We start from the raw sequence: 141258 nt of genomic DNA, 5'->3' as shown, positions 1-141258 counted from the left end.
TACTCTTGAAGGTGTCAACAAGTGCTCCTCATTTGGTACTCTTTTTATTTTATTTTTAATTTGATTTACCTTTTTATTTGTTTTGCCAATTTCCCAGTTGATATCGCAATCTCAATTGATTTTTTTTTTTCTGGTTTTGTTTGTGATTAATTGCTATGATAGTTATTGGTGGATCTTGACTTGCCCATTTGATTGTTATTGTCAATGCTGGCTTGATTGTATCAAACCGATTGAATGGTTGTGGTAACTGGTTCCGTTTTGATTCGCATCGAAATCTAAATCAAATCAAATCAAATTTTGATTGATGGGTCTCCACCTATCGATTCCGTTTGGAAATCTGTTAGTATTGGAATTCAATGCCATTGGGTTGGCTTGTTTATGTAGTTCTGTACTATATCATATATTTTTGTTCAAATTGTTCATTGGTTTCATTGTGTTGATTGGTTGAATATGCATTAAGATTTCAGATGTCGTATGACTATTGTCAAATCAATTATTGGTTTATGGATATCCATTGTTCCATCTAAGCTAACTATTTGTTTAATCTAAAAATTCGAATTTGATAAGTAAGAAGATTTACCGCTTAGGTTAGCAGATCAAATGCACAGAAATGATTCTATGCTTACTGTTCTATTTAATGTGTTCAAGGATTTAGGAATAGGCTAGGTGAACTCTGGTAGTTCAACCTTTATTTTGAAATGTAGGCGTAACACCAGTTCTCTAATTTTATCCCTATCAATCTATATAGTAACTTTGTGTTTGCTTTCTATGCGTGCTTATATTATCGACACGTTTCTTTGGTCATGCACCCATGCTTTTCTCTAACACTTTGATATTGGATTTGTGACTATTGTTGCTTCACTCTTGTGCTTCAGACTGTTTAGGTAGGCGCTTGGGACCAAGGCTTCTGGGTAGGGTTGATGATTCAGGGGTAAATAACTTTTCTCTCCAGTTGCTATAATTATTTTTTTTCCCTGAGGTTACATCAACCAACATTGTATTTAAGTTTTGATTTTGGTCAGCAAGTTTAATGTATGATTATCTGAGCTGGATCTTTGTGGTTGTGGTGATGGCACACCAGAGACTGGTTAGAGACTTTTACAAGGTTCTAAACCAAGTGAACACTGAAGAAATCCCAGCTGGTCTAAAGCTTCCAGATTCATTTAATCAACTTGTTTCCGAAATGAAGAACAGCCAGTATGATGCAAGGACCTTTGCTTTCATGTTAAGAGCAATGGTAAGTTATGACTTATAAAAAATTAATATAAAAAAAGGTGCTCTGGGTCATGTTTCATGTTGTGCTTATATTTTGGAGAAAACCCTTGGTAACTGTTAGCACCTTAAAAATAATGTTATTTTTTTGTGTAGATGGAGAATTTTGAAAGGGAAATCAGAGAATCTAAGTTTTCAGAATTGATGAACAAACACTTTGCAGCAAGTTCTGTACCCAAGGGCATTTACTGTCTGTCTATGCGTTTGACTGATGAATATTCATCCAATGCTCATGCACGTAAACAATTGCCTCCTCCAGAGTTACTGCCATTGCTCTCTGACAACTCTTATCACCACTTTATTCTATCCACTGATAACATTCTAGCTGCTTCAGTTGTTGTTGCTTCTGCTGTCCAGTCATCTCGACAACCTGAAAAGATAGTCTTCCATGTCATTACTGACAAGAAAACCTACGCTGGTATGCACTCATGGTTTGCACTCAACCCTGTCTTCCCTGCTATTGTTGAAGTGAAAGGTGTGCATCAGTTTGATTGGTTAACAAGAGAAAATGTTCCAGTCCTTGAAGCCGTAGAAAACCAAAATGGGATCAGGAATTATTACCATGGGAATCATATTGCAGGGGCCAATCTTAGTGCTACAACTCCGCGGACATTTGCATCAAAATTGCAGGCTAGAAGTCCGAAATACATATCCTTACTCAACCATCTCCGGATATATATTCCTGAGGTAACTCTCTTCTTTAGGTTGGAAATGTTCAGTCGATGGTACTCTTGCAATTCTTTTATCTTTTTGGAAATGGTTTTCTATATTTATATGATTTTCTTTTACTGTATTATTTCGAAGTGTGTTTCCTGATCATCTGTATATTGTGACAGCTATTTCCCAACCTTGACAAGGTGGTTTTCCTGGACGATGATGTTGTGATTCAGCAAGATTTATCACCACTTTGGGAACTTGACCTTGGAGGAAAGGTCAATGGAGCTGTCGAAACTTGTAAAGGTGAAGACGATTGGGTGATGTCCAAGCGATTCAGGAACTACTTCAATTTTTCTCATCCCCTCGTATCAAAGAATTTGGACCCTGAAGAATGTGCATGGGCTTATGGGATGAATATTTTTGATCTCAGTGCCTGGAGAAAAACAAATATTAGAGAGACTTACCATTCCTGGCTAAAAGAGGTATAATCGAACCAATAGAGCTTCCCTTACTTAGGGTTCTGTTCATCTTTTTTATTCTGGTAGAATGATAAATCTGGTAAACTTGGCTCTGTCAGCAAGGTTCTACTTCTGATGTAGAATACATCTGCAACGCTGGTTATTTTTATTGGTTTCATTTTCTTCGAAATCATCTTCAATTGCATTTTACTTTTTCTTGGAAGTCAGTTCTTAGCACGTAACTTGTGCATTGTTTTAATTTACTTTAATTGCTTTTCCTTTGCAGAATCTGAAGTCAAATCTAACAATGTGGAGGCTTGGGACCCTACCACCCGCTTTAATTGCATTTAGAGGTCATGTTCACGCAATTGACCCAAGGTGGCACATGCTTGGGTTGGGTTATCAAAATAACACCAATATCGAGTCTGTGTCAAGGGCTGCAGTGATACACTATAATGGTCAGTCAAAACCATGGTTGCAGATTGGCTTTGAGCATCTTCGGCCGTTTTGGACCAAGTATGTCAACTACTCGAATGACTTTGTAAGGAGCTGCCACATCTTGGACTCATAGCGATCGTCTAGAGGAGCTCAAACGGGAGACAGGACACAAGGCAACGCGATTATATGGTATTCATGAAGTTTTTTTGCAGCTCGAATTTTTTCGAGATCTATTTGAGAAGACAAGCAGAGAATTCACCATGGGGGTGGAACTTCCCAGTTCCGAAATCCATTTCATCCCCTGAAATTCTGCAGACAACAACCAGCATCATCATTATCACAGCATGAGATTCATTCTTTCATTCTGTAACATAGCAATCTGTCCTCATTTTTTGGTTCGGAGAAAGGATAATATTATTGGTCTTCGTGGCGGGGGTTATGCTTGATTTCTTAGCACAGATATCAGAATAAAGTGAAATTCAGATGACAAGGTGGCGTATGTCAATAGCATCATACTGGTTGGTGTAGGGAAGGGAAAGGCTAGGACAGGCCTTTTGTGAGGCTCTCCCATTAGCCCAGATATGTTCTTCTTTTCGCTTCATTTTTTTTCGTTCCGAAAAATCTTTTGTCGTCTTCATTTTTGTTAGTACCCATATCTTCCCCTCTTTTCATTTGATATCATGATGTTGAACTTTAGGAGTAGGACATGGGGATTGCTCTGTTACAGGTCCCATTGAATTGGGGAGCTGTTTTTAGGTATATCGATATCAGTATTTGTTTATGTACTGTTCACCAGAGACATTTAAAATGTGCACATAAATTCTTTTTCCCGGATTCTATTGTTCGTGTTTATGACGTTTCTAATTTCTTGCTTTACAAGTTTTCTCTTATGTCATCTGGAAGATTGATCGATGAGTATAAAACCCTAGGAGGGTTGGTTCAACTCCGGCAATCGTCAAAAACGTGTACATTTTCCACAGGTCATATTAATTTATTTAAATGTAGACGCCGGACGGCTGTTGGCCGGCGTTTTCTTGTACTGCCACAGAAACGATGTGTTTCGTTGTGTTGTGTTTGGCGGATGAGGATCCTCATGACCAAGGGATGTGGGCCGTTGGATGAAAATTCAACGGTTATAATTATTATAACTTTAAAGGGACCCTCTGTTTGTAGCCGTTGGATTTTCATCCAATGGCCCACATCCCTTGATCATGAGGATCCTCATCCTTAGATTAGGGGAGGATCCTGGTCCGTGTTTGGCGTGGCACTCGTGGAATGCATCAAATCTTAATCCCATGATTAAGAGAATCTTTAAAATCGTTTTGTATTTTCTAATTAAAGATTCGTACAAGTTGAATGTTCTAAGTTGATGATGACAAGAAACCCATTATCTTGTGCACTTGTAGATTAATTATTATATTTTTTAATGCGTGTTTATTATTTGTAAATTACTTGATATTTTATTTTTCGTGTTTTTTATAATTTTTTAGTCTCACTATTTGCCTATAGTATACTATAAAAAAAAATAAAAATAAATACAACTTAAATTTTTTTAATTTATACAATAATACATATTTGATATACAATATATACATATACACTTGGCTATTGTATTTTATAGTAAGTTTTTTTTGTTAGTTTAAAAAATTAAAATCATCAAAATAATATTTTTCTTAATGTGTTGAAACGGGTTACTCGCTTATCACCCTCTTGTAAACATGTTAAAGGCCCGTTATTAACAGGTTCTTATCATTTAACTCGATAATGACCCGATTAGTTATCTGTCGACCCAAAATTCTTTATTTTCGTGTCGTTTACGTGTCGTGTTAACGACCTGTGTAAGAAATTGTCAGGTCTACTTTTAATACTATGCTTGATAGGATTTTTTTTTGTTCCCATTATTATTATTATTATTTTTTTTTTTTTTAGTACATCGATATTTTTACATTAAAGGGAAGGGAAGTTCGGTTAAGCCGTACAATAAGCAACCTAATTTTATTCCCATTATTTACTGTTTAATTAAGACAAAAATGCATTCGAACACATCATTAAATGGTGAATAAATTATAGTCTGACACATCATTAAATGATGAATAAATTAGACGGATAAATTTAATGCAATTTAACGTCATCATATGTTAACAACTTCCATTTTCCAAATCCACTCTTCATCCACCTACTTGTATCTTAAGCATGTTGTCACTCTTTGTAATCATGATGAAAAAATTGGAAGAAAGCACGAAATTGCACAAGGTTGAGTAGGCCACCAACACCAAATGGTTCTCGGAAAGGTGATTGAGTAGCTCTGAATAATGGATTTCATCCTACTCCTGCTACGTCCCATAAGAGAATGCCATGATGAGTCGCTCACGCGCATGCAAGTTAATATGACTAAATTAGTTAATGTAAGAATATACAATAGATGAGCGCTTTTTTAGTTAAAATAGTCTTTGAGATTTGCATAATTCCTTAATTTATTCTTTGAGATTGAAATCGATATAATGGTCCCTGAGTTTGTCCACCATTAATCATTTTGGTTATTTTGTGAAAATTTCTGTTAAATAAAAACCAAAATGATAAAAATACCCTGAACTTAATTAACAATGGGTCAAAATGATTTAACAAAAATTGAAGGTATTTTTGTCATTTTTCATTATTTAATGGAGATTTTTCATAGAAAGACCAATATGATTGATGGTGGACAAACTCACGACTACTTCTATCGATTTCAAATCTCATGAAACATTTTGGCTAAAAAGCACGTTGTTCAATAACCATTGTTCTAAAATTCCCCGCCTAACTCCACCTAGACGGCTAGCCACTGCTCCAATTAGTTTCTAAGCGTTTGAAAATTAAGAAAGGGCGTCTAGGCCTGCTTAGGCGTCCACCTAGACTGCCTAGGCTTCCACCTAACCCATCTGAACTTGCCTACCCACACACCTATGTTGCGACTCCCACTTAGACAGAAAATATATAACTTTCATTTTGCATTTTATTTTTTTTAATAAACTATAAGAGACTTTTTGAACACTTAGAAGAACACACATTATATGCTTGTTCACCACGTTTTTCATTATGTTCTAATACTTTAGTAATCTATACGTCATTTTGCAGTTTATGTATTCCAATAAAATTATGTATTTTTTAATTATAAGCACACACTTATTCATACGATACCTAATAAATTTACTCAAATCCGCCTAGTCTGCCTACGCCCCAGCCTAGGCGCTAAACTTCAACCTGTTACTCAACTAGCAACTAGCATCTTTTAGAACCTTGTAAATAACAAGATGCAATCAACTTTTCACACAATTTTAGCACGGGGAAGAATGCTTGATTTGATTACAGAAACTCGTAACTTTGTGATAGACATGTCTACAACAGTGAACATTTCACTCAGACTCGTGAATTTTGAAGCAGTTTCGGCATGTAAAGTTAAAGACTCAGCAGTTTCAACAGTATAAGACCACAGCAAACAGTCCAATAACGAGGACAATCAATAGTGTTTGGTTTATTTTGTACTACCAAAAATCTTGGCAACCGGCTTCCCCTCGAGTACATGACCTGAAAATCTCTTTCATTACTTCTCTGCTGTACCCACTTCCTGCCTAATTCTGCGAGCACAATTTTCAAATGTTTTTACAACGCCGGCACATTTCAGAGGGTTGTCGGCATGCTCCTTGTAGCAAGACAAGCAAGCATCCTTTTCATTTGAGCAGGGCATAGGCTTCTGGAATGGAAGCTTGAACTCCTTATCACGAAGTTCCTTTGCTTTTTGTGTCACTTCCTGCAGCATTTTCTCGTCCTGTTTCTGCAACTGCTCCACAACCCTCTTGCTTTCTTGCAGAACAGATCTGATGGCATCAAGCTCCGCATAGGGTGACTGTGAAGGAGGAGGGGTTACAGGCACGAATAGAGGAGACTGAAGAGGCCATGCTTTGGCACTAGGTCCTTTGAGTGTTTTAGAGTCATCAGAACCCTGCTTCTGTGTTGTCTTTGCTTGGGGATGCAGAGGCTCTCTTGGTACCTTTTTAGTTCTTCTAGGTTTCCTCTTTGACTTCTCAGCATCCTCAGCAAGCTTTTTAACCAGATTGGAGCTAATCTGAATACTAAAATTGTCCATAATGGAACGGTTCCCTGATAAGATACCTTGAAGGCTGGAAATATAGAAGCAATTGTGCCTGATTAGAACCTAAATAAAATGACTATCGAAAGAGAGACAATAACTGTAAAACATTGCAGCAACAAACTCTTGACTTTGAGAGAGGATTTCTGTAAGAAATAGAAAAGGAAACCAACAATTCTCACATTCTTGAATTTCAAATGTGGAACACTACCCCTATATTGTTTCAAATCCTATGTATATCTGGGTTGGTCAGCCAGCCGGTGATTTCATCAGTTGTAAATTTTTAGTTGTTTGAAAGATAAACAAACAGTATATTTTATAGCGGTGTAATTCCCTTCACCTCATGCATGCTGCAGACAATTGCAGTAGGATACTAGTAATTGAGGATCCTCAACCCCATTCTTGGATGAAATTCAACAGCCAGGTGTGCATACACATTATTATCAAACACCAAAGAAAATGACTATAAACTTACTAAAGTTCCAATGTACAACTGTACCATTGCGGTTCAATGAATCTCTTAACTTTCAGAAATTATGCTGCATGCGTAACTAATATTGAAATTTGAAATTCAAGATCAAGTTAAAGAAAATAAAGCCTATTCAAAAAGTAAAATATGAATTCTGTTGCTGGGTTTTAATGGTTAGAGCTTCATTGGTCAGACAGATGCATTATAATATATGAAACATACAATGGATTTCCTTGGATATTGAAGAAAATCCCATCTCCCGAAACTCTAAGCGATCCTAAATTGTGGGGTCTTAGTTCATACACCTTCCAGCAGACAAGGTTTACTTCAACTGTTTATTGCCAATATAGAGAATACATACTACACAGTCCTCCCAGAGTTTGAAAAGACTCTTTGAGAAAGGTATCTTATTTACATATAGAAGATATTCAACCTCAAGTTCTGATAACATTAAACTCATTTGGGGGGTTTAAATCAACACAAAGTTACAAATGGAAAAGAAACCCATCACAAGGATTACACACCTTATCCACGCAAATAAGGACATCCACTTAAGTTAATCTATAAGTGCAACTGAGACAAAGAAAAAAAATTATACACATCTCAAACAGAACAAACCATCTGATATCTTGTTAACCTTTTTCTTTCTTTTCACATTTTCCAGGCCTAATGTTACAAGCACAAACAGTAAAGCTTGCGCAAATATATCTATGACAAGTGCAATAATTAGACTTGACATGTAATAACACGCAAGTATTGAAGACAACAATACAATAGAGAACAAATCTTGACAGTTAAACTTTCCATCACAATCTTTTGGGAGAATTATTATTCCATAATGTGTAACCAGTAGATTTAAAACTCCCTAATCTGTAACCATGTTAGTTTCAAACTCAGGAAGTAAAACATGGATAAAATAAGGCGGACCGTATCACTTTTGTTCAACTGAATTCAGGTCGCATTAATATGCATACTTACAAAGCCAGTCTCTGCATTTCCTCCTGAATAAGGAAAATAGCAGTCTACATTCACCTGTTTCCTATTAGAATTAATGATTCGTAAAACCCCACACACTAATATGGAGTAATGCTTAATACTAGTCAAGAAGTGAAATCAGAGACCACAATTTCGGTAAGCCTCAAGGGTCCTAAAAGCAACTATATTTCAACTCTGAAGATCATGAAAACTCACAAGTCACAGCCCCGAAAATTTCACAAACAATGGCAGTGGAAACAACAGCCCTAGTATATACATATCAACCCCAAATCTCCGTAGCATCAAATTCATGTAAAAAATTGCCACAACATTACCCACAATTATACAAAAAGCAATTAAAAACTAAACTAACAGAACCTTCAACAGACGAAAGAGCAAAAAAAAGAAAACCAAACTGATTCGTCAGATGCTTTTTTGAGGCATTTAATCAAACAGCTTGCAGGCCAAATATGCATAACCCTAAAAATACGATCCCAGAACGAACTGTGAAAAAAAAACCCTAATTCGACGAAAGATTGATCTGCGAAAAGAAGAAAGAAGGAGAAGGGGAACCTGGCTGTGCCTCTGGAGGAAGACAATACGACGAAGGGCGCTCTATAGGCGCTTTGGGCCGCACTTTCTTCTGCTGGAGATGGGCGTCGGTGAAACAACAGTCTTCGCGGAGAGGAAGAAAGTGTGGCGGAATTGTAAGTACGCGTCAAGGTTTTGGGAAGGAATTGTAGAGTTCCGAAAATCGCCTCCAACCGATCTCCGGGCCAAAGAGCTCGTGGGCTCTACGGGACATAAAAGAGTCAAAGAGCCAACTGATTGGCCCAACCCAGCCATCCAGCCTCGGGCAGGGCCACAGTTTGAATGCAACGGTTAGTTGCTGATGTCAAAGTTTTTTTTATTTTAATTTTTGCTTTCCTATAACTTCCTAAGTCATTAAACAACATTAAATTAAACTAAATAACATAAAACAACATTAAATTAAATTAAGTAACTGTTTGGGCCCAAAATATTGGTGTGGGCCGAGTTAGGAGTTGTTCTCGACCTGGCAGTATGATTCTAGAATCATTGCAAATTCTAGTTATTATGGGCCGCTCGCTTAGGATCGGCTGAGTCTTAGTATGAGACGGATTGATAGGAAAGTCGAATCCTAGCATAACAAGGAGTCTCAATGAGGTGAGGATGCTGAGATTTGAGAAGTGAATGTGATCAGATAAAGAGTTTGGTTCAAAGACCTAATTGAATGTGTACATTTCTAATTAATTAATTTGGGCCACATTTGATCAGACCCTTTTGGCATTTTGCTTTCGTATATAAATACAAATTTTTTTTTTTTTGAAATTAGTTTTTTAAGTGCATGATTAACGATGAATTAGTGGCACTCAGTTTTTTAATTGTATAAATAATGAATGGATTATTCCAAAGCCTAACAATTTAAATGGAAGATTCTGAAAACTTCTTGGACATACATACATGTCATCGTTTAACTACCCACCTACCCAAAAACCATATACAAAAACGCATCTATGAGTCATGATACATGCAGCTTCAAATTCAGATCCTTCACTAAATGTGGAATTTACCTCTTATCAGCGATTAGAAATCATTTACATGTGTGTAGTGGCGGATCTAAGATTAGAATTTTGGGTGGTCTCAAGATTATATGTCCAAGTTTTTTAGATAGTAACATACTGGAGCGCACAAAAAATTTCGGTTTATTCACTGAAGACATTTCGGCGAACACTTAATGAGTGATACTGAAAGAATTTGTCAAGTGTTATCTAGACAACTTATCGAGATATGTTGAGCAAGGATTACAACAACCACTTGGAAGATACAATGAACATGTACATAATATTCGGAGGGTGTTCGGAAGACTTTCACACTTATATTTGCTAAACTCTGAGTGCTCTAGGGACCACCTAGGTCTCAGTGTGCATCCATCTCTGAGTGCGTGAACAATGTACATTGACCTTTTACCAGCAGAGAAATTATTCATGCGCGTGTTTGATTCATGTGAAACTAACATTTTATCAATGATCAGAAATCACTCACGCACGTTCAAAAGCGGCCAAAACAAAACCCGTAATACATGGCCAAATTGTCAAAAGGAGGAATGTGAATGTTAAGAACAGTAATGTCTTGTTCTCCATCACCTCATCCTCAGTCATCAGCCATCAAGCAGGCATATCAGCGCGCGTGTTGACATGGAAATAGAATGAGAGATGACTTCAAAATCATAACTCCATCGGCACAGTTTGAGATAACGACCATACCCCCCACTACACTCCCATTAATTTTTGGGCCACCAATCCATTCTGCTCGGCACCTTACTATTTTTTAATTTAATTTTTTCATATTATTGGTATATTATTTTCAGGATAAAAAATTCTTCTAATGCTAATTTGTAATTAATGGAAGATTGTTCTCTATTACGATATAAATCAATTACGATCCATTTGAATTGTGTCCTTATTAAATGTGATTTCTTTGTGAAAATGCACTTAAAAGAGAGTTGGGTGAAAGAACGTTATATTTGGGTTGTGATTCATGATTCATGAACAATACCAAAGGCTACATGGAAGAAATATTCTTATATTTAAGATGTTACTGTGACCGAATCCTCACAACACGTTCTGAGTTTAATTTTCTAACGTTGATGAACTACACGATAATAATTAAAGGAAGCCGAAATACATTTACGTGTCTTTTCGACAGCTCAAAATGTGGACTGATGAGACCAAACCATCACCAGCCGATTTTTTCTCTTTTTTGAAAAATGAAAAAGAAATAAAAAGACATTGGAAGAAGCGGAAGTTCGCAAAAGCCAAGGGGTGACACTTTAAAAAGAGAGAAAAATGTGTCCATTTTCATGGCCATAGGAGAATTCAAGGAGCAAGGTAATGGAGTCATTGACCACGACTTAGAAGACTTTGAAAACTCCGAAGCACCCTCGTTTGCCTCCGGGAACTTCTTCTTATTTGATCTCTTCTTCCTCTCTGACTTCCCTCTCTATTAGTTCAATCCAATAAACTCCCGTTCCACTTCTTCCGCTTGTAGTTCTGAACCACCACTCATCGACTCTGCAAAAATAAGAAGAAACCGGATCAGTTTTGCAGCCAAGTAAGCAAAAACCCATCGAAGTTCTTCCATTTTTTCTACTGTTTTGTTTTGGTTTGTGATTTTTTTAAGACTTTGGAGACGACCCAATTGGGATTTTTTAAATTTGTTTGGGATTCAATCAGCACCCATTTGATCAGTTTTTTTAGCCGAGTGAGCAAAAACCCATCAAAGTTCTTCCATTTTCTCTACTTTTTTGCTGTGTTTTGTGGGTTTTTTTGGACTTTGGAGACGACCCAGTTGAGAATTTTTAAAGTTTTTTGGATTTAATCAGCACCCATTTGAAGCTTTTAGCTGGATTGATGGATGCTGACAGCTAAACCACAGCTGCTAATGATTTTCCATGCTGTAAAATAGGAAGCTTTTTGAATTACTTTCTACTTGAAGATTGCTGCAATTTGTGTAGTTTATTTAGTTTCCTTGTATATTTTCTTGTTGACCAATTTAAGAATCTGGTGTGATGCTTGCTTGCAGAAAAGCCCAAGAAACTGCTGGCATTTTCAATCCATTTGAAGAAGTAGAATAAAAAACCTTTGAAGTTTTGAAATCGTTGGAGATGGCAGGGGTGCAAGATCAATTGGAGATCAAGTTTCGGTTGACCGATGGATCAGATATTGGCCCCAAAAGCTTTCCTGCTGCTACCACTGTTCTAAACTTGAAGGAAAGCATTCTTGCTCAATGGCCTAAAGGTTGGTTCTTCTTTATTTTTTTTGTTAAAAACAAAAGGAAAAGTTAGTTCTTTGATGTTTTGGTGTTTGATTGCAAAATAATCAGTCTTCAGTACTCAGAAAGGTTGTATGCAACAGTTGCGGGATGGAATTTGAATTGGTTGATGTTGGATCATAGTTCATAACTCTATTCTGTCTTAGAATTTTCTGTGTGATACCTTAACGGGACCGGCCTCTGATGAACAATTTACTATGAGATAGTCTTATGAACATACTGTGAACTTGTTATTTCATTTGAAAAAGAATAATAGGCGATAAGCGTGCTTTTTTGTTATTTCAGTCAAATATAACTGCATGATTTAAGCTTTTTTAGTGATTCGTAACCAAATATTAGCATACCCTCTTTGGGGAATTTGAGGGTGACAAGTTAATCGTTGGGAAATCAAGGTTGTTTTAAATTTCAATTCCATTTATGGCTCATATGCGCATGATTAAAAGCACTCGAGGGCTGCTATTGTTACATGGGCGAGCGATTGATGTCATGTACCATTCCTATTATAGGCAGCCTTTTCGAATGTGCTTAAAGTGATTAAGCTGAAATGATTTTCGATTACAGACAAGCTAACTGTAATATGGGGCACAACATAGGAGCATTAGAAGATGAAGCAATGGCACTATGAAATCTTCGAATCTTACATTTTTGTCATGCTCTTTAATCGTTCTCAATTACCATCATAAGACTGCTCTAATTTGTAATTTTTTTTCCCATGCATGATGGACTTCTGTAACTTGATTAATTTATTTGACCTTTAACCACAATACGATTGTTTTTACCAGATAAGGATAATGGACCAAGGACTGTTAAAGATGTCAAGCTAATAAGTGCAGGAAGAGTACTGGAGAACAACAGAACAGTTGCTGAGTGCCGGAGTCCATTATGTGACGTCCCTGGTGGAGTTACAACTATGCATGTCATTGTTCAACCACCTTCACAGGAGAAAGGTACGACTATATTTACGAGATTTACAAAACTATTACCAAAGTTTTGTGTATAGTGTATAAAGAATTTTTCCTTTTGCTTCTAGCCAATGTCTCAAAGAAGATAATCTCTGTCATTTCCCCCCCCCCCCCCCTCCCTTTTGGCAACAACTTAGAAGTGAAAAAATAAACATGGTTCTTCTGTTTTGAACAGCACATGCTTCTTTCCGGAAGTGGGGTGGGGGGTCATCTGTTTTCCTAACTAAGCAGTTTCTTTAATTTTTCGTCTATTAATATTCTTTTATTTCCCCTTTTGTACGATATTATCACTTTTCTATGGTGCCCAGTTTTCTCCTATCCATATTTGATTACGAAAATGTATGTGGCGGAAATGGAAAAGACAAGATTTGATAGATTATTTTGAGGTTTGCAAGCGTGTAACGTTCTCACTAATGTTTGTTAAGCCTGCACTTTTGTTATTAGCCACCTTTTGAATAGGAAAAACACCGAAAAAGTGCTGTGATGTCTTAACCACCTGCCATGACTAGAAGAGATTGTTTCGCTTATATGCTTTCTACATGATTTAAAATTTAATGTGTACCTTTTAACTGTAACAGACAAAAAACTGATGAATGAACCGAAGCAGAACAAGTGCATTTGTGTTATATTATAACTTTTGCATCTCAGATAGCGGCGATAACATCATTTTTAGGTAAGTGTATGCATGTACTGCTATCTCTTTCATCGCTTTTCTTTTGTGCCTCTTCTATATCTTATCGAATCCACCTTTACATTATCTCTCTCTCTTCATCTTTTACTATAGGTAAAACACAATGAAGTTGGTAAAATTGCTGATAGATTCAACTCCGTTGGAATTATGCAGGAGTGTTGTTAAATGTCATACTTTATTTTCTGTTAAGTCCGACGGACTATGCTACATCACGCATTCATAATCATATCTAAGATTTTTATGTAAAAAGTTCTTGTGCTGCATCTGTATTGACATTTTACAATCGAATCTGTTTCATTCACCATGTATAATTTTCCACCGTACCATCTTGGAAATCATATTGTTAACAAGGAATCGCCAAAGCTCTTGACGGGGGTTGCCACCGTGCGGCGTTATGCACTTCGTTGTGTGGTGCAACAAAATGCTATGCCTTCACAACTTGGATCATGAGCAAGGGTTATAGTTTAGGTATAGATCATAAGGACGGGCGAACCGTGAAGGAGGAGGATGGTAAAGCTCGAAATTGTCTCTGTTCTTCATTTTTAGGTTTCATTCGATTTGAAAATTTATTCACATTGCTTCGTTTTGATGTTTATCGTAACCCTATCCCCATTTGTTTTCAAGATTATGAAGCTTAATTTTTGACATCGTAACCCTACGACCCTACCTTCACTTTGCCTCTAGGAAGACCTTAACCGCCCTACTTTTCGGACTAAACTCTCTCGGTCTACCTTTTTTTAAGCAAATGGTTAAAAATATTTATCTCTGGTACGAGGGGAAAAGAAAAAAAACCTAGAAAGAAAATACGAAGTTTTCATGTTTGGATCGAGATCCCAAAATGTCCATGTCAAAAGAGGAAATGTATGTTGGAATTGGATCATGGTCTTGTTGTAGGGTTTGGATTGTGCAACATGTTTCACCTGAAAAAGTTAAAAAGAAGAGCCACAAATCAAATGGTGAATGCAAAAATATTCACGCGAGTCATATGACATTGAATATTGTGCACTATGCATGAGTGCCACAAAAGTTGTACCAAGAAATTTTACAGTGTATTCAAATACAGGTCGGTATATGAAATATCACAAAACAAGTGGAGGGTTACACGGGAAAAAAAAAAAAATTTCTCTACTTATATTATAAATAATGCGATATTCCTGCTTGTGTTTTGGATTTATAGAATTTTTTTACATAATTCTCTTTTAAAGGGAATTCATATCCTTTCTTTCCTCAGAGTCGACGAATTCTAAAATTTAGGCCATTCGAGAGATAAACAGATTTGGACCGTTTTAGGATTTCGTTTTGTATAATATTCGCCAATAAAACGGGATAGTGAGGACCATAAAACTCCTTCAACAACGCCACGTGTATGATTCATAGAAGTGGCCAAGTAGGCTTACCACAAACACCATAGAGACCAGAGCACCAAATAATTCTCGACGATTCCGGATGTCTCCTCATTCATTTTCGGTGAGTATAACTAATAAAAAATAAATTTCGAAATTCGAGCTTCGTCCGTTAATCGCTTCGTTCGTTCGCTTCACTCATCTCCGACTCGTTTCACAGGAAGCCGCGAAAAAGCTCTCCACAGAGTCCACATCTTTTCGCAATTCCCACGCAAAGCTCCTTCTTCCTTCTTCCTTCCTCCTTCTTCCTTCCCCCCACCATTTCAAAGCAACCTCCCTTTCCTCCTCTGCATACCCAATACCCACTTCCCACAACGCTCCCACAACAATCACAACCTTTTCTTCGGGCTCCTCCAATGGCGTCGGCGGCCTCGTTCGCTTCCGGGGTCGGTCTACTTCATCTTCCCCAATCGGTTTCTCCCAAATGCTGCAGTAAAGCTTCCGTCTTTGCCCGCCCCCACCACTCCCTCAGCTTCAATTCCCAACCGGACTCCTTCCGGGCCTTAATTTCGAGGCAATCGACTCCGAACGGTGCGTTCCGAACTGGATTGCGGCGACTCGGTCGGAATTCGAGGCCTTTCGTCGTGCGCTGTGATGCTTCAACTGGAAATGGAAGGGTATGGTTTATTGTTTGTGTTGTTTTAGCTTAAAAAAGGTTGGGGTTTTAATTTTTGTGTAGAAATTGTGGATGTGACGGGTTTTGGTATTGGTGGTGTGACAGATTACACAGCAGGATTTTACAGAAATGGCGTGGCAAGCGATTGTTTCGTCGCCGGAAGTGGCGAAAGAGAACAAGCATCAGATAGTGGAGACTGAGCATTTGTTGAAGGCACTGTTGGAGCAGAAGAATGGTCTTGCTCGTCGGATTTTCTCCAAGGCCGGGGTCGACAATACCCGGCTTCTTGAGGCCACTGATAAGTATATTCAACGACAACCAAAGGTATTTTTCGAGTTGTCTTTGTAATGATTAATCACATGGATTTAGTTTTTGTTTATGGCTTTGCCATTTTGCTTGTTTCACTCTTGAAATTTATGAATGTGTAGTAGTGTGTTAGTTTTGTAATGTTAAGAGAGTAAATTAATTGTCTTAAACAAGAGTAGATTAATGACTGAGGGTAGATGTGAACTGTAGGTGCAAACTTAGATTTTGATCTGTATGACTTTGGAGGCCGTTAGGTTTGTGACATAGTTTTCAGAGGGCCTACGAGATACTAAAAACATGTATTTAGTTGACTGCTATAACTACATAAATTCTCTACATTGGTGTCTTTCCCCTGAAATGCTGATTAACTTGTGTCTGTCTCTGTTTAATTACAATAGGTTCTTGGTGAATCTTCGGGGTCAGTGTTGGGACGTGATTTGGAAGCCTTGATTCAGCGAGCCAGGGATTACAAGAAAGAGTATGGGGACTCATTTGTGTCTGTGGAGCATCTGGTTCTTGGTTTTGCCCAAGATCAACGATTTGGGAAGCAATTATTTAGGGATTTTCAATTAACCAAGGAAAGTTTGAAATCTGCTATAGAATCCATAAGGGGGCGTCAATCAGTTATTGACCAAGGTTGTGTGCATTTCAGTACTTTATCTTTTTTACCACTGTACATGGTTTGTGCGTTTGTGTGTGTATATGTTGCATCCAACGATACAAAGTGGGAAAACCAAAAGCTGGATTTTGTAATGTTTTGTGTTCCAGTCTTCTCCCATTGTTTGATAGCGTTTTCAGTGTTTTTTTGTTATGCCGTGCTACGGAAATGTGACTCCAATTATGTTGCAGATCCTGAAGGGAAATACGAAGCACTTGAAAAGTACGGAAAAGATTTAACAGCTATGGCAAAGGCAGGAAAGCTTGACCCCGTGATAGGAAGAGATGATGAAATTCGCAGGTGCATCCAAATTCTCTCCAGAAGAACAAAGAACAATCCGGTGCTGATTGGTGAACCAGGTGTTGGAAAAACTGCAATTTCCGAAGGGTGAGTAGCTTGTTGTTTGCCTGTGTATATGTGAGTACCTAGTTGGTTTCCCATATAAAAAGCTAGCCAGTTCTGGGTTATCTTATGTTATCTGTAATCTAAGTTATTCATCAGCTTGCTCAAACTGTAATCTATGTTGACCTTGTTTGGAGGCCTTTTACCGACTTAGTCTCTATCGTGTACATCAATCTAACTCTAGTTCTTCAACAGGCTTGCTCAAAGAATCGTGCAAGGGGACGTCCCACAAGCTCTGATGAATCGTAAGGTGTGTGCTCTATCTTGAGTCTGATGCCTCCTACCAGTAATATGTGCTTCCCCCGCATCGCCTTGTGCATATGCTCAGCTATTGATAAATTGATTATGGGTAATGTAGTAGCACAGTTCTGATAAGTTGGTTGCAAAATCTGGATATTTACATGACCTATTCCTTTACAGTTAATATCCCTTGACATGGGATCGCTAATTGCTGGGGCAAAATATCGGGGAGAATTTGAGGACAGGCTGAAGGCAGTACTCAGGGAAGTAACAGAATCAGAGGGCCAGATAATCCTTTTTATCGATGAGATCCACACAGTTGTTGGGGCAGGTATTAAGCATACTAAATTAAAATTATTTTCATATACTGTGGTGGTATAAGCATTTAATGATCAATCTTTTTAATATCTTTTTTCCTCTGTTTCTGTTGTCCTTTGTTAATGGTTTGTTTGGTCAACTGAATTAAATCCATTAACAATAGTTCTATCCAAAGGGTTTGGTTGGTTGAAAAATAATGGTTTTGGCTTTTAGGGAGATGATGATGTATGTTATGTTCAGGTGCTACAAATGGTGCAATGGATGCTGGTAATCTCTTAAAACCCATGCTTGGTCGAGGAGAGTTGCGGTGTATAGGTGCGACGACACTGGATGAATATCGCAAATATATTGAGAAAGATCCGGCATTGGAGCGTCGGTTCCAGCAAGTTTATGTTGATCAACCTACAGTAGAAGATACCATTTCAATACTCCGGGGGCTGCGTGAGAGATACGAGTTGCATCATGGAGTCCGAATTTCTGATGGTGCACTGGTGGAAGCTGCAATTCTCTCAGACCGCTACATCAGTGGGCGATTTTTACCTGACAAAGGTAATACTATTACAGCCCATACAGTAAACATATTGAACCATCTCTGCTTGAACTAGAAATTTTATCCATACACTTGTGTAAGATGTTACATGGATCCTAATAATCTCTTTGATTGCAGCTATTGACTTGGTTGATGAAGCTGCTGCTAAATTGAAAATGGAGATTACGTCAAAGCCCACGGCCCTAGATGAGATCAATCGTTCAGTGTTGAAACTTGAAATGGAGAGATTGTCCCTTACAAATGATACGGACAAAGCTTCAAAAGAGAGATTGAACCGCCTTGAGGCTGAGTTATCTCTCTTAAAAGAAAGACAATCCGAGTTGGCTGAGCAGTGGGAGCATGAAAAATCTGTCATGACTCGCATTCAGTCAACCAAGGAAGAGGTATGTACTATTCACATGTTTTTAAAATTTGTTGAAGTCCTGTTTCTCTTTATAATACTGTTCTCTTAGATCAGTTAGTATGACAGTTATTATTTATTCTGAAATGAAAAAAAAAAAAATCTGAAATAACTACTACACTATTCTTTGTTTGTCCGAGCTTGAAATATTAGTAATTCAGCGGGAAGAACATACAATTTTCCAAGTCAAATAATTGTTAATTAACTGGTTAGTAAGTAAAAAGTGGGAAGATAATTTGAAAGAATTTGGCTATTAAGTAACGACTAACAAATCTGTGTAATGTTACAGATTGACAGAGTAAATCTTGAGATCCAGCAAGCCGAACGAGAGTATGATCTCAACCGTGCAGCTGAGTTGAAGTACGGGAGCCTGAATTCTTTGCAGCGCCAACTCGGTGGTGCAGAAAAAGAGCTTGATGAGTATATGAGGTCTGGGAAGTCCATGCTGAGAGAAGAAGTTACTGGAAGTGATATTGCTGAAATAGTAAGCAAGTGGACCGGTATTCCTGTTTCCAAGCTTCAACAATCGGAGAGGGAGAAGCTCTTACATTTGGAGGATGAGCTGCATAAACGTGTTGTGGGTCAGGATCCTGCAGTGAGATCAGTCGCTGAAGCTATTCAGCGGTCTCGGGCAGGTCTCTCGGATCCTCATCGCCCAATTGCTAGTTTCATGTTCATGGGTCCCACTGGTGTTGGGAAGACAGAACTAGCTAAGGCCCTTGCCTCCTACATGTTCAACACAGAAGAAGCACTTGTAAGAATCGATATGAGTGAGTACATGGAAAAGCATGCTGTTTCGAGATTGATAGGAGCTCCACCTGGTTATGTGGGGTATGAGGAGGGAGGACAGCTGACAGAGGTGGTTCGCCGGAGACCCTATTCAGTTATTTTGTTCGATGAGATAGAGAAGGCACATTCTGATGTGTTCAATGTGTTCCTTCAAATTTTAGACGATGGGAGAATAACTGACTCGCAGGGTCGCACTGTGAGTTTCACCAACACTGTCATCATCATGACCTCAAATGTGGGTTCACAGTACATACTAAACGCAGACGATGACAGCACTCCAAGGGAGTTGGCTTATGAAACTATAAAGCAGCGGGTAATGGAGGCTGCAAGATCAATATTCCGTCCTGAGTTCATGAACCGGGTTGACGAGTACATAGTTTTCCAGCCCCTGGACCGCGATCAGATAAGCCGTATTGTCAAGTTACAGGTAATTTCCAAAGCGCTTTTGGCTTAGTAACTTTCGTTGTGACATATATATAGGTATAATAGCATCATTTTTCGATCACATCTTTTACATTTTTATCGCAGTTGGACCGAGTGCAAAAGAGAATTGCAGACCGGAAGATGAAGATCAAGGTGAGCGATGCAGCTATCCAGCTTCTCGGAAGTCTTGGGTATGATCCAAACTACGGTGCTAGGCCAGTGAAGCGGGTGATACAGCAGTATGTCGAAAACGAGCTTGCCAAGGGCATATTGAGAGGAGAGTTTAGGGAGGAAGACACTGTTTTTATAGACACAGAGGTCACGGCTTTTTCCAATGGCCAGCTCCCCCAGCAAAAGCTAGTGTTCAGGACGATAGAAACGGACTCAGAATCTTCGGCTACAGAGAACCAAGAATCTTTCTCGGAGACTCGATAGACGATGACAAAGTTGGGCAGAGATTCTTAAATTATACTCGGGATGTTTCTCTTATATATGACTTGTTTTTTTGTCGAAGATTATGAACTTCTAAATATGCTTTAATCTTCGTGTTCGTATTAGTATGTTTCCCCGATTTTCCGACATCCTATTTTCTCCGATTTTCCGACATTTCAGAACTGTGAAGCCTTATATTGCTCAAAATTTTCTGCATTTTCCTTTCGACTTCTTGATGCCGTTTTTCACCGAGGGATAACGAAGAGTGCAGAAGGTTAAAACGAGAGTTCAACGCACGATCTCGTGTTTAGGAGAAAGGTGTTTCCACGGTGATGATTTTAACTTTGTCACATTTGACGTGGATGTTGTTGTGGTCGCATATTAAGTTTAAGTAAATACTATTTTGTACGTAAAAGTAAGTAAAAGTAAATATTCGTAAGCAGTGACGGAGTCATGGGATCATTAGTTATCTTTTATCTTAACAACTTCAAAAACCCCATGTATATTTGTTTGTATATTGTGCTTGACCCCTATAAATAGCTATGACACACTAAATTACAATATCCTTCTCCTACTTGTTATATTTTCTTCTATCATATTTGTCTTTCTTTTCTCTCTTCTTGTTAGAAATACTGTAGTTGAAAATCCTTAGCAACCTTCAACATTACTTCACTGTATCCTGCATCTATCATGGACAAGTTTCTACAACAACAACAGTAGTTGTCAACGTATGTTGGCATAAACTTTCTACATATGTTAATAGGAATTGACAGATACTAAATGCGCGATGAAATGACCTATGAAGCTTTATGACCCCTTATTTGAAAATTTTGATTACACCACTGTTTGTGTTTGTAAGCATTTGAGCTACAAATTTCTTTCATTTGTGGTGTGACGCATAAACTTCGATCAAACACGTTTGTGCGGTGTCTTTTCGGCGACAGATTACCATTTGATTAACCAGACACGTGACCTTCCTTGACTAATCACGTGAGCATTCGCCTGACGTAATACGCTGCAAAAAGAACCTTCTCCGCAAGGTTTCGATCAGATGCAAGTCATCCGAGCCGTTCGAAAAATCCAATGTAATCTGTACCGTTGGATTAAACAACAGTCGAACCGTGGTTTGATATTTGAGTGCAAAATTGCAGACCGGTAGTTCAGTGGTACCGCGCCAACACTTGACACTCTCGAGAAAGTGCAGAAATTTGACATCTGAGAAGCCCAAGGCGGAGGAGACAAATTGAAATGGGTAATCCGTCAACCGAGCTCGAAGAACAAATGTGTAAATTCCCATTTTTTTAAATTTATTTGTTATTAATTTTTGTTAAATTTTCTTTTTTTGGTGGCAGACGAAAGGGGCGAGGAAGTGGTGGAGGAATCAAAAGGAGGGAACTTTGGGGAGGCGATGGAAGGAGTGGCCTCAATAGCACTTTTACCATGTGGGTCCCTCTCCGGCCACTTCATCCGCCGCCAGGACTCCGTTAACGTCTGCTTCGGCCTGCAGGGAACCGGTAACTCCTTCATCTGTTGATTCACTGTAAATTTCGATGCTTGATGCTGACGAAGTTTTCTTTACCGCGTTGGCCAGAGTTGGCATGTGAAAAGGAGTGCAGCAGGGGCGAGGATTACCGTCTGATCAAGCTTGCAATCATAGATTTCAATGTACGATGGATTTTACATTTTTCTTTTACTCTGTAAAATTTACCCCTTTCATATTTTTTCGTCTGATAGGTTTTTTTTTTTTTTTTTTTGTGTGGATATTTACAGAGGAAGAAAGAAAAAGTTGTAGTTGTGGAGTGCAGAGGCCATGATGCTGCCCGGTTGCAGAGCATTGATCATGCTCATGGGTAAATCCTTTTTATATTTTCTTGCTGATTTTTTCACAAGCTTTTGGATGAACAAACCCGTTTGATAACTATTTCGTTTTTAGTTTTTATGTTTTTGCGCTTGAGAGTTTGATACAATTGAGTCGTTTTTTTCTTTTCATTTTTGTGAATTTCTGTTTTCGTTTATGAATTACTCCTTCGGGATTGATCATTGCGCGGAGATGACATATTTTTCCCCTTGTTTGCGTTCATTGGTGGGCAGTTGGGAGGAGGATGTTGTGGATCTAGTTGAAGACCAGCATGGAAAGAACAAGGTTTTGGTTTCCTTTAACTGTGAGACGCTGAAGTCCGATGCAGCAGCGGAAGATCATATCAGGAAATTTCTGCCCAAATTAGCCGGCCTAGATGCCGTTGTGTAAGGCTTTTATTCCCTATATTTCTCCTAAACTTCACTTGCAAAGAACTTTCGCTAATCAGACTACTGTTTCGTCAAGCGTCATCACTGCATCTGTTTAGAGAAACTTTGGTTGAATGTGCTTCTCAGAATACAAGTTGGCATCTATTTCTTTGTAAAAGATCTTTCGGAACACGTTCCAGAGATGAACTTGTTTAGAGGACTGTCTACTATCGAGTTTCTGCAAGCCTTTGCTCTAGGTTTTCAGGGTTACTCCTGTATGGTCATATGCCGGTTATTCTTAAAAGTTGCTCGTTTGTCTAATGTTTCTCAGTTCTATATGCCTTGTACATGCCCTTACTGGAGACTTCAATTTTGCAGCAACATCGGTAGGATGACAATTTCGGGGTTGGACTTCGAAGCGGAGGAATGAGCGGAATACAATCTGATGTATATAACGTACTATGTCGCTTTGATTTTACGTAATCTGTTTCTGGTATGTAAGCAACATGAAACTGGAACACGAGATTGATCGTGTATCCTTACATTGCTAATCTTCTCTTAAAGACGTTGCATAATCCGACTTTTAAACCCAATGTACCCCAGATCGAATACAGGAAAGAGTTTTAATCATTTTCCTTCCTCTCTGTGATGCGTAATTTAAATCTTTGAACTGCACGTTACGCAACTCAAATATCTGGAAATCACGCGACGAGAAAATTCTAAGCTGATTCGATAATTATTGAAGTCACGAACAAATATGTAATATTATTGCACAAACCAGACCTATATGCATAAATGTACATATCCTGTTACGTGGTTCAGTGACTACATTTGATTTAAAGGACAATTGAAAAAGAAACGGCCTAACCACTTCCACAGTAGACCACAGGTCCGGGCAGAGGCTGAGCTTCAACACTTCAATGGGATCGAATGGTTGAGTTCCGCTTCCAGAGACAGAAGCCGACTAAGAACCGACGATACATCTGACCTTCCCAACCTACGCTTGCAATAACAGGAAACCTGCCCAGAACACAAGGAAGAGAAAAAGATCTATCACGAGTCCAGCAAAAAAATGGGCAAATAGTCACTTGGTGTGGAAAGAATGTTCGATTGAGCTGATCCTAAAGCAAGTACCGAAACATACGCTCATTGTTTTCTTTCTTAATGAACAAGGTGCATTGGCACGCAGCTTTCGCACATTGGAACACTAAGTTTGCCATATCCAACAGAAAATGGCTGTTATTGTAAAACATAAATTATATGTACTGCGTCCATGTCATCCAACAGGAAATTCTCAATTTCCCCGTAGAAATAACTCGATTTCCAAGAACAAAAATGTAGAAGTTCTAGGTGGAAAAGAGTACCTCTTTTTTGTTTTAACTATCACTCCACCTCAGATGCTTCTTCTGAATCAGATAAAGGTAGCAGGGTACAGATCCCAAGCATATGTCCGTTGAGGCAAACAAAATACTCAACACAATCCTCATAAGCTCCCAATCTGCAGCTGGCACTCTGCGGTATCATTTTGGCTTGCAACATGCTCCATAATTTAGCCTTGCAGTATGGGCACACCTCTGTTGGATGAAGTTGGGCCCCCTTCTTAATCAACATCGTCCGAACCTTGGACATTGAGAAGGACTTGAAAACTCCGCGAAAAAAACCCACATCTCCCTCTTCACCTTGGTCAAGATGTTCACAGGGGTCAGAGACGTACAAAACATCTGTTCTGCATTGCGGTAAAAGAAAGCTCTTCCCTGATGTCCTAGAAAACCTGGTCCTATAAACAAAGTGACCCGGAATATGAATGCTGTTAAAGAGGCCACCCTTCTTAGATCCTGTACAGTAAATAAGCAGCTTCCCGACTGCCCTCCAGTTCCCATCTACACTGTGACTCCCACTAGATTGAAGATCAAGCATCATCTTTGGTGCTCTTGTTCGGCAAAATTCCTTCCACAGCACACGCTTGGCAAGATCATCAAACCATTTGCAGACAAGGGAAAGTGTAGCAATCAACTTAGGATTCCAATTCAACCGTTGGAAGACAAGGAATATCGCATCTTCACTTAAATGCCCTTTCGTGCATTGACAACTTGCTGAGTGTATGCAACGATACTGCTTTGTAATAATCATTTTGTCTACCTAGAAAGATTGACAAAAACAACAATCTCAAATCCTTGTGATTCACGAGCCCATGAATATAACACGCAACTTCGAACTATAGAATCTGAGAACCTAGAGTTATTTCGCAGCAACTAACACTATCCAATTTAAAGTCTAACTGCTCTACAGAATCATTTTATCCACCTAGCGAGATTGAAGACTCAAATCCATGTATTTCATCAGGCTATAAAAATAACATATGCATGCTCAAACTATTGATATCAGCCAAATAGCGGAACACATGTTCAATCTTAACATTAAATCTCAAAATTTACATGCGTTTCGGAGTATCAATAATTATCCAGTTTAAGTTCTAACAAAAAATCTTAGCAATAAGAATTCTGAATGCATGTCACTCGTTTCCAAATCATCAGATCCGCAAGTCCCACCATATATATATATCAAAGCTTTTAAGCAAAATCTCACATAAGTTTAAGCAACTACTCAATCCAGATAAAACCCACACTAATCTTGTACGGAATTTACAAATTTGGCACAAAAGAACCAAAATCAAAGGAAAACTAAGAGCTTGCAAAATCCTTGGTGATATCAAAACCCACTGAAACGCAGGGAAAGCAGCTCAGGGTGGACCAGATCGTAATTAAAACGAAATGGAGACCCAATTTCTCATCTCAGCCGTTACCTCATAAATGAATTGGATACAGGAAGCTTCATCAGTCGCCGTACATCAGACAAAACCCCCTTCCGCCATGGCTCCAAACCCCTAGAAATCCCAACTCTGCAAAATCGAACACAAATTAGGGTTTTCACAAGTACCAGAAGAAATAAAAGAAATTGAAGAAATCAAAACCAGCAGAAATTTACATTCTGCAACAAAGGTTGCAGTGGGAAAATTCGGGTTTGCTTCAGGGGCAAAATCGTCCAAAGAAAAACACAGTGACAGAAGCACTGATAGCACACCGCAAATCGTATCTGGCATATAGAGACTACAAAGATGAAGTCTTTGGCATCCAAAACAAAAGAATTTGCAATTTGCTGTGGGAAAATGTTAGAGCGACCGGCCAGGTGCTTTATGTGTGGCGACAACCGAACCACGTCGCGCCACGTACTGGAGGCGGAGGTGGCGGCTTTTGTGGATTGTGCAGTGGGGACCGCAGCGTCTTATTTGGCATTCAGTCGTGAAAAGACAAGCGGCGCCCATTGTTTTTACGGTTTTCCTGTCGTGGAAAGTTTAACATTACCCCGCAAAAGGCGCCAAAGAAACATTCTTCGAGCACAATTTTCCTCCTGGCGAAGAAAACAAATGAAAGCTTTGGCTTTAACTTCTTTGTAAGAACTTACAAACTTTCATGCACTAAGTCGCGTGTGCAAAATGTATTTTTTGAATTATAAGGCGTTATGGTTATTTATATATTTTAAATATATTTATATGCATGAATTGTTTTAATGTTTTTTTATTTTATTATTTATTTTTATAATTGGTGTTATTCACCTCTTAAGATGTTTTAAATATGTTTAAAAAAAATATTTAATAAATAACTGATTGTATGATGATTCGATACAACAATTGCAATTTTACATAATAACTCATAGCTCTTATCAATTTAAAGAGTTGTACAGTTGGACTAAATGAATAATATTAGACCATGCTACAAGAAATCCGTGGATATTCCACATAATAGTGAAATATTAATTATAAAAGAATAAAAAAATCTTTTTATGACAAAATTACCAAATTATCCTTGCATTATTTTGGACTGCTTATGAACTTTTTGGTTTTGGGGGGAGGGGGTATTTTTGTCCCACTATTTTTGGTGAAGCCTGTAACCCCAAATGGGCTGCTGGCATTATATATTAGTATAGATATTTCTGTTGCTTTAGTATTCTGTAGCGTTTAAATTTTTTTGATACAGTTATTATTTTCGTGAAAATATCCAAAAATCAAAGAAAGATATGGAAAAAAAAGATGAAGTCTAACTTCATCCTATATCGGATAAACTCTTATATTTCAGCTAAAAGTGACAGATTTCGTTGTTATTTCTAATATATCGGTTAAATATCGGAGAAACTCTTATATTTCGTCAAAATCATTGTACAACATTCCTAAGGTTTCATTTTAAATTTCCATCTATTATGTCATAGTTTTTAAAAGTTAAATAATTTTCGCATGCTTTTTATTCTCTTTAGAACGTCACCCTTTTTTTCTTTTGGCATTTATATTAAACAAATTAAGTGACAATCAAAATAAGCAATGTCATGCCTAAAGAAAAAATTTGTGTGCGAAAATCATTTGGAACATTATTGTGATATCTTATTAGACTTTCAATTTGGTTTTGAGTGCATATTCTTACACCGTCAACTTGAAGGTTATTTTCTTTTATTCAAGTAGGAAAAACTAAATGAAGATGTGATTAATTGGCTTGGGGGCAAATTGACACATTTTAAAAGATTAGGCAGGTTAAAATCAACCAAAATCAAAGAGAAAAATCGGGAGAGCGTTATGAGTACATGAACATTGACACACTATTAGCTTGATCTTCTCAAATACTTATAACAAACTCATAAGTAGGATTCATTAGAATTTTGTTAAAGTTAGTCGCTCATGCGTTTGTGTGAGTTGTGGTTGTTAATAAGAAGTGAAAATCTACATCCAGCAAACCAGTCTGTCAAACCCAACAAGGTAAAAAACCATAATTACAGTTAATAGTAACTTTATTAAGAACAAAGTAAAACGATATTACAACTAATCAGCAGGATTATAACTGTTTTATTCAGTCAAGACTCAAAACATGTATCTGGTATGAAACTCAAGAGAAAAGGAAGAAAATGCATACTCTCCACAAAAACCAAATGAGGTATGTTAAGTTTCTAGGCATGCTTGACTCGCATTCAAATCTGCATCGAGGCCGTCTAACACCAACTGAAGCAATCTACCTTTACAGTTTTGCACATCCATAAGCTTGTTTAACTCGCGTTACAAGCTCTGGTTTATTCTCCACTATTCTTTTCCCAACTCAAGCGACAGCATTTGCAGAAGGCTTGCGCTCTTGTAGTGAGATGACTGTTTCGAAAGCACCAACCAAGGCCTTGACCTTACTCTTCCTGGTTTCAGCGAGTTTACTTGCTGTCTCCTCGATCACGTTGTTAAACAAACCCTTCTCATCTTTCTTTCCCTGAACATCTTGATGTCTCAAAACAACCTTTTCTGCACCAGGTTCGGTACTGACTGTATCAGCATCGACACCTCTCTTCTTAAAGCTTCGCCTGAAGGAACCAGCTTTGACACTTTGGTTCTCTCCCAACACTATTCCTCGCCTAAATTTGAGCCTCCTTGGATTAGTGCTCTCAAATTGTATGTCGACAATCTTTCCCCTCCTGAATTTTAAAGTTTCGCCATCCTTGTCTTCAGAGCAAACCATCCCTGACTTTCTGAGTTTCCCTTTGCCATCCTTGCCTAGGATCTCTGAATTGTCAATATAGTCAACTTCATTGTCTTCTGAGAAAGAGCTAGCTTCTGTTTCGCTCATTGTATATCCTGACCCTTCATCTTCGTCTTCAAGGGATGAAAAGGGCTCAGAGTTTTGGACAGATACTGACTTGGGTGATGTCGACAACACTGAAGGTGGCGATGGTTCAACTTCACAAATTTTGTTCTGATCAGATTCCAGAGGTTTGTTGTTCTCAGTTTCAACCTTGATGACATACAAGGTCTTCTCCTGTACCTCTTTGTCATTGACTTGCTTAGGTTGAGCTTTCCTGTTCTGGTTCTTAAGAGGAGACACAACGTTCACGGGCCTGTTCTTCCATGCTTTTAAGCTTGCAACTCCCCTGAGAGAAGGTTTGGGGGACAGTGATGTTCTTGGGGACAGCAATACTTTCTTCAAAGTCACTACAGAAGCTCCAGCCCTCTTGCCTATCTTACTATCACTGTTAGATTTGCCTTTAAAACCTCCTGCAGATTCAGGAGAAGACACTTGCTTCAAAGCTGAAGATTTTATCTTGAAAGAGGTCCCGGTCCTTCGGACTATCAATGAATCACGGTTTCTCAGAGCAGTTAAACCTCCTGAAATATCAGGAGATGGAAACTCCTTCACTGCCAAAGATTTGGGCTTCGAAGAAGTGACGTGCTTTACAAACAAGTTCTTTTCCTTAGGTCCTATTGAACCCTTCTTTGAAGAGACTTCCAGTTTATCAGGAGATGGTGAAACTTCCTGCTTCATGGCTTTAGGCACAGCAGAGACATGGGGTTTTGAACAGGAATCAAGAGAGGATGGAACTTCCTGCTTCATGGTTTTAGATGCAGCGTTGACATGGGGTTTCGAAAAGGATGGCAATTTGGGCTTGGCTGATGATGTCTTCTTACTCTCGGCTAGAGTCTCACTCCCAACAGAACTTTGGCTGTCAATGGATTTTTTTGACACTCGCTGCTTGGTAATGTTACAGGTATCAGGCAAAAGAGTATTCAAATCAGGCGAGGGTTTGATCTTGACCACAGACACATTCTTCCTCTCAGGAATAACCATACTCTCTTCTGGACTTTGGTTGCTAGGTGATTTTGTTTGAAGCCTTCTTGGTGCAAACTTTATAGGACATTTCGCCTTCACTTCCTCTTCATGTTTCCTCCCATATTTACAGTTGTCATGACAGGAACCAGTGGAAGCTCTGAGATAATGAGGAATCTTTTCTCCAGTGTTTGACGAGAATATTTTCCCCGTAGAATTCCTTCTTGGATTACGCTCCTTTGGTTTAGTTGTTTCACGGGTCACTGGTAAATTGATACTCAAATCATCCATCGGAAGGAGTGAGATATTTCAGACAAATCTTAGAATAGATAATCCTGAAAGCCAGCAAAAATACAAAATTATAACGGTGCAAAATGTATGGGACTGCAGATCAAAGACTGACTATTCACGATAACCAGATTGTGTAAACATCTTAATGCAATTAGCAGTTACAGATAGCTTCAAGAAGGAAGAATTTTAACTAGTGTCAACCTGGTGAAAGGTATAAAAGGTTACACATTTACACGGCCACTAATACTCATACATTAAATCAGTTTGGTAAGAGTTAAAAACATTGAGATCAAATTACGAACATCTGTAGGGCCAAATTCTGCACCTATAATTAGTGAAATAAACAGTAATCTACCCCACAATAAATATAAAATTAGATATTCAAGTTGATTTCGCAATTTTTGTTGAATTTAAAACTTACTTATGACATCTTAATCCAATTCAATACAAAGGACGGCAATGTAATCACTTTGTTATTGCGTAATGAAAGTACTAGCAAGATAATCATGGTAGAGAAACCAAAAAAGAAACAGATTAACAGAACAAATCGGTAACTAAAATCGGTTGGAATCTGAATTAACATCCTAATTATCAAACAATTCAATCCCTAACAACCAATTCCAATGCCAAAAATGACGATTCGGATGAGGAAGAAATCCCAGAAAAGGCTGTAATTCATTTAACTTTTATGATGGGGAGATGACATTAACTAAAAAGCAGCAACTTTTGGGTTGCATTCAATGGGAAGAACTAAATGAAGCAACAGAAAATTAGCTTCAAACCTCCAACTACATGAGCAATAATTGATCACTACAAGATCATAACCTTATGCAAGTAGCCAATTACAAAACCATAGCCAGAAATTGAAAGGCATCTCATATTATCCGTTAAAGATTGAAAAAAAAAAACACAAACTTCACCACCAAGCAAGCCAAATGAACAAAACCCAGAAAGAAAATCTCAAAATCCGAAAACCTCTAAAGGATTATGAAAACAAAAACACACCCGAAACTGAGAGCTCAGTGAAAGCTTCGATTACACAAAACCCATAAACAAAATCACAAATTTAATCGAACCCAGTTCATGATTTGTGTCAAAGAATAAAACCCATCTAGCATTTTGTGCCAAAAAGTTATTGAAATAGGGTTCTCACAGATTCAGGAGCCCCTAGAGAGAGAGAGCATACCTTTTTGATAGTCTGCTATTCAACCAGAAAGCGAATGAAAAGGTTACGAATGAATGAGGCCTGCTCGAGGAGGAAGAAAAAAGAGGAGAGAGAGAGGAGAGAGAGAGAGGAGAGTAAAGGCCACTGCTTTTTGCTCTTTTCCTTTTTGGGTGGGAGGGATTTTGCTTCAGAGATCGTGCAAGCAAGCAACTGTTTCCAGTTTTCTTCTGGTTTTGGTTTGGTGGGGTTCTCTTCTCAGCGCCTTGCACGTTTGCTATAGAATCCAAGGAAAATACAAGAGAGAGAAATACTAGTGTGGAATTTGGTTTGGTCCCACCAACTTTATGCTATTTTGGGGGGGTTCTTCTAAAATCCAAAAATTCCAACATCCAAACTCAGAAGATTGAATTGTGATTTTTTGGAGGAAGCTGTTTGCTTTTTATAATGGTTGCTTGTGGAAGCTTTGGAATTCTTGCCAAAGTTTAGATTTTTATCGCCTTAATGGGAGAATTAGGGATTGTTTGGTGTGAAAAATATGAAAAATAATGGATTTTGGAGTGAATTTTTTAAGATACCTTACCATATATGTATGTTTTGGTTCTATTTACTTTACTTCGTTGATAAGATACCCGATTTTGTTTCTGTTTTGTTCTCTACAATTAATGAATCAAGATACCTTACCAATAAGAATGGTGAGGTTTACATAGGAACATAAAAGAGTTACCCATAACTTTTATCTTTATTAAATAATCGACCGTAACATATAACTTTAATCGAATTTTGTAAAAGCCATGAACGGAAGTTGTTGGTAAAAATTTAAATTCAAAAATTAAAAGTTGATGAATTTTAAAATGTGAGCAAGTGTCACACCAATGTAGCTCTCCCTCATTCATGCGTATTTAGTGAATATGCCTTGTATACCTTTTTTTTAATTAAAAAAAATATATATATATATATATATATATATCACCTAGCGTTTCACCACGATAATCTACCATTTTGAGATGTTGAGAGTGAGTCCCACATTGATGGGAGGAGGGGTCTTGCATAGGCTTATAAGAGGTTGAGCTACTTCTCATATTGTCAGTTGGTTTTATGGTAGAACCTCAACTTTCTTCATGATATTAAAGCGGTTGTCTCATGTGTGAAGCCTAACGGCCACACGTGCTTCACATCACCCGAGTTGTGTTGTCTATGTGTTAGGCTTAAAAATTCGTCACACGTGAGGGGCGTATTGAGAGTGAGTCTCACATTGATGGGAGAAATGACCTTGCATGAGCTTATAAAAAGTTGGACTACTCCTCATATTGCCCTTTTGAGAGCTAACAAGACTTATAGAAGCATTTCAGCATTTTTTCACTACCATCAATTTATCATAAATAAGAATCAAACTCAGGACATGCCGTTGCAAACGGTCCTATAAGTCGTCCGTTGATTAGTGTACATTGGTGATTATTATGACGTGTGGTAAATGATATATCAACATTGATTAATAATGTTGATATAATAATGAAACAATTTAATAATGTGAAAAAGATGATGCTTAAAATACAATTAACAAATTTATGACTGTCATCTTCATCCCTTTAATGTGATTATACAAATCAACTCATCATGAGAAAGTGTAAATAAATTAATTATTTGAACATCGAAATTGCTTTCATGATAATCACAAATTTTATTATTAAAACTCCGTCAATTTTTTTTTCTATACAAGTGATAATTTAAAATCATTTTATTTACAGATGAGAAAATTTAAACTCGAAAGACAAATTTATTGCATTAACCAACTAGCATGTATAGTTGGAGGGACTTTTCAGTGTTGGGAACACAGCTCGGACACAATGTGTAATAATACAATTAGTTTGAAAACTTGAACAAAAAATTCCAACCAATTACGTTATCACACTTAGTGATTGAATTGTGTTACTGACACATTGAAAAAAAATTCATATAGTTGGCAGAAACTACCAATTCCATATCATACCTTCTCAATTAAAACCTAGAAATTCTAGAGAGCAATTCAACATGCATTGCCACCACGTCTACTTAGTTTTGTAGATTTCTACATGAAAATCAAGGGGTCTCCTTGAAAGGCATGAAACGACACAAGGAGAGGAAATGTCAAGGGAACCAAGATTAAAATAATAATTTATCGGCATATTTTCTTAGGATAGTTGCATATTTCCTTTTGTTTTATCAAGTTATGTGCGATTAAATCAAAGTTCTGGAATGTTCATACATCTTAGTCATACTCAGAGAAATTATTATATTAAATAAATGTTTTGTTTGCTATTGTAATATAATCTAGTTTATTGGTGTGATCATTATCATACTTTTTTCTCATATATTTTCTTTGAATTTTTATATATTGGGTTAAATGTTCTAAATTACATTATTTTGATATGTGGGCGTTTGATAACGGAACTACATGAAAAAGAAGAAGAAAATGACGGTTTCGGATGTCCAGTATAATTCCAACAGAACAAGAATATAATTAATTGCGCCAATACATATGCATTATATTTAATCAACATAAACGTAAGTAAAACACAATATTTATATAGTCTAGTGGTGCACTCACTCGGCCTTGGACTCGGCTCCTTGTATATTGAAAATAAAATTTCTTATGATATAAAGTATTAATATTTTTATGAGATATCATTTTTTAATATTTATTATTATAATTTTACCCTTAAATAATAAAAGGTCGGTTCTTAATTCTCAAAGTTCAGAACAAAGGGTGGTAGGTGCTTTTACTTTTATATTTGACTCTTTAATAACTATAGGTGTGACTAATTTTTAATCAAACCAACACTTAGATCATGTCACCATTTTTTTCAAATTTTTTTTTGTTCACCCCAATAAGGTGTCCACCATATGATTGCTATGAGTGACAAATTTAATAGACAACATACGAATGATCATAGAAAGAAAAGATGTACCGACCTGTGTTCTTGTCATACTGAAAATTTCTCTATAAAAAGAGATAAGGCGTGAACGAGATGAGTTTGCCCTTTGCATCCCCTCGTATAGGTACGGGAATGTCAAAATTAGTCATCATAAGATTCATAACTCGTCACATGTGAATATAAGTTTCAATGTAAAGTATTGAGAGATATACTCCACAACAATTCACAATCACGCACACGCAAAACACGTTTTAGTGAGCTATAAGATTGTAAACCATTATAAAATTCACTTTTTCAATGGCTCACAGTTAACGCATTCGCATACGAAGCATTACTCTTATGATGAGCAAAACCTACACGGAAACGACTTTGTTCTCATGTTCCCCACAATATAGAAGAAGTGTGTGTTAAAGGTTGATGTTCGCATGTGGGCACTTCCCGTAGTTGATGTGTTAGCTTCCTTTGGGGGTGAAAGTCATACGCCTTAATCATTAATCACAGCATGGAGGAGGAAATTTTCTAAAAAGTGGTTGCATCTATTGATGGAGGCATGCTTTGAAAAAGTTGTGGCCATATATTGGAGCAAAGATAAAGCCTAAAAAGAGAAAAGAGAGTATAATATTAGAAAAAGTCACCTTGGATTCTCTCCCACTCTCTAAACTAATAAAAATGAATCACACAAATGGAAAATTTTCACTATTTGTTATAAAGTTTTAATAAAAAATAAAATTGAAGAGACTATAAACAGACAAAACTTGTATATAAATCACAATTTTGCGCCCTTCTATTGAGGTTTTAGGGTTGTTTAGAAGTGATTTTAAAATGGCTGAAAGCGTTTTTAATGAAAATGTTTTTTAAACAATCCTTAGTAAAATGACAAGTGAATCATAAAAAACCACTTCTATTGAGGTCTTGAGGCTTTGGTTCTAAAATTATTTTCAATCAATTTAAAAGAATTTTCAAATAAGTCTTTACTGTTTCTTGAATTTCGCTTTTGATCAAGTTTGTAGATTTTACGGATTTGCGCTTATTTTATCTCCCGAAAGTTAGTGAGAAAGTTGAAACCTACACCTAGATCAATCAACACCAGATACTCATTCCCTCCAAAAACTAAATACAATTGGTGGAAGAGTTTAGTTGTGGAGTTGACCTTCCAACGACAAACTAGATTTGTTCTATTAAGCCAATCAATGTCTACGGAAAGGGATCCTCTCCGGATCGTTTCCTCTTAATCCATCAAATTAAGGGATTCATACTGTTGAAAATTGATTCAAAGGCTGAAGTTATTATAACTTTTAAAGGGGGTCTTTGTTTGTAATCATTGGATCAATTTTCAATGACACGAATTTCCTAATTTGGTGGATTAGGAGGAGGGGATCCAGAGAGGATCCCTTTCCACTGTCATAATCACAATTCATTAGTCTCTTTCAGATATATTAATTAATTGTTAAGTCATCCATTAGAGGAAAATTACTTCCATTTTCTATTGAACATCTAGCTGTATGATCTACTACTTTCCTTCAAGTTTTTGCCTATTGAATCCCATGACAACAATAAAGCTTTGTCTTACTGAATAGTGTCGGCTATATAATCTCCTATTTTTCTTCAAGTTTTTGCCTATTGAACCCCACGACAACAACAAAATTTTGCTCTTTAAGTGGCGTTGGCTGCATGAATCATAAATCACCATTGCATTTAATTTTACGCTAAATTTTCTGTTAACTCAAAGTACTCCATATCTTTTTATAGAGTCTCTTTTCAAGTATTCGTAGGTCTTTCTCTACTCATTTTCTTTTATTAATTGACAAAATTACCAAGTCATCTATGCCTACCTACCATTCATCTATCTCTAACAAGTAGTCGATGAGAAAATTAAGACAATAAATTTCGTATCTAAAGTAGGCTCAGATTTCAGCATCCTCCTAATGGATTGCAAAAATAGATGCCTATTAATGCAGAGTAAGTGAAGGACATGCCTTTCTCTAGGTTATTTATTTGAGAAAATTGTAGCAATGGTCCTTCAATTTTAACCTAATTGGAGCAATGGTCCTTCAACTAAAAATCCATGATTATTGGTCTCTTAACTCATCAAAACGTGCAGCTATGATCATTGTCGTCAACTCCATCAGGATTCCATCAAAATGACTTATGCTGGAAGGACCATTGCTACAATTGAGTTAGAATTGAGAGACCATTGCTCCAATTGAGTTAAAGTAAAGAGCTTATTGCTCCAATTGAGTTAAAGTAAAGAGCTTATTGCTCAAATTGGGTTAAAGTTGCAGGATTATTGCTACAATTTTTTCATTTGGTTTTCCATGTTTGCCTTTTGATATAGCCTCATATGCGTGACACGTGACTTATTTTGATGGAAGTTTTAATGGAGTTGGTGAAAAAGACTATAGCTGCACGTTTTGATGAGTTGAGGGACCACTAGTCATGGATTTTTAGTTGAGGGACCATTGCTCCAATTGCGTTAAAGTTGAAGGATCATTGCTACAGTTTCTTCTATTTATTTTCTTTCGAGAAGTTTTTTCGGTGTGACAGACACATTGCCCTGTAGTATTTCCAATCGACTCATGTTATATCACATGGATCTGTTTATTAAAATTATACTCTGAGATCATGCCATATCAATTATGTCGTTCACCCATATTTAAACAAGCAAATTAATAATACCACGTGGCGGATAAATTTATTACAGAAAGACATGATAAGGGGATTCCAACAGCTAGCTTTATTCTTGCTTAGTTTCCACAGCCATTGAATACCAAAAGAGGCAGGCTTACAGGGAAGATTGTTATTTTCCAAGTACAATACACTAAGAAGCTTTGTATTGCACCTTTTGCTTTTGTACAACTTTAGGATGTTAAATAGTTTATCTTTTCTTTTGGCCAAAGAACCTTTGTACCCTAAGCATACATGTGTAAGTAAATTCAACAGGTGAAATCTCAACCTGAAAATCGCATCTTGCAAATCATGTTATGTCATGGTTTGCTCCCTGAGAAGGTCTTTCTCACAGCTCCTACCGAGACCAAAAACTGACCGAGGGATGATAAAGTCTTCATGTCATCAGGAGGGAAGTAGCTTGCGGCCTTTCCCAAGAGTGATGTGAAGAGAAGAGAGAGTGAAAGCCAAGTGACATAACGTTCATCCAGAAAGGCAAATGCAGCTAACAGATCAGACCTGCTTGCATTGATTGGTGCAGCAAAATGAGCGGGGATTATTCTCCTGAACCTCCAGTCACGTGCGATTCCATCAACCCAATCCCTGACCTGAATTATCAAAATGCAAAAGGATTGTTTGATTATTTCACACACATACACATGCCAACAAGGAAGTCAAAATATCATATGATCATGCGTTTGTGTCTTTGTTAGGCATGCTGTGAGTTCACTAATTAGTTTGCGTACCAAAAGACGAATCAAAATTTGCATCGGAATGGTTCAAGTACCTTTTCAGGAACTTTGCTGAAGACGAGGGTCTTTACAATGGGTGAGACAATCAGCTTTTGTGACATCTGAGCAAAGCTAGCATTCGGTTCCAACAGATTTGATGGACCGAGAAACAAGATTTGGAGAACAATTCTTTCCCTTCCTACACAAAAGAATTCATTTCAGAAAAACATACATGATCACCCTCAAATTGGATTATCACTTTACTAAAACTGAAGCCAGACTGGAATTTCGGACTGGAATGCGGAATGGAGATTCTACCTTTTTGACAGTTCAATTTGTTATCAACTACTGGTTCTTGAGATACTTCTTTTCCTTTACTGAGAAGTTTTACCGCCAAACCATTCATCGCAGATGCCAACAAGGATTCTTTGCTGATACAATCAGGCGGCTGTCTTGGCACAAAAATTACAGCATCTGTTTATCAGTTGAGTTCTGGAACGCTTATGATAGAAAGCGACCTCCACATATAGTCCAATACCTGAAAATTCACAACAAAATGAGTTTTCCCAATATCTTTAAAAAAGTGAAGTCTCGGATGTCACATTTGCCCTTTGTATTCCCAACTTCTGGTGAACTGAGAACTTTCTGCTCAATCTCATCAGCCCTTGAGGTGGAGAAGTCCTCATCTTTTAAGGTCTTGGCACGAAAGATCCCGATAAACTCCAGCGGCAGGTTCAAAGGCCAACTCCATTGCCTTGGTGCCACCCGTACCTGAGCTTGAGTGAGAATTTTGTGCTCATAAGCAAATGTAGGCAGAACTATGTATTCTACGGGAGCTCCTAACTCTTTCAGAAGCTGGAAAGAAACAAGAACACTCAGAAGAAAAGCATAGTTGGTTAACAAACGGATATGCAGAATTAAACAAATACACAGAGAAGTAAAAAAGAAGAAGATTCAGCAGGAAAAATTTATAACTGACTAGAATCGTAAGCAAGATATAGCCTGAATACACTCCTTGGTTGGAGCAACGGGCGCATGGACTTATAATCCTCGGGATTTTAGTTTGATGACTGTCATTTTAATGTTTGTTGACACACTGCTGAACCCTAATGCTTGCTCTTGTTCAAATAACCACATGCAGCTTTTCACGGCCTACGAACACGCGAAAAAGAGAGTAAAACATATTGCAAAAGCTACAATTCACAATAACATTGACACGCCCATGCTGGCCGACACCCAAGGATGATGAAAGTAATCCTAACATGCATATGCTAAGAACATGCAAACATGCATGTTACGATGGTTTTCATCACTCTCGAGTGTTGGCGAGCACGTGTCTTTCCTCGGGTCTGGATGACACGGATCGGGGCGTGTCAAACAACAATCACTCTGTATAATAAAAACATGCTTCTGCTGAAGAGTGATAAAAACACATCAAAATCGAGAACAACGGGAAGATCGGGAACTCATTGAGCACAAAGATGGAAGCATGACATGCCACAGCCAAAAACTACCAAATTATAAGCAATTATCAGCTGAAAACAACTACAAATATACTAATAAATCAAAAGAATAAAATGAGCTGACCTCAGTCCTAGTAGCGCTTCTATTGAGAAAAGGACCCAGAGGAAAAGGAAACCCAGTGAAGTTGGTGTAAAACCGGTCACCGCCGCCTCTGCTGCCACTGATGGTGCAGTTTGGGGCAGAGACCACCAAATTGACGGCCTTTCTGCTCTTGCTCCTGGGTTTTAGCTGGAAACAAAAACCCTTCAAGGACCCGCCAAAAAGGCTCGAACTTGGTTCTCTGAGAGAAATTGGGTTCCGAAAAATGGTGGATTTCGGTGAAGAAACGGCAATGGCTGCCATTGTTTTTCTGAAACTTTATGTTAGTACTTTGCCTTCAGCAGCCAAACCACTGAGAGAGGAGTGGTGCATAATGCAGAGTTGTAGGTAGCAATACCGGGTTGTGCTTTTGACACGTGGAGGATCCAGTCGGATTGTCTGATGTGGATTTTCTGTGAACTTGTAGATTTATTGTGGATGATAGGGAACGAAAGCATGCTTGATAAATAACTTCTTGAGGAGAAAAGAAGGAAGAATCGAGAAGTTTTGAATCAATTCATCGATGGTATAATTCTTTCCTTAGTTAAATTACGATTTTCATTTGGTCAATGTAGTTTAACTGTTGCAACTTTAAACCCGAAAGTTTACTGATTGTTGTAACTCGAGGATAATGACATTTAGCGCACGAGTGACAAATGTGAGCGCAAATCACCTACATTGCCGCTAACGTGTTGGTTTCGTTGAAATTTTAACAAAATTAAGTCATCGTCCTACAATCTCAACAGCTACAACACAATATCGCAAAAATTGATTTTTTTTAAAATAAAAAAAAAAAAAAAAAACAAGCATATACTAATCACTCGAGCTGGTAAGCTCTCACAAAAAATATGTACAACCAGTAATTTCTTGATGAATATATAACCATATTTAACAATTTCATCGAAAACCTACATCTCGCAGACGAAACACCTACACCTATCTTGCAGCAAAAGTAAGAACTACAAGACATATTTATTTCAACACAAATCTTCACACAAACAAGAACCCTGTAAAACCCTAATTAAACTGTATTCTAGCAAGAGCATTGCAATAAGCACGAAGTCGTTATCTTAGTGAACAAAATCTGAGAAACTAACATGCCCGAGCCAATATCTATGAGAGCCGAAATGATTCAGTCAATAACATTGCATCTTTGGAACCTGGTAAGTCGTTGAATTGCATGCTGGAAGTACGGGTAGAAGGCGCCACCATTGTGTAGGAGCAAAGTTGTATTCATAGTGCTTGTGAACAAAGAAGCCAATAGCACCTCAGGTGAGGATTTCCCTGACAAGCCAATCCAAACTAGGATATGCAAAGTACAGAAGAAGAAATGACGGGAGAGCAAACACAACGGTGATGACTATGTACAAAGCCAACATGACTGCACAGGCAGGTATTACATATAAGATGATCAGAAGAAATATGACAACCAGCGGGAACTTTGCTGTCAAATGAACGAAGAAAACAAGTGAATTCCGAATTGAAGAATGCAAGCGCTCCACACCAAAGTAATTATTGACAGGGCCATGATTGTGATTCGACCCAGATTGCTCGATATGGCGAATATGTTGCCCCCTCCTGTGGGCACCTGTACCGTGGCTCGCTTGAGTTCCCACAGAGACATTTCCAGTTGCCGGCCAGACTGACTGATTATCACCAGAGAAGGTAGAATTAGAATGCGGTCCCCTATCACCATTCATGCTCTCAACCATCCAGAGAAGAAAGTAGTTCTTGCGAGGGAACCTGAGATTTCCCCTGTAAACGAGCCGGAAGGACAATAGGTTGCACCACGGGCAGGAGATAAAAAGCGGAAGCTGAATCGGTAAAGTGGGGAATTTCACAACCGCCCATTGCAGTCCCAGAATGCAATTCTTACAGAGGGTATGGCCACACCATAAAACGTAGGGCACATTCTCAACAATGTTGAAGGATTCCCAACATATCGGGCACTCTAGTCCTTCCTCTCTGCCAACAACCGAAGAACTCTCGTCGTCAGAACATTCGAGAGCTGCTTGCGTCGGCTTTAGAGGATCGCTTTTCAATCCAACACTTCCAGCTATGCAGCTGGATGCAAAATCCCACATTTTCACCACAACCACTGCCTTACTAACACATCATCACTAAGATTTACTGTACCAGCATCTCAAAGCACCATGATGAAGATTGACCGAGGTATTAGTAAAATTCAGACCTGAAGAAGAATCCACAGAGTAAATTTATCAGGAAACAGGACTTTTTTACCGCACTTGGGATTAAACTAATCACCTTTTATGTTCTGGGATTAAGCTAATCACAGATGCATCTACTCATTACACCCATGAGTTCAAATAAGCAGAATATACACAAGAATCATCCAAAAAATATTAACCTAATCATACGGTGATACCCCAAAACCAGGATTAACTCCCAAAACCCAATTAAACAATCAAACAATTGATAAAAGTCTATGAATTTAAATAAAAAGATCTAAACTTTAACAACAAAAAAGCAAACCCAGCTGAAATTTCGAACTGCAGGTCCGGAAAATCAACCCCATAAGATCCAAATCAAAAGCGAAGCAACCAAAGATGATAAAAACAGAAGTGGGTTGCGATCTCACCGATTGCAGGAAGCCATTTCGAATCAAATTTTCAAGAGAGAGAGATGGGGAGAGTCCTCAATATCCTCTCTCTCCCGACGGAGAAATGAAATCGAGATTTAACTTTTTTGGGTTTTCGGGTTTTGGAATTGAGCGAGTGAGCGACGGAGCGGCGTGGGTGACGTCACCCGCTGCTCGAAGCTCCGAATGTGGTCCAAGTGGCGTTTGGTTAAACGAGGTGACGACGTCGCTCTTCCGAACGGTTCAGAGCTGTAAAACGCTGCGTTTTGTTTATTCCTCGGTTGGGCTTGAGAGAGGATTTCCCGTCTTTTATTATTCAATGCCGTTTATGAGATGTGGCCCAAAATCTAAATCTAGCAATTGTTTTGGATAATTCAAAGTTCGACAATATGTTTTTGGGCTTCAAATTTGAGGCCCATTTCTATGAGCCCAGAGATCAATCGCATTCCCTCCAATAACCTCGACTTTGTCAATGTACTTTTATATTTCTCAATTTAATCTACAAGGGCTTGTATAGATGTGCCTTTAAAATGACTAAAAATGTTTTTGATGAAATTTTTTTGGAACCAGTCTTTAGTAAAATGGAAGTGAATCATAAAAAACACTTGAAATGCTTCCTGCAATTCCTGCAAAAAGTACATAACTCATGCTTCTTCAAGTGCTTTTGGAATCAAGAAATATTTTCTCTAAAAGTACTTTATGTCGTTCTAAAAGCACTTTCGAGTCTTAAGTTGTTAACAAATAAATTATGAACAATTGAACCCGATTCCATGAGTTTGTAATTTAAGTTCATTTTATATTGATGTTATTTGGTTTATCCAGGTCTGCTGGCTTTATGTTTTTGTCGCGAGAGGAATACCTTATTTTCGATATGTCGATGCACCCTCTCCTAGAATTGTGTTAGTCATTTATGACAAGGAGATATTATAGCTCAATTGGTTATGAGCGTTCAATTCTACACTGACTTTTGTCCTTTTTAAGTTTTTATTTCAGTTGATGGTGCTTAGTTTATCTAATTTACGGGCTTTATGCGCATATCTGTATAACCTTATCATTGTGGAGCTTATGTACTAAATAATGTTGATGTACCCTCTCATGGAATCGTTTTGGTTTTGTGTGATTGGATTTTGAATGTAATTTGTTAGTAGTTAAGTATTTAAATGTTATTTGTAAGAACTATTGTGAGTATCAATAATTTGTCAATTAAGCGACTTGATATTTCAGTGATACTGTCACCTAATATGGGCAAAATAATAAAGTCTTTAACTCTGATTAACCAATTATGGTGAGACTAGGACAACAATTTGATTTGATAGTGATTGGTGCATCTCTTTATTAATTATAATAGGCGGTTTCAGATGAACCCTAATCACCATATATAGGATTGTCCCTGCTCTTTCAATATGTGTTATATTATGTACTAAACCCTATTCATAGAAAGAACATATAGTTTGGAGAGAGTAGAAGACTCATGGACGGAGGGAGGTAAGGCCCAGTGGGGGCACATGTCCCCTCTCATCCTTTTGTTTTTTTTTTTTTTTTTGTTTTTTTTTTTTCCATTACGAATTATTCAATTAATCATCCCTATTTTTTTTGCTTTGCAGATTATTCAATTAATCATATTAAAATAGTGAAAATCCTTTTTAAGTTTTTAAATGCCCTCCGTCTTGTATATTTTTCTCACGCACTAATGTCTAAACCTTGTTGAGTTGCATGCATTTGGTTAATTAGTACAAATGAGCATTAGATTGTCAACAATTAAAGACAAAATTAGACAATAGAGTAATAAAATTAGGCATTTTGTAATTAATTTTTTCAGCATTTGTAAAAGAACTAGCTTTATTTGTCCAAAAAAGGGGCTCAAATTTTTTAAGGTGCCCCATCTTATTTAAATTTCTAGCTTCGTCCCTGAGAAGACTCCCTTGTTATCAGCAAGATTCATGTCTATTGTATCCTACCGATAAGTTTATTTCTATTTCATGTTGATTTGGTTTGTTGCATTGCTAACCCAATGTCCTCGTAATTGCTGTGTTTTCAGAATATATATTACATTATCAACTTCAACTTTTGAGGTTGTGGTACTTTGACAAGTTCAGTATCTAGCATAATTAATGTTTGCTAAAAGTTTTCAGTTTAAGGACCAACATATCCATTTGCAATGGGCAAAGTAGAAGCACAAAAACGAAGGCTTGTCGATCGTACGTACTTATTATTCATTTAACTTATGGTCCACTCGATCATTGGAATGCTCCATTATATATGTTGTATGTACAGATATCATACCACTATCGGTTCGGTAAATTATTTAATGCTGTTTGTACACATATGATCATATCACAATCGGTACATTATTTAATTTGTAGCTTAATCGAGGACAGCCCTTAGTTGGATATCCTGCAATAATGCCTTATCCGAAGTGAAATTCCTTATCTCCTTGTTGAACAAAATGTGTTGAGGACAAATTATATGATTGGCTTTCTATTTTAGATCGATGGCTAAGATTTGACTGCGTCTACATACATTAGCTTGCCATGTGAGCCTTCACATGCATTCGTCAACAACTAAGACATGATTCACGTACGTGTGATTAATAATTGATAGTCGTTCATGAATGTGAATCTACAAGCTTCGTACTTATGTCCATCAATGAATAACAAACACATATAAGAATACGAGCTAGCTAGATTGTTCGAGCCATACATAGAGTTTGCTAAAAAATATATTATGGAAATATCTTGCATAATGCTTAATTATTTTGGACTGCGGTTCCTAATCCATGTGTAAATGATTGATTAGCTAGGGTTTGAAAGCAACACCGGGAGACTTTTGAGCCTTTGAGTTTTGAAATGTAGTACGTTGTACGGACTGTTGAATGCATGTTAGACGAAGATAATTAGCAACTGGAAAATGATTTCTTCCTGTAATTTGTACAGGCCCTACGTGTGTGGTCTTTTTCTATTGTTTAAGCAACCTATTGACGAGTATGCGTGCCTAAGTGTTCTCCTTGCTTTTGCCTCCAAAACTCCAAAAATCACTGGGACCCAGAACCAAAATTGTTGTTGTGGTGCTAATAAATACATAAATCTTTTTGTTACATCTGTGAGACATCAAGGATCCACATGGACCATATCCATGTATATCTTTGTGTTTGTGTCTTGTGAATTTAATCTCCTCTAGGGCTGAGAAGGTCTTGTGTGAGGTCACTATTGATCGTGGGTCATGAGTGTTATGTGAAAGGGGGTGTGTCATAAATGGAACCGGGTGAACTTGACAAAATCAGGGAGATAAGGTAGGAAAAAGTTCTCTGTATCTTGTTCCATAGGAACAACTGGGATGGTATCGGGACCAAAGAATTATTTATCTTACATCACCAGGTGCATTGTCAATTTCTTGTTTCGGTAATTAACAAAGTATACTAGCTAGGTCTTCTGTGTCAATTTAACTTTGCTTTAATATAGTTTGAATCTATAGAAAAAGAAAGAGTGAGAAACATCAATTTTGAGAGGAATAGCAAATTTTTGGACCGAAATAATTAGAGTGCAATGGAATTACTAGGTAAGAATAATGAATATTTACTAAAGGTGCAATGGAGCTACTAAGTAAGAATTATTTACTTTTACAAAGTATATAGTAATTTTCAACTTTATGTTCTTTTTATCCTATGATAGGCTGAAACCTAGGTTCAACAGGGTGTACGTCTTATTGCGTGTATCACTTTTTTTCTTATATGACGAGATTATCATATATGTGCACTTTGTTACACGTAAGTCTCAATCTCTGTTGACTTGTCTCATAAGTAGTCAGGACTCAGGGGCATACATTGATATTCCTCTTAGAAAACAAAGACTTGCAAGTTAAGGACTTATGGATGCTAGGGTTTATACGTACTTCTTTGACCCGCAGAAATTATGGATGCAAAGTAAGGATCTTGCTCGTCCCGAGCTTTGGTTCCAACTTGCTTCAGTGCAAGCTGCAGGTTATTTTCAGTCTGAATCATACATATATGATGGTCTAAATTGGATCAATCACGATTCACAAAATGTTATGCGTCAAGTGGCACAAGTAAATATCCGAACTTTCAGAAGACAAAATTAATATATATATTATATGTGGCCATTGAAGTATATATACGATAAACAACGCTCTCACTTGATTAATATTGATCGGTTTTAATTAATTCTACATGCATGTGAGAGACGTTCAGACATTTTAAGAAGAATATCAATTGCTTCATTGGTTTCTATCCCTAAATCCAGCAGCTTTCAAATATTTTCCTCAAACTCTCGGAATCTCCAAATTATTAATTACTTTGCATGTCATTTAACTGTATATAAATAAAAGGAAAAGGAATCAAACATAGAATGAAACATGAATTTCATGTCAATTGTTTTGGTTACATTTCACAGGATTCCCAGTTTTAAAACATTATTTTCTATCCCAGTTAAATCTCAACTTTGTATTTGGTTAAAAATAAAATAAAATAAAGTCCCAACTTCTTATATACTAAATTACTAATAGCTAGCCCCGTGCACCACCTTTTGCAAACAATAATGTGAACGATATAATGAACGAACAGAGTTTTTACTGCGGATTATTCTTTTGCATCAAAATCCCACAACTGTTCTGTTTTTTATTTTTAAAATGATCAGCATTGCCATTGATAAGGAATCTAAAAACAAGGGTCCTACTCTTGACAATTCACCAGGTCATGAGATTCCCATAAAATGATGAAAAATTGGACATATATGTGGCACTATCTGTATAGCATGCATGTTCTGCTGGAAAATCTCAAGTTCAAACAAATAGTGAAAAAAACTTGAGGGGTCACACAACTTGTTTAAATTATTAGACTTGTTTGTGGCATAATAATGATATTATAATCATGGCAAGAGTTCTTAAACAAGGTTGGAAGGGTATTCTTAATTATAAAACCAAACTGCCAGATGTTGATCTCCTGAAGTAAAGTAAACTGGTAAAGTGACAATTAGGGATGACACCATTTCTTTTTGGTGAATTATTATCATATTTATGGAGAAGAATATATAAAGTGAAGAATAGGAGCATTTGGACCCTACTTATTTTCATAGGTCTGGTGTAAAACTACGGTTTGGATTGTAGTTTATCAGTTATTTTAGTTAGAATAATGTTAGAGAAACTAAAATTTTAAACTAAATTTATAAATCAAATTATGTGAATGTTCATGATCGGATTATTATTTAAATATTGATTAACGTACTTATCTATTATTAGTGATACATCCTTATCCTTTTATAAAAATGAGGATTAGTTGTGAGGTTCACACTACATCAAACTTTAACGATCCGAATTGTTTATTTTTCAAGTTGCACTGCACACTTAATCTCCATTTAAAAAAAAAAATAGAAATTGTTAATTTTTCAAATTGCACTGCACACTTAATCACCATTTTTAAAAAAAAAAATGGAAACCCCTTTACATAAAGGGCTTGTATGCATGTGTGTGTACTGTTTATTGTATCTTTGTTTCAAGGAACCTTACGCTCAGAGAAAAATAGTAAAATAACATAAACAAAAAAGCCCATGAAGAAAGCAATGCAACCACTTTCAAACCAATCATGCCATGCACACGATGATGGGACTGAAAGGTCATATTTTCTACGGTTTTACACTTTTTATGGTTTTGAAAACACTAACAATTTGAAAAAATCTTCGACAGATTTTCAAATCATACATATCAAAACTGTTTTTAAGCATGACTTTTTAAAATTATAATTAAAATCAAATATAAGGTGATTACACTTCTGTACTTTATTTAATATTTCACCAAATATAATAAGAAAATTAATGAAAATAATTTGAAAACTTTGAATTTTAATTAAAATGACAAAATAGTGTTGTAAGTGAATAATACCAGTAGTGACTTTTTAGAGCAAAAATATCATTAACTTTAAAAGTAAACAGTATCAGGAATGTTTCGTTAAGACTCCCATAATTAATTGAATAATGTAATTCTGTATATGTAGTTAAAAGCAAAGATACATATAATCTTTAAACTTGCAATACTAATTAAAATAAGTAGAAGATACATGGTTGACAAAATTATGGTCATGGATTGATTAAATTTTGGTCTCTTGCAGGCATGTTAATTATTATTTTTTGCACTAATAAATAATACATGTTTTAATTTTAAATATGAACCCTTTTAAAGGAAAGTCGCAAAAGATGATCACAAAGTATTCCCAATATTAGGATCGAGTTAACCAATATTGTGTATTTTTGTCACTTAGTATTACAGTTTAATTATTAACTACATGCAAACTATATATCCATATTGTAGAGGAGCAAAGAAGAAGAAGATGAAGGTTTAGAAGGAATGAAAACTTGTATTGATATCTTTAGAGTTGAACATATTACAGAAAATGAGAGAGTACTTACAAAATACTCACATAACAGATAACATCGGTTGCTTAGTTCTCAAGTTTAGGACTAACTCTATAATCTTCTAACAAACTATTCTAATTCATATCAACTGTAGACCAATCCCCACCAATATAAATCATAGATGACGCGTTCGATATTAAATTACTATGGTAAGCCCATTGTGTGAGTTAACCCAGTCACCAACCTCTTTAATTAAAGAAAATAATATATTTATATTAAAAGAAACATTGTGTGCTTTTAAAGAGATGTCAATAAAGAGCAATTTCAGCAAGTGGTATTGACTTTAGTTAAAGAGAAAAATTATTATTATTGAACTTAGTTGGAGAAGAGATTGTTGAATTGGCGCATTCTAGAAAATGAAATGATCATAGATATAAGCCGAAGATGAGTTATTTATTTACCTAAATTGATATTTTTTTTAATAAAAATTTTCACCATTTAGTTTTAGGAACAAACCAAATTTTCTGATTGGTGGGTTAGGGTAGATGGAGTATGAAATATACCGCAGGAGCCAACACAAGCTGACGGGCTGAGAGTAATCGATGGTGACAAAGGGAAAGGCCAAAGTTCTTCCGACTTCTAGGAAGATTCCAGTTCCATCGTTTTCTCACACGTCCATAAGTTTGCTGCTAGACAAACTACGTACATACACAGAAACACTGACTCTTTTAAACTTTATGTTTTATCTATTTTGAAAAGAAGGTACGGCATGTAACTGATATAATGAGTACGGAAAACTACGTTGTATTTGACTACGGAAGTTGATTAGATTGTTAGATGATGCCACAAATATATCAACAAAGTGTATATATATAGGCTTACGGTCTATTGAATTATTGATGTAAAAATACAGATATTATCATCTTACATATCACTATTGATGTTCTGCCTCTGTTGTTTCCTTTTGCCCTTAAAGTCCAAACTCTGTAGGTCCCGAAATTAGGGTTTGATGTTGATACATATGCTCGTGGTTTTTAACTTTCATATGAGCAGATCATATAGTCACACTCGGCCACAATCATGCATTTGGTGGGTGATTAAGTACGACATTTTGAAATTTGAAATTTTCTTTGTCTCTAATCACTAATTAGTTGTTGAATTAATATGAACACTTATCTTTTCTTGATTTGTTGTATGGAGGATCATTGATTAGTTGAAATAGTCTTACGTAGGAAATAATTAAGTTGTTATATCAATGTGAAACGGCCAATAATTAAGTTGTTGAATCAATGGGAAACAATTATTTTGTCTTGATTTGTTGGTTGAAATACCCTTACTTGGGAAATAATTTTTTTGTGCAATTGAAGAAAAAATACACCATTTTTAGCCTCTCACACACTTTTGTTTAATCATATATGTTGTTTTATTTGATTTATTCAATAATACGAGTTGTGTGAGAGATTAAAAATGGTGTGTAAAAGTATTCATCTCCCTTGTATTTTTGGTCGGTAAAAATATATAGTGTCAAAGACTGAAAAGGGGAATACACACACACACACACACACGTACACACATACACAGAGTTTTGGATAATGTAGCCCAATCATTTGTACAAAGGCCAACCGATTGATTTCTGCAGGCTCTAAAATGGTCATTTGATTGAACACTTTATTAGGGAGAATGACAAGTCATTCCTTTCATTTACTGTTAAATAGTTTGTTAGAACTAAATGCTATTAGTTTTGTTAAGGGTTGTGATTAGTTAAGTTTGTTAAGGGTGTTAATGTAAATAGCCAAAGGCTATATATACTGTCACAAGTGTAATTGATTATTCATTGAATACAATTTTAAACTTAAAGAGGAAGTTTTCTGTTTCTATACACTTAAGCTTTTCTGAAAATGAAAGTGAGGACAATGATGCTAAGCGAGAGAGTAGAAAAAAACAGAGAGACGGGAAAATGAAGCAGCAAGCCAGCTCGAGCTTGCGTACCGCAGATAGAGGAACGAAAGCAAAGAGAAAATCCATTGATGTGTTGAGTTTATTAATAATGCTTCTTCTGAATGAGCTACTTCACGAATATTGTGCAACGTCGTTTTTGTTGGGTACCCATTATTGCTACTTTTCTCCCTGCCTTTATTTTACTTTCAACTTTTACAAGCCAGAATCGTGCATCACGCTTTGCTTTTATTTAGCAATGCGACAAAGATAATATATAAACAGTTTCTAAAACGTACACATCGGTCCCTTTTATACACTTTGTGTTTTTCGTTTCAATTCAGACTGACAAAAGATTCTTGAAGGGTGATTTATGGTCTCTAAAGCTAGATGCATTTGATTTTGTAAGATCCCAAAATGTGGAATGTTTTCTACATCCATCGATCTAATATCCATCTATATGGGAATTCCCAAAAAGGGATGTAGACAAAGAAGCCGCATATATCTAATTAGTTTTCAATTTCCAATGTTCACAAGTCGGCCATTTGCATATTTGCATTTAGTGTGGTTTGGTTGTGCAAAACTGTTTGTCATCTCGTACGTTTGGATTCATACGAGAACCTTCCACTCGCAGCAGCGGGAAAGAGAGTTTGCAAACTATCCATGCATGCAGACAGGAAAAGGTTGGGAGAAGTAAGAAGCTAGCTAGCATATATGCAGTGCTAATTCGAAAGCACGTAAACTTCGAGGTGATTTTCTGGATTCTGATCGAATCATTTTTCTACATTGTTAAATTTAGATACTTTACTAGATAATTATCGATCGATGAAAAAAGGAAAACAAAAAGGTGAAAGTAACAGATAACTTTTGGAATGCAATCATGTAGGAAAGAATATGTAATTAAGGGGCAATTAAGACTAATGCTCACATGCAAAATATTAATCAGCTTTAAGCATTGGGACGATATTCCAAAGTTATATGAATAATGTTATGTACTTCTAGTTAAACGTTAAGAGTTTTTTCTTTAATCTACTGCGTCTTAGGTTCAAGCTCTCATTCTCTTTCATTGTAAATTAGTGTAGAATATTACTTGTAATAAAAAATTAATATAAGCTGTAAATTATAAATTTATATACAATACTGTAAATTGATGATTATGGTGTAACTATTTATTTCTTGTAATTTAATGTTAACACCATGTTGCAAAATGAATAATAATGATGAGTTATTCCATGATATTCACTAATAATTTTATTAACACCATATACTGTAGAAATTTTGTAATTAGAAATTAAAGGTAAATAATTGTAACTTAATAAAATTATTAGGAAGGGATATTGGATACATTTCCAAATCAAACCCTAGTATACATGCTTGTGAATGTGACACTTAATTAACTACCACAAGCATATGATGTCAATGTGAAACTTGCTTTTACATTTACAATCACAAGCGGATGATTCTTTATTTTCGTCTGGGTCCGATTTAATTTTCCCAAGAAAGGAATGCCTGGCCTATACGGCCATGCCCCATCTTTTTTCTTGCGTGTGTGGCTTGAATTAGTTACTATTGCTTTAATCGACCCACAAAACATACACTCGAGACGGCGAGAGTAACTCATATGAATCAAGTCACATAACGTCTCAATCTAATAATATATTGTTATGAAAAAAAAAATTGCACTTGATAATGTATACAATATACAAAACGCCACATGTACATGACAGTCGATCTATTTCAAAACGGCGATAAGTGACTAGAAAGAGCTAGGCAAGGGACAACAAATAAAAAATGGACATATGGGCGGGATCGATAAGTGGAAGTCATAAAAAGGGGATGCGTTCTCTTCAAGTAAGTCCTTGTCCGAGACGACGAGACGCGACACCTTTTTACGGAAATCATGTGGGGAAACAGTCCAAAAGAAAGAAGATCTTGGAGCGTATAATTATGATCGTGAAGTTTCTAGCCTATAACTCTTTTTTTCTTACAAGAATAAAGGAAATAGATATCTTTATTCCATAGCCATACAAAAGGGAAATAATTGATCAGATCGAAAGACAACATGAGGTTGAGATAACGAGATCAGATGAGAAGGTGTTGTGGTGATCAGGCCCTAGAAAATAAGTTATTTTTTATATATATTTTTTGAGAGAAGGTGTGGTGGTGATCATGCTCTAAAAAATTAATAAATTATGCATGGGAGAATTACGACTGTGACATATACGATGATTTGCAGAACATCCTTCTGGGTTAAAGGCTTTTAGCATATTGGTACGTTAGCTGTGTTTTTCTGGTGAAACACCAAAAAGGCAAGCGCACAAAGCTTTGAGAGTCTGTACAAAATTAGGATTAAGTATCAAGTAGAATATACGTTTTAAAGAAATATACCATATTATTTTTTTTAAAAGAAAAATACCAATATTTTTTTTGAGTTAAAAAAATACCAATATTTATAAGGATGGTACATTTACATGTTTGTCCTCGTTGCACAAGACCCAAGGGCACCTAACTATTTGCCGGAAGGGGTCACCGAAAAATATTCCGGTCGTTGGAATCCTCGCTGGAAACTTTTGTCTGTCGAGATTTTCATCGGTAAATATTGCGGTCAATAGAGTTTCACCGAATTTTTTTATCTTCGGTCACCTGATTTGGTGGTGGCTTATATATTAACATTTCAATAAAAAAATAGAGATAATGTTTATTGGATTTGAACCCACAACCTCAAAAAATAAAACAATAACAACTTACCAACTCAACTTCATTTATTTGTTTGTAATTTTTTAAGGTTTATAATATTTGTCTCATCATTATTTGTTGAGAATTGTTTTTTTTTTTTTGCCATTTGTCGAGAATTGTTGAGAAATATAATTTTTTTTCTCCTCAACAGACCCCAACTGTGACATCCCACATCGCCCAGGGGTGTGATCCTTAAATGTATATTCCCATCCCTACCTAGCACGAGACCTTTTGGGAGCTCACTGGCTTCGGGTTCCGTAGGAACTCCGAAGTTAAGCGAGAAGGGGGCTAGAGCAATCCCATGATGGGTGACCCACTAGGAATTTGCTCGTGAGTTCCCAAAAACAAAACCGTGAGGGAATGGTAAGCCCAAAGCGGACAATATCGTGCTACGGTGGTGAAGCGGGCCCGGGAAGTGATTCGCCTCGGGCCCGGATGTGACACCAACTGCTAGGCACAAAAATGGTTTCTTGTTTATTAAGTGTCTTAATTATCTTTACTAACTACTAGCATTTGTCTACATACTTTGTGTGTATGAACACATTTTTTTAGAAAATGAGGAGAGATGGGGAGATAGAGAGAGAGAGAACGTGAAGGAGTTGGAAGTTTTTGTTTTTGGTTTATTTTATTTTATTTTATAAATATTGGATGTATTTTAACATCACTTGTAGGTGAGGCTTCAATAAAAAACAGTAAAATTTGAACTTATGAAATTACATTATTGCCCATCATTTTTTTTGTGGGATAGAAGACTAATTTGTCTTTTCACCATCTTTTGGTTGACAAAAAGGATTTTATTAATTAGTAGTAGAGATTAGTCATTGTATTTCACATGCATAAATAATTAAATAGAGACTTTTTAACACTTACATGATTTTTTGAAAGTCACTTGCATAGAGTGACATGAGAGCGACACTACTACAAAACTACTCAGTAGTGTAATTTAAAAAAACGACAAGAAAAATCCATTTATGTCTGACATTAGCAAAAATCCAACAAAAATTCATGTAATGGCGGATAAAAGAATCGACAACATTTCTTGCGTCACGAAAAGGCTTTTGTTGTCGGTTAGTTCCCTTAAACTGCCAAGAAAACGCAAAGCGTTTTAAATAAAATAAGGTACAGTAGTGTCGGATAAAAGCACTTAAGCGTCGGATACAAGCGACATTGAAACGCCCATTGGATACAGGTGACATTAAATGCTGAAAAATGCTATCGAATAGAGCAGCTTTGTGTCACCCCTAACTGACACAACTAACCATTAACAATATATATATATATATATATGTGTGTGTGTGTGTAAATTCAGTCTTTTGGTTAAATTAAAATATAATTTTTCTGATAAACAGTGGGCCCCACCCTATAAATCTTCAACCCTTTCTTCCTTGTGAAACTTTCTTCCTCCTTGCACAAAACTCCTTACAAATCTCATGCATTGCACGAGACTCCCTGAGCTTCCTCCCTCCCTCTTGCCACGCACCAACACACTACAAATCCCTGCAATTAAATAAAAGCTAGCAAATCCAAATCTAAATCCCTTGCTGCAACATCTCCCCAAACCAACCCAAAACTCATCACTCTCTGCGGCTAAATCTAAATCCAATCCAAATCTCTTCACCACCAACGACATCCCCAAACCAACCCAAAACCCATCATCTCTACCCACTCTATCTCATTTCACCAAGTTTCTGGGTTTTTAGGATTTGAAGTGAAATGGGTGGTTTATGTCACATCCTGGCTCGGGCACCACTACATCCAGGGCACGACTCTGCTGTAGCACGATATTGTTCGTTTTGGGCCTCGACTACGCCCTCACGGTTTTGTTTCTGGGAACTCACACGAGAACTTCCTAGTGGGTCACCCATCCTGGGAATGCTCTCGCCCCCAGCTCGCTTAACTTCGGAGTTCCGATGGAACCCGAAGCCAGTGAGCTCCCAAGAGGCCTCGTGCTAGGTAGGGATGAGAATATACATATAAGGATCACTCCCCTGGGCGATGTGGGATCTTACAATCCACCCCCCTTAGGGGCCCAACGTCCTCGTCGACACACCACGACTAGGGTTAGGCTTTGATACCAAATTGTCACATCCCAGCCTGGGCACCACCACATCCCGAGCTCGACTCCGCCATAACATGATTTTGTCTGCTTTGGGCCCCGACCACGCCCTCACGGTTTTGTTTCTGGGAACTCACACGAGAATTTCCCAGTAGGTCACCCATCTTGGGAATGCTCTCGCCCCCAACTCGCTTAACTTCGGAGTTTCGATGGAACCCGAAGTCAGTGAGCTCCCAAAAGGCCTCGTGTTAGGTAATGATGAAAATATACATATAAGGATCACTCCCATGGGCAATGTGAAATCTTACAGTTTAGGCTCTGTATATGATGGTAACAATGTGTATTTGGTTATCGAGAAAATGAGAGAAAATGGGTAGCAAAATGTTGGGATTTCTTTATTTTTGTTTCGAGTGCGGGAAATTTTGGAAGTTTTCATTTTTTTTGGCTTATGGGATGGAGATCGATGAATCTGGAATGGAATGTGTACAGGTGAGGGTTCAAAGAAAAAAAAAATTGACACTGCAGAGCCGCCGCCACCTGCTCTGTCGATCCGCCACCACACCCATCGTTCTCTCTCTCATATGTCGACTTTGGTTTCTCTATTTCAACCACGCTAGATCTATCTCCCACGTGAAGATTACTGTAAGGAGAAGAAAAAAGGGAAGGAAAAAGAAAGGAGAATCTGAAGAAAAATAAGCAAGGGAAGATGAAGGAAACAATGAGGGAGAAGCAGTGCACGAAGGAAATGGGGCAATAAAGGGCTTTTATTTAGGGTAAAAACCTAGCATCAGTTAAAAACGCCAGTAATACCGACATCATATATTAATTCCGTCGTCCAACACCACCTCTGCCCAATTTTGTGCGCAAAACTAGTAGGAAAATTCCTGCCCAAATATTTGATACCCTATCTGACACAAGTGGACAATTACATCGGATAAAACTGACATTACCCTATCCGACACAAGTTTGAAAATATTTAAAAAAGAAAAAACAAATACAGTCGGATAATGATGTCTTAGTGTCGGTTATATCCGACATTTACATTTTATGTCAGTTATAAGCGACAATACTGCTGTGTCATCCGACGTCATCTAAACAGGTTGTCGGAAATGTCTTATCTGACATTATATTGTATAAAACAGCCACCAATCTCCGAAACATTAAGCCACTTTCATAGTAGTATGAGACTATATTCAACAAATAAATTACATCATGAGCTTGGTTGATATAAATATTGATGATAGTAATACATATCACAAGTGGTTACTTGAGGGAGTGATACAAATTGTTGCTTTTCACATGTATATGCAACAAAAATTAGAGAAATTTTAACATTTTACATGATGTTTTAGGAGTCACTGTTGAACAGTGACCTAAGAGTGAACTAAACAAATATTAACAAATGTAATAGATATCACAAGTGATTGTTTGGATGTAGTGGTACAAGTTATTGTTTTGGGGTTTTTTTAAATGGGTTCAAAGTAACTAAAAATTAGACCTATTTCAAAAGTCAAAAGTCACTAAAATTAGACCTATTTCAAAAGATAGTCTATAAAATTGGACCTATTTCAAATTTTCCCTATTGTTTTTCATTTGGAAGTCATGAATCATTTTTGAGGTCACCTAAAAGATTGGCCGGCCGGTCACCGCAGTGTTTGTCGGCTGGTTGTTAGAATATTCATCAGCCGGTCGTCAGAAAAGTTGATAAGGTTGAGTGACAAACGTGTAATTATATTGAAATATAATAGTATTTATAAAAAATTTAGGTAAACTTTTTTATTGGTAAATAAATTAAAAATATGATGATGGTAATTAATCTGAAAAGGCCTTTGGTTCTTTGTCTTGAAACCTTACAAAGATTATCTAACAAAATAGAGCAATATCACGTGACGATGCTCAAACCAGCTGCATGCATTCAAGGTCAAAAGAAAGATTGCACTAGCTGTTTTAGTGTAATTTTGATATTTTATTCATGATAGTTTTCACTGTATAAAAGAATCATTTTATTACACTTTTATAAGTGTATGTTTTTTTTTTATAAATATAAAATGTTTAAAGTTTAAATTTCAAAATATACTTTTTAGGGTAATGTTATAGAGACTATCTATTTAAATCATATTTTGCAAATCATATGACGTGGACGTTGATAATTGAATTATTACATTTTGTTTAATAAATGATATTATCTAAATTAAGGGAGTGGGGGAATGAGTTAAGCCTCATAATGAGCTAACAATAATGTAGTTCAAATTCGGCTTTGACAAGAATCAAACATAAGACCTCTCACTTACAAGTGAAGAGAAAAACCACTAGGCCGGTAGTACTGAGTGGTATGGTTGAATTATTACTTTAGTGTTGACTAACGTGTTTATTTTCTATTGGTGACACATCATACAATTTATAAATTTAGCTTCCCTCACGTAACTCTATTTTTAAAATGCTAATACACCTCTCATTAAGTACGGTTAAATTATTGATTATATTTCACACGGATAAACACTGATACTTTCCTATTTCATCAGTTTTACCCGTGAAAGTGCAGTTTTTATTCTTAATGCAAAGTTATATTTTAACAGAAGCTTAAGCCGTGTGGTGTCGTAATCTTGTCATGAGCTATGCAGTTTCGTGAAAAACGATCGATATTAACCCCGAGAAGTGTAGAAGTGCAGTAACTTATAATTGTTACTACAGTGAGCACGTATGATAGGAGAAAGAGGGTGGCCTGCGGGCTGGTGGTCCTGTATATATCGGCGGTGACATGGATTGATCAGTCGTGGACCCAAACTCGTTTGGAAAAGCAGTTAACCACGTTGCCTTTGCTCACCAATTCAACCACCCCTCGCTTTCCATTCCTCTTCATCTTCATATGCTAACTGACAAAAAATATTATGACATAAAGTCCTACGTGGGGGAAAATCTTAAGGTTACACCACTTGACGAGAGGGCTGATCCGATCAGAATTATTTTTTTTCATGTAAATTTTCATCGATAAGCTTATCTATATGAATTTTGATAATATCAACTTTATAAGTATACCGATAATCAATAGCACATTGGATGGTAGAACATGTCGCGTGATCACATCATGATCAGATGGTTGGTTTGGCGATCCAATAAGATGGTGTCATGTCGTTTGTCACTTGTTACTTAAATTTTCGTTGGCAAACATATTGAGATAATATATACAATTACATATATAAACACGTCAATAATTGATAAAATATTGAACGGTCAGACATGTCACTTAATTAGAAGAATTGCTAAAATGTTTCACCTCCATATATAGCGAGCTATAGCTGACCCCTTCCCGCTATACTCAATTATTTACTAGAATATCCCATCTATATATATGTGTGTGTGTGTGTGTGTGTATTATTGAGTCACTCTCACTGTCATCACTAGCTCTCCCAAACACTCTCTCTTCCTCTCTCCCATGGTTGCCTTCTCCTCCTTATCATCACCATGTCCTCCTCCCATTTCTCCCTCCCAAGGTTACTTCCAATTCCCAATATTAATTACGTACTGCTTCCAGAATTAATTAATTAAATTATGTATAATTGCTTACGTGTGCATGGGTGTGCTGACATGCAACAGGTGGACCCGAGTTCTCCGGCGCCAGAACTCCCAGATCGACGACGCCGACAACAACAACAACTCCAACAACATTGAAGACATCATCAACGCCCCAATTATCAGCAACTCTGTCGAATGCTACGCCTGCACTCAGGTGGGGGTCCCGGCCTTCCATTCCACCAGCTGCGACGGCGCCCACCAGCCCCAGTGGGAGGCCTCCGCCGGCTCTTCCCTGATTCCCATCCAATCCCGCTCCGACCTTAAAAAAGGAATCTCCCGCCACCGCCCAGCCGGTCCCTTCGGCCCCGTCCTCGACCCCCGCAGTAAGCGCGTCCAGCGCTGGAACCGCGCGTTCCTCCTCGCACGTGGGATGGCGCTGGCCGTCGACCCGCTCTTCTTCTACGCCCTCTCTATCGGAAGAAGCGGAACCCCCTGCCTCTACATGGACGGAGGGCTGGCAGCAATTGTCACCGTGCTCCGCACGAGCGTGGACGCCGTGCACCTGTGCCACCTGTGGCTGCAGTTCCGGCTGGCGTACGTGTCGAGGGAGTCGCTGGTGGTCGGCTGCGGAAAGCTCGTGTGGGACCCACGTGCGATCTCCTACCACTACCTTCGATCTCTCAAAGGTTTCTGGTTCGACGCCTTCGTCATTCTCCCCGTTCCCCAGGTGAGTTCACAGGCTGGAGAAATTTTTCATTGAGATCGGAACACGAACGTGGTACATCAAGTATTTTTATATAAATGATGAAAAAATTTAATATTTAAGTTATTAATTTTTTAACATACATATTTTACCAATTGTATAATGATACGTGATGTACGATCATGTTCCGATTACATTGAAAAATCTCTCTCCCGGTTGGCCTTTGATAGTCTTCATTCATCTCTTTTGTTTAATTACAAAATTGCCCATGAATGCCTACCCCTGCCTCTGTCTCCACGTGAAAAAGCTTGACTAGGAACACGTGCTCTCATCTTATATCAAGGTTTTTCCCGCTTCAGATTCATATAATTATCCGAATTTTAAGAAACTAGCCTTTTTTTTTAAATCTTTCTAGTTAACGGTCAAAGTATTATATGATAACGGTATATTTCAGGAAGTAATGCTAAGGAGATTAATTTTTTAAATTAAATTTTATGAATTATATAATATGATTATTTGATGATTGAATTATTATTTAAGTATTAATGAATGTACTCATATTAGTAACACACTATATAATTTACAAATTTAATCTAAAAATGTAGTCTACTTAGCGTTCCTCGACATAAGCAATAAGTTATATAATAATTTAAGAATAATACTTGGCTACTCAAAGATGAGTATGAACTACTACTCAAAATTCTTAGTATTTTAATCACAGAGCTTTGTATTTATGATCAGAACCATTCATACTATAAATCACACTGTAAATATTATCTCTGCAAAAGTTAAATTAAAACTAAGGTCGTTTAGTCAATCTATTGTAGCAAATACACAGACGGTTCGTAATGCTTTTACCAATACCGTTCATTTGGTTTTAAACAGTTTGATGACTAAACGACCATATTTTTAATTTATTTTTTACAAATGAGATTTTTATAGAGTGATTTATAATATGAATGGTTTTGATTATAAACCCGAAGTTTTATAAATGGACAACAAACAATTTTGAGAAATTTTGAATATGAATTCTTACTCATCTTTGAGTAGCCAAGTATTGTTCATAATTTAATTGGAGGTGGGTTGTTTGCCCTCCCATTTTCATACTCTCCCCAGCTCTCCTGTTTGTGTGGTCACGGTTAAGTCACGTCAACATTTTATATTCCTATTATTTTTTTTATTATTTCTATAAAAAAATTAATACAAAATGTTAACGTAGCTTAACCGTGACTACACATCACAGGAAAACATGAAGAAAGTATGGAAATGAGAGGGCAGACAATCCAACTCCAATTTAATTAGCCCCTAATAAAATCTGTTTGTGAGAAACTACAACTTTTGGGACCAAATTGCAGATTTTTGGCTGAGAAAACAGTCTTCTGCCTCTTTTGTTTTTGCAGGCAGTATTTTGGCTGGTTCTTCCAAAATTGATCAAAGAAGAGAAGGTTAAGGTGATAATGACCATTCTCCTCTTAATTTTTTTGTTCCAATTCCTCCCAAAAGTCTACCACAGCATCTCCTTGATGAGAAGAATGCAAAAGGTCACAGGCTACGTATTTGGCACCATTTGGTGGGGTTTTGGCCTCAACCTCATTGCCTACTTCATAGCTTCTCACGTACGTAAGATCATCAAATTACACGCTTTAAAATTCAAAATCTGTATTAGGTATAGTTCTTGATGCTTAATTAAATTTTTTTTTTTTTTTTTTTTTTTTGTGGTTTTAGGTTGCCGGGGGATGCTGGTATGTGCTCGCGATTCAGCGCGTAGCTTCGTGCCTAAGGCAGCATTGTGACCAAAATGTCAAATGTAATCTCTCTCTGTCTTGCTCGGACGAAGTTTGCTACCAGTTTTTGTTACCGGCCGCCACGATTGGAAACCCTTGTGGAGGGAACACGACAACAAGCGTGATGAGAAAGCCACCACTGTGCTTGGATGTAAATGGCACGTTCAACTATGGAATCTATCAGTGGGCTCTTCCTGTCATATCTAGCAACTCCCTTGCTATTAAGATTCTCTATCCCATATTCTGGGGCTTGATGACTCTCGGGTACGTTGTTAAGCAAGTAATCTTCACGATTAACCAGTAAAAATGAGAATAATAGACAATTTATAAAATTAATTGTATGATCTATTGCAGCACATTTGGGAATGATCTTGAACCTACAAGTCACTGGTTAGAAGTGATTTTCAGCATATGCATTGTGCTTAGTGGCTTGCTGCTCTTCACTTTGTTGATTGGAAACATTCAGGTGACTTTTTCACATACATAAGAATGTACATTTTGCTTTCGGGTTTCGAGTTTTTTTTCTTTCTTTTTTCGGCCAAGTGGTCTGACTATGAGTAGACTTGAGCGTAGTCAAATTAGATAGGGCAGTGTGCCCTCGTAGTTTAAATTTGATTAGAATATCTGCTTGAATAAAAATGGAAACAATGGATCTGACCATGCGTACCTTACAATACTTGATGCAGGTATTTCTCCACGCTGTTATGGCAAAGAAAAGGAAGATGCAGTTGAGGTGCAGAGACATGGAATGGTGGATGAAGCGGAGGCAGTTGCCGTCTGGATTGAGACGAAGAGTACGCCATTACGAAAGGCATAGATGGGTGACAATGGGGGGAGAAGATGAGATGGATTTGATCAAAGACTTGCCGGAAGGGCTCCGAAGGGAGATTAAGCGCCATTTATGCTTAGACCTCATAAAAAAGGTTCCCCTGTTCCACAACTTGGATGATCTTATTCTTGACAACATGTGTGATAGGGTTAGGCCTCTGGTCTTCTCCAAAGATGAAAAGGTAACAAATTGATCATCTGCAAAGTGATTTAATTACTATATGATCACATGATTTACATCCCAATTAATTTAAACAGATAATTAGAGAAGGAGATCCTGTGCCGAAGATGCTATTTATCGTACGAGGGCGCATTAAGCGCACCCAAGGCCTAAGCAAAGGCATGGTGGGAACCAATGTGCTTGAACCGGGAGGGTTTTTTGGCGATGAGCTGCTCTCCTGGTGCCTACGCCGGCCATTCTTGGACCGCCTTCCAGCCTCATCTGCAACATTCACCTGCATTGAATCAACAGAAGCATTTGGCCTCAATGCAGTCGATCTGAGATACATGACGGATCACTTCCGCTACAAATTTGCCAACGAAAGGCTTAAGCGAACGGCGAGATACTACTCTTCAAATTGGAGAACATGGGCAGCGGTGAATATACAATTCGCTTGGCGCCGGTACAGGTTGAGGACTAATCGAGGTCCCGTGATTCCTGTGAATCCAAATGGAAGCTCTGAGAGGAAGCTGTTGCAGTATGCTGCAATGTTCTTGTCACTTAGGCCACATGATCACCTTGAGTAATAGCACTCTATTAGTGCTCAATAAAATCTTGTTTGTGTGGAAAATATAACTATTTGGACCACATCTTCAGATCATGTTATTAACACATCAATCAAAGAAATGGTCTGAAAATGTAGTTAAATGTAACATTAGTGTATGTAGAAACATTGTTCTATGATAATATCCTCTTCGTTACTGTTACTTTCAAGAGAAACAAGATATTCTAAACTATTTCAATGTATGAGGAGAGATTTTGAACTCGAGTGTAAGTAGGTAGACACACTATCATCGATAACTAACCTAACACACGGCAATATTAGCTCTGCAAATAAAGGGCATTGTCTAAATCACACATTAATCTCATCTAATTAAGTATTAAATCTTCATTAAGGCTAATTGGTATGGACAATCATATATGTAGTCGAATTATGTATAAAAGAATACCCACGATATTTCTACATGTTAAAAAAGCATCTCTATGTTTTATTTTTCTCTTTTAAAAAGATGACTAGTTAGTTGCTTTATCACGACAGTCAATCTTTTGGGGAGTCACAGAGGCATTTCAGCATTCTCTTGCCACATCTGTGATTCACTAACGTCAAGAATCGAATCTAGGATGTGCAGTGTGAAATACGGGCCTAAAATTCGTCCTCTACTACTAAGCTACCCCATGATGGTTGCGTTTCTATGTGAATTACTTCAATTCTTCACATCTTTACACATCCTCTTACATATGACATGACGAAAAAAATTTTAAATCTAACGCGAAGAAAATTTAAATGAGTCACATGAAGCACAGTACCCGTTGGGCTTCTTAGGCAGGAAGGAACCATCCACTTATCTACAATACTGGATCTTGTGATTACAACTAAAGCGACACCGCCATCGTCCTTTTTCTGCTCCGTTCAGGCCTCACTAGTGTCGCTTGATGTTTGTACGACGTGATGTCGTTTACCTTAGCGATAAGTAAACCATTGCATCTTGCATGTCGTTTACTAGACAATAGACGTTGTCATGTTGTCGGAGGCGAGTACAGAGAGTAACGTCACAGCTAACATATCGCATCACGTATGTTGTTTAGCTGTTTTGGGGGTCGAGGTAAAAAACGACACATGCAACTTCCCTCTTTCTTCTCCAGAAAACAACACAGTTTACTCATGATTTTATTTTCAATTTATAGTCAAATTATCCAAACAAAAAGAAAAGACTTTACAGTGAAATTGCTTATTTCTAATGAATTTTTTGGATGCTTTACTGCAGTAGTGGTAGAAAGCAATGACGACTATACATCCTGGTGCAGGTTCGGATTCTCATCATCCTTCTCCTTCATTGCGACAGTTTACTTTAGAGGTTCTTCTGAATTTGTTTACCACTTTTAATTATTTAATTTACCAGTATATTTTTCATCTTCCAGTTTGAAGTGTTTTATTTACTGCCGACCCATAATAGATGAGTTTCCCTAATAACTTAAGAGTTTATGGTATGCTTAATGTGACTTTTCTAGAAATATATTGATGAATGAATATATCTATATTGCGAGTCGATGCAAATTTGCAAGTTTTAGAACTATAACAATTGCTATAACTTCAGTAGGGAAAATCCATCCTTGATTCCAACTACACAACGAAGTATTTTCAAATGTACTAAGTTTGTGTACATTTGAAGATGCTTGGTCTTACATTTAAAGCTAGATTATTCTAATTGAAAATCTTTTAATTGCGGTCACATACAAAAATTTCTCTATTTCCCCTGAGACACAAGATTGTATTGGATCTCTATTGAACTGTATATCACAACTTATTTGAATAGTGATATAAGATTTGCATGTGTTCTCACAATTGTTTTTTTCCAGGGTTTTTTTCACGATCGGTCCTGTAATCTCTTATTAGGGTTGATTAGCTCAGCCAATCCCAACGGTCTTAATTAAAAAAGCTTCCTTCTGTCCCAAGGCAGAAAATTACCCTAAGTTCTCGCCCAATTTTGCTCCCTATTTTTTATTTGTTGCCACAACAATTTTGGTCCAAATTTGGGGTTGAGATTGTTGTGCTCTCCAAATTTGGCTTAGCTTCCCAACCCCAATCAGCTTTCTCTTTTCTTCTCTCTCTCTCAACCAACGAAAAATGGAGGTCACATTCGTCATGACCTCCCGGCCACCCTAACCTTCCACATATTTTTTTTCTTTTTCCAAAGCTCATTCTAGGGTTCTTCCCCAAACCTCTTCAATTTGGGGGTTTTTACGTTTTTTGCCCTAGAATTTGCTTCAACACATCAAGTTCCCTTCACCCAATTCATCATAAGCTTCATGTTCAGCTCTGCAGGTACATTTTCTTTCTCAGAAATGCTATATGCACGATATTTTTATATCACATTGCTGATAAGGGAGGTTGTCCCCATGACTGACATGTATTAGAGAAGTGATGAATAAATGTGACGCAAATAACGTGTGTGTGTTTAAGCATGAATGTAATTTTTCAAATATTTGTGATTGTTAATTTTGTTTAGTTGTTGTTGATGAATGGTGTTTTCTTGGGTTAGGTACCATAATATTCACAATTATATTTTCCAAAAGATGGGGTTGAAGTTTTCAAGGCAAGTGCCCGCTGGGAAGTTTGAAAGCTTAACCCTACAACACAAACTGATCAATTGTCTGAGTAAAAGCCTTTACATCCGTAACTTGGTGTCGAAGCAACGGAGGCGAATGCTTGTCGCTGGTTATGATCTCGACATGACTTACATAACGGATCGCATTTTGGCAATGTCATTCCCTTCAGAACGAATGCGGGCAATGTATCGTAATCCTCTTTGGCAGGTCAAGTCTGTGCTTGATATGAGACATCAAGATCATTACAAGGTACTGCAGCTCCTTGATCCAATTAGTTCCTTCTTAAATTATTTCTCTAACTTTGATTATATATACTTTTTTTTTTTGTTAATAGGGTGGTATTTTTTCAGATCTATAACCTTTGCATCGAAGAAAGTTATGACCCGTCTCATTTTCATGGTCGTGTGGAGAGGTTTCCTTTTGATGACAATCATGTTCCACATCTAGAAATGATCAAGCTCTTCTGTGAAAGTGTTGATTCATGGCTATCACAGGATCCGAAAAACATTGCCGTTATACACTGCATGGTAGGTAGGCATAAATAGCAAGCTAGCTGTACATATGTAATTTCTTAAGCAAACATTGCTGTTTGCTTAATTATCCGAACCCAAATATAAAACATTGATTAAGCTAAATTACACCATTGAGGATGTATTATAACGTTCGTGTCTTTTGATCGCTGCTATTTTGATGCAGGCAGGCAAAGGTCGAACGGGTTTAATGGTATGTGCTTACCTAGTCTACTGTGGGATGCCAGCAGAGGAAGCTCTTCTGTTGTATGCTCAAAGGCGGACCATCAATAATGAAGGAGTAAGTCATATTACGTCTAATACAAACGATTCCAAAAGAATGTTAGTATATCATAATCTGTATGAACAAAAAATTGAGCTTTTGTATTGCTTTCAATTTCCAATCTAAGTCATTTGAAGACTCTTCTAAGAAGGGCATAAAACAGCTTACACTAACAAACACGTTGTCATTGTTATCTGATCGAAACAGGTCTCAATACCAAGTCAACGCCGTTATGTAGGATACTGGTCGAACTGTCTCTCTTTTCCTCGCAGAGTTGAAGATGCACCGCCCGATGTGAACTTGCCTCAGCAATGTAGCAGAGAATTGAGGAGAATCCGATTTTATGACACGGTTAACATTGAGAAAATCTTTTTTGTGGTGTCGGAGTTGCAAGAGGTTTGCCTTTTTTGCACATTCTGATAATCTATAACACTGATCAATTACCATATCCTTATGTCAACTAATAAGAATTTCTTGAACCTTGTGTTAACAGATTTCCGGCCAGGTTTATCGTCCTTCACTCGAAGTTTCTAGGAGTTCCTGCAAACAAATCCAGAAAGGATGTCAGAGGACGAGTAGTCCACGATACTATCTCTCATTCATCGAAGGCGATGAGGAAGATAAGAAATCAGAATCGGATGAGCCTCATGTTGTAGTCCAAATGGATACAGAAAGCTCGGCACTTTACCAGAAGGCCTGTCTTGAATATTACTTCGATAAGCCTGTGCAGGTAACTGGAGATGTGCGAGTCATTTTCTATCAAAAAATGTATGGAAGTCGCCTCTTCTATGCTTGCTTCAACACGGCTTTCATCAGGAACAGCTTGCTACAGGTCTTGACCTACTTTCTCTTTCCAGCACTTTATCAACGGTCCACTGAAAATGCTTCTTTACGAAGCACTTATGGGCGCGATGAAAATTTTAGGCCTTGTTTGGGATTACTTCTAGAGAGGTCAAAAGCATTTCCAAACAACCAGAAAGGCATTTAGTGATGTATGGCAAATAAAGTTTAGGAGTGCTTACGGGTTACGGAAGCACATGTAGTACTTCCTGGGAAGTGCTATCAAATGTATTTTCAGGAAGTATTTGGATTTTTCTTAAAAATTTTGCTGAAAGTGATTATGGGTCAATTTTGCGTATTTGAGCATTAATGCTTCGAAGCGCTTTCACAACCCGTAAACACCTAACTTTTTCTGCTAAACATTGTTAGGGATATGATTATAGCGATTCTAACAGCACTTCCAAACAGGCTCTCCCACAATTAAAAATTTGATTCATGTTGATGTGTTGGTGTTTTGAATGGTTGCAGCTCACTGTTGGGGATTTGGATAAAGTTGGAAAAAAAGGGAGATCGGTATGCGGCCCTGCCTTCTGCTTAGAGCTACTATTTGGTCCTATCAATGCAAGACCCTCATTCATAACTCCATCGGATCATCATGAATTGCTGTAAAATCTTAACCTGGAATTGTTCAAGGAGATTAAACGGGCGGTTTATGACTCCTATTGATCAAATGAATTTCGCCTCTGTAATTTTGTCGACACAAACTGATCGACATGATAAACCCTGCAGTTTTGCAACTTTAACAGTATATGTATACAAAATCACGTTCCTCCTGCATCCTTGCCATCTAATTTTTCACCGGCGGAATGCAGTTGCGATTTGAAAGAGCGAGTTTTGTATCATAGTACGATCCAGAGCCTTTTGCAGATGTTGATGTATTATTTACCTTGAAATTTTGATGATTCATTGCGATTCCCTTGTAATATGTATCCCACCTCCCCGAAGACCTATATATAATGCACTTGCTGATTACGACCGTTAGAGAAGTATCGCTCGAGTCTTCACATCATCGAGTTTTTCCTCGAGGAATGCCCTGCGGTTTACATCCCAAGATGGATCCAAACCACGATTATAGTGGTGCACTACTTCGACCACCATGGCCTCCATGCACTCCAAATAGGTTTTACCAAATGGGCTGATGACCATGACCTCGAGCATGTTGAATGTTCGTAATGCAAATGGCAAACCCTATCTCGTATGCATTCCCTTGGAAGCCTTGGATCTTAACTTTGTTCAAGTGATCATGTGTGAATCCAGAAAGATCCCTTATCTCTCGTCGATTGTAACGAATCAGTTCGAACCTTGGTCCATGTACCTGCAACTGCGTCAAAGAGATCTCTTCAAGTCAAAATTTCAGGGGTGCCTTTAATATATTGGGGGTCTCACAGCGATCAAGTCCAATCGAGGTGTAAAATTGAGAGAATGCAGAACGCGCGTAAGATCAATGTCTATATGCATACGTGTTCCGAAGCAAAAGAAATCCAAGTCCAAGTCAGTTTCTAAATGTTGGTACGCTCTGGGGTACTACCCGCAAATGATATGAACATATAAAGGTTAAAGATTATGCAAATATTAGTTGTCATGCTTTTTGATGAAATTTTTTTTAAAGTTGAAAATATGCATGATTGTTTCCTGTTACGGAACCGGATCTTCTCCGGACCCAATAAAATTGAGTCTGCTGAGCAAGGGATCCGGATCGGTAAAATTTGATCCAGCGGCTACAAACATGGGTCCTCTAAAAGTTATAATAATTGTAGCCGTTGGATTAAATTTCAACGGATCGAATCCTTTGCTCAACAGGCTTAGTATATTTAGTTCCGTAGGGATCCACTTCCTTCTATTACTGAGATAAAACACCATTTTTATTATTTATTTATTATTAAAAGGATCTACTTCTTTTTTTGTCGGAATTAAAGAAACCTACTTAATATTTTATCTACTTTATATGTACATTAAGAGAACTCTCATTCTCGGTTAGTAGTATGATATTTCAGTTTTGTGCTTTTAACCATAAATAAGTTGAATAATAAAGAACCACTACAAGGTGGCTCAATGGTTGATGATGAATTTTAGATCCATATTTCACGCAGCACGTCCTGGTTCGATTTATGGGGCTAGTGAATCGTACAATGATGGTAAAAAATAAGCTGAAATGACTGTGTGAGTCTTCTCGGCTTTTTAAAAAAATAGACTACTGAAGGGACATATTTAGGATTTAAAGCTTGGGTGGACTGAACTTTCAAGACAACTATCAATATCAATATCAAAGTATAAAAATTTACTTCCTTGCTAAGAGAAAACTATGAAAACCGAGAACTTGTGATTTACTTAATGATTTTTATCTTCCATTATTTCAAATTAAGTTTATTCCTTAACTTTAACATAAGGTTTGTGTTGAGAAAATTTGAATGTTGTGAAATGTAGAAAAATAAAACGCTGAAGTCTAACACAAGTGTTATTCCTATTTCAGAAAACTTTAACAAAAAGCTTCCAGTATTGTTCATTTCAACGAAAAATTACATTTTTACACTAAAAATTCAATTATGGTACTATTCACTTTATCATTTATTTTGTCCTTATCGTTAAAAACTCAAAGTTTTCAAGCTATTTTCATTAATTTTCCTATTTTATATACCGTATCTATATCAGATCTTATCTTTAATAGATATGGGATCCACACGTTTGTGGTTGTACCTCTATTAGAAATGTGGTACAAATATAGTATGAAAAAAAATAAGATAAGTGTAACATTACTCGAATTCTAGTGTTTTGGGGTAAGAGATGTAAGAGAAGTGGACTTAAGAGGTGGAGAGAGTGCTGCTTAGTACTACGATTTAGAAGTATTTCTCGTCACTTATAAACGAGAGGTCTTAGGTTCGATTCGCCAAAGGCGAATTTGAACCATATTAGTATGGTTGGTCCATTGTGAAGCTTGACGCACTTCTTCATTTTCATTAGTGTACATAATATCGTTTGTTAAAAAAAATAAAATTAAAGAGAGTCAAGGGGCTGAAAAGAGAGAACAAAAGCTGATGGGGATGCGTTGAGTAGTAATAATAATGTTTTGGTCTAATTGGGTTGGGCTACAATGAATAATACCCTTAACAAGATGTCATTGGTCTGATATTTCTGTTGGGCTATAGCCCACCTCAGCCAAGCCTCCACCCATCCCAGTATTTACCACAAACTCTTTCTTCCAGAACCATTTTACTTGTTCAATTCATTCGATTCGACAATTGAAAAAATTAAAAAGAGTGTATGATAACTGATAAGTAAAAATATGTGTGAATAGTACTATCTATATGCGACTATGCTAATGATCGTTAATCATCATTAATAGTAATTATAGTACTAATGCAATTCCTATCGAATATAAGTTAGAAAGTTGGATTCAATAATCTGAATCCAAACTCCTAATCTTCTCATAAATGGATTTTGATTTGAATCAGGCCGATACCGTGCTAAAGAGAAAAAAAAAAAAAAAGAAAAAAAAAAAAAAAACCGTCAGGATCGGATCGGACCGGACACCGGAGTGAACCGGGACCCGTTTGGGGAGCCATTCCTACTTCTCCCCCAAGTTCTTCTCTACCAAGTCCACATATATTGTTCTACTGGGTCTCGCACACCATCAAGGAAACCTCTGCGTCGTTGTTTTTGCTCTCTCTCTACAATGGCGACTGTTCCCATCAATTTCTCTCACTAAAACACCCACCTTCCACCATCCACCATTACAATCAACCCAAAATCCAACTACCCATCTGTTTGTTTCCCGGGAAAATCCCATTACTGAGAGCCCAGATTCCATCTATGGCGACCCCGAAACTCCAGCGGTCCTGGGAGGAGTTGGAGGACATAGTCCTCCGCAAAATCTTTCTCGTATCGCTGACCGGTTCATCGGACTCCGATTCCCGAGTCGTTTACTTGGAGATGACTGCGGCAGAGATTCTCAGCGAGGGGAAAGAGTTAAGGCTCAATTGCGACCTCATGGAATCGATTCTAATCGATCGGCTATCCGGCAGCTTCCCCGCTGCTGAACCGCCGTTCCAGTACCTGATCGGGTGCTACAAACGCGCCTACGACGAGGGTAAGAAAATTGCTTCCATGAAAGATAGGAACCTGAAGTCGGAATTGGAATCCGTGGTTAGGCAAGCGAAAAAGCTTTCGGTTTCGTATTGTAGGATTCATTTGGGGAATCCCGAATCGTTCCCCAACCCGAATTTCGATTCGAACAAGTCGAATGCCTCGCCTTTATTGCCATTGATTTTCTCAGAAGGTGGCGGTTCAGCTGATGGGTTTGGAGGAAGTGGGAGTAGTGGGGGAATTCAGTGCCCACCTGGGTTTTTGGAGGAGTTCTTCACTGACTCCGATTTCGATAGCTTGGACCCAATTTTGAAGGGGTTGTATGAGGAGCTTAGAGAGATTGTGCTTAAGGTTTCGGCCCTCGGAAACTTCCAGCAGCCTCTGAGGGCTCTGTATTTTTTGGTTAAGTTGCCGGTTGGTGCAAGGTCACTTGTGAATCACCCGTGGTGGATTCCAAAAGGGGTGTACTTGAATGGACGTGTGATTGAGAGGACTAGCATTTTGGGCCCTTTTTTTCATGTCAGTGCTCTGCCTGATCATCCTATTTTCAAGAGCCAGCCTGATGTTGGGTGAGTGAACTATTTTGTGTTTCTTGTTTGCTTGTTTGCCAATGATGCTTGTACTTTTCAGTTTGCGATTATTTGCATTTGTTAGTGACACGTTCTTGTTGTTATGTTGTTTCCTTTGGTCTGTGGTACTGGTATAGAATAAAATCTTGTATGTTGTGTTGTTTTCAGTTTCTAGACTGTAGAAGACTAAAGCTAAGTACAGTTAACTGAAACTTGTGTATCTGTTTGGCTTGGTGAAACCTAACTTTCTTCTTTTGAAGAGAAAAACAAAAATTATAGGTTTCAATTCAATTCGCTTGATTACCATATCCCCTTATCAAATTCGGAAACTTATAAATCTTGAGTTGACTAAAAGAAACTGAACCATGCATGAAACTGGTAGATAAATGTGCATATAGTTTTAACGGCCATTGCATTCTGTGCTCTCTTTCTATTCGGGTTAGTAGTCAACTTTCTTTTCTCTTTAATGTTTAGAAGGAAAAAGGGGCTTCTTATTAATGCATTGTTTCTCTCTTGAACGATAACACCAGGCAGCAGTGCTTTTCAGAAGCTTCAACTCGTAGACCAGCTGATCTGCTATCTTCATTTGCCACGATTAAGACAGTCATGAATAACTTATATGATGGCCTTACTGAAGTTCTTCTCTTACTACTGAAAAATGCTGACACCCGTGAGAATGTTCTCGAGTATCTTGCAGAGGTGATCAACAAAAACTCATCAAGGGCTCAGATTCAGGTATTGTCTTTGATCGTTTGAGATGCAAACAATGATGTTATTTTGTGAAAGATTGTAATCTTGGCCAGTAAAACTGCCAGATACAATTATTTAGTTTGATCTTCACGTAAGCCTTTTTCTTTTGATAATTCGTGTCAACTTTGGTAAGGAATGTTTGGATTCTTAAGTTATGAATATCCAGTAATTTGTTACTATGGTCACAGGTAGATCCTCTTTCATGTGCAAGTTCAGGCATGTTTGTCAATCTCAGTGCTGTCATGCTTCGGCTTTGTGATCCATTTTTAGATGCAAATTTAACAAAAAGGGACAAAATTGATCCAAAATATGTATTCTACAGTAACCGTTTGGAGTTAAGGTGAGGATTTTTTTTTTTGCCAGTGGACATAAATTTCCTTCTTGAGTTCCGCACACTAACCATTGTTTCTTGACCTACATTAGAGGTTTGACTGCTTTACATGCATCGTCTGAAGAAGTTACTGAATGGATTAATAAAGCTAGTATGGGGAATACTGATGGTGAAACTCGCCTTTTACAATCTCAAGAAGCCACCAGTTCCGCAAATAGTGTCAACGTGAAGCCAAATAGTGAAAAAGCTAAATATTCATTTATTTGCGAATGCTTCTTCATGACTGCAAGGGTGCTCAATCTGGGATTGTTGAAAGCATTTTCTGACTTTAAACATTTAGTACAGGTAACTGGGGTGTCCCTTATTGGAAGACGTGAAATACCACATGGTGATAAGCAACTGCTTATTGTGTGTTGTTTCATGATTTAAGAGATTCATATACTTCATGAACTGTATATTGTTATATGTAATTGATGGCTGGAACATTTATATTGAAAAATACTCAATCCAGGACATTTCAAGGTCTGAAGATACTCTCGCCACACTTAAAGCCATGCAAGGCCAGACTTCTTCTCCACAATTAGAGACAGATATAGCTCGCCTTGAGAAGGAAATAGAGTCGTATTCGCAGGAAAAGCTTTCTTATGAAGCTCAGATATTAAGGGTATGTCCAAACTCCTTGTGTGTGCGCATTTGTGTGGTCATTTGCATTTTGTGGGGTCATACATATTTTTAAATAGTTCTTATGAGGTTGGTATCCTAGACTATTAGGTTTGAGCTTGTCTCGATTTTTGTATGGGTGTTGAGGGGTGTACTAAGTTGCTAGTCATATTGAAGTGGAATGATGTGTTGGGTGGCCATTCTAGTCTGTGGCATCTGCATCGTTTTTGTTGGAAGTCTGTCTATCCATTCTAAGGTTATGATGTTTTTAAGTTTTTAGCCACTCTTCCTTCAATGAAGGATGAAAAAAAAATGCTTCATTTAGAAAATCTAACATACGTGTTTGTAATCTGATGTGTATGCTGGTTGGAACTGTTTACCGTTTCGTAGCCCTAATTTTCAATGCTTTCTGTTGCTGCTCTTCACTGGTTCACTTCTTTTCTTATAGTTGCTTTCGCTGGGGTTCTTGTTTCGAGCCACTCCTTGTCCTTATATTTGTTTTTTTTCCTCCCTTTCAGGATCCGACAGTTATACAGAGTGCTCTTACTTTCTATCGTTTGATGGTGGTGTGGCTAGTTCGCTTGGTTGGTGGGTTTAAAATGCCCCTGCCATCAACTAGCCCAATGGAGTTTGCTTCTATGCCGGAGCATTTTGTGGAAGATGCCATGGAGTTGCTTATATTTGCTTCCCGGATTCCAAAAGCCTTGGATGGGGTTTTGTTGGTAGAATTTTTATTGAAGACATTTATCATAAATTTTTCTCTTCATACCTCCTGTTGTCTTATCTTCATGTATTATTAATTTATTTTATATTTTTGCTTTGCAGGATGATTTTATGAACTTCATTATAATGTTTATGGCCAGCCCAGAATATATCAGGAACCCTTACCTAAGAGCAAAGATGGTTGAAGTCCTAAACTGCTGGATGCCCCGTGGAAGGTGGTTTAACGTCTCCATTTTATCTCACATCCTTTGATTTGATGATGAAAATTGGGCACTTATAGAAATTTGCATTGCGTCTACAGTGGATCATCTATTACAGCGACCCTATTTGAAGGGCACCAACTATCTCTTGAGTATCTGGTGAGGAATCTCTTGAAGCTATATGTCGACATCGAGTTCACTGGTTCTCACACACAGGTGTGTGCTCTTATGTTCATGTGTGCTCGATATTGAAGGAGGTTCATATAAATACATTTTGTTTTGCATTCTCAATTATCTTCTTGTTCATTGGTGTGTTTGTTTTTCCAATTGTGCAGTTCTATGACAAGTTTAATATTCGCCACAATATTGCTGAACTTCTTGAATATCTGTGGCATGTCCCTAGTCATCGAAATGCTTGGAAACAGGTAGAGTACTTTAATGGGAAGACATATTTGAAATTTCTGTCATTATTCTAAGCTCTCTAAATTCTGCTCTCTGGTTTTTATGGCATGTGCCCTTAACTGCAATAACTTATATATTGTTCCAGATTGCTAAGGAAGAGGAGAAGGGTGTTTACTTGAATTTCTTAAACTTCTTGATCAATGATAGCATCTATCTTCTGGATGAAAGTCTTAACAAAATTCTTGAACACAAAGAACTGGAAGCTGAGATGTCAAACACTGCAGAGTGGGAGCGGAGACCTGCTCAAGAAAGGCAGGAGCGAACACGCCTCTTCCAGTCTCAAGAAAATGTCCGTTTCATCTTCTCTCCACTAAAATAAAAACCATGATAGTTTTCTTCTGGAAATAAGTGTACCTAACCAAATGAATACATGCCTTTACAGATTATCCGAATAGATATGAAGTTAGCAAATGAAGACGTTAGTATGATGGCATTTACTACAGAACAAATTACAGCACCTTTCCTACTTCCTGAGATGGTATAAACATCTCTTCCAATCTCTCTCTCTTGCACGCATTCCTAAAGATGCATGCTTATTGCTCTGAAATGAAAATTTGGTTGCTAAATCAATAAGCAGTTTCCTCAAGGTTTATCTTATTATTCTTTCAAATGTGAATTTCTTCCCAGGTTGAAAGGGTGGCCAGCATGCTCAATTACTTTTTGTTGCAATTAGTAGGCCCTCAAAGAAAATCTCTTAGCTTGAAAGACCCTGAGAAGTATGAATTCCGGCCAAAGCAATTGCTTAAGCAGGTTGGCATAAGATTTTCGAACTTATGTGCTTTTTGCTTGGCGGAAGGCATGCAGCTAAAATTATATATGTATATATATGGTTATTTCGTATGACTGAATCAAAATCTGCCTGTTAGTAAAGAACACTCAGTTGAACTTGGCTCATAGGCTTAGCTGACCCTGACCATTTTCATTTGATCTAAATGCAAGGCCATAAAGAACCCATTAATATTGTCCATTTGGTCAAACAAAGGGCCTGCTTCATTACTATTGACTTCAATTGGAACGGAGCCTAAAGTTTTGATGACAGTTATGAGTGTTGTGAAATTTCTAAGATTGTGCTAGCATTTCTAGCCTATGCAATCATGCACATCTTTTAGTGTCTGATTGTTGTTGGCAGAGACCTTTGCATTTGTTTGATTGAAGAACACCGAGCCTGACTAGCTTTTTTTATTTTGTTTGAAGATTGTATACATATATGTTCATTTGGCAAAGGGTGATTCAGAAAATATATTTCCAGCTGCCATCTCAAAGGATGGTCGGTCGTACAATGAGCAGGTAATTCAGATGAGTCGGCTTTAACTTCCATCATTATGTTTGGCTGGGATGTTGCCTGACACAATTGTACATCGCTCCAGTTATTTAGTGCTGCAGCAGATGTCCTAAGGCGGAAAATTGGTGAAGATGAGAGGATCATACAAGAGTTTATCGAGCTAGGTGCGAAAGCCAAGGTTGCTGCTTCAGAGGCCATGGACATTGAAGCTATTCTTGGGGACATACCAGATGAATTCCTCGATCCAATTCAGGTACATTTTTGTGTTTGTGGTTAAGAAGATATGTTGGAGCCGGCTTTTTTATTTACATGTATTTTCTTTCTTGCAGTACACTTTAATGAAGGATCCAGTCATCTTACCTTCTTCAAGAATCACGGTAGACCGACCGGTCATTCAAAGGCATCTTCTTAGTGATAGTGTAAGTCATCAGTCCTTATGTGAGAATATATTCCGCAATCTTATGAAATGTATCTCCTATCGTGCTAATTTATCGTTTGCGTGTGATTTGCAGTCTGATCCGTTCAACCGATCCCATCTTACTGCGGACATGCTGATACCAGACAACGAGTTAAAGGCAAGGATACAAGAGTTCATTAGGTCCCAAGAATCGAAGAAGCGCGGGGAAGACTTGAGCACGCAGAGCTCCAAGGCAACGATACAAACTACAACTAGTGAAATGCTAATTGATTAGGACGTTGTTAATAGGACGATTAAGATTTGTATCCTTCGGAAAGTAACAGCGGAGAAATTCTTCAGAAAGGTTATTGCAACTATAAATCTTTTAGCTCTTGAAGGGTGAGGTTTGTAAAGTGCTTCATTTTCATAAATTGTTAGACATATAAAATCAGTTGGAATAAATTCAATGGTCTTAAATATGTTTGTGACAACTGAAAACCTTAGCTTAATTTTTTACTGTTGTGATTGCTGTGGCGAAACGGCCGGCCATCGGTGGGAAGTAGAGACGGCCTTCCCTGTAGGTCATGTAACTCGCATTAGGAGTATATGCACGGTGGTGGCACTAAGATTTGTTTTCCTTGAGAGAAGGGAGCTCAATCACAAGCAGCCGCCAACGAAACCTAAAGGCTTAGATTTAAGAATGATGAAGACCATGATTGTGAACTTAGATGATCTCACAGGTTGTTCAATTTTCTTTAACAATTTACAAGTTTAAAACCCCAAAATATAAATGATTATTGGCTAATAATTTGGTTATGACATTCTTCTTGTATAATTTAGTAATTTGATATTTTTTTTTGAAGTAAATTGATACGTTTTAAAAGAACAAAAAAGCTCACTATATATATATATATATATATATATATCCCAAATTAAAAGTTCGAGAGGCATTGCAAATTTCTCCTAGATTAGTAGGTTGTAGTTACAAGCATGCATGCAAAGGGCAATGCAAGCTGTGCTCACGTCAAGAGTTCAAGTGGCATCCTTTCTTACAGCGTAGGTTATGTGGTTCTCCGTTTCGCAAGGGAGTTGAAGTGCTGCGATTTCATATAGGCAAGAAAGCTTTTTTGTTTTGTCTTACAATAGTAAAAGGGTACGTAAATATTTGACAAAAGAATAGTAGGTAAATAACAAGGAAAGCCCTAGTTAGGGTTACGTTGTACCTACTACTTCGCGACGGTCTTCTAATCTCTCTCTCTCTCTCTCCCTCTATGATACCTCGCGGCTGAGCAATCGTCAATAAGGGTTTCGGTCTCACTATCTACACCTACAAGCAGCGGCTGCCAACCTCCATTCCCACCCATCTGCATTCTCAAGGCGATGGTTGAAATTAGAACGTCAGCAAGTTTAACATTTTGGTTTCGATGGGTTTTCCCACCGGATAGAGTGCCACTCAACCGAACTGAACCAAATCCTGCAGTGGTGATCGGTCAAATTGACGGTTTGGCGGTGGAATAAGACCAAACCGACTCGTGCCCAACCCTTGTACCAACTTTAAAGTTATCCCTTCACCCTAATACGAACGGTTTTGTGGTGTCGCTCCTTACCTGTTGTTTTATCCTTTATGTTTTGTGCTCAAGAGATAGCATCAGATTCTTGCCCCGCCGGAAACTTTGTACTGTTTCACTTTCATACCTCTATTTTTTATCCATGATGAATTTTTGTCGCATAATTAGAAGCCGTAACTCATTCATCCCAAGAGTGCTGTTGTTTAGTTACCTATTGGGTGGTTTCGCTTTCATTTATTAAGTGCTCGGATTGGGAACAAACATATAATTATATATTTTCCCTTGCTGGTTACTTTCAGAGTTGAAGGCATCAACTCTAAAGAATTTATCACTGGCTAGATGTGTAATGCCTTCTAATTAAGGCTACCACCTGGTTTCGACGGATTCAATCAGCTAACAACTCTCTGCGTAAAATCGCAAACGAAATTCTTGCCGCACGTCTGTTCTCGGACCTTTGATTATTGAGAGTCCATCACATCGACTGAATGATTTGAAACTGGTAAACCGCAAGTATCCACGAACGGTTTGTATTTCTCTAGTAAATCTTGCTTCCTTAGAACTGTTTCTGGGAATTGGGGACATCAAACCTCCACAGCCTATCCCCTGGACTTATTTCTAAACCAATTTGCACCATTTCCCGGGCTTGAGACTCTTCAGCTGCAGGTTGTGACTTTATGGTGCAGGAGATGTTGCACTGTACACTATTGCAAGATGTGAATTGCCATGATGGATAATGTCTTCTCTCTAACCTCCGATCGTTTGTCCAATGAAAATAAATAATAATAATTAGTCTCTCCTCATGCACTTAAGCGCATGCGAGGTAATCTTACGCATTACGCATTACGCATGACTTACAAATTTTTAACAATGCATGCACATTTTAATAATGCATCTAGTGTGCATTATTAAAGATATGTGAGTCGCACATATAACATATCATATGTGTGTAAACGCATATGGAGAGGCTAATATGACAATTTATATTACACATTTCAAATTCATTGATCAAACAACTCATAGAATTATTCAACATGTGCATTGTGAAAAACCTCGTACTGATCCTACAAATTCAATCAACGTTTATATTTACACAGCTCCTGCTCCAAAAAACATCACAAGATAAAGCATGAAGAAGCATACAATTTTTCAGCTGACCAGATGAAATGAGACTTGAAACTTTAGCAAATAGAGAAGCAAAAGCCTCCATTTGAAGTTTTTTCAAAACCAATCCAACGTTAACAGCGCCACCACCATTGTTGCCATCTGCAAAAGTGATTGTTCCAATTCTATTTATCCGAACCACTTCGGTGCTCCTTGGCCTTCCCCATCCAAAATCAGTATCATACGTGTCAAACCGATGCGATCCAGCGTTTGTAAATAATCTCTGGTGACCAGCACCACTACTAGTCTGCTCATCAGAAGGGTACAAACTGTTAAAGAATTTCCCCGCACCATTCATCCAAATACCGTCATCAACTTTAATGGTTTCGGTGATCGCATTTACTGCTACAACCAACCCGTCTTCTCCCAGAAGTCCTTTTCTTTCTGCAAGTGCTAGACAGCCCGTTACGCAGTTTCCAAAATAGTTTGCGGGTATAAAGGAGGGTAAGCGCGACCGGCAGTTCACGCTAAATGACATAGGTATTATGTCCCCTTTTACTTCTTCCTGCAAACCCATGAATAGGCGCACGTTAGAGAAAACGTTGATAAATGAACAGATCGATCATGTCCCTCTTCTTGTTTCCACGTGGTCTCTTCCGTTCTAGTCATGACCCATTTCCGTAAAGCTTGTATCTTTGCGCTCGTGAATTCGAAGTTGCCTCGAGTTGAATCTGACATCACTAGAGATTTATAGCGAGCTGCAACCATCATACTTTGATTATTTTAACGTCTGTCCATGTTCAGAAACTGGTTCAAGTAAATATCTTCCAGTTGGAGGCAGAAGGGGTCTTTGACACCCCTTCGGTCGTAAAACGGTTTGAGCTGATCAAGGAAAAAAATGTCATCGGATTGATGAACGTGTTTGCACATGTGGGTCCAAGATTTCAAAAACACGAAGAGAGTCTTGCCGTCAACAGCCGCATGGTGCATGGATATTCCAACGGAAAAGCCCCTGCTGTTGGGAAAGATGGTGATTTGAAACGCCATCACCGCGGCTTTTTCATGAGATTTCGCCAGTTGGGGCACAAGAGGGTGGTATTCTTTGGCATCAATTTTAAAATCATTGCTTGAGAGACGGTGGTAATCGGCATCAGATTCGGCTACTGTGAAGGAAACGGTGTCGCCTTTGACATAATTGAGGGTGGGTTTGGGGGAGTTTTCGGGCCAAGTGATGTTTCCAGCTAGAGGTAGAAAATATTGGAGGGTGATAGAGAGAGAGGTTTTGAGTTTTGGAATAATTGTTGAATGAAAGAAGAGTAGGGTGTCTGCAGGGGAAGAGCAAGGCAATATGTCATAGAAGAAAAGACGATGGAAGGGTGGATACCTTAGCTATACGAGGTCAAAGAAGGTTAGAGGAAGAGACAAGTACTCTTGAGCTGGCAGCGCGTGATTGATCTGAGATATTGCTTCTGACATAGTGGGATCTGCCTCGTAAGTAAGTTTCTCTCCTTGAGCTTGGATGGCTGACGCCGTTGACGAGCCAGGTTGTGGAGCTACCCTGCAAACTTGAAAGACTTTCACTGCCATTGGATTATGGTATTGGAGTTTTCAAATGAAATGAACAACTTTGTAAGGAAGTGTTTAATTATATATAGTCTAGCTTGACATTTCACCCACTCCGTCCATCTTCTACCCTTCGCTAGTCCTGCCCATCTCAGCGATCACTTTGGTGAACGCATGTGAAAGTATAGAGAGTGATACTCTGGTAGCACTAAATGAGGGCAAAGTACTGACAGTAATTTCCGTCTGACAACTAGCGCCCTGTTTCTTTGGGACAAGCCAACAGGTGCAATGACTTGATGATCAAGCAACTGGGTCAGTGCTCTATGTCGGCTTTGGAAGCAGGACTGCCATGTCAACGGAGCTAATTAGAGAGTTGGTGATGGCCTCGTGAGGAGGGGTTGCAGGTTTCTGTGGGCTGTGAAGGATAAGAAAGTTGACGTGGAACATGACGAGAAACTGACTGAGGTGCTTGGAGAGGGTGGAGAAAAGTGGATTGGCAGTGAAGAACTGGGGAAGGAGGAGATATTGAGCCATCTGGCCATCGGTGTTACTGTGGCTGGAACTCCTTGTCTGAGGCTCTCTGGAACGGTGTGCCCGTGTTAGCATGGCAGTAACATGGAGAACAGAAAATCAATGCAGATTTGATGGAGAAAATTGGACTCGGAATTGGGATAAGAGTTGGGGTTGGCGTGATAGGTAGATGGTGGTGAAAACAGAGGACATTGCACAGACGGTTAGTGAGATAATGGGTAATGAGTTGTTGAAGTTGCAAGCGCACGGCACATTAGAGAAGAGGCTAGAAGGGCTGTTGGAGATGGCGGTGGTTATACGAAGAGTCTCGCTGCTCTCATCGACACATGGAAGAAGTTTCAGGTACTACCATGTTAAACCTTCATTTCTGAGATCAGATTAGAGCAAAGATGCATTCAGTTGAGACAAATCAGATGCAGATCAAGCCATAATCTCACAATATTTGTAACTACTGTTATAAGGTATATCAAAACATAATGAAAAAGCAAAAACAACTTCTGGTTTACCGCATGTTATTGTTTAAAGGGTACTTCCAACTAGAGATTTATTTTGTCGGACTGCTGTACCAGTTAACCAGAAAGAGCTTTCTTCGAAATGACATCGAAAGAAATCCCGTTCTCTTGGAGCCTTTCCTGAAGACCAGTTGGGCCAAACACAATGCCAGCTGGGAGAACTCCTCCCTTTGGAAGGTTGTCGCGGTCGCTCAGAACAATCAGAGCACACTGAAGTAGAATTATCGGGGTGGTCAAATAACCAATCTCAGGCCCCATCACTCTTGTTATTATTTCCATGTTAGGTTTTCTGCTTCCCTGCGAAACAAGACTGCTGTCGCTGAAACCATGTCCAACAAACCACATCTTAAACGAAGCGCTTCTCACCTCATCCTCGGAGGGACCCTTCTTCCTGAACCATCCAACACTGAAAAATGAGGGAAATTTCAGAAGAAGCCACCTCCCAAAGGAGAATCTACCCAAGAGCCCAATAAAGATTCCGACCGTCATGATACGCAAAATGCCCAACAGTGACTTGGTCCCTATCTTCACCCCGAAATGAGCTGGCTTCACTGTTGACCAGAAGGCTTCTCTTTTCTCAATGTGCTCAGAACTCTCGTTCCTCCCAGGAAGCCCGTGGGGGTTTTCAGTCAGAAATCCAAGTGTTCTACGTACAACGATAGCATCTGCTGAAGGTAGCTTCACAGCCCAAAGGCCAATATCTTTCTGATGTTCTATGGTTGGTCCTTTAGGAGGAGGACCAGGAATCTGCAACCAATAAAGAAATTCAAGATCAACCAATTGAGCTGCCCTGACCCAGTAATGTACACATGCACCATCAACCCAAAAATCGAAATGAATTACTCGAATTGAAAATCCTACACTTCCCAATGTCTATTAGCATCCAAACATTTGGAATTCATGAGTGAGACTCTAAACCCAGAAAAATAAATTGATGAACAACGAATCCCCTGAACTACGAAACCAATAAGGACCACTAAGGGCTCCAGGATAGTGGAGTAAGGTACAAAACTGCGAATTCGATTCATTGATGTATTTGCTAACTGAGCAAACCGAGACATTGAAAGGAACATGCGACCCAAAACACAAACTTAAAATTCGTATCGGTTTCTACTTTTTGCCAATAGCAGGACCTAAATTAAGACAACATTTGCACCAAGATTCGACATTTTATTTGTGTTCTTCCCCTACATTATTCCAGCAATAATATGAACAGTAAATTCTAATTATCAAAGCAGTAAATTCAAATTATAAACTTCCAACTACGAACATAAAAGGTTTAAAAATCTCAGATTTATTTGATTAACAATTACCGCAGGCCTAGCTCTTCTGGGTCTGGACCGCCGGAGCTCCTGCAACTTATCGGCATTTGCCACACCCAGCACCGCCGATTCGTACGTCCCTAAATTCCCAACAATCCTCTTCTCCGACTCCAAGCTCACATAAGCCTCAACCCGGTTCGGCACAGCCGGGTCGACCCACTGCCTCGAATTGAACATCAACCCAAACTCCGCCGGAACAGAGTCGAAACCACATGCCGAAACCACCAACGAACCGGTCTCCGCCGCCTTGCCATGGTACTGCGCCTCCATCCTCTCCATAAACTCAGGCTCCCCGCATATATCCAAGTAGTCGCAGCCGGTTTCGGCGCAGGCAGCGACGACGGGATCACCGTAGAGACGGAAGGGGCCGACGCAATTGAGGATCAGGGTGGTTTGGGTGCAGAGGCGGTGGAGAGACGGTGGATCGGTGGTGTCGGCGGTGATGATGGGGATGGACGGTGGTGAGTTCGGGTGGGCTGCCCATTTGAGGGTTTGGGTTAGTTTGGTTGGGTTGCGACCGGCTAAAGCTAGAGACTTGAGAGGGGAGGCGGGCGTGTTCAGAAATTTCAGAGCTTCTCTGACGACGTACTTGCCGGTGAAGCCGGAGGCGCCGAGGATTATGAGATCGTAGGAAGGAGGGCTGGCGGTGGTTTGGGGTTGAAGTTCCGGCATGATTGGATTTGAATGAGAGTGAAAGTTGACTGGAGCTTTATATACTGATGTCAGATTTGGTTATCTTGTACAGTTATGTCCGCCGGAAAAATCTAGTGTCGAGTGGCCACGTCATCGGTCACCTTTCACCCATACCCCGAATTTACAGTAAATACTCACCGATTCACCGAGTTATAAGTGTTTATGAGACGGATGATTTATTATTTCAATACGTTGCAACTATTCATTGAACATGCGTAACTATTGAGATCGTGTCCTGGAATTTCTATTTCGCGTGTTAGTAATTGAATAAGTCATTCTTACATTCATGTTAGAAAATGTTAAATCTCTACTCGTATTCATCAGAAAATTGATATTTCAAAAGATGAAATTTCACTCAACTTTTAGCTAGTGCATTTGTAACACGACCTAAAAAAGCCTTACTGGGATCTGAGCAATTCTTCGAGTTGCTTTTACAAAATTCCCCCATTAAGCTAGCTAGATAAAGATCTTTAGTTTACTATAACACGCACATAATCAGATGCCTTACTGTCCCCAAGGGCCGGCTGTTCATTAGAAGTTGACATGCACGCAATCTTTTTATTTTGTATATCCGATGAATAACTTGTGTATGTGTCAGGAATGAAAAAAATACTCCTTGAGAAGTAGTCAAATAGTGTCTATTGAAGTAATGATATTGAGTGATTGAACATATCATGTGATCAGACGTAAGTAAGATTCTCCCTCCACCAAAAAGTCATTGTGTAGTTGAGAGAAAGTGCATGGAAGCATGAAGTATTAGCAATACGAATGATGCGTCGAAAGTCATAATAGGTTCACATACTTATTGGTATTAAGTGATCTAACATGTCACCTAATCCGGCAGCCTGACCCATCATTCTTACTGCCTAGCATGTCACTGTGGAACAATGAGCAACTTGTAAGACAAACCAAATATTTATTTTCTTTTTCCATTGTCTCAATCTTTTCTTGGCTACAATTTAGCTCTAGGAGTGGTTAGGTTTAGTTGGTAAAGGAAAACATCTTCCATTACGTAGGGTACAAGAAACATAATCTTATGTGAAATTGAAGGAATCAAAATTGAAGTGGAAGGGAGGAGAATTTCACATCTCGAACACCTGTTTATCTATCAAGTCTGTATCAGACTATAACCTGGAGTTCTTTTAAGACCTCTCTGTTTTGCGGTGTTTCTTATTCCGACTACTTCGTTCCACTTTCCACCTTCTGCATACAAATTTGACACCAGGGCGATCGCGCTTGAGTTCTCGGGATCTAAGTCCAAGAGCCGCCTTCCCAAAACCTCACCCATCTCCGTATTTCCGTGTACTTTACAAGCGGCAAGCAGGGTTTTCAGTGGAGAAGCAGTAAGATCTGATGGCATGGATTTGATCAGATTATATGCTTCTTCAAGCAATCCTGCTCGGCTTAGTAAATCGACCATACAACCATAGTGTTCTTCACGTGGGATTATGGAATGTTCCTCAACCATGGACTTGAAAACTCGTAGGCCCTCGTTTACCATACCGGAATGGCTGCAAGCGGTGAGAACTGATGTAAAGGTTACTTCATCAGGGACAACCTTCTCACTTTTCATCTGTTCAAAGAGCGTTAGGGCCTCCTTGCATTTCCCGTGCACCCCATATGCAAGGATCATCGTGTTCCATGATGTCGGACACCGTTCAACTGCATGCTCAAATAGATTAGCAGCCATATTTAATTTCCCACACTTGGAATAAGTCGTGATTAAAGAATTGGTGAGAGATATATCGTTGTTTATATCAGCTCGATACAAGTGACAGTGGACTTCTTTTGCAAAACTCAGACTTCCAAGCTGACAAATTGCCTGAAGCAAAGTTATCAGAGTAACTAAATCATGTTGCGCCAGCTCAATTTGCATCGATCGAAACAATGTTACGGCTTCATCGGCATGGCCGTGGTAAACATAACCCATCATCATTGAAGTCCATGAGACCAAATCCCGATATCTCACCTTGTTAAAGATTTGCCTCGCATGGTCTAAACAACCACATTTTGCGTACATGTAGATAATTTGATTCATAACTTCAGTATTCAAGTCAAACCCGTGTCTTAATACAAGACCGTGGATGCACTTGCCTTTTCTTATGCCTTTCAGCTCAGAAGTAGCAGAAATTACACTCAACAAGGAACCTAGGTTTGGTTTAATACCTTCTCCAATCATTTGGACAAAGATGTCCACAGCTTCGCTGGCATAATTATTGTGGAGATAGCCCGTCATCATCACATCATAAGATATAGCATCCTTTTTCTCCATTCTATCAAATAGTTGCCTGGACTGGATCAACTTGTTTGATTTGGAGTATAGATCGACCAGAGCGGTGGCTGCCAATAGATCAAGCTGAATACCAGCTCCAATAATGTAACCGTGGATACTCTTTCCTGGACGCAAATAATTCAAGCAAGCACAAGACAGAATCCCATTGGACAAAGTTATCAAATCCGGGACAAAATGTTCTTCCATCACTTGACAGAAAAGGCGGAAAGCCTCCAAGGGCTGTTCCATTTTAAGACAACCAGCAATCATCACATTCCAAGAACCAATAGTCTTTCTATCCATTTCGCCAAAAATGCAGGCTGCCCTTCTAGGGGATCCACATTTGTTATACATGTCCACGAGACTTGTTTCGAATACTTCATCCGAACCACCAATTCCTCTTCTAATAGCATAGCCATGGACCGAACGTCCTTCTTTCAGTGTCTCTAACTGCGACGCTGCCTGAAGTAAGCTAACAAGAGTGACCCGATTTGGATGCAATCCTTGCCTCTGCATACGGCGTGCAAACCCAAAAGCCTCGCAAGCGTGTTGATCGCCACTCTGAGCATAACCAGTAATAATCGAAGTGTAGACAACAATATCTCTCTCAGTAATTTCATCGAACACTTTAGCTGCTTCATCAACAAACCCACATCTAGAATGCAACCCGATGAGCGACGAACCCACAAATCCATTTGAACAAAACCCAGACTTCAGAGCATCCCCATGAATCCCTCGTCCAAATCCCAAATACCCCAACTCGATACAACTTTTCAAAGCAAACGTAATGGCACCGCTATCCAACCCGATATTCCACCGCCTCAAATCTACGTACCGCCGAAGAACTTCGTCAAATTGACCGGCTCTGAAATACCCAACAAGGATTGCATTCCAGAGAGACAGATTCCCGTTGACGATTCTGTCGAAAACCCATCTGGAATCTGATAAAAGGTCGAACTTTGCGTAGCAATTCAGGAGCTTGCAGCCGAGAAATATATTGTTTCCGAGGCCGTGAGCGAAAATGCGCGCGTGGAGTTTTCTCAGTGAAAAAGCGTCTGAACAATTGTCCAAGAAAGAAGCGAGCTTTTCTGACAGAAATGGAGATTGAGGGCGTGGGTCGTCGAGAATCGATGTGCAGAGAAATCTAATCTGGGTTTTGGAGGGCAATGATCCGAACCCGGATTTAATACGATTCATGACTGTAAGCGATTGGTGAGAGAGCAAGCATTTTGATACCTCTCTCTCTCTATCTCTCTCTAAACTAAGCAGATCGGTTTGTTTGAACTTTGGTTCCTCTTCTTAGTTTTCATCATAATTTACTTATAAATTCTGTTAAATATGGCAATTTTATTTAACTTTTTGTCGAATACATTAATTAATTTTTTATTTATGGTGATAGCAATATAATTTTAAATATGCAAACCATGTGTATTGGGTATTTCAGTAGAAAGTGGCATTATTGAGAATAAGTTCCTAACTTCATGAATTGTTAATAAAAATGGTAACTTCTTATGCTTTATGATGTGACTAATCATATATTCATTCAAAAATAGAAACTATACCTGCATCCATTTATTTTGTAATAATATGTCAATAAATATCATACTTTATATATATACTAACATTTGCTTACACACTTTGTGTATATGAACACCTTTTTTTAGAAAATGAGAAGGAGAGAGGGAGGGAGAGAGAGAGAAGGAGAGGTTTTTGCTTTTGGTTTTTTTTTTTTTTTTAATTTTAAGTATTAGAGATATTTTAACATCATCTATAGGTGAGGCTTTAATAAAAAATAGTAAATTTGGACTTGTGAAATTACATTATTGACCATCATTTTTTTTTTTTTTTGTAATAGAAGACTAAGTTATCTTTTCACTCTCTTTTGGTTGACAAAGAGGGTTTCATTAATTAATAGCGATATATATATATATATATATATATATATATGATTTGAATGAATTTCCAAAAGAAAATTTTTCTTCTGATTTTTTAATTTGGGTAGTCCATATAGGTGATAGAGTGGGCCTTGTGATGCCACGTAGGCATATAACAAAGATATTGACCGAAAAATTGACGAATGTATGATACTACAATGAAATCTTAATTTGTTATACAAGGATGTACAATTTTAAGATTTTGTGTGGGAGTTGCAATTAAACACGAAATTTACCCATTAATTAATCTATCCCATTTTGGTTTTGGGATTGGGATTCTTCCATGCCATTCAATGTCATGTTTAGCTTATTTAGTTTGTGAATGACATAACGAAGTATGTCACTTGCAATTGTTCTACTTGTACAAAGTCTTTTCAAGGTTGGATAGGACTTAATCACCGTTGTCACAAAGCGTGTGGCCCAACATGCAAGAGCAAACCACCCAAAAGATGGAACTAATATGATCGTTAGTAGAATCAAGGCAAAAGTTCCACACAAGAGGTTGACTCTGTTCATCAATTCATAGAGATCTGAATTGTGGGAAGCTTGCAGTATCTTGACAATTGCCAATGTCCCTGCATAAGCGAATAAATCGGTAATTTACATCAAAACAATGACGTAGTCTATGTCAAATGGGGACGCCTGCAAGGTTACACATTTAACTTGTAGGAGCAAGCCTAGCATGGTGAGGAGAAAGAAAATGGATTTGTGGAGACCATTATCCTCCCTTGTGCTACTAGAAAGAAAATTAGATAGTAAGTGGATGAAATTCATTGAATCCCACTTATTGCAGGGGACGTTGGAGGGATGAGTAGTATCCGTTTTGGGTTTTCATTTGCAAACAAAATGAGAGACTTGCCGCGACTAACAAGGAGTTTACCAGGGCGCTTTGTTTTTCCATGATCGCAGAGAAAAATATTTTAAAGAAGTACAGAATAGGGTAGTGCTGTATTTGTAATAATAGAGAGCACGGGATTGGATAGGTAATGAATGTATAGTAAATGGAGTTGATGAAAATGACGATAAAGAACAAGACTTATGGTCATCTGTGTGAACTATAGCTTAGAGCCTGAGAGAGAGACAGATCTTTTAGGTACTATTTGGTACGTAGACGGGACGAGACAGAGGTTCCGTGTATGTTTGGTATGCGCATGACAGAACAGATAAGAAATCTTTCAGACGGATTTTGAACAAATCGATGGGAAAAACCAAGTGGGTACCTCTCGAGTCAGCGAGTGATAGTAATTTGACAAGATAGGTTCATCATCAATATCTGAGCGAGCTTTGTGTGGAAATTTTCAGGTCGACGGGCCGAGGGCCCACTCCAACAACACCGATATTGTCCCCACTTAACCACCTGCACAATCCTCAGGTGTGGGGTTTTATCACAAAAGGCCTCCGTGTTAATTAGAGATGGGTATTTCTATTTAAAGCACTCTTCTCTTCTCCCTCTGTCCGATGTGGGACTGGGGGTTCCAACACTCCCCCGCACGTGAGACCCCACTTATGGGTCACACGTGAATTTCCACACATCGGCAACCACGTGGAGCCATGTCGGGACTCACCCAATCACGCGGGGCCAATGGGGACCCACCCAAACACGTGGCATCTTTGGCCTACGTGGACAATCACGCGGGGCCAATGGGGACCCACCCAATCACGTGGCAGTACGGGCCCGTCCCCTAGCTCTGATACCATGTGAAAATTTTCAGGTCGACGGGCCGAGGGCCCACTCCAACAACACCGATACTGTCCCCACTTAACCACCTGCACAATCTTCAGGTGTGGGGTTTTATCACAAAAGGCCTCGGTGTTAATTAGAGAGGGGTATTTCTATTTAAAGCACTCTTCTCTTCTCCCTCTGTCCGATGTAGGACTGGGGGTTCCAACACTTTGTCCTGCATTATGAGCCATAGATCTTCATCTGGGTCGAGATCCTCCACGATTCTGCACATCTGAGTGGTTTTTGTGCGGTTCTGGCAAATGGGTGCGCAGGAAACTTGATCGGAGAAGCTACGGCGGCAGAAGTTCATGAATTGGTAACGGTCTTTGTCGGAACTGGACCTGTTGCGATCCCGAGAAAGTTGGTTGGTCTGAGTATCGATGCAAGTAACCATGGGAGAGGAAGGGTTTTGAAGATTTGCATGGATATAGAATCGGCTATTTGTGTTCCACGGATGTGGAACGAGTCGTTCCAGGGGGGTGAGGTGGAACAAAAATTCACCCAAAACTCATCCTGTGGAACAACGCATTCCACCCGTTTTAGGCGCACCAAACATGGGACGAAACGCCTCGTCCCACTCCGTTCCGTCCCATTCCACGTACCAAACGGTACCTTATGTATGGGAAGCTCAAAAGGAAGCAAGCGAGTGGATGAGTTGCCTCTGAGTCATTGAGCCAGTTGACAGAAAAAGGTAACAATTCCATTCCATGCATACACACGCACGTAGTGTTGTAATTTTCGTACGCAATGTGACATAAGAATCCCTACTCATGGTGCAAACCAATGTTAGAAATGAGTACCTCAGATCGATCAAACTGAAAGAAACCCTCACGAAAAGGACAAAGGAAAACAAGTTATGTTCAGATTATAATCGTTGATAAGTTAACTACTGTTCTTGTAGACCACACTTTTTCTTTACATTTTTTATGCTCTGTTTTTTCTTTTTCAATAAAAGAACGGAAGTATGAAACTTCGTTTTACAAGGCTTTATACATAAGAACCACAACAGTCATAGTTCAACTACAAGATTATATCAGGTATTCAAATAAAACAAATTCAAATTTGCATAAGATAAAGGTAAGAGCAGCGAAACATCTTAAACTAACCACCCTTATCAACACCTACAACTCGCTCTTTCATAAAATTAATTAAGCTATAGCTATTCCATTTTGGTTTTGGGATTGGGATTCTTCTGTGCCGTTCAATCTCATGTTTAGCTCTTTCATTTTGCGAATGATATAATGGAGAATGTCAGTTACAATTGTTGTACTTGTGCAAAGTCTTTTCAAGGTTGAGTAGGACTTAATCACACTTGTCACAAAGTATATGGCCCAGCATGCCAAAGTAAACCACCCAAAAGTTGGAACTAGGATGATCGTTAGTAGAATCAAAGCAAAAGTTCCACTCAAAAGGCTGATTCTGTTCATCAATTCATAGATATCTGAATTGTGGGAAGCTTGTTGTATCTTGAGAATCGCCAATGTCCCAGCATAAGCAAATAAATCTGCAATTAACATCAAAACAATGATGTAGTCTATGTCAAATGGAGACGTCTGCAAGGTTGCACATTTAACTTGTAGGAGCATGCCTAGCATGGCGAAGAGAAAGAAAATACATTCGTGGAGACCACTAACCTCCTTTATGCTGCTTGAAAGAAAATTAGATTAGTAAGTGGATGAATTTCATTGAATCCCATATGTTGCTAATCACTTTGTACTTTATTAATTTACGAGCACTAATTAACAAGTGATTCCAGATTGGTCTCAATCCTTTTAAACATTCCAAACAAGTACCCAACTTATTGAAAATGTCACATCCATTATAATTAATTTTCAAATATAGATTATATTCAAAACCCACCATTGGGTATATCATGGTCAACATTAATATTAGTTCCCTCAAAATCTAAATTTCAAACATAGATTATACAATATGGAACCCAATGATCAAACTGGTATTGAATTGAATCCAAAATAGACCCAAATTGAAATTACATTAGGAGGGCAATCTTCTAAGAAATGAGAGGGTTAAGAATTCAGATAGGGTTTTAAGGAGCTTGTTTCTGCTCATGTGATTTTCTCATACGCCAATTCTCAGCTCGTAAAGCTTCCAGTTCTTCTTTATGAGCGATGAAGATGGTGGTGGCTACATCATGATAGTCTGTATCATTTTAGCAACCTCCATGACCTTCTTCTTGATGTTGGTGACTTCAGTTGTAGGTGGAGTTGGTGTTTGGGTTTGGAGGTGCTAGCATGATGGAGATGGTAATGATTGTTAGTTGGTGGAGGCTATGCTTCCATGACCTTCTATATATGGTTATAGGTTAAGTTCAGTATTATCTTTTTTCACATTTATTTATTTTTATTCTCATTATATATATATATATATATATATATATATATATATATATAAAGATATTAGAGATAAATTCAAATCTTCTAATTTCATGCATCTTTTAATTCCAATAAATCTAATTAATACCTTCTAACAAATAAATAATATGCTACTATAAATCTATCTGCTCAACATACCACCCTAACTTAAATAACAAATATATGAATTTATATTATAGCTAAATTAATAAAAATGGCTTCAAAACTTTGCATTTTAACCAAAAATCATCTAATAACATAAAATATAAACATGTATGCCCAACGCACGTAAAAGTTTACAAACAGTGTAGTACTGTTAAGTTTCATAAACAGTGTTGTAAGTTTCATAAAAGTTCCCTTATAGTATACCTATAACGATATATAAAATCTAACTAAAAGGTACAAAAAATAATACGTCTACAAGAAAGACACATTAATATGTGATACAACTTGATCATAAAAAGAATTTGTCACATAGATAAATAAATAAAATTAACCTGTGAGATAAGTTGATTATAAAAATAAATAAATAAACAAATTCTATAAATGGGGTCTAGAGCACTAAGAAGGACAAGAAATAACCAAAAAAAAAAAAAAAGAAAAGTGGAATCATTAAAGAGAAAATTAGGAAGAAATTTAATTTGGATAGTGAATATTATCATTAAAGAGATAATTATTGACAATAACAATCTTAAATTTAAGGAGTTTTGACTTAATTTAAAAAACTGAACTATTCCTACTATTGGTTGAAAAAATTGGACTTATATCAAATATACCCTAAATCTTAACAACAAAGATTCCCTGCCATGCATGCATGATTCATCCCCAGTCTAATTTCTCCTAGCTATTGATGAATTCCTTTGGCGTTCATATCATCGCATCCTCACTACCCTCACAGTGATAACTAAAGTGGCTAGCTACTTCTTGTCTACCAATTAAAATTTTTAAAATTTACAAAAAAAAAGTAAACAACTAAAAAAATAAACTCAATGGAGACCTCTTTCTATCTTCTCTCCGTCTAAATACCAATGACAATCATGGCTCAGTACACAAGTGCTCCATGAAGATGCCGCGATCGGCTTTGAAGACGCCGAATATAAATATGGTCGAGCCCGCCACCGCAACTATCTCACTTTGTGCGGGGGACGTTGGAGGGAGGAGTATACATGGTGTGGGGAAATATACTAAAACCAATTAAGGAAGTAGAGAAAAGAAAAGCAAAAGAAAATGTACTAACCCAGTTGGAATCCGTGGAGAGTTAACTGAAGTTTCGCCGTACATAACTTCTTATGTTAATCCGTAATTTTAAGGGGTGTGTATGGGTGGGAAACTGAGAGCAGAGGCCAGTCCTGTTTTAATTTGACGAGGAATTTGCACAAACTTTAAGGGGTGTGTATGGGTGGGAAACTGAGAGCAGAGGCTAGTCCTGTTTTAATTTGATGAGGAACTTGCACAAACTTTAAAGGGTGTGTGTGCCAGTACCACTTAAATAAATGTATTTTTTGACAAATACCCCCCCTGGCTAGAGATGTGGACGTCCCGTCACCTTCATCTTCGTTAACCTTTTCCTACAGTGGTCGTTTCAACAAGAGGTTTTGTGAAATGGATCAAAGTAATTAAAAATTCGATCTATTTCAAAAGTCAAAAATCATTAAAAATTGGACATATTTCAAAGGGTAATCTATAAAATTGGACCTATTTCAAATTTTCAACTAATGGAATTCGGAAGCATGTGCTCACAAGGATTTTGCCTTTTCAATTAATATGTGTTACGTGCTACACATGTCTCCTAATATGCGTTATATCCGCAATTTGTATTGTAAGCTGATTTTATGGTAAAACTTTAATTACACAAGATCAGTACCAATCTAAATAATAAACAACAAAATGAATTTGAAAGCTTAAGCCAATCTCTTCCTTACATGACTGTCTTTTCCTTGCATCCCCCATATTTTTCAAGGCTATCTTTGTCAACAACAAAATCCACAAAGAGATGCTTTTTTGGACGAACTATCTTTGGATTTCTCTGTGGAATTTGCCAACGAATTAGGTGATGCTCAAACTATAACGTTAGAACTTTCCTAGTAAATATGGATGAATGACAATCGATTATTAAAAAAAAATTCAAAACTATCAGAACTCATGGAGGACAATTCTATATGATATGAACTGAAATGCTTTATGAATCATAATATGGATTGTGTGTATCTTTATATGAGTTTATCTTAATTTGCTCTAATATTATTATTTTTATTTATAGTTGTGTAAGTTCTAAAGAGAGTTGAACACTTGATCATCTTTAGTTTGGAGACGTGAGGATATAAGAGGTTGGAATTAACTAAGGCCGTACATAACTTCTTATGTTAATTCATAATTTTTTTTTGGTTTTTGCCCTTTTTTTTTTTTGGGAGAGAGAGAGGGGGGGGGGGGGAGCTGAAAGCAGAGGCCAGTCCTGTTTTAATATGATGAGGAATTTGCACAAACTTTAAGGGGGTGTGTATGGTTGGGAAACTGAGAGCAGGGGCCAGTCCTGTTTTAACTTCCACAAACTTTAAAGGGTGTGTGCAAGTACCACTTAAATAAATGTATTTTTTGACAAAACCCCCCCGTGGCTATAGATGTGGACGTCCCGTCACCTTCATCTTCATTAACCTTTTCCTACAGTGGTCGTTTCAACTAATGGAGTTCGAAAGCATGTGCTGACAAGAATTTTGACTTTTCAATTAATATGTGTTACGTGTTATACAAGTCTTCTAATATGTGTTATGTCAGCATTTTATAGTGTAAGCTGATTTTATGATAAAACTTCGCGATCAGTACCAATTTAAATAAAGGAAAATTAATGAAAAAAATTTGAAAATTTTGAGTTTTAACGATAAGAACAAAATAAAGGGTAAAGTGAATAGTGTTAAGTTTGACTTTTTAATGTAAAAATGTAGTTTTTCGTTAAAGTGAACAATATCGTAGGTTTTTCGTTAAAACTCCCTTTAAATAATAAACAACAAAATGAATTTGAAAGCTTAAGCCAATCTCTTCCTTGCAATCCGTCCCTTGCATGACTGTCTTTTCCTTGCATCCCCCGTCTTTTTCAAGGCTATCTTTGCCTACAACAAAATCCACAAAGAGATGCTCTTTTGGACAAACTATCTTTGGATATCTCTGTGGAATTTGCCAACGAATTAGGTGATGCTCAAACTATAACGTTACAACTTTCCTAGTAAATATGGATGAATGCCAATCGATTATTAAAAAAAATTCAAAACTATCAGAACTCATGGAGGACAATTCTATATGATATGAACTGAAATGCTTTATGAATCATAATATGGATTGTGTGTATCTTTATATGAGTTTATCTCAATTTGCTCTAATATTATTTTTATTTAAAGTTGTGTAAGCTCTAAAGAGAGTTGAACACTCGATCATCTTTAGTTTGGAGACGTGAGGATATAAGAGGTTGGAATTAACTAAGGTTGTAAGTTGATAAGGAATTTGTATAATAAGGATTTCAGCTAAAACAGTCATGATAGTTTGGACCACTTATAATGGATGTGAATGCTAGGCTTTCTCGGTGAAGGTTGGATTGATTAGGCTTGAGTCCTTATCATTCATCGTCGTATGCAGTATAAAACACGGGGTCTCTGCGCTCTCAATCACGCATACAAATGAATACTCAGATCCCATTCACTGAGCAATTGCATCCAGTTGAGGAAAGCTACAGAAGATCCTTAGTTTCCAAGAGATGTCTTCTTCAAGTTAGTTAGTGGTTACTTTTGGTACTGTAATCAATCTATTCCACCGACTATATTTGTTTTGATCTTACAAGTTGTCCCTCAATAAAGATGTCACCTGATATATAAAAGACCCTTTTACACATCCTCAGTTTTACATCCTTGCACAATTGTTGTCTTTATTGGTACTTCGAAAATTTAATTGTGCACTCCAAACTTTACATATTTTGAAAGAAAAATACTTTTACGATGAGTACTCGATTAAATTTTTTGAGTGCTAATCATAGGTTCATACTAAAATTATTTTAAATATTAACTTACTCTTTATTCTTAATATAAAAATAAATAAAAAATTTTGTCAAACGATAAATTTTATTAGATTGTATGTTAAATTAGTCACCGATAAAATTCAAACTCACACAATATGCATTTTTGGTGATTAACTGATCATCAGTCACCTCATTCATTGACAAAGAAGAAAGACAGGGAAGTAGCTCTCCTTGATTGACCTTTTCGGGGCCGTTTTGACAATGATACCCGATAATAGAATATGGAAGAGGGGATATTCTTTACTTTTTAATAGCAAAATTAAAGGTAAATAATTATGGATTCTTGATGATTAAAAGAATAGTATATGTAGAAGTGAAACCGCTCGATATAAAGTTATATTGAATCTTGTCTATTTTTCGACGAGGGAGCAATGTCTGATTCAGGTGAAATAATGTGAGAGAATACGAAGGTTTATGCCGTTTTGTTAGTTTCAACAAAGTTATTTTTAATTTTTAATTTCATAAGCTCGAAACCGAGAAATAGAATTTAGGAAGATGTGCCCAAAGCCTGAATTAGTAGAGTTTAGGAACTACAATTTTTTGTTAGAACTCTTATTGACATTTCAAAAATCTCATTTTAGATTTCTCACAAGCGTATTTTTATTTCTAAATATAAAAAGTATGGAGTGAAAAATGAAAAATGAGAATTTTGGAATGCCAATAATAATTCCTTTTTTTATTTTGTTTATACAATGATATTTACACAAAAAGATAAAAGAATAAATTGGTTACGAACTACTAAGTGGCATGTTCCACTATGGTATAACTTACAAGTTAAGTTAACCCATGCAATATGCTCTTTCAATTTGTCACATGCATGAAAAAGTGCTGCAACCGCACAGTCTCAAAATCCTTGTTAAACAGTAGTAGAACTCATTTGAGGAGGCTCATCAATTTGTTCTTTGGGTTTCGTTGTAAAGTATAGGATGATTATGTTCAGATAGTCTTTTAATTTACCAAATATATGAATAACTGATGTAATTGTACTTTTATATAACGTCTCGAGGTATTGACAAGTGTACTCAAATACAACATTCACAAAGCAAATGACCCAAAATAAGAGGGTGACTAGCCCCCTAAGGACCTAAACCCGAAACAAGGACCTGTTCTAAAATCAAGGCAAGAGTTCCTACAAGGAGGCTAATCTTGTTCATCATTGATTCTGCCAAATCCGAATTAGGGGGAGCTTGGACTTATAAATTAATAGGTTCTAAAGTGTGGAGAAGTACACTAAAACCAAATACATATATATACATACTGTTGACGATAAAAAATGTATACCGAAATGAATAAAAAAAAATGAAAATGGTCCACGGAGAGTGGAGATAATAGTGGCATTAAAGATTAACGGTGGAGATTAAAACAAAAGGAACCTGCACCATTAATTTTGAAAAAAAATGAATTAAACGAAAAAAATAGAGGAGCAGTTGCTCTACGTTAAAAACAAAACTGAAATGAGAGTTTTTTTAAAAATTAAATATTAAAATTCATGCTTTTATGTAAGAACTCAACATAGCCACTTGTAATCAGATAGTGGAGGTGGTTTCAATTCCACCACCGAGACCCACTTTATTTCATCCAAACTGTCAGGAGAAAGTCTATAAAGACTTGTCTCTGTCAAGAAAAACGGGGGGAGAAAGAGACGGACTGTGGAAATGCAGTGGAAAAAAGGAAAAAGAAAGGATAGTGTCTAACAAAAAAAGCAAGAAAACGAAAGGCACAAGGGGTGCACACGACAAAGAACATCGAAGTACCCAAAGGTATCAAATCTTTGTCTTTAATTTGTTCTTGGTTTTGTGTATTAGGTGCAGCTTTTTGGAGGATGAATAAAAAAGGAACTTGGCTTTTCCTCTTTCACCGAAGCCAGAAAGATGGATGGGAAAATTTCCCCATGGCAGTCAAAAGATAAGGGAAGAAAAAAATCTCTTCTCCTTCCTCTACAATCTTGCCGACAACGGGTAAAGCAACCCAACTTTTAAAGGGGGCGTTGCTTTGAAAAAACCCAGTCACCACCCTCATTTCAAGTTCCCCGTGACACCTCCTCTCTCTCTCGGCCGAGCAGCGCCGAGTCGCTGACTACCAGTTTATTCTTCTCCGGCGGTTCCGAACCAGAGTATAAAGCCGTAGGCCTCTGGAGATCTGCAACTACAAAAAAAAGAGAGATCAACTCCAAGTCTCTCAACAGTGGCAGCAGGGTCAGACCACCGATACCAAACGGAAGACCAAAAGAAGAACGCAGCAGTGCAGTGCTCACTCTCCCTCGTCCTCTTCTTCCTTTGGCCAAGCAGCGCCACCGAAGCGGAAAATAAAGGTGGAACTTTTTAAAAGTTCATCGATCCACCGCCGATTCCACTGACAAAAAAAGAAGCCCAAAAAATGGTGAGGATGGGACTTTTTAAAGTCCACCGATTCACCATAGCAGCAACATCAAATGCCTTATTTCTCTTTTTCCTTAAAAGAAAAAACGAAGAAATAAGGAGGGTCTGCAGCCTTCCCTCCGCCGACAGCAACAAACCGCTGCGACACCCGCCGTTCTCCAGCATTGCTGCACCGCCACCAAGGCAAAAATCCCAGAAAAAAAATGAAGCCGAGCAGCGCCGATCTGCCGACTGCGCACCTTCTTCTCTGCCACCAACAACAGCTATGCAAGGAAGCTGCTTGGAGGTATGCAGCAACTATACTTGACTAAATGACAAACGCAGAAAGACTGGCTTCGAGATCAACCTCACTTGAAGCAGAAAACCAGCAGGCGTTAATATAATGTTCTCGTGTACAAAATTAACATGGGAAACTGCTCCTTATACAAGAGTTCCACCCAAAGCCTTTTGTGCCAGGAATTCGAAAGATAAGTAAAAAAATGGAGATTAAAAAGTCAGCAAAGGAAAGATACGGTAGAGAAGAAGAGAAAGAAATTTGTCTTCTAAACCATGCATGCACGTGGTCACTTAAAAAAATGGGCAGTTGTCTTCCATGCAAATTCAAAATAAATGGAAAGATAAAATATGGTTTTCCTCTCCAAACACCACCACTTGAAGCTCTATTTAGGACTTAGAAAATTCGAATTCTTCAAATAGAAGAAGAAAGAGGCTTGCTGCAAAACGAAATCTCTCGAGGTAAGTGGGAATGCTGCTCACGTGGAAAACAAAGAAACGCCACTGCTCCCCATCTAAATTCATATGGGCTTTGTAAATGTAGACCCTATGAATTAGAGCTAAGGACGAGCAACAAATGGCAGGAGCCTAGTAGCGTGATGGAAACATATTGAATCCAACCAAACCAAAATAAAGGATTATGGAGATAACGTCGACGACATCAAATTGGTGGATGTAAATCACTTCAGAATTTGGATCCTCTCCTGATTCTTTTTGTGAGGATCCTAAGGATACATGAATCATGTCCGTTCATCATATATCGTGCGGTCAGTTTTTTTTTTTTTTTTTTTTCCAGTTATTTTTTGTATTTAATTTTAAATAATAAAATTTAAACTGCACGATGTATGATGGACAGACAAGATACGTGGATTCCCAAGATCCTTATCAAAAGGACCCAAAGAGAATCCTTATTCATCACTACAAATGTCGTGGACTCAAACCATCTCAAAGCACAAAACTCGATGGATTTACCACCTCAAATTAGTTGACTCATGCTACATCAAATCCCAAAGGCACGAAGCCAAGTCAAGTCTAAAATGGCACAAAGCCACGTCAAATCTCAAAATGGCACGAAGCCAAGTCAAACTTCAAATGGCACGAAGCCGAAGGACACGAAGCCGCATCAAACTCAAATGGAACGAAGCTATGACAAGTCTCAAAAGGCACGAAGTCTCGACAAGTCTCAAATGGCATGAAGTCGCGTCAGCTCCAAGTGACTCAAAAGTCCCCGCCTGCAAGAGCCTAAACTGCACAAGTCATCAAAAGCTCAAATGGCTCAAAGTCCTCGCCCGCATGAGTTGAAATTGCAGGCATCAACTGCTCTTCGCTTGCATGAGCTGAAACTACACAAGACATCAAATGCTTATTGCCTGCACGAGCTGAAACTGCACAAGGCATCAAAACCTCAACAAATACATTTCGAACTACATCGGTTTGATTTCGTTAAGGATATGTAAGCATTTTGGTACCGTATTCTAGATGCAACCGCAAAACAGAAAATTGAATCCATGTTTCACAGCAACCAAATTCACCACAAATCCAAATCGAATCCCTGGTACATTCAACCGAATTCACCACAAATCCAAAACCGAATCCCTGATTCATTCAATCAAATTCACCCAAATAACCAAACACCAATTCCTTTTAGCAGCTCATTCACTCGCTAAAAACCCCAAATCCAAATCAAAAGAACTATGAGCGACTTGATCCCTCAAGAGGGTACGTAGGCAATCTAGGACTCAACCTAGGCACAGTCACAAAACCAAATAAACACACCAATCCTCAAAATTTCATATTTTTCATGTTAGAATTAAAGAGTATTCCTTTCCCAAAAGAAGGGTTGTAATTAATAGGCGTGTAACCAAGAATGGGTCGAATTCAAAATAATAAAACCCTCTTCGTAAAAATGAACGAGAGTAAAATTGTGTCGAGTAAATTATTTGCCCTTGCGACAATTTCTGCTCAACACATACATGCATGCATACATAATTAGCTATATATAGTCCATTATACAAAGAAATTCATAAGACAAACAGATTTACAGATAACTAAATTATAACTCAACCTGCAAACTAAACCGAAAATTAAAGACATAAAATTGAGAAATGAAGAGTGAAAATTGAAAATTAACCCATATGGTTGCCTACAAATTCACTCAAAATTTCCACCAACCCAAGAACACAAAGACATAAAAAAAATCGAAGACTCGTTACACGTTCTCTCTCTCACAGAGGCGCACACAAGAACTCTGTTTTCTTTCCCAGCAAAAGAAAATTTCCAAAACAGAGTTTGGTGCCGAGGAATATGACCAGTTGCGGCCGTGAAGCTCAGAACTACGGGAAATGGCACGGCAGTGAATGAGAGCAAAACAAACGCGGTCGTATTGAGCTACACTTGCAACAAAATGAAAGCAACAAACGCACTTGTTCAGTGAACAATTTCAGCAAAATTTAAAACAAAGAAAATTTTGCAACTAAGAATCAATAAGTGGATAGTTGAGGGGTTTTTACTTCAATTGAGCTTTGAAATGTTTTTTTTCCCCTTTTCCATGGTCCAATTTTATAAGGAGGAAACGAAACAATTATTTTGAACTTGCGTTAATGAATGGAGAGGGTTAACATTAAGGTCTGCATCCGTTGTCAAAAAGCACATGCCTTGTACTACAAGTCTACAAAGACGTAGAAATTGATGAGATGAAATCTTATTAATACATGCACTTTCGTAATACAATCACCATGTATTGCCGCTTAATTATATGATCCATAACTTGGATCTCCAAATGAGCGATACTCTGTTTCTAACTCAAACGGATCACCCTGTCTTTAATAGAAACGGTAGCATAATAGCTGACCAAGTAATACAAAGGCAATAACAAGTAGTTCATTAATTAAAGGTAAAGGGGTAGACAGAGTATTAAGGCATCCCGTCCTGGTTCTCGGGTTCTTCGGCGCCTTTCAGTCTCATCATCAGTTCCTTCATTTTGTCACGAACATAACCAACAGCTGCAGTACAGAGTCTTCTTAGGTTTTGGTAGCACTGGGTCACAATTATCGCATTAGACACTACCCAACATGCAAGAGTAAACCACCCGAAATTTGGATCGAGGAGGAGCGCCATCAGAATCAACGCAAGAGTTCCACACAAGAGGCTTATGTTCATCCATTCATATATATTTGTATTGTTGGAAGCTTGGAAAATCTTGGCTGTCGTCAATGCCCCCACATAAGCGAATAAATCAGCAATAAACACCCGAACAGTTTTGTGGTATGTGACAAATGGAGACGCAAATCTCCGGTCGCATGCTTCACCCCCAACAGGCCTCCTAGAATGCCGAGGAGAAAGAATATATATTTGTGTACTGCCAGTGGAGGACTGTACTGACCACCCCCCTCCCCAGTGCTGTTATATTATAAACAACATAGAAATTAATGATTAGGAAAATGATCTCTCTAGCATTATTCTAATTATAACAGCAGGGTTCCTAATTTTCAATTTCTTCCATATTAGTTAATGACATGTGTCATCAACTATTAGAATATCAGCCCACAACACAAACTCATTTGCTAGCTAATTAATTAAGAACATGATCTTATCCAAGACCCCGTTTGATATACATATTGTTCCTTCACTCTTTTTTATTCGTCATTTCTTTCATATATTTAAATATTTCTCCTCTATTTATTACACACAAATATTAAAATGAAACAATAATCAAACAGGCACTAATTCAATTCCACAAAAAGTTGAAATTTTTTTTATTTTAGGCTTATTTTGCCTTGAATTTACTTGCACTCACTCAAAATTTACAATGGGTTCGTAACAAAATGGAAAAAAAATTTCTCAGTTGATTTTGAAAGAACAAAAAATGAAAAGGGAGAAAAGAGCTTTCCACAAAACTATCAAGAAATACGAGGACAAAATCACAACATATATATACCTACATACCTAGGCCTACCTACATACATACATGGTGAAGTATATGAAAAATTATTTAACCTTGGTAAATATTATTTTGGTAAATAATTTGAAATTACGTTTCTGTTGGAGGGTTAATGTCGGAGCCAATGAAGGCCCACTGGGGGCAGATGCTTCCACTCAAGTAATTCGTTGGTTTAGCTGCATACTGCAATTATAGATATACACGCGTTATTGTTGAAAAAAATATATGTGTCTAATATCACGTATACCTTCATACTACTTCTACTCTATATCAAATATAATATGACCAAAAGTGGTCTTTTTCTGTCATTCAAACTCCTCTCTCTCATGTGTTAATATTTTTCTCATCAATTTGCCACTAAAATTTTTGTAACATTGCAATTGTGAACATCATCATTTGAAACCATCCCCATTATCATTTGGTTATAAACCATACTATAATAAGATCTTCTTAGTGTATTTCAGGTTGTCCCCACTACAAGAAATTTCTAACTTCGTCCCTGGTCTAGGGCTAGATTTATTTGAGCAGATGCGTGTGTTACAGAATATTTGGAAACCAAATTTATTTGATCCATGACTTGAACCTGAAAATTGAAAACGAAGACTTTTACTGAACTGAGAGGTCGGCGGCGTGCAAATGGATGCAAAAAAGCTAAAAAGATGATAACTAATATGTAAAAGGAAAGTAACGGTTTTGTTGTTCGCCCGGGGAAGTGGCGTGAACGAGAATGTTTTGGAACGGGGGTGGTTTTTAAAGCGCGCGGAAAATGGGAAGTGGGACCGGGGACGAAAATGAGAAGTGGGACCGGAGACCGGCTGAGGGCATTGAGGGCATTGACGGCATAGGATGGGACCGGGGGCATTGACGACAAAAGGGTGGGACCGGGGACCGGCTGAGGGCACTGACGACATAAGGGCCCCAGTATCCCAATAGAACTGTATACTTTGAGCATAGCGGGTATATTCATCCAAAAATAAAAACCACACCTTCGTACATTCATTTTTTAGTAATATGTCAATCAACAAAACATCATACTTTTTATATATATTAAAAAAATATTTGAATGAATTTCCAAAACAAAATTTTTCTTCTGATTTTTTAATTTGGGTAGTTCATATAGGTGATAGAATGGCCTCGTGATACCACGTAGACAGTGGTGGATTCAGAACTTTAATATCGAGTGATCTCAATATTCAAGGTAAAAAAAAAAAATGAAAATACCATTAAAATATTAAATGATAAATTATACCTTTTTATTCATAATTTTTATACAAACAACAATTTAATGTAATCCTTTTCCACTTTTTTTTTAACAAGATCACTACTTCCTTGCAATTAAGAAAAGTTATTTCTCAAATGCATAGAATAAATATCAAGTTGATTTTGAAATGCCTAAGTAAGTTGATGTTAAAGTGTCGATATTTATTCTATGCATTTGAGAAATAACTTTGAAAGTTGATGTTAAAGATAGGTACGTGAATTCTATGCATTTGAGAAATAACTTTGAAATGCATTTGAGAAATAACTTCAATAGGTACGTGAAGTTTATGTTAAAGATAAGTATGTGAATTTGATAGTGGACTTTGGTTAGGTGGGGTGGGATTAAGGAAATGGAGGATTAGGGGTGGACATTCTTGGAAAGTCGAGCCTTTTTGCTTTTGTAATGGAGAAATTTTTAGTTGCGACATGAGGGAAGTGTAGCCTAATTAGCACTGTAATGTCTACAACATTTTTTGGTGTCCATATCAATAGCAGTTGCGTCAGTTAAGGCTCATTCTGAAAGAGATACGTGGAGCTGTTACACCAGCTTCGGTCCAGAGTTACTCTCCATTCATACATGTAAAACATGGTTTCGTAGACCTCTAATTCTGAAATTTTTGGAGGAAAAATAATTATGAGAGTTTAAATAATAAAAGATGATAAAATATTATACTTAAAACTTACCATGTGGCAAATTTTGATTGAATTGTAGTGCCACTCAGCAAAATTCAGTGGTAAACCAAGCCACACATAATTTTTTCTTCGATTTTGGAGCATGTCCAACCCCTAAGAAAGTACATGGGCTATTGGTTACTACACATGCCCTTCACGTGCGAAAAGTTTTTTTACATGATGGTGTGCTAACATCTAGTGTCACATCCCAGCCCGGGACGGAACCACTTCCCTAGCCCGACTCCACCGTAGCACGATATTGTCCACTTTGGGCCCCCACTACGCCCTCACGGTTTTGTTTTTGGGAACTCACGAGCAACTTACTAGTGGGTCACCCATCATGCGATGCTCTCGCGCGCTACTCGCTTAACTTCAAAGTTCCTACGAAACCCGAAGCCAATGAGCTCCCAAAAGGCCTCGTGCTAGGTAGAGATGGGAAAAAACATTTAAGGATCGCTCCCCTGGGCGATGTGGGATGTCACAATCCACCCCCCTTAGGGGCTCAACGTCCTCGTCGACACACACGCGACCAGGATTAGGCTCTGATACCAAATTTGTCACATCCCGACTCGAGGCGGAACCACTTCCCAGGCCCGACTCCACCGTAGCATGATATTGTCTGCTTTGGGCCCCGACTATGCCCTCACGGTTTTGTTTTTGGGAACTCACGAGCAACCTCTCAGTGGGTCACCCATCAAGGGATGCTCTCGCGTGCTACTCGCTTAACTTCGGAGTTTCTACGGAACCCGAAGCCAGTGAGCTCCCAAAAGGCCTCGTACTAGGTAGAGATGGAAAAAAAACATTTAAGAATCACTCCCCTAGGCGATGTGGGATGTCACAATTCGCTCAAGAGAGTGATCCTTAAATGTTTTTTTGTTTGTATGTGAACGAACAATATTATCTACACTAAGGGAGTTGGGAAGTGGGCTGAACCTCACAATGGCTAGTAATAATGTGGTTCAAATTCGTTTTTTCGAGAGAATCAAATCTAAGACATCTCACTTACAAGTAAAGAGAAATACCACTAGATCGTAATACTAAATGACTTTTTCTTTTCACACTTGTACCTGCATAAAAAATGTGTTTATTACAAAAACACTTCCTACGTGTTCTACATGCATTAATTTTATATGTTTATAATTTCTCATATTCAAATATTGATAAATATAATTTTTTATATTTTCATATGATGTAGATAAACTGACAGAGAAAAGATAACAATTATAAATTATATTATAGAAATGTTTCACAAAGTAATTGCACATTTACGATAAGTCACAACTCTTGTAATTGCAAGAGACACAAACCCACCTGTGGAATTAATTTGGGATCTCCTTCTATATTGCTATGGCATTTAACATATCTTGTCGCACATGATTTCGTCATTTTTTTACTGCAGACGACACAATTGTAACCACATTACAGCAAAAAAAAAAAAAAAAAAAAAAAGGACACAAAATGAAAACATAAAATAATAATTACAATTTGAGAATTATTAGTCAAGCAACCATAGGTTTTTTATGCATAATTGTTCACATGTAATTCCCTGTTATGTATGTCACTTCAATTAAAAAACATAAAATTACCTGGCCCATAGTGTGCTCTGTGAAAAACAAGTTTAGGATGTAAACTACATATGTAGGTTGAAATCTGATCGTAAAGAACCAAACGGCAAGCTTAGAACCTGGAAAAAAACTAGAAGTAACATATGTGCTTACTGCCTAGCTGCCTAGCCACGTACACAGTATTTGAACAAATGAATGAGAACCACGACACAATTCAAAAAATTTCTTCGACTTTCTTAACAACTTTGAAACTTTCGAGATAGCTGTCAAGTTTTGCTACGACGTTAAGATCAACCTGAGGAACCAACCATCAATGACACGTAGAAAGAGGAGGGTAAATGGTGGTGTGGATATGAGTAGAAAAGAGGAATGCTTGTTGAACAGAAAATAAAATAAAGCTTATTATATATGTGACATAACTTCAAGGCATCAAATTTCTTTTAAATGATAAGTAAGAGGTAGGAGCAGAGAGAATCCAAGTTCAAATTAAATAGCATGAGTTTGATACATGTAACATTAATTTTGTATTAGTATGAATTCAATAAATATAAGAGCCTTTTTAACAAAATTAGTTTGATATATTAAGAGCTGATTTGGTATTGCTGTACTTTGAAAAAAAAGTTACTTCTACGTCCATAACTTCTTATGTCAACGCAAATAACGATTGTCTAATTTGAGTTCTTCAGAACTTTTGGGGAGATGAGGTGTGGGGGTAAGATTGAGGAAGTTTGAAGAAAAGGCTCGTCCTGTAATATTTATAGCGGTGTGATTACCATATTTTTATTAAACAAGTAAGTATAAAACAAATTGCGCACCATACACTAAAAACAGAGAAATGTCGATACACGTGTCCCTCTACTCATCTCGAGCTTTTTTCTACTCCCCGCGGCCACAAGACATGGAAGAATCTCTCCCAGTCACTATCAGAGGGGCCATATAAACGTTTATGAGATTTTGACTTTTAAAACTTCCTACTTACGGTTAACAAATGAAAAGTAATATCACGATACTGTAATATTATGACTTTTTCTTTACACACTTGTACATACATAAAAACATATTTATTACAAAAAATACTTCATACGTGTTCTACGTATTCATACGTGTCCATAATTTCTCATATTCAGGCAGTGAAAATTGATTTATATATTTTCATACAATATTTGACAAACTGAGAAAAGATAACAATATATAAATTATATTGTAGAAATATTCGACAACGTAATTGCACCTTTATGTTATATAAGACACAACTCTTGTAATTCCATGAGATACAAATACAACTGTGGAATTAAATTGGAATCTCCTTTATTGCTTTGGCATTTAGCATGCTTTATTGCACTTGATTTCGTCATTTCTTTACTGCACTCACATTTGTAACCACATTAGACCAAAAAGATGGCACAAAAGTAAATAAATAATAATTACAATTTAAGAAATTAGTCAAGCAACCAATGGATTGGACCTCACTCTGTGTCTTTCCGCCTTCATAAGGATAATGGGGAAAAAAAATTTAAGCCATTAAATATTTTCTTCCCAAATATTTTCTTTTTCGGGATTTTGAAGGTTATTCCGTGTTTGTGACATCCCACGTCGTCCAGGGGAGTGATCCTTATATGTATATTCTCATCCCTACCTAGCACGAGACCTTTTGGGAACTCACTGGCTTCGAGTTCCATAGGAACTCCGAAGTTAAGTGAGTAGCGCGGGAGAGCACTCCCAAGATGGGTGACCCATCGGGAAGTTCTCGTGTGAGTTCCTAGAAACAAAACCGTGAGGGCGTGGTCGGGGCCCAAAACAGACAATATCGTGCTACGGTGGTGGAGCAGGCCGGGGAAGTGGTCCTCCCCGGGCCGGGATGTGACAATTTGGTATCAGAGCCTAACCTTGGTCGCGTGTGTGCCGACAAGGACGTCGGGCCCCTAAGGGGGGGTGGATTGTGACATCCCACATCGCCCAAGGGAGTGATCCTTATATGTATATTTCTATCCCTACCTAGCACGAGGCCTTTTGGGAACTCACTGGCTTCGGGTTCCATGGGAACTCCGAAGTTAAGCGAGTAGCGTGCGAGAGCACTCCCAAGATGGGTGACCCATTAGGAAGTTCTCGTGTGAGTTCCCAGAAACAAAACCGTGAGGGCGTGGTCGGGGCCCAAAGCGGACAATATCGTGCTACGGTGGTGGAGCGGGCCCGGGAAGTGGTCCCCCCCCCCAGACCGGGATGTGACAATTTGGTATTAGAGCCTAACCCTGGCCGTGGTGTGCCGACGAGGACGTCGGGCCCCTAAGGGGGGTGGATTGTGACATCCCACATCGCCTAGGGGAGTGATCCTTATATGTATATTCCCATCCCTACCTAGCACGAGGCCTTTTGGGAGCTCACTGGCTTCGAGTTCCATGGGAATTCTGAAGTTAAGCGAGTCGCGCGCGAGAACACTCCCAGGATGGGTGACTCATCGAGAAGTTCTCGTGTGAGTTCCCAGAAACAAAACCGTGAGGGCGTGGTCGGGGCCCAAAGCGGACAATGTCGTGCTACGGTAGTGGAGCGGACCCGGGAAGTGGTCCCCCCCGGACCGAGATGTGACAGTGTTACTTTAAACAAAGTTCTTTTTAAATTTTTATTTTTTAGGCTCAAAACTGAGAACTATAATTTCGAAAGATGTGCCAAAAACACAAACTAGTAGAGTTTAGCAACTCCAAATTTTCGACAATTTGAAAGAAAATTACTCTTATGAGTAGTACACGATAGAATTTGGGAGTGTACCCTATTAAAATTAGAATATTACATATTCTTTACTCTTAAAATTAAATTTAAAGGTGAGTGATTGTGCATTCTTGATGATTAAATGAACATTTTATGTAGAAGGGAAACCACTCGATATAAGTTATATAGAATCTTGTCAATTTTCCGACACAGGAGTATTGTATTCTTCAAGAAAAATAATTTGAAGGTTTCTACCGTCGTGTTAGTTTCAACAAAATTCTTTTTAATTTTTTACTTCACAGGCTCAAAACAATGAACACGAATTTAGAAAGACATGCTCTAAGCTTGAATTAGTAAAGTTTAGCTACTACAATTTTTGTTTGTTTGTTAATACAATGATATTTACACTAAATGATGGATGAATAAATTAGTTACGAACTACTATTTTTGGCATTCATTTGTTGTTCAACCGTGCTATAACTTATAAGTAAAGGTAGCCCTTGCAATATGAGCCCTTTCAATTTGTCACAGGCATAGAAGGGTGCTGCAACTGCACCTTCACAAAAGCCTTTCAAGTATTGGTACGACTAAGTTGCAACTCTCACAAAACAAACCATCTGGATGTTCACAAGACGAGAGCGAACCACCCAAAAATCGGTACCAGGATGAATAATAACATAATGGAGGCTAGAGTTCCGGACAAGAGGCTAACATTGTTCATGAGTTCAGCCAAATGTTTGTTGTGAGCTTGGACTATCTTTACAGCTAATGTGGGAGGAGAAAGAAAATGCATTTGTGGAGTGACCCTAATGAACTGTTACTACCTCCTCCTTTGTGCTGTTATATTATGTACATAATCTCAGTTTATTAATATTAATAAATAAATCGAACAAACAAATATTTTGAACTTACGTTTCTACATGCAGAGGGTTAACATTAATGTTGGCATCCATTGTCCAAAATACCTGTAATTTCCTTGTACTACAAGCAAAGAGATAGAATTCACCAGAGGATGTCTTACAGATGAAAGTTTGAGGTTGTCCTAATAGAATTTGAGTAAATGTTACGCAGGGAAACAAAATTTATCTGATCGATAACTTGGACAAGGGAACTGAAAAGAAATTCACCAAAATTTTCGCCAACCTAGAAACACAAAAACATAAATCAAATCGAAGACTCGTTACGCATTCTCTCTATCATAGAGACTCACGCGCAAGAACTCTGTTTTTTTTTATTTTTTATTTATTTATTTATTTATTTTTAAGGAGAGCTCTGTTTTTTGTCGTAGGCAAAAGATAACTCCAAAACAGAGTTTGGTGGCGAGGAATATGACCAATTGTGGCCGTGAAGCTTAAAGCACTATGGAAGATGGCACGACGGTGAATGAGAGCAAAAGAAACACGGTACTTTTTAGGTACACTTTAACACTTACAACAAAATGAAAGCAATAAACGCACTTGTGCAGCGAGCAATGTCAGAACACTTCGAACAAAGAAAATTATGCATTTAAGGATCATGATAAGTGGATAGTTTCGGGGTTTTTCCTTCAATTGAGCGTTGAAGTGTTTTTTCTTTACATGGTTGCTAAGGTGTTCTTCTCCAATTCAATAAAAAAGGAAACGAAACAATTATTTCGAACTTGTGTTCCTGCACGGAGAGGGTTAATATTAAGGTCTGCATCCATTAACAAAAAGCACATGCCTTGTACTACAGAGACAGAGAAATCGACGAGATGAAGTCTTACTGTTACATGCATTTGTGTAATACAATTATCATGTAACGATTAGATTTGATCCGATAAGATATTCTCTCCTTTTATTTTGATTTGGGATGAAAAAAAGAAAACACATGTTTTGAAAAGTTGTACTCTGCATTCCAGCTTAATTATCATACTCAGGCATCCCCGTTCTGGTTCTGGGGTTCTTTGCTGCCGTTCAACCTCATCACCTCCTTTATTTTGTCACGGACATAAGGAACAGCGTCAGTACACAGTGTTCTTAGCGTTTGGTAGGACTTGGTCCCAATTATCACAAAATATACGGCCCAACATGCAAGAGTAAACCACCCGAAAGCTGGAACGAGGAGGAGCACCTGTAGAACCAACGCAAGAGTTCCACACAAGAGGCTGATGTTGTTCATCAATTCATATATATTTGCTTTGTTGGAAGCTTGGAGAATCTTGGCAGTCTCCAATGCCCCCGCGTAAGTGAGTAAATCAGCAATCAACATCACAACAGTTTTGTGGTCTGTGACAAATGGAGACGGTAAATTTCCGGTCGCATGCTTCACCTGGAGGAGGACTCCTAGGATGTTGAGGAGACGGAATATACATTTGTGTGCTGCCGGTAGAGATTTGTACTGATCACCCTCCACCACCATAGCGCTGCTGTATTATAATCAACACAGAAAATTAATGAATGGGAAAATGATCTCTGTAACATTACTCTAATGACAACAGGAGTTCCTAATTTTCAGTTCTTCCATATTAGTTAATGTCGTTGACATGCGTCATCAACCGTTAGAATATCTGCCCACAACCCAAACTCATTTGCTAGCTAATTAAGAACATGAGCTTATAAAAGATCCCGTTTCATATATACATATTGATCAGAAGGCATGTTACAGAGTATCTGGAAACCAAATTTATTTGATCCATAACTTGGACGTGGAAATTAAAAACGAAAAAGAAGGTTACGCAGAGTATCGTAGATAGGTTAACAAGATTGTTTACTGTTTCCCTTATGCTTTACAATCAGCTTTTGACGAAAGAGTAGATGCAACATTCTTCATATGAGTAGACTTTCACCGAACTGGGAGTCCCGCGGCGTGCGTGAATGAAAGAGTTTCAGAGAAGAACGGATTCAAAAAATTAAACTACTAAAACATGATAACTAAAGTAAATGTACTAACCCAGCTGGGGTTTGTGGAGGATTAACCGAAGTTCCGACGTGCATAACGGGGATGTGGGTTCTTTGCATATGTTGCGTGAAACTCGCGGGAAGAGGAACGCGGCCGTGGTCGCCAGAGTTGTTTGGGGGGGGGGGGGGGGGGGGGAGAGAGAGGGGAGGAGTATATGAGCTTTTGAGTTCTTCTGAACGTTTTGTCTTGCCGGGACGATGGGGCTGGGGTGTGGGTTCTTTGTAGCCCGTTAATTTCCATATATACTGTAAGTTCTGGGTTGGAGTATTCGGTAATGACCTCAATATCCATCGGCTTTTTGTTGAGAGTTGTCCCACCGGCGAGGGACAAGGGAGGGACAAGGTGTGCTATATGTTTATATGATCTTGAGCTACTTTTGATATTACCAATTGGTTTTACGATGGAACTTCAATTTTATCATGGTATCAAAGTAGGTTGTCCTCGTGTGAAGCCAAACAACCACACACGCTCCACGTCACCAAGTTGTCGTTCACATGTAAGCTTGAAAATCCATCCCACGTGTAGGGGCGTGTTGAGAGTTGTCCCACATCGATGAGGAACAAAGTTTGTTATATGCTTATATGATATTGAGTTACTCTCTATATTACTAATTGGTTTTATAATGGAACCGCTTCGTCATTTTTAACAAAAAATGTTAATCACGGCAAATGGAAAATGGTGACGATGCAAATGGAAACTTTTAACGAAAAATGGTGACGATGCAAAATCCTTGTAATGGAAATGATCTCGCAATGACCTTTGTAATGGAAATGTTAATCAATATCCATCAGCTTTTTACGAAAATGGTGATGACGCAAAATACTTGTAATGGAAATGACCGCAATGACCTTTGTAATGGAAATGTTAATCAATATCCATCAGCTTTTTACTTTGTAATGAAAATGGTGATGACGCAACGACCTTGTAAAGGAAATGACCGCAATGACCTTTGTAATGGAAATGTTAATCAATATCCATCAGCTTTTACTTTGTAATGAAAATGGTGATGACGCAATGACCTTTGTAATGAAAATGCTTACCAGGTGGGTTCTACGTGGATGACTTCAAGGTTATCACATTCGCGGTCGACACGTAGGGTCCATTCGAAATTCTACTTGTAAGTGTTTTTACTTGAAATAGTTTTATAGGACAAATTTTTTATAAAATCAAATCCAAATGTTTTATAAAAATCACTTCAAAGTTACTTTTCCAGAAAATGTTTATATTACTTATGATTGATACAATTTAACAAAACAAGAGAAACATTGTAGGAAACTAACTTTTCTAAGTAGAAAACCATCAGGGATGATTCAGTGGTAAAAGGACGAATTTAAGGTCTGTATTCTACACGGCACGTTCTGAGTTCGATTCTTAACACTGATTAATTGAAAAATGAGTTTTAGGGACAGAGAGAGACTAAAATGTCTTTATGAATCTTTTTGGCATTCGAAATGGTGCACTACATCACCAACTAATCCTTTTTTATTTTTATTATTTAAAAAAAAAAGTAACTTTTTGAAGCCCAGAGGGTTAACCGAAATGTTTGTATACATATAGACGCTGATTTTGTTCGAAGTTTGGGGAACTCTCTTTACTGCGGTTATGTATGACTGAGGGAAGGTATGAGAAGGGAGAGAGAAAAAGACACGCGGTTTTTTTTTTTTAAATGATATTATCTATATTAAGTAGGGATGCAATTTGGTTTGGGCCAACTCGAACCCGTTCATGTCTAATCAGATTTTAAATCCAAACAAGCGAGTTTTTTTTTTAATTATAATCCGTCCGAACCCAACCTAATTTCAACCTGTTCATTAATTGAGTTGAGTTAGGTTGATTGTTTGCCCAACTTAACTCGATTGGGTTGAACTGTGCAACATGCTTGCACCTTTGCACCTTCATGAGAACCTACTGATATGATGTCCAATTTGACTTGAAGGGAATCATATTAAGTTTATTTTGCTTTTCACATGACATCATGTAGAACAACTTCCTTTATTAAATTAATATTGCAACTATTTGACCTCTGTTTGAGATCTGCTTCACAATTTGAGTTGTGATTGTTTCTTTGCTGCTTTCTTGTGCCGATTCAGATGAAGCAGGCTATTCAGAAAGTTGCGGGAAAGTGATTTTAAGGTCAGTTGTTTGCTACTACAAATAGGTTGATGTCTTTGTGGATGTATACATGCCCATGCGGGTGCTTTCAGAAACATATGATTTAAAATTTGATGCTAATGCTTGATAAAAACTTGAAAAAGTTGGGCAATCCGAATCCAATCCAAGTAAACGCAAACCCGATTAAACCCAAGTCCGAATGAATCCGATTAAAACTCAACCTGATCCTGAATTGTACGAGTTGGGTTAGGATTGGGTTGACCTTCCAATATGTCCAAGTTGCACCCCTAATATTAAGAAAGTGGGAGAGTGGGCTAAGCCTCATAATAGCTAGCAATAATGTGATTCAAATTTGTTTTTAGCAATGATCGAACCTAAAACCTCTCACTTATAAGTGAAGAAGAATATCACTAGGCTGTAATATTAATTACTAATAGTCACGTAATTTCTATCCATCATTAGATATGACTAATGCTAACGATTAAATTATTAGTCGACCTATCATTACTCTTTTAATAGACTTTGTTCAAATATTATGGTCTCATGAATGCCGTGAGAAGCAATATCTATTTTCTCTAACAAATTACGATTATATCTGCACTGATTATTATCTAATTAATTATTTGGACTATATTATAGACGTAGCCATGGTGATAAACAGTGGACGCCGTATATTCCTTTTGAATTGTCTTCTTTTTTACCCTTTTCATTTTCATCCCATATATACCATCTAATAATGTAGTTGATTACCACTCTTCATGATGCATGGAAGTTGGATAATCAATTTTCTTTTTTCCCTTGTCCAACAAAATTTACCAAAAAAAAAAAGGACGTAGAATGATAAATACAAAGAAATCAAACGATAGCTTTAAAGCATAAGAACATGTAATTCACTAGAGATTATAAGAAAAACTCAAAGATACATATAAATAGTATGAGAGATAGTAACCCTAACACCACAAAAGAATGTATTTTTAGAACTCAGTTGGAAATGTTTTTAAAATAACTGAACGTGCTTTTAGAGAAAATGTTTGGGATCCAAACGTACTTGAAGTGCTTCCTCTTAGAAGCATAAGTTATGTGCTTCTCAGAGTAAGTACTTCAAGTGTTTTTTTATGATTCAATTGCAATTTTACTAAGAATTAGTTTAAAAAACGTTTCACCAAAAATGCTTTTAGATATTTGAAAAGTATTTGCAAACGAGTCCATCCTCTACCACAATTCTAAGCAAAATACAAATTGAACAAAATATATACCAACAATATCCTCAAAACTTATTTATATGGAGTTGGATCATATTGTACGTTACCTATTATCTGTAAAAGCCAAACAACAAAGTCCAAAAAAGAAAAAAAGAAAAGAAAAAAAAACTCTTCCTTGCCGACAACAAAGTGCACACTTTATTTTTGGATTTTTCTGTGCGACAACGAATTAGCGGGAAGGAGGAAAAAAATGCATTTGTGGAAGTTGGAACTATTACCACCCTCCTCCTTTTTTTTTTTTTTGGTAAATGGGTTACATTTTACTAAAATACAACAAAATTACATAACAGAGACCCAAATACATAAATCACAGAAGCAAAAGAAGGACCTCCGTTGTAACCCAATAGCCCAAAACAGAAGCACACAAACAAACTCTAACAACTTCCTCAATGCGTTGCGGCCGAAAGCGCCACAACAGCACAACGGGCACGAGCCTCCACAGCCAACACCTACCAGGAGCCCAGCCAAATAGCACCTCAGAGATGGAAAGAAAACAATGATCATCCTCCCTCAGATAGCATATCACAGATCGCAAGCACCAAGTGGTAGAAACCAAAGAAGCTTGTGGGATTTCCACAAGCAATACTACCAAAGAAGGCAGACAGGGAGAAGGTGGTGGTGTGACCACCCGAGCCGGTGAAACCACCCTCCTCCTTTATGCTATTATATTATGTACATATTTAGTTTATTAATATTAATAAATAAAAAAAACCAACAAATATTGGTGAGACATGTTAACAAGATTGTGTATCATCGAGATTATGTACATATTTAGTTTATTAATATTGAGTATCATCGATATGTTAACGAGATTGTGTACTGTTATTTGTGGTGGACGCCTTGTCCTCTTACCCCAGCAGGTTAGATTTCTCTCCTCAGGTCCCTGCAGCTCCACGCATTTCGGTTGCTCTATCTGGGGCTGGTTAACTTCGGCCACAGTAGTAGACGGAGCAGAAGTTCCCATACGCTTCCTCCCCCTTCCCCTACCTCCCTTACCGGAATTTCTTTGTGACAAACTTGACAGCCAACTCCCACCAGATTCCATAATCAACCCTTCAATTATTTGAAGATCATCAGTCACCTCATTTCTTGACAAAGAAACAAGACCGGGAAGTACATTTCTCTGGAAGTCTGCAGGGCCGCTCTTCCTTGGTTTCCACCAAATTTAATGTCATTGCTCAAAGTAATCCGTCACATTGGGAAATGACTCTTCACTGGCAGTTCGCTTAACCTTTGCCGCACCTCCATTGTCAAGACTTCCATCACATGAAGAAATTATTTTTGCAAACCAACGAAGGGAGTCGGTTTGAGAAGCATCCATTTTGCCACTAGTGGCACTGTCCTGCAGCATATCGTGAGTGATTGTGCATTCTTGATGATTAAAAGAACATTTTCTGTAGAAGTGAACCACCCGATATAAGTTATATAGAATATTGTCAATTTTCCGATAGGACAGTATGATCTTCAGGATAAATAATGTGAGAGAATTTGAAGGTTTCTACCGTTGTGTTAATTTGAACAAAGTTCTTTTTAATTTTTTATTTCACATGCTCAACACAATGAACACGAATTTAGAAAGACGTGCTCTAAGCCTGAATTAGTAAAGTTTAGCCACTACAATTTTTGTTTGTTTGTTAATACAATGATATTTACACTAAATGATGGAGGAATAAATTAGTTATGAACTACTAATTGGAACTCATGTATTGTTCAATTGTGGTATAACTTATAAGTAAAGGTAGCCCTTTCAATTTGTCACAGGCATACAACTATACAAGGGTGCTGCAAGTGCACCTTCACAAAAGCCTTTCAAGTATTGGTATGACTAAGTTGCAACTCTCACAAAACAAACCATCCAGACGTCCACAAGACGAGAGCGAACCACCCGAAAACCGGTACCAGGATGAACAATAACATAATGGAGGCTAGAGTTCCGGACAAGAGGCTAACATTGTTCATGAGTTCAGCCAAATGTGAGATGCGAGCTTGGACTATCTTTACAGCTAATGTGGGAGGAGAAAGAAAATGCATTTGTGGAGTGACCAAAATGAACTGTTACCACTTACATATTATGTACATAATCTTAGTTTATTAATATTAATAAATAAATCAAACAAACAAATATTTTGAACTGACGTTTCTACATGTAGAGGGTTAACGTTAATGTTGGCATCCATTGTCCAAAAGATCTTTAATTTCCTTGTACTACAAGCAAAGAGACAGAATTCACCAGCGGATGTCTTACAGATGAAAGTTTGAGGTTGTAAAATCTGAGTAAATGTTATGCAAGGAAACAAAATTTATCTGATCCATAACTTGGACAAAAGAATTGAAAAGAAATTCACCAAAATTTCCACCAACCTAGGAACACAAAAACATAAATCAGATCGAAGACTTGTTATGCATTCTCTCTCTCACACAGACTCACGCAAGGACTCTGGTTTCTATTTTTTTGGTCAAAGGAGAGCTCTGTTTTTTGTCATAGGAAAAAGAGAACCCCAAAACAGAGTTTGGTGGCGAGGAATATGACCAATTGTGGCCGTGAAGCTTAAAGTACTACAGAAGATGGAACGGCGGTGAATGAGAGCAAAAGAAACGCGGTACTTTTGGGCTACACTTGCAACAAAATGAAAGCAACAAATGCACTTGTGCAGCGAGCAACGTCAGAACACTTCGAACAAAGAAAATTTTGCAACTAAGGATCATGATAAGTGGATAGTTGAGGGGTTTTTCCTTCAATTGAGCTTTGAAGTGTTTTTTCTTACATGGTTGCTAAGGTGTTTTCTTCCAATTCAATAAAAAAGGAAACGAAACAATTATACGGAACTTGTGTTCCTGCATGGACAGGGTTAACATTAAGGTCTGCATCCATTATCAAAAAGCACATGCCTTGTACTACAGAGACAGAGAAATCGATGAGATGAAGTCTTACTGTTACATGCATTTGTGTAATACAATTATCATGTAACGATTAGATTTGATCCGATAAGATATTCTCTCCTTTTTCTTTGATTTGGGATGAAAAAAAGAAAAAACATGTTTTGAAAAGTTGTACTCTGCATTCCAGCTTAATTATCATACTCAGGCATTCTCGTTCTGGTTCTGGGGTTCATCAATGCCGTTCAACCTCATCGCCTCCTTCATTTTGTCACAGACATAACGAATAACGTCAGCACATAGTGTTCTTAGGGTTTGGTAGGACTTGGTCCCAATTATCACAAAATATATGGCCCAACATGCAAGAGTAAACCACCCAAAAGCTGGAACCAGGAGGAGCACCAGTAGAACCAACGCAAGAGTTCCACACAAGAGGCTGATGTTGTTCATCAATTCATATATATTTGTGTTGTTGGAAGCTTGGAGAATGTTGGCAGTCTGCAATGTCCCCGCGTAAGTGAGTAAATCAGCAATCAACATCACAACAGTGTTGTGGTCTATGACAAATGGAGACGGTAAATTTCCGGTCGCATGCTTCACTTGGAGGAGGACTCCTAGGATGTTGAGGAGATGGAATATACATTTGTGTGCTGCCGGTAGAGATTTGTGCTGACCACCCTCCACCATGGTGCTGCTGTATTATAATCAACACAGCAAATTAACGAATGGGAAAATGATCTCTGTAACATTACTCTAATGATAACAGGAGTTCCTAATATTCAGTTTTTCCATATTAGTTAATGACATTGACATGCGTCATCAACCGTTAGAATATCTGCCCACAACCCAAACTCATTGGCTAGCTAATTAAGAACATGAGCTTATCAAAGATCCCGTTTCACATACAAATTGTTTCTTCACTCTTTTTTATTCGTCATTTATTTTGTATGTCTACATATGTCTCCTTTATTTACAGCACACAAATATTAAAACGGAAAAAAAATAATCAAAAGGGCACTAATTTAGTTCCACAAAATCCTATCTAATCAAGTTGAAATGTCAAAACATCCCACGATCAAAGATTTTAGGCTTGTATGTGGTCTAATATCCTAGTGAATAAAGTGTTGGGTTTTTCACTAATGCACACCGAATTCGAAACTCTCTCCTCCCCTAAATTATTATAACAGTTTCGAATTCTTCCTGTCTTCTTAATAATAATAAAATTTGAAAAAATTGATTTTAAGCTTATTTTGCCTTGAATTTACTTGCACTCACTCGAAATTAACAAGTACAAAACATAACGAAGAAACTTTTTTCCCAGTTGATTATGAAAGAACGAAAATGAAAAGGGGAAAAAGAGTTTTCCACAAAACTATCAAGATATACGAGGACAGAATAACAACATACATGGCGAAGTATATGAAAAACTATTTAACCTGGGTAAAAATTATTTTGGTAAATATTTTGAAATTACGTTTCTGTTAGAGGGTCAATGTTAATGTTTGCATCCATTATGCAAATTGCAGAATGCGCCTTTTTCTTGTACTACAGGTAGTATAAAGAGAGTGAATTGGTCACAAGGCATGTTATAGAATATCTGGAAACCAAATTTCTTTGATCCATAACTTGAACCTGGAAATTGAAAACGAAAAAGAAGTATCGTAGATGAAAGAGTTTCAGAGAAGAATGGATTCAAAAAATTAAACAACTAAATGATGATAACTAAAGAAAATATACTAACCCAGCTGGGATTTGTGGAGGATTAACCGAAGTTCCGACGTGTATAAGGGGGATGTGGGTTCTGTGCATGTGTTGAAACTCTTGCGAGGAACGCTGCGGTGGCCGCGAGAATATTCAGGAGATGGATACTAAAAAGTTGCGTATGGAGTGAGTAGCGGAAAGGAAGAACCTTAAAGTTAAAGAAGAATTTCAGAGGTGGTGTACTACTTATAGGGAGGGAAAGATTGGACTTGTTAGAATTAGCAAGTTTTGAGATTATACACAGCCTGGTCCCATAATATATATATATATATATGTATGTATTTCGATATTCCTTGTGTAAAGAGACCTTTGACCAAAGTTTAGTCTGACCTTGTATGTAGCAAAAATATCGAGGGGTAAGCAGGGGGCATGGGTTTTAAGTCGGTTTGGAGCCGACGAATGCCGAACTGGACAACGTGGGGCATTCGTAGTTTTTTCCACAAGGTGTACTATAAAATAATTCACAAGGTGTCGAGATCGACACGTAGGGTCCATTTGAAATTTTTTGACATATAATGTACCTCTACTCGTAAATGTTTTTACTTGAAGTAGTTTTAGGGGGCGTTTGTTTGCCCTCACTAACTTGGACTGGACTGGACTGGACTAGCTATTAGTCCAATACTGTGTTTGTTCCATGCTGGGACTAACATTAATGAGACTATAGGGGACTAGTATGGACAAAACCCTTCACTAAGAGGTCTTAGTGAGACCCCCCAATAACCATGGGACTAGCTAAGACTATCCTCTATTTCTCGTCCTTGTTATGCTCAACGACCACTCCCGACAGACTCCTCGTCATCGTCGGTCACCTAGATCAATCATTAACTTCCCGACTCTCTTTCAGATCCATTTCACAACCAACTTTCATATAAAACATACCAAATTGAAGCTGGGAGTGACAAGATTACGATTTTACTTGAATCGAGGCCAAAATGTGGTCGAATGTGGCCGGAAAATGGCTTGGAAGTCTCGGCCTGTTTGGGCTTCTTCAAATCCATGACAAATTCGAGCATGCAAAGCTAAGATCTCGGTCCAGGGATGGTGATGAATTTTTTGGCGTGCTAACTTCATCCAATTTAATGAGGGTTGGCCAAAAAACACATCGGGAAACCTGCAACTCATCGGGAAAATTGGAGCCGTGAGGTTCCGTTCGAACAACGCATAGCTAGAGAGGGAGGGAGGACAGAGAAATAGAGATTGGAATCAATAAGGAGTTTGACCAGGAATGAGAAAGAGACATGAATTGAGAGGTCTGAGAAGAAAAGATGGAGAAAAAGATAAGATCATAATAAAATATTAATAATATATATATTAAATAAAATAATATTAGCATTTGTTATTATCCAGCTTCTTAGTCCAATACTGCACCAAACGCTTCACTAAGTTAGTCCAGTTTAGTCTAGTCTAAACTAGTCCAGCTTAGTCCTTGAAACTAATCCAGTCCGAGATAGTCCGGCGCAACAAACGCCCCCTTATAGGACAAATTTTTTATAAAATAAAATCCAAGTGTTTTATAAAAAAACACTTCAAAGTTACTCTTCCAGAAAATGTTTATATTAATTATGATTGATACAATTCAACAAAACAGGAGAAACATTGTACGAAACTAACTTTTCTAAGTAGAGAACTACCACGGATGATTCAGTGATAAATGGACGATTTTTAGGTCCGTATTCTACATGGTACGTTCTGAATTCGATTATTAATGCGGGTGAATTGAACAATAAGTTTTAGAAACAAAGAAATGCTAAAATACCTTTATAAATCTTTTCGATCTTCAAAATACTGCACTAAGTCACCAACTTGTCCTTTTTTATTTTTTTTAAAAAGTAACTTTTCTATGCCCAGAGGGTTAACCGAAATGTTTATATACATATATATGCTTATTTTGTTCGAAGCCCAGAGGGTTAGCAGTTATGTATGACTGTTGAGGGAAGGCATGAGAAAGGAGAGAGAAACAGTCACGTGGTTTTTTTTATTTTTAACAAACGATATTATTTATATTAAGAGAGTGAAAGAATGGGTTAAGTCTCATAATAGTTAGCAATAATGTAATTCAAATTTATCTTTGACAATGATCAAATCTAAAACATCTCACTTACAAGTGAAGAAAAATATCACTAGGCCGTAATATTAATTAATAATAGTCACGTAATTTCTATCCATCATTAGATATAACTAATGCTAACGATTAAAATTATTAGTCTACCTATCATTATTCTTTTAATAGACTTTGTTCATATATTATGGTCTCATGAAGGCCGTGAGAAGCAATATCATTTTTCTCTAACAAATTACGATTATATCTGCACTGATTATTCTCTAATTAATTATTTGGACTATATTATAGACGTAGCAATAGTGATAAATAGTGGACGCCGTATATTCAGGAGATGAAAAAGGAATCAGTCGGGGGAGATAAGGTTTTGAGTCGGTTTGGAGTACCGACGAATGCCGAGATGGACAACGTGGGACCCGGTTAGAATTCAGAAATGACCGATGCATTGTGGGTTCTAGATGGATGAGTTCTACGTTGCGGTTTATTCTTGTATTTTATCAGCCGGCGGGTTTATTTTATCATTTGCCTTTTGGATTTGTGGCTGATGGTAAGTGTTCTTTGCTTTATCATTTGATTTTTTACACCTTCCACGTGGAATTTCTAACGAATCAGATGATGTCCGAAGTCTAACCGGGGGATCGATGGTTTCGCTTTCCATCTCTTTGCTTTGTGGTAAGTGTGCGTGTCGGTTTGATTCCATCTCTTTGCTTTGTGGTAAGTGTGCATGTGGGTTTGATTCTTATATATATATTTTTTTATCATTTGATTTTTTGCACCTTCTCTGTTCTTTGCTTTGTGTAGTGTGGGTGTGGGTTTGATTCTTATATTTTTTTTATCGTTGATTTTTTGCACCTTCTACGTGGAATTTGTAACGAATTAGATGATGTCCAAAGTCTAACCTTCTACAGTTTCCAAAAATAAAAAATAAAAAGGTCTAACCTTCTATGTGAAATTTCCAACGAATTAACGTGCAATGGGACGGAACGTTGTGAGACGGGAAGCACTCGTCCCATGTTTGGTGCGCCAATTTGCTTGGGACGCGATGTTCCGTAGAACAGATTTTAGTTATTTTTTTGTGCCACCCTCCCTCTCGAAACGACTTGATAGTTGTTATACGCTATGTAATACAATTATCATGTAACGATTGGATTTGATCCGGTATGATATTGTCTCCTTTTTCTTTGATTTGGGATGAAAAAAAAAGAAAGAAAACACATGTTTTGAAAAGGTGTACTGTGCATTCCAGCTTACTTATTATACTCAGGCATCCCCGTTCTGGTTCTGTGGTTCTTCGCTGCCGTTCAACCTCATCACCTCCTTCATTTTCACGGACATAAGGAACAGCGTCAGTAGTCCATGCAATATGAGATCTTTCAATTTGTCAAAGGCATGAAGAAGTGCTACAACTGAACTTTCACAAAAAATAGAGCCTTGCGGAAAGTTCCTAACTCGTTCGTCGTATGCCGAAGCGCCAAACTGATGCAATAGACAACTCCAGCCTTCGGCGCACGTTCCAAACACCTCACAGATATTCATAAAAAAATAAATTAAATTAAAAAAAAAAAAAAAAAACCACCTTGCATATTTGCGGGTGCATATTTACTCATTATCTTCAAGTAGTAGTAACTCACCACTTAAATTTTGAAATTTGTTTCTACTCATCATACATATTTTTAATATTTAAATTCATTTAACAGTATAATTTTGATATTTAGACTTATCAAACAGTTATAAATACTAGCATCACTATCATCTTAGAGTCGTGAACAAACATATTCCTAAATATTTTTAGTCACTGTAGCTCACTCGTTGGGCCATAAAAGCAATTCGGTTATGAGAGATTTTACAATATAACTGAAACATGGGGTAGTACACTAATGTTGAATCATCGAATCCAATTCCCGAGCCACGTAAGCTATTTTACATCCCTATTTTTTATTCATCAGTTCAATTTTGTTTGAATTCAAAGAAACTGAAGAAACAAAATATTTGTTTTGAATAAAGATAAAATTTCATTCTATTAACATGAACTCAACATGGAATATTTGTTATGTATAGTGAGAAAGGTAGTTAATATTTGTAATACGTGATCATAATTTTATTTTTTATTTTTTAAAACTATGAGAAGTCATTGAGGACAATTCCATATGTATTGAAATGCTTTATGGATCATATACTATGGATTATGTGTATGTTTCGATGAGTTTACCTTAATTTGCTCTAATATACACAAAAAATAAAGAAATGTGTTTAAATGACACGTTTCCCTCTCTAAATATGTTTAAATGTGATATTAATATATATAAATGTTTTTAAATAGCCTAATTTTGATACTTATAACACTAATACTACACTAGTGTGAATTTAATAAATATGTAAGTCTTTGAACAAAACTAGTTTGACATGGAATTTAAATCATGAATTTGAAATATTTATAGGTTTTTTTTTTTGTTAAAAAAATTATTTATATTCACATTTACATTTTCAATTGCTATCAATGAATATCGTACTTCGATTTCAAGAAAATTTTATGCAACACTATGAAAGCATGATTATCATGCAAGTCCATATATTTATCACACTCGTAAGACAAATAACTTGGCGATGGCGTCGTAAAGATCCAATGGACAATACTGCCCTTTAACCACAAGATATGGAAGATTATCTTAGTCATTGTCAGTGACTCAGTGGTCCACCCATTTGGGCAATTTTATTTTTGTAATTTTCCAACAAATTAAGTGATGTCTCTAACTTTGCAACTTTCCTTGGAGTAAATGACAATAGTGAGAAAGGTAGTTAATGTTTGTATTAATGTGATTATAAAAAATAAAATTCAAAACTATGAGAACTCATTTAGAAAAATTGACACATGTATTTTCTCTTTTTTTTTTTTTCTCATGATATTGCCCTCAGTGTTTTTGCAGTTGCCTACTCATCCCACTGCAATGTTCGTCGCTGATAGTGATGGAGAGGGGACGCGTCTCGTAATGTATTTCAAGGTTTCTGAGAGTTTGGATAAACTTGTACTTAACACGTGGATTATCTGTTGGTATACTCAGGTTATTGATCTATGTGAATAATGTTTCAGAAATTAGTTGACGATGACAACGGAAAAGGTTAAAGGGTCTGCCGTACATGTCCACGGGACTTGTTTCGAATACTTCATCCGAACCACCAATTCCTCTTCTAATAGTATAGCCATGGACTGAACGTCCTTCTTTCAGTACCTCTAACTGCGACGCTGCCTGAAGTAAGCTAACAAGAGTGACCCGATTTGGATGCAATCCTTGCCTCTGCATACGGCGAGCAAACCCAAAAGCTTCACAAGCACGTTGGTCGCCACTCTGAGCAACAATATCTCTCCCAGTAATTTCATCGAACACTTCAGCTGCATCTTCAACAAACCCACATCTAAAGTACAACCCGATAAGCGACGAACCCGCAAATCCATTTGAACTAAACCCAGACTTCAAAGCATCCCCATGAATCCCTCGTCCAAATCCCAAATCCCCCAACTCGATACAACTTTTCAAACCAAACGTAATGGCGCCGCTATCCAACCCGATATTCCACCGCCTCAAATCTACGTACCGCCGAAGAACTTCGTCGAATTGACCGGCTCTGAAATACCCAACAAGAATTGCATTCCAGAGAGACAGATTCCCGTTGACGATTCTGTCGAAAACCCATCTGGAATCTGATAAAAGGTCGAACTTTGCGTAGCAATTCAGGAGCTTGCAGCCGAGAAATATATTGTTTCCGAGGCCGTGAGCGAAAATGCGAACGTGGAGTTTTCTCAGTGAGAGAGCGTCTGAACAATTGTCCTAGAAAGAAGCGAGGTTTGTCGAATACATTAATTTAAATTTTTTTAGGGTGATAGCAATTTGATTAGAAATATTCAGTCTCTGTGTATTGGGTATTTGGCGCAAGTGGCATTATTGAGAAGAAGTTCCTAACTTCATGAATTGTTAAAAAAAAATGTCAACTTCATATGCTGTGACTAATCATATATATTCATTCCAAAATAAAAACTCTACATTCATACGTTCATTTTGTAGTAATATGTCAATGAATATCGTACATATATATAAAAGATTTGAATGAATTTCCAAAAGCAAAATTTTCTTTTGATTTTTTAATTTGGGTAGTCCATATATGTGATAGAGTAGACCTTGTGATGCCATGTAACATATAACAAGGATACTGACAAACAAGTTGATGAATCTATGATATTACATTGAAATCTTAATTTTTTGTACGAAGTTGTACAGTTTTAAGATTTTGTGTGGAGTTACAATTAAACACAAACTTGAGGGGGCAAACTGAAATATACCCATTAATTAAACTATCCCATTTTGGTTTTGAGATTGAGATTCTTCTGTGCCATTCAATCTCATGTTTAGCTCCTTCAGTTTGCGAATTACATAATGGAGCATGTCAGTTGCATTTGTTGTACTTATACAAAGTCTTTTCAAGGTTGGATAAGACTTAACCATAGTTGTCACAAAACATATGGCTCAACATGCGAGAGCAAACCACCCAAAATCTGGGACTAGGAGGAACGTTAGTAGAATCAAGGCAAAAGTTCCACACAAAAGGCTGATTTTGTTCATCAATTCATACAAATTTGAATTGTGGGAAGCTTGCAGTATTTTAACAATGGCCAATGTCCCGGCGTAAGCAAATAAATCGGCAATTAACATCAAAACAATGACGTAGTCTGTGTCAAATGGAGACGCTTGCAAGGCTGCACATTTAACTTGGAGCAACAAGTCTAGCATGGTAAGGAGAAAGAAAATACATTTGTGGGGACCACTATCCTCCTTCGTGCTGCTGGAAAGAAAATTAGATGAGTAAGTGGATGAATTTCCCTAGCTAATCACCTTGTACGTACTTTATTAGGATTAGTAAAACCAATTAATTAGAAAGTGGAGAAAACGAAAGCAAAAGAAAATGTACTAACCCATCTGAGATTCGTGGAGAATTAGCCGATGTTCCGACGTCCATAAATTCTTATATTAATACAAATAACGATTGTCTAATTTGAGTTCTTCAGAGCTTTTGGGGAGATGGGGTTTTGGGAGGGTGATCGAGGAAGTGGTGGAGGAGGTACGAAGAACAGGCTCGTCCCCTATTTACTTAAATTGGTGTTACTCTGAGGCCTCATTAATTTCCGGCCGTGGATTTCATTAGTATTTATTGCCAAAAAACGACACGTGTAAGCATCACCTAATAAAAAAAGATTTTCAATTGTTACGGCTGCTTGTCAATTGAACTGAATAAGATTTGAAGTTTCAATTGTTACGGCTACATGTAAGAGCATTTTTAAATGATATGTCAAAATTTTATTTGATGGTAAATGTAACAAATTGAATACAAGTGTTAAATCTTTTTCTTTTCCAAGAAAGATTTTTTAGTATGACCGTCACATGAGGTGGTACACTACGTGTTCTTATATAAATTGTGAGATTTGTGTGTTAAAAGGTTAATAACTTAAAAATTAAAATTTTCTACCACTTACCAAAAAAAATATGATGTACCATCAGTGTTCCCGTCACAACTAAAAATTTCTCCTTTTCCAATAGATGTGTCAAATATTTATTTTATTATTTTATTAGGCCTAGAGTTACATTAACTATTAAAAAATAATCAAAATTAGTTTTAGTTTGTATTCTATTGGTTGTTAATGAGACCTATGCATTAAAAATTAAATTAAATATATTTGACTCCTTCTTTGTTTGCTATAAAAAAAGGCAGTTAGAAAGTAAAGAGTCAAATGACTCACATGCCACATCATATATGGCATATTCATTGAAGAACACTTGAATGTCTTTTAGGGCTGGTTTGGTATTGCTGTGCTTTGAAAACAAACTGATTCTGCTGTGCTGTGAGAATAAGCAGCTGTGAAATAAAGCAACATAGTGTTTGGTAAACTTTTTTGTAAAAGAGCCTTTGAAAAAAGAAAAAAAAAAGGTAGTATTATAGTGTTTAATAAACTTTTATGTAAAACAGATGTGAAAAAAAACTGGTTTTTTTAAAGCTGGGTTTTGCAGCTTTGTGTTTTTGGCTTTTTTTCACTCAAAACTGTGAAAAAAAACTGAAGCTAAATGTTTACCAAACATAAAAAGAGCTTTTTTTTATAGCCATTTTTTTTCAGAATCACCTCAGTACCAAACTAGGGCTTAATCCTATTTAATATCTCCATTGGAGATGGTTTAAGTCGGCTTTGAGAGAAAAACTTGTATGACCTTTGCTTGGCATTGGAAATTTGGAATTTGCTGAGTAACATTATAATTCAATAAAAACTCGCCACATAGCAAGTGTTAATTCGAATCCTTTATTATTTTATATTACTCTCATAATTATTTTTATACTGATTAATATAAAAAATGAGATTAATTTAAGAGAGTTTTAACGAAAAGCATGCGGTACTGTTCACTTTAACAAAAAACCACATTTTTACACTAAAAAGTCAAATTTAGTATTATTCACTTTACTCTTTATTTTGTCATTATCGTTAAAATTTAAAGTTTTCAAGCTCTTTTTATTAGTTTTCTTTTAATTTAATAGTTCATTTTTTTCACTCTTCTCCTCTCTCTCGTTTTCTCCTAAATTTTCTCTACTGTCTTCTTCCCTGTTCTTTGTCTTTCTCCTTCTTCATAAGAATACAGGAAAAAAAACAACCAAGCCATCTTCTCCAACTATCATAAACTGTAGAAAAAAAATTCCAACACATATGTCACTTTTTTACAAAAGTCGTTTGTTCATTTTTTTTCATTTTTTGAGCAACATTTCATTGCCCAGCACGCCACTTGCATATGTACTGTTGAAATTCTTGTATTAATTGTAAATATTCTTTGATTCATTCTAGGGTTGTTTGCCTTGTATAGCACGTTGACTATGAAGCTTGATTATAGGATCTTGACTGGGTTATGTTTTGTAAACTTGCCTTGTGAAGGCTAGTGCTAGTTTATATATTAGGGTTGTAATATTTTCAATACACAATAGTTGAAAATCTATTCTTTCTACATACATACACTTTGCCATTTTTTCATATACTCAAATAAATTTGTTGATACATTTTCTAGAGATCCTTTGCTGAGAAAATTTGGGAAGAAAATATTTAATGGCTTAAATTTTTTTCCCCCATTATCTTTATGAAGGCGGAAAGACACAGAGTGAGGTCCAGTCCATTGGTTAGGACTTGCGATACCCACATGTAGGAGAAATTTTTAGTTATGACAGGAATACAAATGGTATATTATGTGTTTTAATAGGAATGGTGAGAAATTTTATTTTTTAAGTTATTAATTTTTTAACACATATATCCCACCATTTATTATGTATCATTCCGTGTACTGATCACACTAAAAAATCTCTCTACATGTAGAATCTATTGTGAGGAAGATAAAGGGAGGGAAGTGGGGCCCTATAAGCATCTCCGCCTTAATTGCGCTGACGAAAATTTGGAGTTTCAATTGTTACGGCTACATGTCATCGACTATGCACAGAATATACCTGGGCTATTGGTTACTGCACGTACCCTACACGTGCAAAAAGCTTTTTCACATGACTCTGTGCTGGCATATAGAGTTTTGTTTATTTTTACTCATTTATTTATTTATTTTTTAACAAATGATATTATCTATACATAACTAATAGAGTGAGTGAGTGGACTAAGTCTCACAATGGGTTAGTAATAATGTGGTTTAGATTCGTTTTTTTTGCTAAAACCAAACCTAAAACATTTCACTTATAAGTAAAGATAAATACTACTAAACCGTAGTACGATGACTTTTTCTTTTCACATTTCTACATACATAAAAACATGTTTATAATAAAAACACTCAGTAAGTGTTCTATATGCATTGATTTTATATGTTTATAATTTCTCATATTCAGGTAGTGATAAAATTAATTTTTATATATTTCTAAGATATGGACTAACAGTTAGAGAAAAGATAACAAATATAAATAATTGTAGGAAGATTCCACTAAGTAATTGCACCTTTAAGTTATAAGACAAACTCTTGTAATTCCAAGAGATACAAACACAATTGTGGAACTAATTTGGGATCTCCTTCTATATTGCTTTGCATTTAGCATATCTTATTGCACATTAGATTCATTTTTTAGCATATCTTATGTGGTTTAGATTCAGTTTTTAGTGCAGATACAATTGTAACCACATTAGAGCAAAAAAAATGCCACAAAATGAAAACATAAAATAATAATTACAATTTAATAATTGTTAGTCAAGCAATTATAGGCTTTGTATGCCTTCTTATAATTGTTCATATGTAATTATCCGTCATGTATTTCACTTCAATTAAAAGAACATACAATCAACTCGCGTAGAAAAAACAAGTTTAGGATGTAAACTACATAATATGTAGGTTGAAATCTGATTATAAAGAATCAACGGCAGGCTTAGAACCTGGAAGAAAACTAAATCTTTCTAAAACGATTGGTAAGTTGGAGACGTCTTCCTCAAATAAAATAATTTGTCATATCAGACGCCTTGACCATGTCCATAGCACCTCACCTTGTATTGTGTAACTTATAGGTTTAAGCATGGAAAAGTGTTGGGACTGCACTTTCACAAAATTCTTTCAAGTATTGGTACAACTAAGTTGCAACTCTCCCAAAAGACAGAACCATGATGAACATAAACCACGGGACAAGAGGCTAACATTGTTCATGAGTTCAGCCAAACTTGAGTTGTGAGCTTGGAGTATCTTCACAGCTAATGTGGAGTGACCCTAGTGTGGGGGGGAGAGAAAATGCATTTGTGGAGTAACCTTAATGAACCGTGCTTGGTTTTTATTAGTGATACATTATTTGTTTTGTAAATTTGATTTAAAAATTTAATCTCTCTAAACAGTATCCTTTGTTTTATATGGTTTCATAAAACTATTACCAACCTAAAAGTTAAACAAATTAAATAAGTTTGAAAGTTCAAACTCCTCCAATACCATTATCCCCTTTCGCTTGCAAGGGTATCTTATCCTTGCCTGCAACAAAGTCCACAAGCAAATAGTCATTTTGATTTATGTGTGGATTTGCCAATGAATGACTCTAACTTTGCTACTTTCCTTAAGAGTAAATACGGATGAATGACACTGGGTAATATATAGTGAGTGGGTAAGGTAATATTTGTAATAATGTGATCATAGATTCTTTTTCAAAACTATGAGAACTCATTGAGGATAATTCCATATGTATTAAAATGCTTTATGGATCATACTATGGATTATGTGTATCTTTAGATTAGTTTATCTTAATTTGCTCTTATATCTTTATTAATTAATGAAACTTTCTTTATCAACCAAAAGAGGGTGAAAAAACTACTTAGTCTTCTATCACAAAAAAAAAGAAGGCAATAATGTAATTTCACGGGTCTAATTTTTTTATTTTTTTTTTGGTAAATTGTTTTTATTGAAGCCTCACTTACATGTGATGTTAAAATATATTCAATATAAAAAAAATAAAAAATAAAAAATACCAAAAACAAAAACCTCCCACTCCCCCCCCCCCCACCCCACATTCTCTCTCTCCCTCTCTCCTTCTCATTTTCTAAAAAATATGTTCATACATACAAAGTGTGTAGGCAAACACTAGTTATATTTAATTAAAGTTGCCCCTCAATAGAGATGCCACGGGAGATGTAAAGGACCCATTTACACATCTTTGCTTTACATATTTGCACTAGAGTTGCCCTTACTGGTGCTCCAAAAATTTAATTGTACATTTCAAATTTTTTATATTTTAAAAGAAAAATACTAGGTCTTTACTCTTGATGTCAATTTTTTTTTTAAATACTTTTAATATCAAGTTTAAAGGTAAGTGACTATGCATTCTTGGGAATTAAACGAGCAGTTTTTAAAATTAAAACCACTCGATATAAGTTGTATTGAATCTTGGCAATTTTTCAACAAGGGAGTATTATTTTCTTCAAGCGAAATAATGTGAGAGAATTTGAAGGTTATGCCGTTGTGTTAGTTTTAATGCAGATTTGAGCTCTTTACAAGTTCAGATTGCTGATTTATTTTCTTTTTTTTTTTTTTTTCAATTTGAATGCAGCTTTGTCCAATCTGCTTAACTAATGGAAAGGACCTAGCCTTTTCAATAATAAATTCAATGTCACACTAATTGAAGTTTTGAATTCCACCACAAGGCAATAGAACACAGCCTAAGTGTATAGTTCTCAGGTTACCAAAAAGGAAAGAAAATGATTGCACCTTTGTGAAACCATAAGCTCCTGAAAACTGCAAAACTAGAATCCCAAATCCATAACAAACACAGCCTTACTCACAAAACTAAAAGCTACCCACAAAAATACAACCTTGGGAGGTTCCAAAACAAATTCCAACTCCAATCAAACCACTGCCCAATAACCAATATGCAATACAAACAAAACCCAAAGCGCCATAACGCAATTCATAACAGAAGCACCCACAAGCCAATAATTTCAACGAGTTTAAAGCGAATGAGTCGTAAACCTCAAAAGTGAAGAGAAACAGGAGCAGAAATCTTGATCGAGCCGCTCAAGTTGCTATCTGGGCACCAAGCCCATGATGTATGAATCAAGACGCAGAGCTGAGAGAGAAAACAGAGAGCTAAGAAGCGCGAATTTGGTTGTGTTTGAATGTTGTGAGTATGATCAGTGGGAGTATTCAACCTCCCTCGCTTCATAAACTGCTTCTCATATCAAATAATGTGAGCCATCAGCAGTGTTCAGGCTCTCTTTTAAGATGAGATGTGTGATGCGGACGAAACCATTGAACAATGTAAGTAATCAAATACTGTAATTTTCTTTGAGTAGAAAGAAAATTTAGAATTTTGAGATTGTTGTACATCTCTCCTCAATTCCAGGACAAGAAGTTTTAAATACCAGCTCGAATAATGCAACCATGGATACTCTTTCCTGGACGCAAATAATTCAAGCAAGCACAAGACAGAATCCCATTGGACAAAGTTATCAAATCCGGCACAAAATTTTCTTCCATCACTCTACAGAAAAGGCGGAAAGCCTCCCCTCCAAGGGTTGCTCCATTTTAAGATAACCGGCAACGTCACATTCCAAGAACCAATAGACAATAGTCTTTCTATCCATTTCGCCAAAAATGCAGGCTGCCATTATAGGGGATCCACATTTGTTATACCTCTCTCAGTAATTTCATCGAACACTTTAGATGCATCATCAATAAGCCCACATCTAGTATGCAACCCGATAAGCGACGAACCCACAAATCCATTTGAACTAAACCCAGACTTCAAAGCATCCCCATGAATCCCTCGTCCAAATCCCAAATCCCCCAACTCGATACAACTTTTCAAACCAAACGTAATGGCGTCGCTATCCAACCCGATATTCCACCGCCTCAAATCTACGTACCGCCAAAGAACTTCGTCGAATTGACCGGCTCTGAAATACCCAACAAGGATTGCATTCCAGAGAGACAGATTCCCGTTGACAATTCTGTCGAAAACCCATCTGGAATCTGATAAAAGGTCGAACTTTGCGTAGCAATTCAGGAGCTTGCAGCCGAGAAATATATTGTTTCCGAGGCCGTGAGGGAAAATGCGAGCGTGGAGTTTTCTCAGTGAAAAAGCGTCTGAACAATTGTCCAAGAAAGAAGCGAGGTTTTCTGACAGAAATGGAGATTGAGGGCGTGGGTCGTCGAGAACGGATGTGCAGAGAAATCTAATCTGGGTTTTGGAAGCCAATGATCCGAACCCGGATTTAATTCGATTCATGACTGTAAGCGATTGGTGAGAGAGCAAAGCATTTTGATACCTCTCTCTCTCTCTCTCTCTCTCTCTCTCTCTGTCTAAACTAAGCAGATCGGTTTGTTTGAACTTTGGGTCTTCCTTCTTGGTTTTCATTCATAATTAATTTATAAAATTCTGTTAAATATAGCAATTTTATTTAATTTTTTTGTCGAATACATTAATCTAATTTTTTTAGGGTGATGGCAATTTAATTTGAAATATACACTCTATGTGTATTGGGTATTTCTGTAGCTAGTGGCATTATTGAGAATAAGTTCCAAAATTCGTGAATTGTTGAAAAAAATGTTAACTTCGTATGCTTTATGATGTGACTAATTATATATATTCATTCCAAAATAAAAACTATATATTCATACATTCATTTTGTAGTAACATGTCAATGAATATCGTACTTTTTATATGTCAAAATATTTGAATGAATTTCCAAAAGCAAAATTTTCTTTTGATTTTTTAATTTGGGTAGCATATAGGTGATAGAGTGGGCCTCATGATGCCACGTAGCCATATAATAGAGATACTGACAGAAAAATTGACGAATCTATGATGTTACATTGAAAGTTTAATTTTTTGTGCGAGGTTGTAAAGTTCTAAGATTTTGTGTAGAGTTACAATCAAACAAAAACTTGAAAGGACAAACTGAAATATACCCATTAATTAAACTATCCCAATTTGATTTTGAGATTGAGATTCTTCTGTGCCATTCAATTTCTTCTTCAAGTCCTTTAGTTTGCGAATGACATAAGTTGCATTTGTTGTACAAAGTCTTTTCAAGGTTGGGTAGGACTTAACCACAGTTGACACAAAGCATATGGCCCAGCATGTGAGAGCAAACCACCCAAAATTTGGAACAAGGATGAACGTTAGTAGAATCAAGGCAAAAGTTCCACACAAAAGGCTGATTCTGTTCATCAATTCATACAGATCTAAATTGTGGGAAGCTTGCAGTATCTTGACAATAGCCAATGTCCCGGCATAAGCGAATAAATCAACAATTAACATCAAAACAATGACGTAGTCTGTGTCAAATGGAGACGCCTGCAAGGTTGAACATTTAACTTGTAGGAGCATGCCTAGCATGGCGAGAAGAAAGAAAATGCATTTGTGGAGACCAGTATCCTCCCTTGTGATGCTGGAAAGAAAATTAGATTAGTAAGCAGATGAATTTCCCTAGCTTATCACCTTATGAGTACTTTATTAGGAGTAGTAAAACCAAATAATTAGAAAGTAGAGAGAATGAAAGAAAAAGAAAATACACTAACCTAGCTGGGATTCGTTGAGGATCAACCAAAGTCCCGCCGTGCATTACTTCTTAATCGTAAAATATTTGGGTTACTGGTGCTGTTCGGGTTGGGGGAACCCGAAGAAGAAGTGAGAAGGGAGCTAATTGATTATTGGTGCTGTCCGGGTTTAGTGAACTGAGGGAAAGGAGGGGAGGAGGAGGAGGAGGATAAATTTTTATGTACTCAAAACACAATGGTTGTGTTTTGTTGGGGGGGGGGGGGCGGGCGGGGGCGCGGCGGGGTGGTGGTGGATTTTAATGAACTGAGGGAAAGGAGGGGGGAGGAGGAGGAGGATAAATTTTTATGTACTCAAAGCGGGGTTGGTTTTAAAGAGGAGGAGGGGGATTTTAAGTGCCTTCGTAGGCCTACGACCTGAAGTTGCGTGGAAAAGTGATGGAACTGGACGATGACTGGGGGATGACTGGGGGAAACTGGATGATGACCGGGGGAACCGGTTACTAAAGTACAAATTGAACTGGAAGAACTGGCCTGAAGTTGCGTGGAAAAGTGATGGAACTGGGGGATGACTGGGGGATGACTGGGGGATGACTGGGGGATGACTGGGGGAAACTGGATGATGACTGGGGGGAACCGGTTACTAAAGTACAAATTGAACTGGAAGAACTGGGGGGAACCGGTTACTAATCACGTTTGAGATGAACAGTAGGGTCCATTTTACATAATGTGCTTCTACTCGTAAGTGTTTTTATAGGACAATTTTTTTATAAAATAAAATCCAAATGTTTTATAAAAATCACTTGAAAGTTTCTTTTCCAGAAAATGTATATATTACTAATTTACTTATGATTGATACAATTTAACTACATGGTACGTTCTGAGTTCGATTCTTGATGCTGGTGAATTGAACAATGAGTTTTAAGGACATAGAGAGGCTGAAATGCCTTTATGAATCTGTTCGACCTTCGAAATGGTGCATTACGTCACCAACTAGTCCTTTTTTTATTATTATTTAAAAAAAACAAGTAACTTTTCTAAGCCCTGAGGGTTAACCAAAATGTTTGTATACATATATATGCTTATTTGTTCGAAGTTATTTTTTGGTAAATAATTTTGTTCGAAGTTTGGGGAACTCTCTCTCTACTGCAATTATGTATGACTGTTGAGGGAAGGCATGAGAAGGGAGAGAGAAACAGTAACGTGATTTTTTTTTTTTTTTTTAAACAAACGATATTATCTATATTATTAAGAGAGTGGAGAGTGGGCTAAGTCTCATAATAGTTAGCAATAATGTGATTCAAATTTGTTTTTGGCAATGATCTAACCTAAGACCTCTCACTTACAAATGAAGAAGAATATCACTAGACCGTAGTATTAATTAATAATAATCACGTGATTTCTATCCATCATTAGATATGACTAATGCTAACGATTAAATGATTAGTCTACCTATCATTACTCCTTTAATAGACTTTGTTCAGGTATTATGGTCTCATGAATGCCGTGAGAAGCAATATCTATTTTCTCTAACAAATTACGATTATATATGCACTGATTATTCTCTAATTAATTATTTGGACTATATTATAGACGTAGCATAATGATAAACAGTGGACGCCGTAGATTCCTTTTGAATTGTCTTCTTTTTGACCCTTTCATTTTCATCCCATATATAGCATCTAATGTAGTTGATTGCCACTCTTCATAATGCATGGAAGTTGGATAATCAAATTTCTTTTTTCCTTTGTCCAACAAAATTTAGAAAAAAAAAAGATAAAGGACGCAGAATGACAAATACAAAGAAATCAAACGATAGCTTTAAAGCATAAGAACATGTAATTCATTAGGGATTATAAGAAAAACTCAAAGATATATATAAATAGTATGAGAGATAGTATCCCTAAGGCAATTTCCAACCGAAGGGTCTAGAGGGCCAAAAATAGCCCGAAAATCGTCTCCAATCGAGGGCTAGGCTAAAGGGCTGTGGAATCTGAAAGGGCCCCACAAAATCGGAAAGGGTTGGAGGGCCCAGGGCTGGCCAGAATTCAAATCAATTCTGTCGGTTTTAACCTTGGTTGCAATTTGAAAACTATACGATTCTGCTCAACCTTGGTTGTTTCCAATTTCTCTCACTGTCAATTCCGGCATCTAGAAATGACTGAAGAGTACGGGGAGGACAACTTAATCACACAAAGTGAAGCCTTTCTCAATCAAGTAGTTCTTCCAAATTGGAAGGACTCTCTAAAGGCACTTCAAACTTGTGATGACATTCTCCCTTATGCTGAAGAACTCAACATTCCAAAAAGGTGCATGGAGTCACTTGCCACAAAAGCATCCACTGATCGTAATTTGTTTGGGTGGCCTATCAAGGAGCATGGCGACCCCATGCAAAGTCCTGGTGGGAGTGTCCTGTGGAACGGAATAAGTACGGGGGCCAGACCAAAGAAATCAAGTTCAGATTGGTGGTACGAATTCTAGACGACTTCCTTGCCATGGAACAAATTACAGGAGGAGCTTCCTCCCATCAAATTTAGCTTCTAAAAATCAAATGGGTTTAAAAATAAATCCACATATTGAATTGGGTTGATGGGGGTATATTAGGTATTAAATTTGGGTTTAAAGAGATATTAATGGTTTAGTTAAAAATCAAATGGGTGCAAAGAGTAAGTTAGGTGTAAAAATAGGTTAGATGGGTTTAAATAAAATTTCCCAATTTTATTTTTGGATTTTTCTGTGCGCCAACGAATTAGTGTGAAAGGAGGAAAAAAATGCATTTGTGGAAGTTGGAAGTGTTACCACCCTCCTCCTTTATGCTGTTATATTATGTACATATTTAGTTTATTAATATTAATAAATAAATTAAACCAACAAATATTTTGAACTTGTGTTTCTACATGTAGAGGGTTAACATTAATGTTGGCATCCATTGTCCAACGACCCTTAATTTCCTTGTACTACTAGGAAAGAGAGAATTCTTCAGAGGATGTCTTACATATGAGAGTTTGAGGTTGTCCTTTTAGAATCCGAGTAAATGGATGCAGGAAAACAAAATTTATCCGATCCATAACTTGGTAAGGAAATTGAAAAAAAAAACAAAGAGTATCATCGACTTGTTAACGAGATTGTGTACTGTTATTTGTGGTGGGACATGAGGTAGTTATCATGTTGGTGAGACTGAGATAAGTGAAGTGATACAACTTAGACTTACACAATTGTAAGACTGCTTAGGTAGTTTAGACCCATGTCTAGGAGCGTTTTTGAGTTGTACACCTCGCGGAACTGGGCAAGTAAACTTGTACTCGCCGGTGAGACAGTAGTTTTATTGAGATCTTTCTCTCCCTTACCTACCTTAAAGCTACCTTAGATGCTCTTGTTGGATCCGATCCAGAAGCAGAGGGTATGGATTTTTACTATGGTTTATGATCTACTTGTGACGAAATGCAGAGGTGAATAGATGCAGTTGTGTACTCTATGAGTTTAGACTTTCACTCAACTGAGGTGCTGGCGATGCGTGTCAAATGAACGAGATTCAGAGAAGACTGGATGCAAAAATCAACCTGAAGTATTGAAAAATATCACAATTCCTCTATAAAACTTGATTTGGGCAGTACAACGCTCTTGCAGTTTATGTTACAATTCATCAGTTTAACAGATTTTTCTGTAAACTTATTCTGATTAATCATACAAGTTCACTCAGAATAAGCGAAACTGAATCAAGGATAACTCAGATTCGGCATAAACCTATAAAATTACAACTCCACGGGTTAGAAAACCCAGGACAAATCCATGCATGCCAGCTCTCCTCTGATGCGCTTCTGTATCTCTATGGAAAGGACTGCTCTCCATACTTATTTGAGAGGAATAGGAGAATTATCAATTGGATATCTTTGCCGTGGTGGACGCCTTGTCCTCTTACCCCAACAGGTTAGATTTCTCTCCTCAGGTCCCTGCAGCTCCACGCATTTCGGTTGCTCTATCTGGGGCTGGTTAACTTCAGCCACAGTAGTAGACGGAGCAGAAGTTCCCATGCGCTTCCTCCCCCTTCCCCTACCACCCTTACCAGAATTTCTTTCTCACAAACTTGACAGCCAACTCCCACCAGATTCCATAATCAACCCTTCAATTATTTGAAGATCATCAGTCACCTCATTTTTTGACAAAGAAACAAGACCGGGAAGTACATCTCTCTGGAAGTCTTTCTGCTGCCTCCCTCTCCTTGATTGACCTCTTCGTGGCCTTTTTGACAATGTCACTTCTTCTATTAGGTTGTCTGAATTTGGAGGCACATAGCAGGGCCGCTCTTCCTTGGTTTCCACCAAACTTAATGTCATGTGCTCAAAGTAATCCGTCACATCAGGAAAGGACTCTTCACTGGCAATTCGCTTAACCTCTGCCGCACTTCCATTGTCAAGACTTCCGTGACATGAAGAAATTATTTCTGCAAACGAACGAGGGGAGTCGGTTTGCGAAGCATCCATTTTGCAACCAGTGGCATCGTCCTGCATATCGTGAGTTTGCGATGATGAGATGGCAGCTAGAGCCTCAGCTGCTGCTTTGATAAGGCCCTCATGAGGTGAGTCCTCACGTCTTCTTTCAATGGAATCTTCCCCATATATATCTGTTTCAACTACAACCGGTGCCTCCAAATCTATCACAGTTTCATAATTGGAGAAGCGGCAGTCCTTTCAGTTTCTTCTTCAGTTAAACACCCATTTAAATCTATTCAGATGATGAGAACCTTCACCTTCTTTGGAAGATTCGCCGTTGCAAAGTGACACTGCTTCAAGCCAATGCAATCTTCCTTGTCGGCTTTCTTGGTACCTCAGCCCCTGAAGAGAAATAATATTTTGTCCACAAGTTACTCCATGCAGATATTCATTCGGAGGAACATCGTTGACATCAATTGCAGACACATCCACCCGGTGACCTAAACTTGAATGGTTCCCCTGGCGGACAAGGCTCATTGAGGGGTGACAAGCCTGTACTTCATTGGCCTCCAACTTCGCACGAAAAAAAAAAACCGCTTTGGTGTGACACTTGATCTTTAAGACTGGGAGTTGATGGTATTGAATTACACTATAGAAGTAATCTGTCCCTGATAACTTTGCGGCTTTCAGGCATCACCATTGAGGCCCCATTAGATTGTGTTGAGGTATTAACGGAAGTGCTTACTTGAATTGGTGTTAAGTTCTGGCTCAAACTACATAGAGGTTTTGTCCAATTGGAAGATCACTGGGAAATGGCTGCATCAGATTGCAAAGCCATAACAGATGAACTTATATCTGTTTCAGAGATTTCTATACCAAAAAGTGTCCTCTTTATTCGTTTCTCCGTTTTATCCTGATCAGATGTGAAAAGCTTAGCAGGCTCACAGGCTATCCTAGCTTCAGGTTCTGATGATTCACATGGCTTATTAAAATCTTGAAGACTAAAACTTGAACCAGAAGAAATTGTCGTTTGCTCTGAAATGAAGCATATCAATGCGTTCGTCTAAAATGAAGACAACTGCAATCTTTTGTTAGCTTTTCAAGTCTTGCGCTTTAGTAGCAGCAAGGATTAAACTATCGATATCGGTGGTAGCCGAAATTTATAGATATATCGATAAATAAATCGTTATCGGTGGAAATATCAACCAGACAAAATGACAGATAGGTTCTTTAAAACATGAGAACTTTGAATAAACTTTATGAAATGTAATGACAATCAACAATGCAGACATTAGGCATTTGGATTTCTCTTCTAGTTAACAAGAATTATATTACTTGTATATAGCTACTTAATTCTTAAGGGAAACTAGCAGAAACATTCATTAAAACAGTGGTTGGACTGAGAAGCAAATCATCCAAAAAGAGTCCGTCTTTCTAAAAATGAATTCTTAATGAGGTATGATTGAACATTACGGAATCCGAAATACCTATGGAAATAAACACGAAATTAGATAACTAGACCCTTACCAGCTTTAAGAGCATTTGATGACCATTCTTTTTGGAATTCATTCATTGAATGCAGATCATGAACTCTTCCATCCTTCCTGGCTTGTGGGTTTTCAGAGAATTTCTTTGCAAAAGGCCACACCCCTTTGAATGCATTTGCAGATAAAACCTGCCCTTCTATCTTCTCTTTGGAGCTCAGGTGATTGCCAGACATAACGCCAGAAGTTGAAGCAGACACTTCGTCCATCTGAATAGGTTCATTCAGATCAGTCAAACCATTGCTTCTTACCAAATGCAAATCAGAGCTCGCCGCATTATTGTTATAGCCAGATTTGTCTGTACCCAAACCCAAACCTCCATATGGTTCTTCTTCGTCACTGAGGCATTCCTCAGCTCGAAGTTCAAGATTGAACAATTTTCTTCGAGGCTTCTTCCCTCTGGAATCCAAAGATTCATGGTCATTCATCCCTACTCTACTTTGGCAGGGGACACCTCTGTTTTGCAGGGCTTTTCCAATAGAATCACGAGGAGATTGGCTGATACAAGTACTCAATGTAGATTGTCTACCATAGCTGGAATCCATCCAGGAACAAATAAACATAAAACAATTTTTTTTTTTTCTTCAATTGAGCGCTTTGAAGTGTTTTTTTTTTTTTCTTCTCCTTTTACATGGTCCAATTTTATAAGAAGGAAACGAAAGAATTATTTTGAACTTGTGTTTCTGAATGGAGAGGGTTAACATTAAGGTCTGCATCCATTGTAAAAAAGCACATGCCTTGTACTACAAGTCTACAAAGACGTAGAAATTGATGAGATGAAATCTTATTAATACATGCATTTTCAAAATACAATCACCATGTATTGCCGCTTAATTATCTGATCCATAACTTGGATCTCCAAATTAACAACATTATTTGAGTGATACTCTGTTTCTAACTCAAAACAGATCACTCTGTCTTTAATAGAAACGGTAGCATAATAGCTGACCAAGTAATACAAAGGCAATAACAAGTATTAGCCACAAATATTAGCCACAAATCAACCAATCATATGGTAAAAACCCAGACTTTTATTGCCCTAAAAGATCAGATAGTCGATCACTGATTCACCCCATTGCATCTTAAGATGCAAGTAAGACAGGTCGTAATAGCTATCCTCATATCCATCAAAAACCAAGTTCAAATAACGAAATGGTAAACATAATACCGCGCCCACCACCTCCACCAATTCAACCATTAAATTAACCCACTTCACATCTACATACATCATTGGAATTTAAAT

At 37.5% G+C, this 141258-nt stretch overlaps 16 protein-coding genes and 1 pseudogene across 20 annotated transcripts in view; 7 read left to right on the top strand and 10 right to left on the bottom strand.

The window, feature by feature from the left end:
* LOC137739640 (probable galacturonosyltransferase 14) overlaps nucleotides 1-3662 on the top strand; it is a 4283-nt gene extending 621 nt beyond the window's left edge. The window contains exons 1-6 of one of the 2 annotated variants that reach the window (XM_068479284.1): nucleotides 1-11; nucleotides 876-931; nucleotides 1082-1237; nucleotides 1369-1959; nucleotides 2109-2411; nucleotides 2674-3662. The exon at nucleotides 1-11 is cut by the window's left edge and continues 621 nt beyond it. In XM_068479284.1, coding sequence (XP_068335385.1) covers nucleotides 1-11; nucleotides 876-931; nucleotides 1082-1237; nucleotides 1369-1959; nucleotides 2109-2411; nucleotides 2674-2958 — 1402 coding nt within the window. In that variant the 3' untranslated portion in view covers nucleotides 2959-3662. Of the gene's footprint in view, nucleotides 36-875; nucleotides 932-1081; nucleotides 1238-1368; nucleotides 1960-2108; nucleotides 2412-2673 lie in introns of both variants that reach the window. The other variant, XM_068479283.1, reaches the window with a different exon arrangement.
* A 2535-nt stretch (nucleotides 3663-6197) lies between these two features.
* On the bottom strand, nucleotides 6198-9101 carry LOC137739817 (uncharacterized). The gene is made up of 2 exons (XM_068479532.1): nucleotides 8969-9101; nucleotides 6198-6982 (listed from the first exon to the last, which is right to left on the bottom strand). Exon 2 carries the CDS (start codon nucleotides 6946-6948, stop codon nucleotides 6406-6408), a length of 543 nt encoding a protein of 180 aa, XP_068335633.1. The 5' UTR covers nucleotides 6949-6982; nucleotides 8969-9101; the 3' UTR covers nucleotides 6198-6405.
* Nucleotides 9102-11387: 2286 nt separating this feature from the next.
* Nucleotides 11388-14202, top strand: LOC137740229 (membrane-anchored ubiquitin-fold protein 1-like). Of its 2 annotated transcripts, none has more exons than XM_068480070.1 (5): nucleotides 11388-11527; nucleotides 11999-12213; nucleotides 13030-13194; nucleotides 13788-13882; nucleotides 13994-14202. In XM_068480070.1, exons 2-4 carry the CDS (start codon nucleotides 12081-12083, stop codon nucleotides 13841-13843), a joined length of 354 nt encoding a protein of 117 aa, XP_068336171.1. In that variant the 5' UTR covers nucleotides 11388-11527; nucleotides 11999-12080; the 3' UTR covers nucleotides 13844-13882; nucleotides 13994-14202. The 2 variants fall into 2 exon arrangements, with proteins under 2 accessions (XP_068336171.1, XP_068336172.1); XM_068480071.1 differs by having other exon boundaries at nucleotides 11391-11527; nucleotides 12004-12213.
* Nucleotides 14203-15342: 1140 nt separating this feature from the next.
* On the top strand, nucleotides 15343-20562 carry LOC137739175 (chaperone protein ClpB3, chloroplastic-like). The gene is made up of 10 exons (XM_068478710.1): nucleotides 15343-15920; nucleotides 16025-16243; nucleotides 16624-16861; nucleotides 17075-17270; nucleotides 17481-17535; nucleotides 17706-17856; nucleotides 18084-18392; nucleotides 18511-18776; nucleotides 19083-20009; nucleotides 20111-20562. The coding sequence occupies exons 1-10, from the start codon at nucleotides 15660-15662 to the stop codon at nucleotides 20438-20440; spliced, it is 2952 nt and encodes a 983-aa protein (XP_068334811.1). The 5' UTR covers nucleotides 15343-15659; the 3' UTR covers nucleotides 20441-20562.
* A 996-nt stretch (nucleotides 20563-21558) lies between these two features.
* Nucleotides 21559-23293, top strand: LOC137740196 (uncharacterized). Of its 2 annotated transcripts, none has more exons than XM_068480021.1 (6): nucleotides 21559-21689; nucleotides 21790-21951; nucleotides 22029-22102; nucleotides 22208-22287; nucleotides 22529-22681; nucleotides 23042-23293. In XM_068480021.1, exons 1-6 carry the CDS (start codon nucleotides 21686-21688, stop codon nucleotides 23091-23093), a joined length of 525 nt encoding a protein of 174 aa, XP_068336122.1. In that variant the 5' UTR covers nucleotides 21559-21685; the 3' UTR covers nucleotides 23094-23293. The 2 variants fall into 2 exon arrangements, with proteins under 2 accessions (XP_068336122.1, XP_068336121.1); XM_068480020.1 differs by having other exon boundaries at nucleotides 21610-21722.
* An 80-nt stretch (nucleotides 23294-23373) lies between these two features.
* Nucleotides 23374-25807, bottom strand: LOC137739113 (EID1-like F-box protein 2). Its single transcript, XM_068478605.1, has 4 exons — nucleotides 25649-25807; nucleotides 25467-25562; nucleotides 24028-24802; nucleotides 23374-23683 (listed from the first exon to the last, which is right to left on the bottom strand). Exon 3 carries the CDS (start codon nucleotides 24791-24793, stop codon nucleotides 24047-24049), a length of 747 nt encoding a protein of 248 aa, XP_068334706.1. The 5' UTR covers nucleotides 24794-24802; nucleotides 25467-25562; nucleotides 25649-25807; the 3' UTR covers nucleotides 23374-23683; nucleotides 24028-24046.
* Nucleotides 25808-27498: 1691 nt separating this feature from the next.
* Nucleotides 27499-31084, bottom strand: LOC137740327 (uncharacterized). 2 transcript variants are annotated; one of them, XM_068480185.1, is made up of 2 exons: nucleotides 30764-31084; nucleotides 27499-29621 (listed from the first exon to the last, which is right to left on the bottom strand). In XM_068480185.1, exon 2 carries the CDS (start codon nucleotides 29575-29577, stop codon nucleotides 27799-27801), a length of 1779 nt encoding a protein of 592 aa, XP_068336286.1. In that variant the 5' UTR covers nucleotides 29578-29621; nucleotides 30764-31084; the 3' UTR covers nucleotides 27499-27798. The 2 variants fall into 2 exon arrangements, with proteins under 2 accessions (XP_068336286.1, XP_068336287.1); XM_068480186.1 differs by lacking the exon at nucleotides 30764-31084 and adding an exon at nucleotides 30583-30728.
* A 5289-nt stretch (nucleotides 31085-36373) lies between these two features.
* LOC137741015 (uncharacterized) lies at nucleotides 36374-38194 on the bottom strand. Its single transcript, XM_068480823.1, has 4 exons — nucleotides 38025-38194; nucleotides 37368-37904; nucleotides 37106-37248; nucleotides 36374-36926 (listed from the first exon to the last, which is right to left on the bottom strand). Exons 2-4 carry the CDS (start codon nucleotides 37453-37455, stop codon nucleotides 36639-36641), a joined length of 519 nt encoding a protein of 172 aa, XP_068336924.1. The 5' UTR covers nucleotides 37456-37904; nucleotides 38025-38194; the 3' UTR covers nucleotides 36374-36638.
* LOC137739354 (uncharacterized) lies at nucleotides 37531-38915 on the bottom strand. Its single transcript, XM_068478913.1, has 3 exons — nucleotides 38637-38915; nucleotides 37674-37904; nucleotides 37531-37587 (listed from the first exon to the last, which is right to left on the bottom strand). The coding sequence occupies exons 1-3, from the start codon at nucleotides 38913-38915 to the stop codon at nucleotides 37531-37533; spliced, it is 567 nt and encodes a 188-aa protein (XP_068335014.1).
* Nucleotides 38916-39500: 585 nt separating this feature from the next.
* LOC137740061 (E3 ubiquitin-protein ligase KEG-like) lies at nucleotides 39501-41439 on the bottom strand. The gene is made up of 2 exons (XM_068479848.1): nucleotides 41251-41439; nucleotides 39501-40842 (listed from the first exon to the last, which is right to left on the bottom strand). The coding sequence occupies exon 2, from the start codon at nucleotides 40733-40735 to the stop codon at nucleotides 39920-39922; it is 816 nt and encodes a 271-aa protein (XP_068335949.1). The 5' UTR covers nucleotides 40736-40842; nucleotides 41251-41439; the 3' UTR covers nucleotides 39501-39919.
* A 16288-nt stretch (nucleotides 41440-57727) lies between these two features.
* LOC137740912 (cyclic nucleotide-gated ion channel 2-like) lies at nucleotides 57728-62095 on the top strand. The gene is made up of 7 exons (XM_068480717.1): nucleotides 57728-57827; nucleotides 57931-58576; nucleotides 59953-60168; nucleotides 60278-60600; nucleotides 60691-60802; nucleotides 61023-61346; nucleotides 61423-62095. Exons 1-7 carry the CDS (start codon nucleotides 57799-57801, stop codon nucleotides 61909-61911), a joined length of 2139 nt encoding a protein of 712 aa, XP_068336818.1. The 5' UTR covers nucleotides 57728-57798; the 3' UTR covers nucleotides 61912-62095.
* Nucleotides 62096-64011: 1916 nt separating this feature from the next.
* LOC137738662 (phosphatidylinositol 3,4,5-trisphosphate 3-phosphatase and protein-tyrosine-phosphatase PTEN1) lies at nucleotides 64012-67094 on the top strand. Its single transcript, XM_068478136.1, has 7 exons — nucleotides 64012-64208; nucleotides 64426-64741; nucleotides 64843-65019; nucleotides 65189-65302; nucleotides 65492-65680; nucleotides 65778-66116; nucleotides 66593-67094. Exons 2-7 carry the CDS (start codon nucleotides 64460-64462, stop codon nucleotides 66731-66733), a joined length of 1242 nt encoding a protein of 413 aa, XP_068334237.1. The 5' UTR covers nucleotides 64012-64208; nucleotides 64426-64459; the 3' UTR covers nucleotides 66734-67094.
* A 2518-nt stretch (nucleotides 67095-69612) lies between these two features.
* Nucleotides 69613-76057, top strand: LOC137739887 (probable ubiquitin conjugation factor E4). Its single transcript, XM_068479621.1, has 16 exons — nucleotides 69613-70773; nucleotides 71304-71508; nucleotides 71712-71863; nucleotides 71947-72199; nucleotides 72366-72518; nucleotides 73033-73236; nucleotides 73340-73452; nucleotides 73539-73653; nucleotides 73773-73862; nucleotides 73985-74188; nucleotides 74282-74377; nucleotides 74527-74649; nucleotides 75094-75186; nucleotides 75267-75434; nucleotides 75511-75600; nucleotides 75694-76057. Exons 1-16 carry the CDS (start codon nucleotides 69932-69934, stop codon nucleotides 75871-75873), a joined length of 3081 nt encoding a protein of 1026 aa, XP_068335722.1. The 5' UTR covers nucleotides 69613-69931; the 3' UTR covers nucleotides 75874-76057.
* Nucleotides 76058-78215: 2158 nt separating this feature from the next.
* LOC137739353 (phenolic glucoside malonyltransferase 1-like) lies at nucleotides 78216-80624 on the bottom strand (annotated as a pseudogene).
* A 121-nt stretch (nucleotides 80625-80745) lies between these two features.
* LOC137739349 (probable mitochondrial saccharopine dehydrogenase-like oxidoreductase At5g39410) lies at nucleotides 80746-82882 on the bottom strand. Its single transcript, XM_068478908.1, has 2 exons — nucleotides 82167-82882; nucleotides 80746-81600 (listed from the first exon to the last, which is right to left on the bottom strand). Exons 1-2 carry the CDS (start codon nucleotides 82845-82847, stop codon nucleotides 80911-80913), a joined length of 1371 nt encoding a protein of 456 aa, XP_068335009.1. The 5' UTR covers nucleotides 82848-82882; the 3' UTR covers nucleotides 80746-80910.
* Nucleotides 82883-83976: 1094 nt separating this feature from the next.
* On the bottom strand, nucleotides 83977-86337 carry LOC137739352 (pentatricopeptide repeat-containing protein At3g03580-like). Its single transcript, XM_068478912.1, has one exon. It carries the CDS (start codon nucleotides 86335-86337, stop codon nucleotides 83977-83979), a length of 2361 nt encoding a protein of 786 aa, XP_068335013.1.
* A 31057-nt stretch (nucleotides 86338-117394) lies between these two features.
* Nucleotides 117395-132770, bottom strand: LOC137739348 (pentatricopeptide repeat-containing protein At1g06140, mitochondrial-like). Its single transcript, XM_068478907.1, has 3 exons — nucleotides 132176-132770; nucleotides 124146-124821; nucleotides 117395-117884 (listed from the first exon to the last, which is right to left on the bottom strand). The coding sequence occupies exons 1-3, from the start codon at nucleotides 132768-132770 to the stop codon at nucleotides 117395-117397; spliced, it is 1761 nt and encodes a 586-aa protein (XP_068335008.1).
* Between the last annotated feature and the right edge of the window lie 8488 nt (nucleotides 132771-141258).

This window comes from Pyrus communis, chromosome 7 (assembly GCF_963583255.1).
Source record: "Pyrus communis chromosome 7, drPyrComm1.1, whole genome shotgun sequence".
Lineage (NCBI taxonomy): Eukaryota > Viridiplantae > Streptophyta > Magnoliopsida > Rosales > Rosaceae > Pyrus > Pyrus communis.
Note: the sequence above shows the minus strand (reverse complement) of the source record. Positions and strands in the feature narration are given on the sequence as shown.

Bases quoted from the DNA above. Each gene is read 5' to 3' on its own strand.
- LOC137739817 (XM_068479532.1), bottom strand. From the start codon at position 6,948: ATGGACAATTTTAGTATTCAGATTAGCTCCAATCTGGTTAAAAAGCTT.
- LOC137740327 (XM_068480185.1), bottom strand. From the start codon at position 29,577: ATGGATGATTTGAGTATCAATTTACCAGTGACCCGTGAAACAACTAAA.
- LOC137740061 (XM_068479848.1), bottom strand. From the start codon at position 40,735: ATGTGGGATTTTGCATCCAGCTGCATAGCTGGAAGTGTTGGATTGAAA.
- LOC137738662 (XM_068478136.1), top strand. From the start codon at position 64,460: ATGGGGTTGAAGTTTTCAAGGCAAGTGCCCGCTGGGAAGTTTGAAAGC. The intron at 65,303-65,491 runs GTAAGTCATATT...TGATCGAAACAG, and splicing joins GGACCATCAATAATGAAGGA to GTCTCAATACCAAGTCAACG. The intron at 65,681-65,777 runs GTTTGCCTTTTT...TTGTGTTAACAG, and splicing joins TGGTGTCGGAGTTGCAAGAG to ATTTCCGGCCAGGTTTATCG.
- LOC137739354 (XM_068478913.1), bottom strand. From the start codon at position 38,915: ATGGCAGCCATTGCCGTTTCTTCACCGAAATCCACCATTTTTCGGAAC. The intron at 37,905-38,636 runs GTCAGCTCATTT...GTTTCTTTCCAG, and splicing joins GAAGCGCTACTAGGACTGAG to CTTCTGAAAGAGTTAGGAGC. The intron at 37,588-37,673 runs GTTGGGAATACA...GTGAATTTTCAG, and splicing joins AAGTTCTCAGTTCACCAGAA to GTATTGGACTATATGTGGAG.
- LOC137739348 (XM_068478907.1), bottom strand. From the start codon at position 132,770: ATGAATCGAATTAAATCCGGGTTCGGATCATTGGCTTCCAAAACCCAG. The intron at 124,822-132,175 runs GTATAACAAATG...ACAATTGTTCAG, and splicing joins CGATGAAATTACTGAGAGAG to ACGCTCTCTCACTGAGAAAA. The intron at 117,885-124,145 runs GTACGGCAGACC...ATTATAATACAG, and splicing joins GAAACAAGTCCCGTGGACAT to CAGCACCATGGTGGAGGGTG.
- LOC137739352 (XM_068478912.1), bottom strand. From the start codon at position 86,337: ATGAATCGTATTAAATCCGGGTTCGGATCATTGCCCTCCAAAACCCAG.
- LOC137739887 (XM_068479621.1), top strand. From the start codon at position 69,932: ATGGCGACCCCGAAACTCCAGCGGTCCTGGGAGGAGTTGGAGGACATA. The intron at 72,200-72,365 runs GTAACTGGGGTG...TACTCAATCCAG, and splicing joins ACTTTAAACATTTAGTACAG to GACATTTCAAGGTCTGAAGA. The intron at 75,601-75,693 runs GTAAGTCATCAG...TGTGATTTGCAG, and splicing joins GGCATCTTCTTAGTGATAGT to TCTGATCCGTTCAACCGATC.
- LOC137740912 (XM_068480717.1), top strand. From the start codon at position 57,799: ATGTCCTCCTCCCATTTCTCCCTCCCAAG. The intron at 60,169-60,277 runs GTACGTAAGATC...TTGTGGTTTTAG, and splicing joins CCTACTTCATAGCTTCTCAC to GTTGCCGGGGGATGCTGGTA. The intron at 60,601-60,690 runs GTACGTTGTTAA...GATCTATTGCAG, and splicing joins TGGGGCTTGATGACTCTCGG to CACATTTGGGAATGATCTTG.
- LOC137740229 (XM_068480070.1), top strand. From the start codon at position 12,081: ATGGCAGGGGTGCAAGATCAATTGGAGATCAAGTTTCGGTTGACCGAT. The intron at 12,214-13,029 runs GTTGGTTCTTCT...TGTTTTTACCAG, and splicing joins TCTTGCTCAATGGCCTAAAG to ATAAGGATAATGGACCAAGG. The intron at 13,195-13,787 runs GTACGACTATAT...TAACTGTAACAG, and splicing joins ACCACCTTCACAGGAGAAAG to ACAAAAAACTGATGAATGAA.
- LOC137739349 (XM_068478908.1), bottom strand. From the start codon at position 82,847: ATGCCGGAACTTCAACCCCAAACCACCGCCAGCCCTCCTTCCTACGAT. The intron at 81,601-82,166 runs GTAATTGTTAAT...TATTGGTTGCAG, and splicing joins CCAGAAGAGCTAGGCCTGCG to ATTCCTGGTCCTCCTCCTAA.
- LOC137739113 (XM_068478605.1), bottom strand. From the start codon at position 24,793: ATGATTATTACAAAGCAGTATCGTTGCATACACTCAGCAAGTTGTCAA.
- LOC137740196 (XM_068480020.1), top strand. From the start codon at position 21,686: ATGGGTAATCCGTCAACCGAGCTCGAAGAACAAATGT. The intron at 21,952-22,028 runs GTAACTCCTTCA...CGCGTTGGCCAG, and splicing joins CTTCGGCCTGCAGGGAACCG to AGTTGGCATGTGAAAAGGAG. The intron at 22,103-22,207 runs GTACGATGGATT...GGATATTTACAG, and splicing joins TTGCAATCATAGATTTCAAT to AGGAAGAAAGAAAAAGTTGT.
- LOC137739175 (XM_068478710.1), top strand. From the start codon at position 15,660: ATGGCGTCGGCGGCCTCGTTCGCTTCCGGGGTCGGTCTACTTCATCTT. The intron at 16,244-16,623 runs GTATTTTTCGAG...TAATTACAATAG, and splicing joins ATATTCAACGACAACCAAAG to GTTCTTGGTGAATCTTCGGG. The intron at 18,777-19,082 runs GTATGTACTATT...GTAATGTTACAG, and splicing joins TTCAGTCAACCAAGGAAGAG to ATTGACAGAGTAAATCTTGA.
- LOC137741015 (XM_068480823.1), bottom strand. From the start codon at position 37,455: ATGAATGGTTTGGCGGTAAAACTTCTCAGTAAAGGAAAAGAAGTATCT. The intron at 37,249-37,367 runs GTAGAATCTCCA...TCTTTTGTGTAG, and splicing joins CAAATTGAACTGTCAAAAAG to GAAGGGAAAGAATTGTTCTC. The intron at 36,927-37,105 runs GTACTTGAACCA...TTGATAATTCAG, and splicing joins TCAGCAAAGTTCCTGAAAAG to GTCAGGGATTGGGTTGATGG.